The following is a 144,179-nucleotide window of genomic DNA, read 5'->3' as shown; positions in this document are numbered from 1 at the left end:
ATGGGCTAGTCCAAAACGTGTCACTTCTGTCAGATTTCTACAACCTACTGTAAGTGTCAGTAACATAGGAGAAAAGTAATTTATGGCTCATTTTACTCTGGACAAAAAACTTACTTTTTATTTGTCTATGTTTGCACATATTTAAAATTTTACAATTTTTCACCATAGTGCCCCTTTAACCAAAAACACAAGTTGCAATTCATCCAGTAATATGAATACGCCAAGATCACAGCATACTCTGGACCCAGCAAAATGGAGATCTTACCTCACTTCCTGTTCCTGGGACCCCTAATGCATTAACACAAACTTTCCTGCAAAAAGCAAATAAAAGCATTCATATATAATTAAGCAGTAGGGTATAATTAACCACTTTACCCCCGCGCGTACGGATTTCTCCGCCCCTTTTTCCATCCTTTCACCCCCAGGGACGGAGAAATCCGTACTTTGCGCACTCCCGCCGCTGTCCGCGCCGCCGCTAGTAAACACGCCGCCCGCCGCTAGTAAACACGCCGCCGCCCGCTCGCCCAGAGATCAACGAACGGGAAAATCCATTCCCGTTCGTTGATCTAAGCCCCGCAATGATCTGCTGCCGCTCGGCTGAGCAGCGCGATCATTGTGAAAAAATAACAAAGTCCCAGCCTCTTTCTACTTCCTGCAAGCGTCCGGAAGGACGCTTGCAGGTCGCATGAAACAAATTGGTAATGTTGCCATCTTGTGGCCAAATAGTAAAACTACACCCTAACCATTTTTTACACACAAATAAACTTGTTTTACACAAAAAATTAACTCCTTACCTCCCACACTCCCCAATTATTTTTTTTTGTAATTAAAAAATAAATAAAAAATTTACAATAAAAAAAAAAAAAACATAAATAGTTACCTTAGGGACTGAACTTTTTAAATATTTATGTCAAGAGGGTATAACACTGTTACTTTATAAACTATGGGCTTGTAATTAGGGATGGACGCAAAACTGAAAAAAATGCACCTTTATTTCCAACTAAAATATTGGCGGCAAACATTGTGATAGGGACATAATTTAAACGGTTTTATAACCGGGATAAATAGGCATATACATTTAATGGGTTTTAATTACAGTAGCATGCATTATTTAAAAACTATAAAGGCCGAAAACTGAAAAATAATAAATTTTTTCCCACATTTTTTCCTATTTTCCCATTAAAACACATTTAGAATAAAATTATTCTTGGCATAATGTCCCACCTAAAGAAAGCCTAATTGGTGGCGAAAAAAAACAAGATATAGTTCATTTCATTGCGATAAGTAATGATAAAATTATAGACGAATGAATGGAAGGAGCGCTGAAAGGTGAAAATTGCTCTGGTGGTCAGGGGGTAAAACCCCTCAGTTGGGAAGTGGTTAAGGGCTGGTTCATACAGACGACTGCTTGTTCAGTCAATGCTAAGTGCATTTCTGTTACTGTACAGAAAAGCAATTTCTATCGGTTTGCATTAGTTCCCATTGTTCTGTTGTCACATAACGTTTTTAGCCCCTAGGAGGATACAGAACTCCGAATGCAGATGATGGTACATGCGGCGTCCAAGACTAAATGATCTACTGCAACGTTTACATGGACCCAAACTGCTGTCACCATCATTTAAAAATTACTTTCATTCATTTGAATGGAAAGTCTATAGATACCTTTTAAACTATGCTCTTGTTGGTAGGCGAAAAAAATGCATTACATCCTGTATACTCCAGTCGTAAAGAGTATTCCCAACACAAATGTGAATGTCAACGGGTTCTTGATATTGTGTTAAATATAGTGCGTACTTGGTAAACACCATTTTTTCATAAAAAGGGCATAAACTGGAATAATGATGAGAAACATTGCCCTAAGGTGCAAGTAAGAAATGTGATGAATAGTGTTCAAATTGGCACATGCAAAATGTAAGGGCTTTTAGGATTCGTAAAATTGATTTTCAAACAAATATTTTGTTATTGCATGGACAGACATTGAATTTGCGCATATGATTAACTTAAAGGGAACCTGTACTGAGTAAAATTATTGAAAACAAACACATGAGGTAACTTCAAATGAACATTACATAGTTACCTTGCCATCAGTTCCTCTCAGAAGCTCACCATTTTCTTCTTACAGTGATCCCTTCCAGTTCTGACAATATTTTGTCAGAACTGAAATACACCAGTTGCTGTCAGTTATATATCAGTTGCTGTCAGTTACAGCTGAGAGGAGAACTGATGTGTCCATGTTTCCCTATGGTTTAAGTGGGTGATACTACAGTTTAACTGTGTGTTGAGCAGAAAGCTGTAATAGTGTAATGGCCATTTTCAAAATGGAGGACAGAAAATTCCATTGATCACAGTGGACAAACAGGACGCAGGAAAGGAGAAAGAGATTGATGAGTAGACTACACAGGAGGCAAGTATGACTTGTGTATGTTTATTTTGACTTTTAATTTTCAATTCAGGTTTTCTTTAAAGCCAATGGGTACCGGATTCAAAAAGAAAAAGTCAGATACTCACCTAAGGAGAGGGAAGGCTCGGTCCTAATGAGCCTTCCCTCTCCTCTCCCGGTGCCCTCGGTGCTGCGCTGGCTCTCCCATTCGCGTCCGCCGCCTAAGGGACTTCGGAGGTCTTCGGGAGCACTCGGGCTTCCGAAGACGGGCCGCTCCATACTACGTATGCGCGAGTGCGTCATAGAGGGTGCTCGCGCATGCGTAGTATGGAGCAGCCGCGTCATCGGGAGCCCGAGTGCTCCTGAAGGCTTCCGAAAGCTCCCGAAGGCATGCGGAAGTGGCAGTATTTGACCGAACTGGTCGAATACTGCCACGGGGGATCCTGCGCGGGACCGGGCACCGGGAGAGGAGGGGGAAGGCTCATTAGGACCGAGCCTTCCCTCTCCTTAGGTGAGTATCTGACTTTTTCTTTTTGAATCTGGTAAACATTCACTTTAAACCTTTCCAGGGTGAGTGCAGTTGCCTTTACAGACATGAAGCTTTCCCAAGTATGATCCAACATCTATTAACAACATAGAACCATATTTTTCAGACCATACGATGCACCTAGGTTTAGAGGGCAAAAATCAGGAAAAAATATATATACTAAACCTGGTGCGTCTATGATGCAGGGGCGTCTTATGAACCTTTTCCCCACCAAAATGGTCTCTAAACTACGCTAAGCTACACTATGCTACAGTGACCCCTGCTGCCCCACCCACTACACTGCACTACAGGTATTGATTCATACAAATTGTGAATGGTTTCCAAAGGAATTTTAGCCCATTCTTCAGTTAAAACACCCTCCAGTTCTTTTAGAGACGATGGCGGCAGAACTCGACTTCTGACTTGAATCTCTAATAACGACCATAAATGCTCAATAATGTTGAGGTCTGGAGATTGTGGTGGCCAGATGAGATGCTTAACTTAATTAGAATGTTCCTGGTGCCATTATTTAACAATTCTAGCAGTATGGATTGGGGCATTATCATCTTGAAAGATGGCATTCCCCTCCAGAAACAGTTCTTGAACCATAGGATGAACTTGGTCGCCCAAAATTCCTAAATAGTCTCGGCTGTTAATTCTTCCATGAAGGGAAATCATTGGCATGGCGGATTTCCAAGAAATAGCACGCTAGATCATCACAGAACCCCCGCCATGTTTTACGGTTGGGAGAAGGCAGTCTGGATGAAATGCTTCTTTGGCTGTCTCCAAACTTACACTCGGCTGGAGGTCGGAAATAGGGTAAACGATGATTCGTCAGAGAAAATCACATTTTTCCACTGCTCGAGGGACCAATTCTGGTGGTTTCTACACCACTCTAAACGCTTTGAAACATTTGTCTTTTAGAGCAGAGGTTTTCTAATTGCAGTTCTTCCGTGGAATCCAGATTTGTGCAGCTCCCGACGAACAGTTTTTGTGGAAACTGGATTCTGTAGGTGTTAATTCAGCTCTGCAGTGATTTTAGGATCCATGGTCTTTCGAGCTTTTCTAACAATTCGATTTAGAGTCCGACAGTCTCTCTCAGACAACTTCGACTTTTGGCCACAACTGTGCTTTGCTGAGGACTTTTTTCTTCTCTTTCAAAGGCAGTCATTACTTTTGAGACAGTACTTCTTGAAATGCCAAGCATTCGGACAGTATCTGTTACAGTAGCGCCTGCCATACGAGCACAAACAATTTGGCCTCTTTGAAAGTCTGAGAGATCTGCCATTTTTATAAATTATAAGCAACTTTAATTAAAATAATTGTTTTTTACAGATATTTAAACCAAACATTTCAAATAACAAAAATAATAAACCCCAAAAAAATTAACATATGTCAAGTTTTGATTGCTTAACCTTCCAGGCGGTAAGCCCGAGCTATGCCGCCAGAAGGCACCGCTCAGGCCCCGCTGGGCCGATTTGCATAATTTTTTTTTTGCTACACGCAGCTAGCACTTTGCTAGCTGCGTGTGCAATCCGATCGCCGCCGATCCGCCACCCCCCCCCCCCCCCCCCCCCAAGACCCCATGCGCTGCCTGGCCAATCAGTGGCAGGCAGCGCTGAGGGGTGGATCGGAGTCCCCTTTGACGTCACGACGTCGGTGACGTCATCCCGTCCGTCGCCATGGTGACGGGGGAAGCCCTTCAGGAGATCCCGTTCTTTGAACAGGATCTCCTGATCTCCGATCGCCTGAGGCGATCGGAGAGGCTGCGAGGATGCCGCTGAGGAGCGGCTATCATGTAGCGAGACCTAGTCTCGCTACATGATATAAAAAAAAAAAATTAAACAAAAAACGGCTGTGCTGCCCCCTGGCGGATTTTAATAAACCGCCAGGAGGGTTAAAGGGAACCTGAAGCAAGGAAAATTATTTAAAATAAACACATGACGTAGCAAATGCATATTGCATACTAACCTCACCGTCCGTTCCTCTCAGAAGCTCACCATTTTCTTCTTACAGTGATCCCTTCCATGTCTGACAATATTTTGTCAGAACTGAAATATACCAGTTGCTGTCAGTTATATATCAGCAGCTGTCAGTTACAACTGAATGTGCAAGGTAAGGTCCATGTTTCCCTATGGCTCAAGTGGGTGATATTACAGTTTAACAGTGTGCTGACCAGGAAGCTGTTAGGGGGTAATGACCATTTTTAAAATGGAGGACGGAGAAATCCATTGATCACAGTGGACAAATGGGACGCAGGAAAGGAGAAAGAGATTGATGAGTAGACTACACGAGAGGTAAGTATGACCTGTGTATGGTTATTTTGACTTATTTTCAGTTCAGGTTCACTTTAAAATAGTTAGGCGTTTCCATTATTTTGTCCAACCTCTGTATGTCGCACATTGGGGATCAATACCCAATCCACTTAGTTGAAATTGCTAGGCCAGCCTGTATAGAATCATGTCAGCTGTGTAGCTAACAATGCGTTCTGTTACTATGTGGGGGGGGAGGTAAGATGTCACATGGCAGGCAGGGGAGCGGAGTGCACAAAGGAGTTGGCCACTGCTCAGCCAAGTTGATCCTCCAAACGGATGGCTTGCGGAATGGTGGGGAGGGGCTACTGTACACATGCTTGATTGTCAGCTGAGACACTCGCTCTAGCCGACTTAAGTCAAGCGTGTGTCTGAGCCCTAAGACCAGCAGTGATAAAAGCACTCTTTTCTCACACATGGTAAGGGGGCACTAAATAAATTTGCTCCCATTTAAGCAAAACAAGTTAAACTAATCTCCATCATTGCCTGATAAGTTTGATGTCAGTGCCTGAGATTGCAAGGATACAATTAATGTCTCAATCAGGGCTGTGGAGTCGGTACATAAAATCATCCGAATCCTCAGTTTATAAAACCACCAACTCTAGGTACCCAAAATGGCTCCGACTCTGACTCCTCGACTCCGATTCCTTAGTCAAATACTTACCAGGGCTGCGGCTTTGGTACAAAAATCATCCGACTCCAAACTCCTCAGTTTATGAAAGCATCAACTCTGACTCCAGGTACTCAAAATTGTGCCGATTCCTCCACTCCGACTCCACAGACTTGGTTTTAATAATGTATTTATATTTACAACAAAAACATATTAAACCAGCCCTAAACTGCTGCCTAATCAGTAATGCAATAATAATACATTAAAGTATTCACTTTGCTCCTCTAAAGAATTATGAGCAGCTGCCTATTGTTTGCAAACACTGCTCCACAGCAGTCTGTACACGGTGTGCAATGTACACCAATTACATCTGCGTCCAGCTCCTCCCTGCCACCACTGCTCCCTGTATACCCACCCATGGCTGCCCATATCCGGGTGAAAGCTGAATAACCCATATAGGTAATCCCTAGTGGGGTCAAATCTGTAAAGGATTGCGGAGACGCCGCCGCGCGGTCTGGAGGCGAGGCGGCTGTCTCCACGTCCAGACCGGCGGTTTACGCACAGCAGCTTGCGTTTGGTGTTTCTGAGCCTTCTAGTGCACACAGATGGAGAGCTACGCAGATCGTCATTGGCTGAGCGGCGCTGGGTGGCGCCGAGGAGTGTTGCTCTATATATATATAGATCTCGCTGGTCAGTCTCAGGTTGTCTGCCGTTGCGAATGCTTATGTGTTAGCACTCAGACCATAGTCCTATCCCACAGTGTGTTAGAACCAGGTGGACCTGGGAATACACACTTAGCCAGAATACTGTGTTATTGCTGTCTTATACTTTAGACCAGTTCCAGGGTGTTGTGACCAAGGACCACACACCCAAGTTTAGGAATACTGTGTCATTGCTGTGTTATACCGTAGACCAGTTCCAGGGTGTTGTGACCACGAACCTAACACCCAAGCTTAGGGATACTGTGTCAGTACTGTGTTATTCTTTACATCAGTTCCTGGGTGTTGAGACCACAGACCTCACACTCTAGACTAGGCCTCTGCTTGATATCTGTTATGACCTATTGCTCTCTTGACCTCTCTGCTGCTATCTGATTCGGTACCTATGCACATCTGATTACCTGTTGCCGACCCTGCCTGTACCTGGTTACCGAATCAGCCTTCTGTCTCTGTACCTTATCTGCTCGTGTGTTGCCGACCCGGCCTGGCCGACACTTCTGGCTGTCACTCACTCCTTGGGTGATCAGCCTGTCTGTACTACCTGTGACACCACCCGGTTAGGTGTCAGGTAGCTGCAGAGACTCCCCGTCTCTCAGAGGGGATTCTCTGCAGTCCAGTCAGGGACTCTATCCCATAGGAGTCCTTTGACTGCAGTAGAGTCAGATTTCCAGCAGTTCAGGGAATCCCCGGCTCTCTGGTTATCTCCAGCCCCTTACTAAGGAGATACTCCCCATACGGTCAAGGGCCACTTGCTCTTCAGGTGGTCCATGCTCATCTACTGTTGCACAAAACACTTAAACGTTATCAGGTGTCCAGAGGTTAGTTATACTTGTATTATTGGTGATTCTGCAGTTTATCAATAATCGGGTATATATCTGCATTGTTGGTGATACTGCAGATCACCAATAATCAGATTCTCTCTGTGTGCTGACACCAATCGTTACAAAATCATTGTTACATCCCTTCCTGCTCCTGTTGTTTGTCCAGGAAGTAGGAGGGAGTTAAGGCAATAGGAATAGCACAGAAATGATCACATATGATCTGCAGGTCACATGATCTATGCTTTCACACACAATGCAGAAATATTAGAAATAGTGTACTGTACACTGTGCATTGTATACAGGCTGCCATGGAGTTGTGTTTGTAAATGATAGGCTTCCAGAAAATTCTTATAACTCTACAGGAGAGAAAAATCAGCAATGCATTATCAATAGGGCTGTCCTAATACATATATTCCTTACATTTCATAAGCAACAGGTGGATTTTGCATGGGAAGAAATCAGCTGCAGTACTCTCTCCAGAATTTTTTCCATCCGAGTGGCCATAAGCTTACACCCCCCTAGTGACCAAGCTATTTTTTTTCCAAATTGGTGCTCTGTAGCTTTAGTGGCTCGCTGCAGAGCCACACAACTGAGCACACCAATGAGTCCCCCTGCTTTTTCTGCTGATCGCTGCTGCAGTGTGATGAATAGCGGAAAAGCCGCCGCATGTTCTGACAGTAAGGCGGCTGATTCCGCGTCTGATGCAGCGGTTTGTCCGCGTCAGCATGCATCTGGGTTGTCTGGAACTGGTAGTGCACATGGGAGGAATGGCGTGGGGGCCGCCACGTGTTCTGACGGTAAGGCGGTGGATTCCGCGTCCAGTGCGGCAGTTTCCCCGCAGCAACATGTGTCTGGGCTGTCTGGACCTAGTAGTGCACACAGATGGAGAGCTACGCGTGCGCTGCAAGACAAGCTCTTTATACCAATAGGAGGAAGATCAGCTGATCAGGGCGGTCAGCTAATTCCTGTTCAGTCAGTGATTGGTTGATGGGAGATGGGCGGCGCTTTACTATATATAGATACTCCTATATATACTATATTATATATCTCCTGCTGTGCAGTTGCTGGTTGTCTGGCGTTGCGAATGCCTATGTGTTAGCACTCAGACCTTAGTCAGATCCTTCAGTGTGGTGGAACCAGGAGGACCTGGGAATCTACACTTAGCCAGTTACTGTATATCATCTGTGTTATTCTCTAGCATAGTTCCAGGGTGTTGAGATCACGGCCCTCACACCCCAGACTAGGAATACTGTATATCATCTGTGTTATTCTCTAGCATAGTTCCAGGGTGTTGAGATCACGGCCCTCACACCCCAGACTAGGAATACTGTATATCATCTGTGTTGTTCTCTAGCATAGCTCCAGGGTGTTGAGATCACGGACCTCACACCTCAGACTAGGCCTTGTTCTGATATCTGTTATGACCTGTAGCTTTCCTGACTATTCTTCTGATCTCTGATTTGGTACCTTGCATATCTGATACTCTGTTGCCGACCCGGCCTGTCTGACCTTCTGGCTGTCACCCCCCCTCAGGGTGTCCAGCCTTCCCGCAGGGGTCCCCTGCTCTATAGGGGGGACAATGCTCCTTATCAGTCAGGGACTCCCTCTCCAGGTGTCCTTGACTGCAGTAGAGTCTTCTCTACTTATTGGACCACCTGCTACCCCAGTGGTCCAAAGGTTACTGTTGCACCAAAACACTTACACACTCAGGTGTCTAGAGGTTAGACATATTTGATTATTGGCGATTCTGCAGATCCCCAATAACCAGGTATATCTGTATTCTTGGGGTTACTGCAGATCGCTAAGAATCAGATTCTCTCTCTGGTTGCTGACACCTATCGTTACATGCAGCATGTTTATTTTATCATTTTATTTGTAATAAATTTCTCATTTTTATATACCCCCCCTACGGGTAACCAATCACAGCGATTAGCTCTCATAGGCATCAGCCTATGAGAGGCTATCGCTCTCTGAGCCTCCCCAGGGGACAGCCGAGTGACACGGCTGTCCCCAGTACATCGCTGCAGTAGATCGCAGCACTGTACAATGTAAATAGACCTCTCACAGTCTCATAGTGGCGATCGCTCCGTCATTTAAGCAGGGATTTCTGCCCCAGGGCTTGACACCTTTTTGGCATTAGGCGCCCCTGGGGCTGCGAGCTTCCCGACGCCTATCAGCGTTAGTAGTTAATGAGGATGAGAGGCACTCACTAGCAGCTCGCTCTCAGTGTTTCAACAGCAAAGAGTGTGATGAAGATCATCTGCTGTACCAGTGTACAGCAATGTGTGCCCTCTAGAGGATGCTGCCTGAATTACGGTACATAATTCAGGTTTGCAGCATTGTCGGACTTGTTCTGAAAAGGAGGACAGTGAGGAGGATAGCCAATGACAGCCAGGCGCTCAGCAGAACTAGCTGATATGGCTTGGGGAGAACACTGATCTGCTGTGAGCGCTGCTTGCTCGGATTGGGTAAAAATGGTGTGGGAGCAGGGCCACTAAAAATGGCACTGTCATAGGCAACAATAGTAAAAGCTGCGAGTAGAGGAACTGAATGGTAATTATGGTGCACGCCATTTATCGGCCCCCTAATTACTGTTTATTTGGCTTTTGTTATTGCTGCCTATGGTGGCAGCGGGTTAGTTTAGGGGGTTTAGGTAGGCACGTGCAGTTTGCCATATTTTCTAACAGCTGTAGGAGCTGCATGTTCCACCCTCCCCTTCCCTCTGCCTGCATCCAGAGGTAAGGTGTGAAGTTAATCATGTGTGACTTCTCTAAACTGTTTGAAGAACAGTGGACCCCACCCTTGCTGATTAAAGCTTTTGCTTGCTCGTTGCTACTGCTAATTACTGCAGTCCTTATCTGCCTGCAATTTCCACGGATGGCAGGCTCTGCCATCCCTGAAGTAAAGTAATAAAATCCTCTAACAAACATTTAAATGTAAAAAATAAAAAAAAAGTAAAATTGAAGTTTTTTTTCCTTTCTTCTCAGTTCACTTTAAGGTTAGGCACGGGGTGGTTACGTTTAGGAAGGGGGGTGGGTGGTTAAGGTTAGGCACTGGGGTGGGTTGTTTAAGGTTAGGCAACTGGGGGAGTGGTTAAGGTTAAGCACTGGAGAGGGTTAAGTTTAGGCAGCACAGGGGGGGGGGGGGGTCTTAGGGTTAGGCATAGGTAGAGGGAGGGTTCTGTGTGTGAGTAGGGTTATGTTAAGTCATAGAAAAGTATTGATAAATATTACCAATATTTTGCTACATGAATTAAGTAGTATATCAGTAATTTCATCTATAATTCTACAACCAGCAGTCTCTAGTGCTATTTTTATAGGTATGCCCAGTTGCTCCCTATGCCTGTAGTGAATTGAACATAGTGTGCATAGAATTAGAAGAGCTATTTTGCTAATGGGAAAGTGGTTGGAAATAAATGTGTACAACACAGACCTCATGCATATTAAACAGTTCTGGGGAAAAAAAGCATAAATATTTATTTTTAGGTGGTAGATTACTACAAGCAATACACAAATTAAGCATTACGGTTCTATACAGCTCAGTACATGGTTTTAGAGTTCAACCAAACTGCTGTGTTTAATTACACAGGAAAGATCAACTAGGCTTTCAGCGTAAAGGTCAAAACATTAACTACAGAACGTCATGCTGCATTGTGCAAGAGTTAGGCAGGTATATTTTAGGACATTTCAAGTATTGTTAAGGTGTCACGAGCAGTCACATTTTTTGTACTGTCTGCCTCTTGTGCTGAAGAATGCACATCCGTAAAATATGCATTGTTATAGGAATCCAGTCAACCGTCCACATGAGAGACTATTATTGTTTCTGTAACGTATTATGCCAAGCCCAATTCCCCTCCAGCTGCAAGAAACTGAATGAGCTGACCGAGATATATCTCACAACTGTCAAAATGACACAAGCTTGAAATGTCTTAAAAGCTTTACTGGTCTTCTGCCTGCTACCATTTAGATCTTAAGTGATCTACCATTAACCTCTGGCTGAATGTATGTTGTTAATACATAACTAAATTTCGCTTTGTAATGAATTATTCATTGTACTTTGACTCAATGAGCCATAGAACATTCTCTATGCCTCCAATGGGAGAAAGTCTTTATAAATAATGTACAGGACCAGCATGCATAGACAGAGTTCAAGGTCTATCATCATGCATTGTTCTGTGAAAGAAAAGAAATGTTACGGTACTTATAAAAACAAAAGTCCAATGTCTCAATATCTAAAACATGAAACAAGAAATATGGACCAGTCAGTATTTGGAGGTCTTTATACAATTTATACTATAACTTGCACGTATGCAGGCTCTTGATCCCATTCCTTATTTTACAGAAAAAGAAAAGCAGTGTTTTAGGCACCATTCACACTATGGCTTCAATTCCCTGAAGGGCAGTACGGTACAAAAAAAAAAAAAAGAAAAAAAAATTAGGTCAGTAAAATATCACATTCAGTATTTTATACTTTTTTCCCAATTCACTAAGATTTCCTCGCATGTGGTAGAAAATTGGTAATATACTGAAAAATGTTGCTTAAATTTACCAAGCGCTGCTCGGTAAGTCTCACCAGCTGTGGAGTGGTCCTGGCAAGCAGCTGTCATTCTTCCCACAAGTGGTGTGCATAAAGCACTACATTTTCTGTCCTGTGTATCCCCGGCTCCCCTTTATTTGTGAATATATGCTAACTAGAGGGAGATATTCTGAGTCCCAGTATATAGATATGCACATTTAAAGTGATACAGAAAAGCCCTTAGTCTCCTTTTCCTGATCTGTCCTTCTCAAGTCCTGCCCGCCAGTGCGTTGGATCAAATGGGGTGAGAAGCAGGGCTGAGTGGCTCTCCCTACTGGCTGTCTGCTACATCTGTCAACTTCACGGCATGAAGACTACATTTTTGAGTGGTCAGAGCTGGAGATAAATACCAAACACTTATACTTGATTTACAGAATGCTTTAATCTTTGTGAATTGACATTTACTGACACGGGGGTATAATTTTGCAAAGGCCTTAACTCAAACTCTAGTACAGGATTTTGTCATCAAACTGTAAATGGACAGAACATGCATTGCAACTCAGATATCAATGGGTGTATATATATTTCAACTAAGCAGTCACAAATAAGTAGCATGGTAAGTGCACTAAACAGCCCCTGACTTATAATGGCTGCATAAAAAAGCCTCTCTGCAAATTTAGAGATTTTCAGCTAATCTGTTAGGCTAACGCCCCAGCAAATGTGAGCCCAGTGTTTAACTGAAGGAGTGTAGGATACCATAAATTAAAGCACACCTGAAGTGAGATCAATACATGGCTTACATATATTTCTCTTTGAGACCCTGCATGTAATATAGCCATAGACTCTGAACAAGCATGTATATAAGATATTTGACTGAAGGTTGACAACATTAGCCAAATGCCTGTTGCTTTTTTCAGGTGTGCAATTCAGACACAACTGATGCCAGAATTATCAGCAGGACAGCCATACAACTGGTATTGTTTAAAAGGAAAATATTATATGTACGTTTTCATATGATTCTCACTTCAGGATCCCTTTAAATTTTAAAGTGCCAAAGCTAAAAATTTAGATCCTTTACCATGTCACTTCTTCCTATTTTAGATTTTTTTGTTTTTTGCTAGAAAAATAAGGTTAGGTTCACACATAGAAGGAAAAATGTACCATTTACTAAACAGGGCCAGCGGACAAACTGACATGTTAACGTATTATTTATTTTATTTATTTAAGTATTTATATAGCGCTGACATATTACGCAGCACTGTACAGAGTATGTTGTCTTGTTGTCACTAACTGTCCCTCAGAGGGGCAGACAATCTAGTCCCTACCATACTTATATGTCTATGTATGTATTGTGTAGTGCATGTATCATAGTCTAAGGCCAATTCAGGGGGAAGCCAATTAACTTACCTGTATGTTTTGGGGATGTGGGTGGAAACAGGGGTGCCCAGAGGAAACCCACGCAGACAGGGGGAGAACATACATACTTCTTGCAGATGTTGACCTAGCTGGGATTCGAACAGGGGACCCAGCGCTGCAAAGCGAGAGCGTTTACCACTACACCACCATGCTGCCTGTATTCAACGTTATTAACAGGATCCAGTCACACACAACCTTTTGAAATATGTCTGTTGGCTCAGTTTCCGAAAATAAATCATAAGTCCCAACCTGCATGATTTTTACAGACAGGAGAGACAACGGACATTTGCTATACACAGAAAACTCATACAAAACGGCTACAAAATGTGTGAAAAACGTGTAATACGAATTAAAATGGATCTGTTGAAGTGGAAATCAGAGTAGGTGTATCAGTTTTTAATCTGGTATGAACTGAGCCTAAAACGGAAAAAGGCTTTTTGCATAAATACGAAATCACTACAACTCTCGCATCAACAGAACTTTCCATTTTTTCCCATTGTGGCTGCGAGACGCGCGGCAGCACTTCCTGGCCTGCGAGTACGGCTATAGGATTCACTGCGTCCCGCACACAAAAAAAATGCTGTAATGTCGTCCAAATCGCTAAGGCAAGCCATTTGAATAGTGGCAGGCTTTCCCCTATGGCAGAGTTTGCCCCTCGTGATTTGCTTGCGGGGAAACTCTACAGCCCGATTTCCGCAGCAGTGGAAACAGGCCCTTAAAGCCAGGCTTTAAATTCACATCATGGTTTGCAAAAAGAGACAATATAAAATATAAGTTAAAATAAAAAAAAAAAAGAAAAGAAAAAAGACAAAACTGTAACAGCACTTCTCAGTAAGTGCTGGGGTTCACTAGAAATCGCTAATTAACATTGCTTAAGATTTTTTGAAACGATCTTTGCAGTGTTTTCTAGAGCGATTTTGAACCTTTTTTTTAAATTTAGTACTAGCAAATTGTATTGATATTTGCAATTTCCATTAGGGCAAGGCTTTATGGGTATAGCACATTGTTTTGCAGACGTTACTGTCATTAAGCAGAAGCTACACTGGATTGGCTCAATTTAATTCCCAGTCAGTGTTAGGAGAATGTTTAGCTCATTACACAATGTACTCAAGGTAAAAGATCTGTTTTATGCTTTGCCATTTTGTCTCATAATTAAAACTGTAATTGCTGCCAATAGTCTGCTACACAACTGTTAATATTATTCTCAGAGGAGTCTGCAACTCTTGAGCTAGTTAAAAGTCACCTCCAACTACACTTTGCATAAAGCACAGTAATAATGATATCCTATGCCTCTGCTGTGATTAGTATTTACATTACAGAAACATTTACTAGGTTTGTGAACAAGAAGTGTATTGGATAATTTACATTTCCTGCCGAAGTAATCAATGTGTTTCCTATGTGCTGATTAAAATAGGCATGGCTGGATTGCAAAGGAGATGGTGGAAGATGCTTAAGTGAGAAGTCTTTCAAAATGCAAAACTGCAATAATGGTAAATGATAAAAACATCTACAAGTTCAAGGACAAATGCTGCTTCCAGGCTAGATAACCTTATACAGGCCACACAAATTGAGACTTGACAATTGTTTACCATAAGGCAGTGTTGGACTGGGAGGTGGAAAAGCTGAGAAAAACCACCTGCTGGCCAAGCAGCAGAAACCATGTGATATTACTCTCAATAGAAACCTGTAGCAAGTCTTCACTGTGAGCAGCAACACATGACTACTGCTGCTTGGCCAGCATTTCCTCAGCTTTACCAACTCCCATTCTGACTTTGCCATAGAGTAATCCCACCACGTGTCAAATGACAAACACTGTCTTTTAGATGCATTCAACTGCATCTTAAATACGCTCTGTGGCCATCAGAAAGGAAGCTAAACTGCCCAACAAGCACACAGTACAGCAGCCCATCTGATCTGAAACAGACCTTAGCTGCTTCAGCCAACTGTCCTCATTTCTAGTTATATGTGATATTGGTAAAAGGATTAGTGGAAACTAGCTTTCATTTAGTGTACGGCTAGGTTGACAACGGTGCGTTGCATCACACATTCGGTAAAATGTGTGTGAACAGAACTGCATTGAAGACTGGAAATTGACTTTAATGCAAAGCCTGCATGCAGCGAGTTAGAACAACACAATGGGCTCTATTCACAAAACTTCTCATAAATGACTTATTTATCACCTAATTGATAAAAATAACCTTTCAGCACATTTACAAGCAAAATAATCACTCAAAGTTGTTTCTGATTAACTTCAATTCAATTTTACTTTTCTTACCTTCATTATATTATATTTTTGCTCTTTGAGAACTTAAAAATGTAACACAGATAAGGTAAAAACAGAGGAAAAAGCTTTGTGAATCATGCCCAATCTGCTATAGTGAGCAGGCCCATAGAATTTTATGGACAGTGAGTTGATATGCAGAATATTCTACAACGCAACTGACCACTGTGGCACTGTGGGCCTACAACAGCTTTTTCTGTGACAGAGACAGCCCATGGACTCATGTCTGGGAAGCATTTGAACTTTTTGCCCAAAGCATGCACTCATTTGTTGCATTTGCAAACAAGTACTGTAAAATGACATCTGGAAGCAGAACAAAGTTTTCAAGGACCCAACAGTTGTTGCATACACTGAGGAAGGCACATGCAGGCACAGACTTCCTGTGCTCATGTTACTCTGTGAACATGAAATAATGAAAATAGGTATTGCAAAAGCTAGAGACCATAAATAAAAACACACCATGGATATGTTCTCACTCAATGCATCAGTACACGTATTTACTAGGCCTGAACGATTTTAGGAAAAGATTGAATTGCACAGTTTTTGACAAAAATTGCGATTTTGATTCGATTCACAATTTTCTGTGGGCTGAGTCTGCCACCCGCCCAGCCAATGATGTGAGGCGCTGGGAGGGGTGAGCCTGTGGGTGGAGTCTGCCACCTGCCCAGCCAATGACGTGACACGCTGGGAGGAGTGAGCCTGCGGCCCACTCAGCTGATAGGCTAAACTAGGGGAGGTAGGAGTGAGAGTGAGCCGCCCCATGCCGCAAGTAAGACCCACTAATCGATTAACTCCCGCTGAGACGCCGCTGCACGGAGCGATGAGCTGAGTGCAGTGGGAGAGAGGACTGCTACACTGCCTGCAAAGAGGGACAAAATCGCCGGTCTGGCGATCACGGAATCAACATTTCCGTGATCGCGATTATGATCCCCAAACGGTTTATTGTTCAGGCCTAGTATTTACTATCTTTTTTGGACTATAAGACTCACTTTTTCTCACCCAAAAGTGGGGAGAAAAGTTACTGCGTCTTATAGGCCAAATACAGGGAGTTCCTAACTTGTGAACGCCTACCAATACGAACCTCCAGCCCGCCGCAATATCGAGGACTCCCTGTACTGTGCCCATGTTGAGGACACGGGGCAAACAGAGGAAACAAGGGGACACACAGGGGGACACAAAGGGACATAAAGGAGGACACAAGGAGGTCTGAGGCAGACACATGGGGGACAGGAGGACACAGGGAGACACAAGAGGTAAAAGGGGGCATGAGGTACAAAGGGGGCATAATGCACAAGATGCCTGTAATGCTTGGGGGGTATACTTTCTGAGTCAGCGTGTATGCTCAAGACTGGAGGGCTCGCTCTTCACCTGCTGACCCTGCCTGGCACGCCACTAGCTGACCCTCAACCTGTCCCTGCCTGGCACACCACTAGCTGGCCCTAATAGGACTTAATAAGCAAAAAGCGAGAGGGTAGTCGGCACATGCAAGCAGAGCAGCATAAAAGAGCTTTATTCTTGAGGCTTCATGCAAAATAGCATAACATCAATGTTCATGTAAAAAATGGTAGTCCTACCCGTTACTTAGAATGGCTGTGGGGTGAGGTGGGAGCAGTGGGGGCCGCCTGACGACCGTTTCGGGTGCGCATTGCCTCAGAAGACGCTCAGGAGAGCGAAACGGTCGTCAGGCGGCCCCCACTGCTCCCTCCTCACCCCACAGCCATTCTAAGTAACGGGTAGGACTACCATTTTTTACATGAACATTGATGTTATGCTATTTTGCATGAAGCCTCAAGAATAAAGCTCTTTTATGCTACCCTGCTTGCATGTGCCGACTACCCTCTTGCTTTTTGCTTATCATATCCTGCTTCTCTTCAAGTCTGAGCACGCAAATGACAGCATAACCTGTTACTAATCCTCTGGCAGTGCATCATTGTCTCTGTGTATGCTTTGCAGCAGCTGCAGTGCCGGTTCTATTGTGTCTATCCCTTGTTTGTCCTAATAGGACTTAGGCGAGCAACCATACAAGCTGATGCAGAAAGTAGACCTACCACCAAGAGCAACAAGACTATGTAGCTGGGTAATGGAAGAGGCTACACAGGTTGCCACAGGAGTAATGAACAAGGGAGCAAGATTGCCCAGAGCAACTGCAGCTCTGGGCTTCCGATACCGCCACAAATAACACAAAATGGTTGTGCGATGTCGCACTGTCTATGATCTGAGTAACAAGAAAAACAATGGACAGACAGACTGACTGACTGTTGCTCAGGGCATCTGCCGCCTGAGCCTCTGGCTAAGTAACAAGACAGACAACAGAAAGACAGACAGAATTCTTGCAAGACTAATCGCTGCCCCAGCAAGCATCCACACTGGCACGAACAAGACAAACAGGAAGGAGCATAACTAATAACAACCGCAGCCTATAGTTACATCCCCAGAAACAAGACTAGCAGGAATACTACCAGTCACCAACGTGGTGATGGCAGAATCCAAGCTATCAGGATAGTGGACTTTACTGACCCCCGCGGGTGCAGCAAACGTCCAGCAGGCATGAAAATACAGAGCAAGGCATTATACAATTTTATAAAAACAACATTCACAGCATGGACCCAACAACAACTATAGTAGCTGTACGCTATGTCGGGCGGAGTCTGAAATGAGAGGCAGACTTTTATGTGGACATAAGCCAATGGATGCAGGCATGCAAATTCCCACACAGCTGAATGGTAATTACTCAGTCATGAGCTAGCATGATTACAAGCTGCTAGCTGACTGTGAAAAAGGACTCTCATAACAAATACATGTAATATTATGCAACAACATGCATATAGGAAATCCAGTGCTATCTGGCTGCAGTTCAACTGCAGCAAGCAATAGGAGAAATCATGACAGCATCTTGAGCTGCTCTGAACTGCAAAGTGATTGCAAATGACAATGAGACTTATTGCGAATGTGCAACCGAATGCAAGCAGATACATTAGAACTGCCCGGTTGCAGTTCCACTGCAACCGACAGAACATGCTACAGGAGAGATCCTGACAAAGCCCCTTTACCATAGATGCACCAGGTTTAGTATATATTTTTTTCCCCCCTGGTTTTTGTCTTCTAAGCCTAGGTGCGTTATATGCTCAGAAGCATCTTCTAGTCTGAAAAATACGGTAGTTTTTTTAGGCGCAATTTTAAAACAGGTTTTAAGTTCTAGAAAAAAAAGCTGTGACTGGCCAAGGAATCTGGCTAATTAGTGCCTTTATTAACATCAGAGCTTGGATAACAGACGTTTGCCTTTCCCTGAGCGGCCAGTTTTAAGATATATACAGATGCTGATTAGCGAAACCAACACAACTCGTGTCAGCCAGGATTAGGAATAGAAGCCTATTTCAGTTGTTTTGGTTGTGGCAGTCAAGTTAGCTGCCAGCATAGTGTATCACAGTGGGGTCTCAGGATCTCCATTAGTGAGAGACTAAAACAAATCTGAAGTGAAAAAAAAATTATGATATAATGAATTGTATGTGTAGTAAAGATAATGAATAGAAGATTAGCAGCAAAGAGAAGAGTCTCATATTTTTATTTTTTGTTGTTTAGCTTTTTTTATAACACTGCATCATACTGTCAGGGTTGCAGTTTTTTTAACCACTCTGGCCCATATGCAATTCACTTTTTCACCTGAGTTATCTCCTAGGTGAAATTTTCAAACTTGTCAATAATTTGCCCTTCAAACCACCGCAAGCAAACAAATACTCAAAATAATTTTGATAGTACTTTTTCACAAACCTTTTGGTACTTTTTCAATTGAAAAGTGCTGAAAAGTTATTTAAAGAAAAGGTGAAAAATTATCTCCTAAGAGAAAAGTCAGGAGAAAAAGTTAATTGCATATGGCCCTCTGTCTTTTAAGCTATAAAACAAGGCAGAAATAATGACCCTTTGAACTTCCCTGTAAAACCTTATCTCAAGCTGTGTCTCACTGTTTCTTGGCTGTTTAAAGGAAACCTAAGGCAATTCAAAAAAAGCCAGTTTAACTTACCTGGGGCTTTGCCTCTGCGCAGCCAGGGCCACACAGGTGCAATGGCTGAGTCGCCGAAATCAAAAGTGGGCCACTTTGGGGAACCGGAGGATCGGTTTGTCTTGGGGCGAGCACAAGGCGGCTGCAGGGGGGCAGTAGTAGCCCTAGGTAAGTAAACTGGCTTTTCTGAATTCCTTTAGGTTTCATTTAAGTTCTTCAGAAAATAGGACTGTATTCCACCTAAGTTGGTCCAATAGCTCAGAGAAGCTCTTCTGCATCTGGAAAACAGCATGAGACTCGTTTCTTTGCTACTGACGTTCTAACTAGCAGCTAACAGCTGAGCTTTAGAGTGTTGTATGTCTGTGGTAATGTGGTCTTCATAATGCATGGGGTCTTAAGGCCACAAGACAACAGTGCAAAGCTAGAGACACATACTATGACAACTGAGCAGAAGTTACCTAGTATGAATTACAGAAAATTGTAAAGGGTAACAGTAAATTGACAAGATATTCTCCAATCATCAGACAAGCAAATGGAAGTTCTTAAAGTGTACCTGAAATGAGGGGAAAGAAAAGCTTTATACATACCTGGGGCTTCCTCCAGCCCTCTCCATGCAGATCGCTCTCTCGCCACAGTCAAAAGCCTCCTAGATCTCCTAGTAGCAGCCCTATTCTCCACGGCCAGACGAAGTGCCGCAAAGCGTGCTCCCCCGTCTCCCAGCGTTCTGCACATGTGTAGTACGCCCCACTGGCCGCGGAGAACGAGGCTGCTACCATGAGATCTAGGAGGCTTTGGACCGCAGCAAGGGAGCGATCTGCGCAGAGGGGGCTGGAGGAAGCCCCAGGTATGTATAAAACATTTCTTTCCACTTGTCTCAGGTTCACTTTAAAGGTGTAACTCAAATGCTGTGGAAAAAAACTGAATTTTCTACAGGATAAATTAAACTCAGTGCAGAAATAAAATGTGAATGTTGAGCACTTCTGTCCGATTCAGCTTTTCTAGAAAAATCATAGCAGCCTGGAAGTTTAGCAACAAAAGATTTCAGATAAGTTTCTGTATATGATTTCCAGCTGAAGTGGAGTTACCCTATAAGGTCTCTTTCATACAACAGGCTGCAGACATTGAATTCACAGACTGTCGGCTGCTCCCGTGCACTCCTAGGGCACTAGGTAGCGCTTGGCACAGGACATGGAGAGGTGGGCACCATATGGAGTTACATCTGAGAATGACCACAGTCATGCTCAGACACAACACAAGGCATTTTTTGCTAACAAGTTTAACAGATACTTGCACAGAGTTACAAACGCGGGAGCTTGCCTTTTCTTACCTTTTTATGTTATGTTTTTTAAAAGATTTAATAAATTATGGGTGCCTCCTCCCAAACCATTTGCTCATGTATGATGAGCATTAAAAGTTGGCTTTGTTTAGACATTGCCATTTCTGAGCGGCAGGTGAGAAAGCTTTATGAATCCAGCTGCATAGCTACTCTTAATCTGTTGCATGCCCTGCCAAGATTTGCCCTCCGTGCTGTGCAGCTAAAGCTCTTCAGCGTTTTGTAGAACAAGCAATATTCCAGTCAGGGATCACCCAGCACCTGGCAGCAGCAGACAAAATATTTCATTTGTGGCATATGGGCATTTCCAAGGTTAGTAATACCACTGCCAGTGGAGAATCACCACATGCTTTAACTTAACAATAGTAGACTAGCCTTACTAGCGATTTTGCAATGACTACCTAAACATGCTATTGTCAGCATTCCAGCTAGTGACAGAGCAACACTGTCATCTGTTGTCCCTCATGACAAGAGTCATATGTCCTTCACATTACAAGTATAACATTTTTTTCAGAATACATTTCCACAAACATAAAATGATATGGAAAAACGTGACCTCTGGGCACAATACTAGACAGGATGTGGAAATGGGAAAGGCAGTAGGGGAAAAAAAGTAAAATTAGAGTGATAGTGGGAGTGGGGCCTGTGAAGTGCCTCAGATGTCTCTGAACCAGTGCGTCCCAAGCCTTAGAGGGAATAAGAGGTGGCATTGGAGAGGCAGTATGCATGGTAGAAGGCCAGATGCTGGTAGTATGATAAATACGGGTAGAACAATGGCGTAATGGATAGAACTCCTGGAAGGAACATACAAGCATAGCTTGCGGACCCATGGGAATGTCGACTCCTAATAAAAAATGTATCAAGTATTTTAAGGATTAATGTTGCTGAGATCTTGCACTCTGGATGTTTTCTTCCCCCTTTCCCTTCTTTTTCAGCTGTTTTATACTTAAGGGGATCTGCTGTGAATCAGCTGGAGGAGTTTGAGGCCCCTTTTACATCGAGACACCTTTTTTGCGTTGTGTTAACCTTCCGGCATGCATGGTAACTCAGTGAATGGAGCCCAGTACACTAATTGTGTCACGTCGGAAGCTTCCAATTTGCCGCCGACATGCGGCAAAGTCAACAACGCGTTACCTTGTGACTTCCATGGCGACGCAGCAGTGGCAGAATGAGTGGATGCCAATGTGCGATGCAAAAAAATTAACATTTGTTGGCGGAGACGGTGCGCATGCACGGGACTAAGCAAATACGATGGGGAGACTGGGAATCCCAGTGACGTACTTCCTATCCAGCAGGGAGCACATCACTTGGCAAATGGCAGCGACGGGCTGTGTTATGCACATGACCCTATTGCCGCACTTTGCCACAAGGTCATATGAATCTCATTTTTGGCGTTGTGGGAACAGAGAGATCATGCTTACCTGCATTGGCAGCCCACTTGGTGGGCGATGAAGATGGCCAATCAAAAAGCTCAGCAAGCATTCAACAGGGACACCAGGGTGAAGTCTATCCCTTGCGTACACACCTGAGTGCGGAAGGAGCCGCACCTAGATGTGTTATGTAAGGTGGTTTTCTGCTGTTATGTACTCACACCATATATCAACCATAGATACATGAGGTTATAACTGTTGCGGTTTATCTGCTTTAAATTGCATCCAGAAGGCACTTATTGACTGGCACAGCAGAGGCTGAACTGTGAAGTGCACAGTTAGGCCCCGTTCACACTTGCGGTTTTGCAAAAACCGCACCGGATGTCCGGACCGCACCGGAGCCGGATCGGACCTGAACCGTACGGTTCCTGTCCGGATCCGGTCCGGTTGCATACGGTTACCGTGCGGTATGAACACGGTTCCGGTCCGGATCCGGATTCTTAAAGAGATAACAACCTGTATAAATACCTGGGGTTCTGGGAGGTCAGCAGAAGCTCTGGGGTCATTGTTGGAGACAGCTGGACGTGTGGAGACCATCCTTGGATACAGAGACAGCAGTTGGGACCATGGATCCAGTCATTTTTTACGCTTATTACCTGGGAATTCTCTCCTTCCTGTTGTTTACCTACTAATATGTGGGGAGAAGGCGTGCTCCTCGCAGGAGATGGTGGGTGCACCCTCTACTAGCCAGGAGGCAGAGGAAGGGAGAGTTCCAGGCCCTCTACCGGGACCTCAGACGACACCCACAGAAGTTCTACAGCTACACTCGGATGTCTATTCCCCTGTAAGTATATAGGCCTAAATACACCAACCCCCACCATTCCTAAACACCCCACCCTCACCCCCACAACACCTCATCCCTGTATACCTAGCTAAACACACCACCCTGACCCCCACACCCCTGTATACCTAGCTATACAGTACACCCCCACCCTCCACAACACTCCCAAACCTCTGTAAACACACCTCCCCCATCCTCCACCCAACACCTTGTCCCACAACATACTTTACAGCTTCTTCCTTTCCATCTCCTGACAGGTTTGATACCCTTTTGGAGATGGTGAAGGATGACCTTAGGAAGAAGGATACCACGTTCAGGAGAGCAGTCACACCACAAGAACAACTACTCATCACACTGAGGTATGTAAAAACAAATTTTTTTATTGCAAAAACAACCACTCTTCAACATGGAAACATTCTTCCAACATGGAAGACAAAAAAATAACATATCTATGGTATAGCCCGGTCAGTTTTAAGGAACACCAACCACCAACTTTGTGCTGGAAGAGTTGTAGGGCATAGCTGCCCAAGTGTCTTTCGGGGACACCAGGCCCTAATAAATTGAAGTGCTTCAAAAACCTAACCACTGGCACATGACCCTCTGAGCCATGGATGAAGGACACAGGTCAGTGAAAAGGCTAGGCCTCTCACCGACCAGTCAAGGTGTCCTTCATCCATGGCTCCAAGGGTCTTGTGCAAGTGGTTAGGAACAAGAACAAAGTGAGGAGCAAGAGGAACCGATGGCAGAGGAGCAGGACTACAGGTGCAGTGCAACAGGCACAAGGTTGTGACCCAGGTAGTGTCTTTCGGGGACACCAGGCCCTAAAATTGAAGTGCTTTAAAAACCTAACCACTGGCACATGACCCTCTGAGCCATGGATGAAGGACACAGGTCAGTGAAAAGGCTAGGCCTCTCACCGACCAGTGTAGGTGTCCTTCATCCATGGCTCCAAGGGTCTTGTGCAAGTGGTTAGGAACAAGAACAAAGTGAGGAGCAAGAGGAACCGATGGCAGAGGAGCAGGACTACAGGTGCAGTGCAACAGGCACAAGGTTGTGACCCAGGTAGTGTCTTTCGGGGACACCAGGCCCTAAAATTGAAGTGCTTTAAAAACCTAACCACTGGCACAGGACCCTCTGAGCCATGGATGAAGGACACAGGTCAGTGAAAAGGCTAGGCCTCTCACCGACCAGTAAAGGTGTCCTTCATCCATGGTTCAAAGGGTCTTGTGCAAGTGGTTAGGAACAAGAACAAAGTGAGGAGCAAGAGGAACCGATGGCAGAGGAGCAGGACTACAGGTGCAGTGCAACAGGCACAAGGTTGTGACCCAGGTAGTGTCTTTCGGGGACACCAGGCCCTAAATTATTAGTGCTTCTAAAACCTAACCACTGGCACAGGACCCTCTGAGCCATGGATGAAGGACACAGGTCAGTGAAAAGGCTAGGCCTCTCACCGACCAGTGAAGGTGTCCTTCACCCATGGCTCCAAGGGTCTTGTGCAAGTGATTAGGATCAACAAAGTAAGGAACAAGAGGAATCAAAGGCACAGGAGCAGGACTACAGGTGCAGTGCAACAGGCACAAGGTTGTGACCCAGGTAGTGTCTTTCGGGGACACCAGGCCCTAAATTATTAGTGCTTCTAAAACCTAACCACTGGCACAGGACCCTCTGAGCCATGGATGAAGGACACAGGTCAGTGAAAAGGCTAGGCCTCTCACCGACCAGTGAAGGTGTCCTTCACCCATGGCTCCAAGGGTCTTGTGCAAGTGATTAGGAACAACAAAGTAAGGAACAAGAGGAATCAAAGGCACAGGTGCAGGACTACAGGTGCAGTGCAACAGGCACAAGGTTGTGACCCAGGTAGTGTCTTTCGGGGACACCAGGCCCTAAATTATTAGTGCTTCTAAAACCTAACCACTGGCACAGGACCCTCTGAGCCATGGATGAAGGACACAGGTCAGTGAAAAGGCTAGGCCTCTCACCGACCAGTGAAGGTGTCCTTCACCCATGGCTCCAAGGGTCTTGTGCAAGTGATTAGGATCAACAAAGTAAGGAACAAGAGGAATCAAAGGCACAGGTGCAGTGCAACAGGCACAAGGTTGTGACCCAGGTAGTGTCTTTCGGGGACACCAGGCCCTAAAGTTCAAGTCCAGCAAAACCAAAAGTTAAAAAGCCCTGTGATGGTATCCTTCCTCCGAGGATCGGAGGTATTCAGAGGAGCATGTCCAGGAACAATTTGACTTTTTTTTTCAAATTGTATCGGCACCACTACTCGAAAAGGTGGGAGTTGCTGCCTGGAAATCTGGACTCTCTTGGGTGCTGGTCGTGGATGAGCTGGACCCTGACAGCGGTGGCCCATATTGACTGCCTCTGTAGCCGGTGTACATCTGTGATGATTGCCAGGTGGGCACCGCTGTTGGTTGTGGGGGTCTAAAAATTGGTGGTTGCAATAATGGCGTGTCCATGTGCTGTTTAATCACCTCCAGCAAATTGGAATGGCACGCCATCAGGTTTTGGGAAGGCACCTTTTCCAGATATGGTATTAGAGACATCACAGTGTGAAAACACGGGTGTGCCTGCAATTTCAGTAGTTCCTTGCTTTGTTGATGCATTTGCTGCATCATGTTCTGCAGCTGGCCCACCGACTGATGATGCTGCGCACGCAGTTGGTCGATTTCTCCTCTGTGCATCTCATGCATCATTTTAAGCTCGTCCCTGTAGTGCCCATGTACAGCGTCGAGCTCACATTGCAGTGAAGTGATGTGGGACTTGTACTGCTCCATGATATGGCCTCTGTCCTCATCTTGCAACTGCCGGGTTATGAGAGTTTGGTGGCTCTGAAGAATCCCGAGAAGTCCGGAGACAGCCCCGGACATCTCGGACTCTGTCTCTCTCCTTGTTGGGGGGAGGGTACCTCGACGCCTCACTGGTGTGGTGGTCTTCACTGGTGGTGTGGCAGCATCTTCCCGTCCTCTGGCCTGTGTCGGGGTTGCCCTGCGCGCTGGTTGTGCTGCAGTCTCTCGGTGCTCCTCACTTTGTTCTTGTTCCCCTGGAGCTTCCATAGCGGTCGATTGTGGAGGTTCAGCTTCTTCCACACTCGGTCCTGCAACCTCAACATCCAAGCTCTCTTCTGCCAAGTCATCATCAAAGGAGAGAGTTGGGATTAAGGACTCCCTCCTCCTACTCCTCTCCTCGGGGCAATAGGTTACATCGGCGACGTCATCATCCACCAAGCTCTCCTCACTGCTGAACCGTGCCTCCTGGGTCGGTTCCTCTTGCTCCAAATTGTCTTCAGTCCTGTAGATAAAAACAATATTTATTGGTGTGCCAAACAGCATGTGGCGTCAATTCACAGAGCTAGCAAACACTAGCAATCACTTTATCAACCGTTTCTACCCAACATTTGATAAAGCTTGTGAGAAAAGTTCGCTAGCCATGGGAATTGAGGCCATAGCAATACATGGCCGAAGTCATGGTATGAGCTCTCAGTTCCTGCCCACAGTAGTGGTACTTACAGTCTAGGTTCCAGGCTTGCATTGATGAAAGACAATTGCTTGGCAAATTGGTAGTCTTTTTGTCGCCTTCCCCCGCCACTGCCACTTAGTTCGGCAAGTTTTTTCTTCCGTAGCCATTTCACGTATGCATCCCGTATATTGCGCCACCTTGTCTTGAACCTTTCTCCTGTAACGACATAAAAAATTGATTTCGATTATTTCTCTTGTAGGTACATCGCAACTGGACAAACATATACATCGCTACATGTCACATTTCGTATTGGGAAGAGCACGGTGGCAGGCATCGTCGTGAGGACTTCGAGGATCCTTTGGACGCGACTGAGGGCCAGATACATGCCTGTGCCGGACACCACGAAATGGGAGGAGATCGCCCAGGGCTTCTGGACCGAGTGCAAGTTTCCTAATTGTGTTGGCGCACTGGATGGGAAACACATCCGGATTCAGAAACCCGTGGGGAGTGGCAGCCATTATTTCAACTATAAAAAATACTTCAGCATTGTTCTAATGGCAGTGGCAGATGCGGACTACAAGTTTGTGTACGTGGATGTGGGGTCGTACGGTAGTTCCAATGACTCTGGAATTTTCCAGCGTACGACCCTTTGCCGGCTGATGGAGGAAGGCAGACTGCGTCTCCCCCGTGACAGACCCTGGCCTGGGACAAGGGCACCGGCCTACCCCTATGTGTTTGTGGGGGACGAGGCCTTCGCCCTGTCCGACCATGTAATGCGTCCGTACCCAGACAGGGGACTTGATGCCAGCGAGCTACACTTCAATGCTCGGTTGAGCCGTGCAAGGAGAATGGTGGAGTGCACATTTGGGATCCTGGTGTCAAAGTGGAGGGTGTTCCACACGCCCATGCTGCTGAAACCGGGCAACGCAGTTGTCGTGGTGAAGGCAGCATGCATCCTCCACAACTTTGTGCGGCAGGAGGAAAGAGAGACTCCGGAACCCCCGAATGTGCTTCCACTAATGCCCCTGCGGAGGTATGCAACCAGGCCAAGGGTAGTGTCACTGCGGAACAGGGACCAACTGAGACTTTATTTTACCACACCACCAGGACGAGGGTGAATGTTTGGTTTTTAATATGTTTTGTTGAAATGTGTTTATTTTGGAGTTTCAAGTTTTTGAGTGATTTTAAATGTATTAATTTTTTACAATAAATTGATGTATAATAATTGGTCATTGTGTATGTTTTATGTGCACAGGTGGGGTACATCGCAGGTGGGTGGGATACATCACAGGTGGGTGGGATACATCACAGGTGGGGTACAGGTGGGTGGGATACATCACAGGTGGGGTACAGGTGGGTGGGATACATCACAGGTGGGTGGGATACATCACAGGTGGGATACATCACAGGTGGGGTACAGGTGGGTGGGATACATCACAGGTGGGGTACTGGTGGGTGGGATACATCACAGGTGGGATACATCACAGGTGGGGTACAGGTGGGTGTGATACATCACAGGTGGGTGGGATACAGCACAGGTGGGGTACAGGTGGGTGGGATACATCACAGGTGGGATACATCACAGGTGGGGTAGAGGTGGGTGGGATACATCACAGGTGGGGTACAGGTGGGTGGGATACATCACAGGTGGGGTACAGGTGGGTGGGATACATCACAGGTGGGTGGGATACAGCACAGGTGGGTGGGATACAGCACAGGTGGGGTACTGGTGGGTGGGATACATCACAGGTGGGATACATCACAGGTGGGGTACAGGTGGGTGTGATACATCACAGGTGGGTGGGATACAGCACAGGTGGGGTACAGGTGGGTGGGATACATCACAGGTGGGATACATCACAGGTGGGGTAGAGGTGGGTGGGATACATCACAGGTGGGGTAGAGGTGGGTGGGATACATCACAGGTGGGGTACAGGTGGGTAGGATACATCACAGGTGGGTGGGATACAGCACAGGTGGGGTACAGGTGGGTGGGATACATCACAGGTGGGATACATCACAGGTGGGGTAGAGGTGGGTGGGATACATCACAGGTGGGGTACAGGTGGGTGGGATACATCACAGGTGGGGTACAGGTGGGTGGGATACATCACAGGTGGGGTACAGGTGGGTGGGATACATCACAGGTGGGTGGGATACATCACAGGTGGGATACATCACAGGTGGGGTACAGGTGGGTGGGATACATCACAGGTGGGGTACTGGTGGGTGGGATACATCACAGGTGGGTGGGATACAGCACAGGTGGGGTACAGGTGGGTGGGATACATCACAGGTGGGATACATCACAGGTGGGGTAGAGGTGGGTGGGATACATCACAGGTGGGGTACAGGTGGGTGGGATACATCACAGGTGGGTGGGATACAGCACAGGTGGGGTACATCACAGGTGGGGTACAGGTGGGTGGGATACATCACAGGTGGGGTACAGGTGGGTGGGGAACAGGTGGGTGGGCAACACGTGGGTGACACAAATCCATAGCAAAAGTGGAATACATCACAAGCTTAAACCACAAGCCCCCCCAAAAAACTTCTAGTCAACATACCCTCTGTGCCTTGCTGTCTCTTGCTCAAGTTCTCAAAGTCCTCCACATACAGCTTGGCAATTTTTTTCCACAGGCCTCTGCATTTTTTGATGTTGCTGTGGTCCGCATCCCCCTTGTCCCACAGGGCTGGTACCTGCTGCACCTGTAGGATGAGGTCTTCTGATGTGTAGGGCCTCACCCCCTCGCTATCAGACAGATCCTGCTCCATATTGCTGCCAAAGAGCTCCAGCATGAAGTCACTGCTGCTCCACTCTGTGAACGCTGGTGCCATGTGGTCCCCATTCAAAATGGCCACCATACCATAGAGTCAGCATAGGAAGTGTGGTACAACATCCGGTTTTTATAGCCAGTGTGTTGTGCGCTCTCCGGTTCTCATTGGTTTCCATTGGCCGGATGCAACATTCCGGCTCCGGTCCGGATACGTCAGCCGGACTAGCCGGACCAAAAAATAGCGCATGTTGGAACGGACGCCGGAGTCCGGATCCGGTCCGGCTCCGGTCCGGACGAAACGAACGCATGTGAACGGTCGCATAGACTTTCATTGCTATGCCGTGCGTCCGTTTCGTCCGGTCCGCATGCGGTCCGGCTCCGGCACGGCGATTCCGGATAGCAACCGCTAATGTGAACCGGGCCTTAAGCTGTTGGTATGTAAGACACACATACACACTCACACAATGTGCATTGCCCCTAATGCACTTTCCTTGATCGTTAGTAAGATAGTGCTGAGAAAAGGGTAACATACAGACATGCTTCTCACCTATAGCCAAGAAGAATATCCTGAAGTGCAGAAAGAAGGAAGAACGACAGCAAGTGTTCAGCAGAGGCAGTTCACTCACATGCCGATACACTGCAACGCACCTTCTACACTGTGAACGTCACATAGGTGGTGCATTGCAACTGCGGTAATCATAATAACATTAGTAAAATCTTACAGCACCATGGGCCAGTTTTATCAAGAGTGTCTGAGACAAAATATTAGTAGGTTTTTAAAAATCCGTACAGAACTGTCTCAGGCATCTTAAAGGACTTACGAGGCGAACACACGAAAAAAAGTTAATTACCTTATGGCCATTGCAGTGGTCATAGCAGACTATCAGCGCCTGGCCTGTCACTGTGTGGCCCTCTGTTAGCATTATCCAAGCTGTAGTTCAGGCCCCGACCCTGCCCAGGGTCGCCCTATCAATTTGCGATCAAAATCGCTACTTTAAAAAAATCCTACGTCTGCACAGTTCTTAGCCGCTAGTGCGGCTGCGCAGGTTCTCTGGCCTGTCCCCGGCCCGTCCTCGCTCCCTTCACTCAGCTCTGTACGTCATGTGGGTGTGCCCGCACGGCCGCCCACATGACTGATTGAGGGACAAGTCAGCCACGCCCCCTCAGCCGAGACAAGCAGCGCTGAGCGTGGGAAGACGTGACTTGTCCATCAATCAGTCATGTAGGCGGCCATGCGGGCACGCCCACATGACGTTCAGCGCTGAGTGAAGGGAGCGAGGACGGGCCGGGGACAGGCCAGAGAACCTGCGCAGCCGCACTAGCGGCTAACAACTGCGCAGACGTAGGATTTTTTTAAAGCGCCGATTTTGATTGCAAATTGATAGGGCGACCCTGGGCAGGGTCGGGGCCTGAACTACAGCTTGGATAATGCTAACAGAGGGCCACACAGTGACAGGCCAGGCGCTGATAGTCTGCTATGACCACTGCAATGGCCATAAGGTAATTAACTTTTTTTCGTGTGTTTGCCTCGTAAGTCCTTTAAGAAAGCATTAGACAGTGCAGATTCCTTCTAAAACTGTTGTATAATAGGAGGAGCTAGGAAGGTCTCTCAGACAGTGCAGTGTGTGAGGGGAATTGCTGTTGATGAGGTAACCAACACAACTGCTGTATTGATAGCAGCAGGCTCTGAGGAGGAATTCAGCAGGTGGGAGGAGCACCTCACAAATCATGTATAGCCTGCACTCTGCAATCATGTCTAGCCAGAAGTTCTACATGTGTAGAACTGCTATCAAGCACTTCTTAATCTGCGCCAGTTTAGAGATGGATTTGCACTTCTCAAATCTGTAGTGCAGCTCTAGAAATCCATGCTAAACTGTCACTATTACCTAGGATTTAAGAAGGTTCTTATCATGCATAACAGTTCTCCCTGCTGGTTAGAACACATTAAAAAGCTGTCAGTAATGCGTTGATAAATCTCCCCCAATGAGTAGAACAGAATGCAATTCATTACATCCAATGGATCACGACTAATCCTGCATAAGGCCGTGATCACATCATATGCACTGCTGTGCGCATTTTAACAGCGGACACGCAATAATGACAGAAGTGCATAGACAGTGCTATTGCCGTTCAGATCATATGCTCTGCTCAAAAGTGCAATGCACTATTGCATGCATTTTTTGGCCAACACAGCGCTGACCAATTCACAGTAGTGAATAGATTCAGCAGTGCACAGCGGTACAGATGGCATGCGATCGTGTGCGTTGCATTCTGATCGCACATGCTTTCTGTGCTTACAATGTGAACGAGGCCTTACACTTGTATGTTCTTCTAGTAAATTACTAGCAGCCACAGACTGGTGCCTTTTAAACACACCCAAACACTTGACCTTTGTTGGGAAACATGCACAGAAAAAAGGCATACACCGTTTATAATGTAAATGAAACCTTTAAAGAGACACTGAAGCGAAAAAAAAAAATATGATATAGTGAATTGGTTGTGTACTATGAATAATTACTAAAAGATTAGCATCAAAGAAAATATTCTCATACTTTTATTTTTTAGGTATATAGTGTTTTTTCTAACATTGCATCATTCTATAATATGTGCAGATTACACAACACTCAGCATTCAAAATGAGTCTTTCAGAGCAGTCTGTGAAGTAATGACCTCTCCTCTAGCAGAGAAAAAGTATACAGTTCACTTACAGTTGAGATAATAAAAGTCAGATAACAGCCCTCTCCACGACTAATGGCCCATACTCACGGGCTACAATTGTCTCCCATGCTGAGTGGGAGAAAGATCTCTGTAAATGGACAATTGTGTGTAAAAAAATTTAAAAAATTGTCATTTACAGAGATATTTCTCCCACCCAGCATCGGTATTGTAAAAATACACCCCAAAACACATTATACTACTTCTCCTGAGTACGGCAATACCACATGTGTGGCACTTTTTTGCAGCCTAACTGCGCTAAGGGGCCCAAAGTCCAATGAGCACCTTTAGGCTTTACAGGGGTGCTTACAAATTAGCACCCCCCAAAATGCGAGGACAGTAAACACAGCCCACAAATGACCCCATTTTGGAAAGTAGACACTTCAAGGTATTTAGAGAGGGGCATGGTGAGTCCGTGGCAAATTTCATTTTTTTTTGTCGCAAGTTAGAAGAAATGGAAACTTTTTTTTTTGTCACAAAGTGTCATTTTCCGCTTACTTGTGACAAAAATTAATATCTTCTATGAACTCACTATGCCTCTCAGTGAATACTTTGGGATGTCTTCTTTCCAAAATGGGGTCATTTGGGGGGTATTTATACTATCCTGGAATTCTAGCCCCTCATGAAACATGTCAGGTGGTCAGAAAAGTCATAGATGCTTGAAAATGGGAAAATTCACTTTTTGCACCATAGTTTGTAGACGCTATAACTTTTACCCAAACCAATAAATATACACTGAATGGGGTTTTTTTTTTTAATCAAAAACATGTTTGTCCACATTTTTCGCGCTGCATGTATACAGAAATTTTACTTTATTTGAAAAATGTCAGCACAGAAAGTTAAAAAAATCATTTTTTTGCCAAAATTCATGTCTTTTTTGATGAATATAATAAAAAGTAAAAATCGCAGGAGCAATCAAATAGCACCAAAAGAAAGCTTTATTAGTGACAAGAAAAGGAGCCAAAATTCATTTAGGTGGTAGGTTGTATGAGCGAGCAATAAACCGTGAAAGCTGCAGTGGTCTGAATGGAAAAAAGTGGCTGGTCCTTAAGGGGGGTAAAGCCCGCGGTCCTCAAGTGGTTAAGAACAGATTCAGATTAAGAGTGAACCTACAGTCCCTATCGTGTTCATTAATGGGGGACTACCTGTACTTACTTGGGGCTTCTTTCAACTCCCTGCCTCCTTTGCCTTCCTTTCTGGCTCCTCCGCTGCGCCAATATAAAGTCCTGAAACGACTGAGCCAGTTGGGAGCGTTTCATGCAGTTCATTAAACTGAACCTGAGCCGAAGCTCGGGTTCAAAAGAAGTGCTTATCCTGCAGAGAAGGAAGCCTCAGGATTTTACTGAGGCTTCCTTCACCTTGTTGCAGAGGCCCCCTTCCGAATCAGAGCCGCACAGCTTCAGTTCCGAATTAATGGCAGTACTGTAGCCTCACGAGCCCACCCACTCATGCGCAGCAGCAAGTAGCCTGCGGCTCATGCTTACTGCGTGGGTGAGCTCAGTCGGCAATTGCGCGTCCATTTACACGGAAGAGGAGCTGCGCAGCCCCAATCTGATTAGCAACAATGCAATGGGGGACAGCAGGACAGAGAGGGAAGCCTCAATAGGAGGCTTTCCTCTGTTTAGGTAAGTATTTGGTTTTGTGTACCTGAGCTCTGTCTCGAGTACACTTTAAGATTGTAACTGTGCTTGCTCAAAACACTCCCTGGAAATGTGATTGCAGGGGGGGGGGGTGCGGGCCACTGCGCACTGCATGCGCAGTGGCCCGCAACCCGGCTGGATCAAATACTCCACAACAGAAGAACAGAGGAAACAGGGGTACTTATCCGTTAGCCGGGCGCATCCGGCAGGTGGCGACAAAACTCCACCAGAGTTACATCTTTCCCTACTATCCATGTCGGCCTGGAGGGGGAATAGTAATTAGCGCCACCTGCCGGATGCGCCCGGCTAACGGATAAGTACCGAAACAGGACTGACATAGAGGCTACAGGCTACAGGAGGAAGCCCCAGGTTAGTATAAATGCTTTTACTTTTATTGTCTCAGGTTTACTTTCAGTTTAACCCTATAAGATACTAATCAAAAATCAACAAAAAGTGTCCTAATTGTGAACCGATTTTTGTTTGATTTTAATGTCTTTAAATAAAACGTTTTGTATTAAATACAAAGCACAATTTAAAGAAGATTCAAAATATAAGCTGAGTACTATTCAGTGAAGTTATTGCATAATCATGAACGCAGAACAACGAAATTGCTTTATATGGGGTCATTATTTACAAATATTAACGTATAATTACAAAACACGTTGCGTATGTACGCTAGCCGCTAGGGATGTGTCAGCCACTAATCCATATCATGAAAATAGCCTCCTGGTAAGTTTCCATCTACAAGTGGTCCACAATACACCTGTCCTGAGAGGTAACACGGCGCACAGCAGTCACCACACGAGCCCCAGCCCTCCAGCCAGCCAGGCTAGAGTACTGAGGCTGCGCTACATCAGAGCATGAGGGGCCACCGGATAACAGTCACTCCATCTCCATACAGTGAGCTACTATGACGGCATCCCGTCTCGTGGCAGACAGCGAAGCTGAGCCTTCTGCAAAGCCTGAGAAACGCCGCCAGCTTAGCATGCCAAACTTATTCTATAGACATGTGTGCAGAGCAATAATGCACGCTAGTCAGAACACTGAAAGGGAAATCGGCTTCTCTTACCTGCAGGATGAACTTTAGTTTGCGGCTACTTCCAGTCTGTGTTAGTGCAGTTGATCAGAAGCTGTCAGCCGTAGATCCCAGTGATGTTCCGGTGTCCGGAAGGCTGAGCGCAGATCCCAGGAGCGGAGCGCTGGCAGTCACATGAGCAGCCGAGCCAGGAGTGCTCTGTGACCTAATAACTATATAACCACGCTGACATGTCTTTTCCCATAACTTTCCTCTCATCTACCTACCAACTACTAGATGAACAAGCTCAACAACTGGGAGTAAAGAAAACACACCCTCAGCTGCTAAACTATTCTTCGCTCAAGCAGCATCCCTTTCTTATCAAACCATAACAAAACAGAGGTGGGAGTCACAGTTCAGCCATTGATGGATGGGCACAATAAGTAGCGAGGGTGTGTTTATTGTGTAGCTCTTGTCCTAGACTCAGAGTGCAGCTACGGGTGGCTCTCGTACTGTCTGCACGGCGTGACATTAGCTCACTCAGGAACAACTATGTATAAAGTTACAATAGCGCCACCTACTGCTCAACTATATGCATTAATGCTGAACTAAAGCGATATGAATCTGCTAGATACCTGGGCCCATATGCAATGAACTTTTTCTCATCCGCTTTCTCCTAGGTGATATATTTAAACATGTCAATAAAATGCCTTTTAAAGGATTTGTCCAAGCAGAATAAAAAACAAAAATCCACTAACCTGGGGTTTCCTCCAGCCCCTGGCAGCCGTCCTGTGCCCTCGCCGCAGCTCCGGTGGCACCCAGTCACCTCCGCTGCAGATGCTGACCTTGCCGTGCGGGTCACGTGGTCACGCTGACGTCATCAGGACTGTACTGCGCAGGCGCAGAACTGTCCTGATGACGTCAGCGCGACCTCGTGACCCGCACGGTGGAGCGCAGAAGAAGCCAACCTGGCAAGGTCGGCATCTGCAGCGGAGGAGACCGGAAGCCACCGGAGCTGCGGCAAGGGCACAGGACGGCTGCTAGGGGCTGGATGAAGCCCCAAGTAAGTGGATTTATGTTTTTTATTCTGCTTGGACGTACCCTCTAAGACGCCAGAAAGAAAAAAAAATACTCAAAATAATTTTGATAGTACTTTTTCATTTAAGTTTTGGTACTTTTTCAGGTGGAAAGGTCTGCAAAGTTATTTTAAATAGAAGATGAAAAATTATCTCCTAGTAGAAAACTCAGGTGAAAAAATGAATTGCATATGGCCCCTGTAGAGAGTATCGATTTTCTCAACTTATTCAACATTTTAATTGAATGTGCAACTGATCTGTTGCCTCCAATACACTCAGTTAAGGGCTCTTTCACATGAATGGCTGACACTTAACAGGAACCTGAAGCGGGAAGTATATGGAGGTTGCCATATTTATTTCCTTTTAAAGAGAGACTGAAGCGAATAAAAATGGCTATTTTTACCTCGTAGTTCGCTTCAAGAGTCTCAGTAGAGATAAACCACTGCATCCCCGCGGCAAAACAAGGGCTTTAGACCCCCCAAATCCCTGGGGGAAAATCCGGGGAGCACTTCCTGAAAGAGGCAGAGCTTTCTGCTGTAGCTCTGCCTCTACTGGAGTCATTCGTCGTGGATCTCCGCCTCTCCCAGCCCCACTCAATCTTCCTTCACAGAGAGGGGTGGAGAGAGGCCGAGATCCGCTGGCAGATTAATTTCAGTGAGGCAGAGCTACAGCTCAAAGCTCTGCCTCCCTGGGCAGCAAAATCCACGACTTTGAAAGTCGTGGATCTTTGCCCCGGGATTTGGGGCATTTAAACCCCTAGTTTTATGGCGGGATATGGTGGTTTACCTCTACTGAGACTCTTGAAGCGAAGTACCAGGTAAAAATAGCCATTTTTATTCACTTCAGAGTCTCTTTAACCCTCTGGGCGATACAATTATATCGCCCAGGAGGGGGCGCAGCACTTTTTTAAAAAAAATTTCTTTATTAAATCATGTAGCGAGCCCTGGGCTCGCTACATGATAGCCACTGCGCAGCGGCATCCCCCCACCCACTCCGATCGCCTTCGGCGATCAGAGTAAGCAGGAAATCCCGTTCAGAACGGGATTTCCTGCTGGGCTTCCCCGGTCGCCATGGCGACGGGGCGGGATGACGTCACCGTGCTAGCTGCATGTAACAAAAAAAAAATTATGCAAATCGGCCCACCAGGGCCTGAGAACTCCTCCTGCGCGACATACCCCGAGCTCAGCTCGGGATTATCGCTCAGGAGGTTATACAATACTAGTTGCCTTTACCTGTACTTAACTGCTGGCCTAACTTATGTACAAGGAGCTTGCTGCTGGCTTCAAATATCCAGCAATTGCAGTGATCTCTTGTAAGTGCATCTGAGTGGACAGCAGCTGCCCCTGGATGCTACATGCTTTGTTTCTTTAACCAAGCATTAATCGCTGAACCATGTGTCAATCGCTGACATGCTTATGGTGACAAACGCTCCCATTCTGTTGCATTATTTTACAACGAGAAGGGGCTCAACCACAGCAATCGGGCAGCTAAATGGCTCGTTTAATGCACCGTTTCGTCAGTCATGTCAAATAGCCCTGAGCATCTTTTAAGCAACTTTGGACAGTTTGTCAATCAAGAGAAGAGTGATGCATTAAAAAAAAATTTTGCTATCAGATATCCATTCCCGCCTCCACTGGGAGACGGGCAGCAAAAGCTAACCATGTCATCTGAACAAAATAGGCTCATGCCCAGCCAACAACTGGTTCAATGAATGGGCAGGAGACATTTTGTTGCAGCTATAGCCACCTTGACTATTCTTTTCGCAACGCAGCAAAGACAACGCCCCGAATCACTACAACCCTCTGGTTGTTTCAAGAGTGCCAGTCAATAATAACCCTAACACTCGATGATGTTCATTCCTTTTATTTCTGTTATATTTGTTATTGATGTCAATTCCTGTACACGACTGTAAGCCTCCTTATAACCCAACCATTTGCCAATATCTAGTTAGTCTGTGCAGATTTATGTTCATGTTCTATTCTATAAAATTCAATAAAAACGATTGAAACAAAAAAAAAAATTTTGCTTGTTACCAGGGATGAACAGTAGTGGAATGCACAGCATTATACTGCATTGTGCGGTATACTAGTGCTTAAACTTTAGTTAAATTTAAACTAAATCTAGTGGAAAAAAATGGTAGAATTGATCACTGCTACACGATTTTTATTTGGGATTCAATCACTTGCCTTATGAGACTTTAAGCCCAAGTATAGCTTATAGTGTGGTGGTAAGCCTAGAAACCAACTTGCAGTACAGTATGGCTGCATCTGAGCAGTCTTTACTGTCCCTAAATGTTCCCACCCAAACCATGTCAGGTTTTTCTTCGTGGCCCTCTAAGTTTACTCTGTGTTCCCTGACTCCTGCATGTGCCCAGTGACTGAGGAAAGGAGTAGGAAGCAGGCACACGCGTACAATCTTGTAACCTAACATGCTCGGGTATTGCGGCTTGATATGTGCAGTGTTGCACCACCTGAGTCTGCACGATGTGAGTGAGCTGGAAAGTAAGTGTGGTGTGTATAATTTTTTTTTATTACAGGTCAGCCACCACTAGACAGCATGGTGGTGAAGTGGATAGCCAGTGTCGTGGCAATAGGGGTTGCAGAGGTTGCAACCGCATCGGGGCCCTTGGGCTAGATGGGCCCCGTGGGGCCCACCCTCAACCACAGTATTAGTTCTTTATTGGTCCTGTGCTGGTAATAATCACTTCTATATATGCTTTAAATAGTAGTAATCATTAAAAACTGTTCCCCAACCCCTTCTTGCACCACTGACACTGCGGTTGTCCTATATTGGTTTTGGTGAACCGTAGCAATTGTTATGCATAGCATGCTTGGGGGTGGGGGGGGGGGGCAATGCAAAACTTGCCCCGGGGCCCAAAGCTCCTTAGCTACGCCACTGTAGATAGCACTCTTGATGTATGGCATTTCCATGGAGGGGGCAGGCCATAGCAGATGTATATACGTGCATGTAATTTTTTGGGCTTGTGCAGCATGCGCGCATCCTTCCTATCCTATAACCCATTGTGATTGGTCATATAGGGATGGGGACAGACAGATATACATCTACATTCGCAGCATGCTTTTAAAAGCACAGTGTCTTTGCCCTTCCTTTTCATACAGTACCTCTGAAAGCTGCAAAGAAGCATTCTTTTTAAATAAAACCGCTATTAGCTGCTTGGAGCTGCCACCTCTATCACCCATCGTCCTGGGAATCCTATAAACATGTAACTACCAGTTTGCTGTGAGTACATTTATAGTCAAAAGTATACAGCAACGGTTGGTGCTCTACATTTTCTAATTTTACTGCAGATGACAACACACTGCCTTCTCATCTATTGGAGCACACCGATACAGAGGCTACATTCAGGTATTGCACCTGAAGCTTTAAAGAGAACCTGAACTGAAAAGAAAAAGTCAAAATAACCATACACAGGACATACAGTGGGTTGCAAAAGTATTCGGCCCCCTTGAAGTTTTCCACAAGACTAACACTGCACATCACTCTGAAATACACCATCCCCACTGTCAAATATGGTGGTGGCAGCATCATGCTCGGGGTGTGCATCTCTTCAGCAGGGACAGGGAAGCTGGTCAGAGGTGATGGGAAGATGGATGGAGCCAAATACAGGGCAAACTTGGAAGAAAACCTCTTGGAGACTGCAAAATACTTGAGACTGGGGCGGAGGTTCACCTTCCAGCAGGACAATGACCCTAAACATAAAGCCAGGGCAACAATGGAATGGTTTAAAACAAAACATATCTATGTGTTAGAATGGCCTAGTCAAAGTCCAGATCTAAATCCAATCGAGAATCTGTGGCAAGATCTGAAAACTGCTGTTCACAAACGCTGTCCATCTAATCTGACTGAGCTGGAGCTGTTTTGCAAAGAAGAATGGGCAAGGATTTCAGTCTCTAGATGTGCAAAGCTGGTAGAGACATACCCTAAAAGACTGGCAGCTGTAATTGCAGCAAAAGGTGGTTCTACAAAGTATTGACTCAGGGGGCCGAATAATTATGCACACCCCACTTTGCAGTTATTGATTTGTAAAAAATGTTTGGAATCATGTATGAGTTTCGTTCCACTTCTCATGTGTACACCACTTTGTATTGGTATTTCACGTGGAATTCCAATAAAATTGATGCATGTTAGTGGCAGTAATGTGGAAAATTTCAAGGGGGCCGAATACTTTTGCAACCCACTGTACTTACCTCCTGCGTAGTCTACTCCTCAATCTCTTTCTCCTCTCCTGCGTCCCATTTGTCCACTGTTATCTATGGAATTCTCTGTCCTCCATTTTAAAAATGGCCATTACCCCATAACAGCTTCCTGGTCAGCACACTGTTAAACTGTAATATGGCCCACCTGAGCCATAGAGAAACATGGACATTACCTTGCACATTCAGTTGTAACTGACAGCTGCTGATATATAACTGACAGCAACTGGTATATTTCAGTTCTGGACAAAATATTGTCAGAACTGGAAGGGATCACTGTAAGAAGAAAATGGTGAGCTTCTGAGAGGAACTGACGGTGAGGTTAGTAATGTAATATTCATTTGCAGCTACATCATGTGTTTATTTTAAATAATTTTACTCGCTTCAGGTTCCCTTTAAGGGTGGCCACTGGAAATTTCCCAGTAAATCTTAACCTCTGGCTGCTTTTAGACCAGAGTCGTCGGTGCCCTTTTAAGTACTGCGTTTGCTGTGATTGGCTGACAATCTCATTGGCTCCTGACCAAGACATGGAAGCTCTGCTGTCAGCGTTACAGCAGAGCAAGGAAGCACAAGCAGCAGAGATCAGGTAGCATTGTTGTTGTTTTTTAACAACCCTAACCGCCATTCTTGATAAATAATACTAACCTTAACCGTACAAGTAATCTTCAGCCACAGCAAGGAATCCAAGCACCCAAAGACTGAAATCTTACAGAAAAACTGTACAGAAAATAACGTAATTAATAAAATTGCTTATTTTTTGCAATATTACTTTATAAATGTATTTCTCATTGTTTGCCCATTGTAAAATCTATTCTCGCTCTTTCCTTATTTACATTCTGAAATTTAACTGTTAGGCCTGGCAGGCTATTCACCCACAGATTAGCTCCTATGCCCCAATCTAACACCATCTTCTTCGCCCTATGTGGCGCATCCCCTCTTGAACAGGAGGTGAGGAGACAACACCTGCCCAACTTCGGTTACACCCAGGTCTTTTAGGTGCAAGGTATTGGAGCTGAACTAAGAACAGGCAAATAGACCACCAGAACCAAACTGGCAGACACAGTGACAATGACAAGTCCAGAAGCAATCCAAGGTCATACATGGAAGATAGATCAGAATATGGAGGTACACAAGGGCAAGGCAGAATCAGGTCGGTAACAAACTAGGTCGGTTCAGGCGGCAATCAAGGATAATCCAGGAGACAGGAAGAGGTCAATACAGGCGGCAGGCAAGAATAGTCAAAAACAAGCAAGGGTCAAAATCTGGATAAACACAATAACACAAGAGAGAGAGCACCCAGCAGCTAACAAGCTAACACTATCACGGGCAATGTTAGAGTGAAACAGCAGATTCCATTTCACAACTGAAGGGTTTTACCCCGGAAACACCAGAGCAATTTTTACCTTTCAGCGCACCTTCCATTCATTCGTCTATAACTTTATTATTACTTATTGCAATGAAATGAACTATATCTTGTTTTTTTTGCCACCAGTTAGGCTTTCTTAAGGTGGGACATTATGCCAAGATTTATTTTATTCTAAATGTGTTTTAATGGGAAAATAGGAAAAAATGTGGGAAAAAAATCATTATGTTTCAGTTTTCGGCCATTATAGTTTTTAAATAATGCATGCTACTGTAATTAAAACCCATGAAATGTATTTGCCCATTTGTCCCGGTTATAAAACCATTTAAATTATGTCCCTATCACAATGTTTGGCGCCAATATTTTATTTGGAAATAAAGGTGTCTTTTTTCAGTTTTGCATCCATCCCTAATTGCAAGCCCATAGTTTATAAAGTAACAGTGTTATACCCTCTTGACATAAATATTTAAAAAGTTCAGTCCCTAAGGTAACTATTTATGTTTTTTTTTGTATTGCAATTTTTTTTATTTATTTTTTTAATTACAAAAAAAATAAATAAATGGGAGAGTGTGGGAGGTAATGAGTTAATTTATTGTGTAAAACTAATGTATGTGTATATGAAAAATGCTTTAGGGTTTAGTTTTACTATTTGGCCACAAGATGGCCACAGTGATTTTTTTGTTCATGCGATCTGCAAGTGTCCGGAAGTGCGCTTGCAAGAAGCACAATGAGGCTGGGAAAATCACAATGATCGCGCTGCTTCTCATAGAAGCAGCTGATCATTGCGGGGGCTTAGATCAACGAACGGGAACGTTTTTTCCCATTCATTGATCTCCGTGCGAGCGGGCTGCGGCGTGCACGAGCGGCGAGAGCGCGGACAGCGGCGGTAGCACGGGAGGTGCGGATATCTCCGTCCCTGGAGGTGAAAGGATGGAAAAAGGGACGGAGATATCCGCACCAGTGGGGGTAAAGTGGTTAAATATCATCATTCACCCAATCAGTGGCTGGAAACATACACAGCATCCAATCAAAATAGCAGTAGCAGCACTGCCTGAGTGTCAGCTGACACTAGCTTCTGCGTCTCCTAGCAGCATAGGATGGACGCCTGACCAGACGCTTCCATCCCCTTTTCCCTCCTGGATGTGTGTGCCCTGCCCTGTTGCTAAGGACGCAGGGGTTGCAGTGTGCACGCGAGAGCTGCGCTGAACAGGAAGTGCTAGGACGTGACGGACTTCCGGTGGAGACAGCCGCATCGCTGGATCCTGGAGGTAAGATCATGACATTAACACAGGAAGTAGCATGTTTAGTACTGGCAGGTGCATCATTGTGGAATGTTTACTGAGAGTTCCAAAGTCAGAAGAAATAATACCTGGTCTCCCAGAAAGCTTATCCAGAGGCTTCCCATGCTGTACTCTGCCACTGCCCAGGACTCTCCTGCACATCGCAACCACGTTCCTCCGCAAGCGCAGCCAAGCTGCACCCACACAAGCATGGCCGCACCTGCGCAGTAGCACAGAGCTGCTCATGAGTGGCACAGGCTTACTGCTCAGCCCTGGCCCTACTTGCGCAGACCATTCTGAATTCTGTATTCATGATTATCTAGGGTATAGTATTTTTTTACTAATGCATAGAAAAAATGTCAGTATTGTCATAGAAAGGTTGTCATAGAAAAACATGTCGGTATTTAACAAACTAACAGATTCTGGTGCAGAGAATATATATTTTACTTTGGAAAGTTTAATAAAGGATCAGCATGACTATTTGTCTTATGCTAACATTGATAGGAGAATGCTGTTGATCACCTGTGCTCAGGCCATCAGCCAGCTGCACCTCCCAAATGCAGCCAGCTCTTTGGCTACATGGTACCTGAATACTATGCATCCAAGTGAGCAGACTTGGCCAGGTAGGAGATTGAAGCCAATCTCCTGCACCACTTAAAAGCCGCTTTTCTCCTTGCTGCTGGGGCTTTGGGTACACATTAGCTGGGTTCCTGAGACAACAGCTAGCATCAACAGTTGTTTGCAGTTGATCTTTTGCACTCAGGCCATCAGCTGTACTTGACTATGCAGTTAGTATTTTGAATAAACGTCAGACAAGTACTGTGGTGTATGCACCAATGTGAACTGGCTTGTGCCTATAAGAGACCTTACAACCACTACATTGACTATCCACAGTTCATTGTGCATGCAGAGCTTAGTTTTACTGTGCAAAAGGTTCATCAAGTTATTAGCGACAGCTCTATAAATATTGTGTGCCCAAAGCAACTGCAGTTTTAGTCATTTAAGGGCCAATAAAGGAAAGTGATGAAATGCTGTGCGGTGAAAATTATATGCTGACTGAATATATAACTGATACATTTGAGACCCTCGATATCCTTACACTTTAAGCCAATATTTAACAATATAATATGTATAAATAAAATGTACACTCAGGTGAATTTAAAAAAAAAACAACTCTTCTTCATCTTTTTGTTCTTCATGTTTCTCATCAGAGGTCCCTAAAGAGTAACAGTGCAGAAGAACCTTCTTTTCATCCAGCTCATTCAGCAGAGCACTGACATTGGAGTCACTGCATGGGACCCTTTGCAGAGCTCTTGTGACATCAACATTTGGCTACTGACATGTACAAAATATAAAGAACGTATTTAGTTTCTTTTTTGTTAGCATCTATTTAAATTGAGGAGGCAAATGGAAGAAGAAATTGGAAAAATTCATCAAAAATTTAAAAATCAATTCTAGACCTTCATAAATATGCAACTTTGACAGCCAAAAATAGAGAGAATACATCATAACAGTACCCTTTTGGCAGGGGTGTTGCTAGCCCCAAAGATCAGTGGCACGTGCCCTGGATCTACTCTGGGGTGCCCGGGATATCCCCCAGGCAGAGTCAAGCAGCAGGCAGCAGTACTCGCCTCCAGCCGCTTGGTTTCTAGATTCTGCAGACGTCTACCCCTAGTGTCTTAGAATGAATCAGACGCTAGAGCTCTTAGCATCTGATGCTCTGAGGCTTGTAGGAGAATCGCCAACTGCAGTGGATGTCTCCAGACTTGAAGGCCTTAGAGGTTCCAACAGCATCCTGCTTCGCACAACAGCTCCCAGCATGGTACCGTAGCACCCAGCCATGCCCCACACAGGAACCAAAGCACCCAGTATGTCCCCATAGAGGCACCACAGCTCACAGAATGCCCCCGTTGATGTGCCACAGCTCACAGCATGCCCCCATTGAGGCACCATAGCTCCCAGGATATCACTATAGAGGCACCGCAGCTCCCAGCATACCCTCATAGAGCTGTGGAGCCTCTGTGGGGGCATGCTGGGAGCTGTGTTGCCTCAATAGAGGGCATGCTGGGAGCTGTGATGCATCAATGGGGGGAATGCTTGGTGCTATAGTGCCATGCCGAGTGCTGTGATACCTTTATGGGGGCATGCAGGGAGCTGTGGTCCTTCTATGGAAGCATGCATGCAATTTGTGGTGCCTTAATGGGAGGCCCATGGGAGGGGGCCCACTAGAAGGTCAGGAAATGCTATAAGGGGAATGCCAGATAACCTGGCAGCAGGCCAGCCCACCCAGCAGAAAGCCAGACCAGCCAGCACAGAAGCCAGGTAACTGCCTAGTATGAGTAAGTGACACTGGGGTTGATTCACTAAAGGAGTCCCTGCGGGTCCAATCACTATAGAAGACGTGATCCCCGCACTCTGAATAGGCTGCTTGTCAAGAGACAGGCAGCCTATTGGGCCAATCAGAGTGTGAGGATCACGTCCTCTACAGTGATTGGACCCATAGGGGCTCAGGGTGGGAGGAGAGTAGCACTCCTTATTTGCTGGAAGGTGGCTTAAGGTAATAGTGTTCGCTATGCTGCACTACCCGCAGCATAGCGTTTTGCTCCTGTGTATACGCACGCTACACGGCTAATATCGCGCATAGCATGCAGGGCATTACACTTAAATGTAAAATAGCGCGAGTAACAGGAGGTTACTTGTGCTATTTCCTTTAGTGAATCAAACCCACTCCCTATTTATGTGATATGCTGCAAGTTTGTGTTTTTTTATTAATGGAGAGGTGGGGCATTTTGATGGGCATGACTACTTAAGGTCCGTACACACACCGGACTGGAGGCAACGACGGGTCCTTCGTCACCTCTTGCTGGGCGTGTTTTCAGCAGACAGTCCGGTGTGTGTACAGTCTGTCGGCGGATCGCTCAGAAACAGCCGTATCAGTCTGCAGACAGACTGTACACACGCCGGACTGTCGCTGGAACGCTCACCCAGCGGGAGGCGACGACGGACCCGTCATTGCCTCCAGTCTGGCGTGTGTACGGACCTTTAGACCACACCCACATTCTGGTGTGTGGCCACACCCATTTTTTGAATGGAGTGCCCAAAAGTGCCCTGGATCTCTTAGGCTCCTAGCAACACCCCTGCCTTTTGGTCAACAATGTTCTGGTTGCCATAGAACTCTAAGAGTCTCATTGTTTAATTTAAGCAATTGTTATGCACAGCTGCTACGGTAGTTACAAAAAGGAAAAGGACTGCTCTGTATGTACTGGGCTAAAAGTTGAGTAAAAAAGACACAGACTCAACAGGTTTTGGATTCTGGCTTTTGGAGCCTTACATTTGCTCTCTGCGGCACAAAGATGACCACTGTGAAGTCATGCAGTATAGTTTAAAACTACTTACAAATGTGATTTTTTTTTTCTACCAAATGATACCGCATGGCCACATGCTAAATTACAGGGCATCCTCTCTGCCAAAGGAAACAATGAGGCTCCTGGAAAACGTTGCTTCACATAAAATTGATGTCTTTAAAATATGCTTCTATTCCAGAGCACAGTACTAGCTTTCACCCACACATTTTTCAAAGTTCATTCACAGGCAACAAAAGCTGTGAAGAAAAAATGACATCAGTAGTTTTTTTCTTCTCAAACATATACGGCTGAAGCAAGCTCATTATTAGCCAGATGTAATTAATGATTTGGAGGTGTCAAAACTGCTTATTTTTCAGAAGTATTCTCTCTCATCTCTACAAGAAAAGTAGAGCTGTGTAATTATGCTTTCATCATTCATGTGGCTTTATAGAAGTTGGTGTCCAGCATCTCCTAACTATTGTACTCTGTAGAAGATGAAATGCTATTTCATAGCTAGTTGCTCCCTAAGCAAGTAAATGTTGCTGAATTGTAATAGCAAAGAATGTCACCTTCAAGAACGGTTACATAACACAGTTTTAGGTGTGGTGAATTGCAGGCTGCTTTAAAGGACAACTGTAGTGAGAGGGATATGGAGGCTGCCATATTTATTTCCTTCTAGACAATACCATTTGCCTGGCAGCCCTGCTGATCTATTTGGCTGCAGTAGTGTTTGAATAAAACCAGAAACAAGCATGGGGCTAAACTTGTCAGATCGGACATTAATGTCAGAAACACCTGATCTGCTGCATGCTTGTTCAGGGTCTATGGCTAAAAGTATTAGAGGCAGAGGATCAGCAGGACAGCCAGGTAACTGGTATTGCTTAAAAGGAAATAAATATGGCAGCCTCCATATCGCTCTCGCTTCAGTTGTCCTTTAAGAACAAACTATAAACACAAGAAAGGTTCAACAATATTTGCTATTTATAGTGTACCCGTGGCAACATGTGACACGATGAGATAAATGTGTGTATGTACAGTGCAAAACATAATAATAACCAGGCTGTTTTACTTGTTTTATTTTGCTGCCTGAAAGAGTTCATTTCTAGGCCTTGTCGGTAGCTTGTTGGGAAATGTAAACATCACTGATAAGAAAATTACAGTCATAAAAGTTTTCCTGGCAGAATACAACCCCTGAGAGCAGAGAGAGATACAGTACATGACCTATTGACCTTTTTCTAACTCTGGGACACTTATTAGGCAGGCACTGAGCAGAGGCAAAAAAAAACTACAATCTAGTGTGTAAATATTTAAATATAAATAAAACCATGGTATATCTAAAATAAATTCATTTTTAGGAGTAGGAGCATAAATAAAGTTGTTTTAACCAGGAAATGGTGCATAAATCTTAGAGATAGTCAATCCTGAAAGAGAATATTGAAGCAGTCAATAATCATGAACTTCTGGACACTTCTTTTTTAAACAATTTTATTTATTTATTTCCAAAAAAATTACAGATAAATAAACAACATAACCCCATGGTCTTCTCCTCACCCAGCCTTCCCCCCAACCCCATCCAAGGTAACAGGTAGCATGAGCAACAGTATAGTTAGTTTGCACATAGTATAGAGTACAGCGTTACAAATCAAATATCTATGTAAAACGTAGACAACCATTTTTTCCAGATCTTATAGAATTTCTTGATCCAGCCTTACCTTCATAAATATTTTTATAAATAGGCAGTTGTGTATTTACATGGGATTTGAAGTCAGAAACTGTCAGAGCCAATGGGCTCTTTCAGGCCAAAGCCACAGCTCTCCTGGCATAAAAAAAAGTAATTTAGTAAGAAAGAGCTTTGGCTCGCTGAGTGTTGTGTCGCCAAAGTGACTTAGACGCATAGCCTCAGCTGTATATGGGATTTGAACATCAATAACGTCTGCCAGAAGATCGTGAATCTAGACCCAAAAGTAGCAAATCCCCGACATTCCCAGAACACATGGTAAAAACCAGCACCGCATCTCCAACATGCATCAGATGCACCCAGTCCCATCTTGGATAGCTTACGAGTAGTAATTTCTGGACACTTTAACCTCCCTGGCGGTAAGCCCGTGCTGAGCACGGGCTATGCCGCCGGGAGGCACCGCTCAGGCCCCGCTGGGCCGATTTGCATAATTTTTTTTTTGCTGCACGCAGCTAGCACTTTGCTAGCTGCGTGCAGTGCCCGATCGCCGCCGCTACCCGCCGATCCGCCGCTATACGCGTCGCCGCAGCCGCCCCCCCCCCCCCAGACCCCGTGCGCTGCCTGGCCAATCAGTGCCAGGCAGCGCCGTGGGGTGGATCGGAGTCCCCTTTGACGTCGGTGACGGGGGAAGCCCTCCAAGAGATCCCGTTCTTTGAACGGGATCTCTTGATCTCCGATCGCCGGCGGCGATCGGAGGGGCTGGGGGGATGCCGCTGAGCAGCGGCTATCATGTAGCGAGACCTCATCTCGCTACATGAAAAAAAAAATATTTTTTTTTAAAAACGTATTTGCTGCCCCCTGGTGGATTTTGACAAACCGCCAGGAGGGTTAAAGGCAAGGATCTATTACCTGACTAATATGGCTGGACCTTTATGCAATAACCTACTCTCTGTAGGTGCTGCTGGAAACAGCCATTGTTGTTTGTGTCTTGTTTAGCTCCCGTTGTTTTTGTCTGCATTGCTGTTTCTCCTTCAAGCAAACCTTAGGTGGCAAAAAAGTGAGATACTTTCCTAGTTAAAGGGGAACCTCTGGATAGTCCAGAGGCTTCCCATATCCTCCTCATCCCCACCTTCGCAGTGCATGGTCCCTCTGTGCCAAGAGTTTGTTAGATATTTTTTGTGGCCACTCTTCCCGCCATGTATGAGCGCAGCGCAAGTATGGCTGGGCCTATGCAATAGCACAGTGTCACTAGGCAACAGCTGAGTGAAATGTTCTGTGTCTATGATTCTTGACCAAGGTGGCCCCAACTGGTTGCCTAGGCTGAGAACGAACAGTCAAAGCTTTAGTGGATAGTTTGCTGTCCTGTAACACAAAAACACTTGGCAGCATAAACAGTGCAGATGCTGATTCATAATAACATAACAGATTTAACTGCAATGGAACTTGTTGGCAAAGTATTGTGTCTTACAGTAAAAAAAGAACATGGGCCCTTCTCTATGCATGAAAATTCTGTCTTAGGGAACGCTAGGATTACTGCCAATCCACTTCCCAGAGCAGATGGTAGTAGAGCAACAGCCATCCAGACCACAGACCAAGTTTCCAATAGTAAAGCATGGACTCACTCACATGTGTCAGTCTCTACTGTATGAGGTCTGTCTGTTGAGTTTCTGCAACATACAAACCCAACATGCATAACTTTTTGGGGCAGCAGATGTGTCATATTTTAAAACAAACTGACTTCCAGCTACAGTCAACTTTTCAGACAGGAAGCAGCGGGTTTGTGGCAATGTTCCCTTTTATCATTTTCTCATTCCCTCCTCTTCCCCACCCCATTCACTCCCCTACGGAAGAAGAAGAAGAGGAAATGTGAGCGTGATAGGAGGGAACATTGCCGCAAGCCTGTCTCTTTCTCTCTGGAAATGTAACTTTAGCTGGAGTGATTACTGGGATCAAGAGGAGTAAGGAGAGGAACAGACAATGCCTGGTGGTATGTGGATCCAGCATGAATGTACCTCTGTGTTTACTGTAGGTAGCTTTGCCTGGGGTTAGTGATACTTTAAGAGAGCCTCTGGATCCCTGTAGCACAGTAAAAAACACATATTACTGGCATTTTTCAAAGATTATTATCTGTAAAGTTAGTGTGAATTAAAAGGACCTCAGGATCTTGTAGAAAAAAATAAGCCACCATCAGAAATAGAGTACATCATTATATACTTTACAATATGACCAAATTATCTTTATAATCTGCTTTTATATGGTATTGATGCACCAATAGTCCTCAGAATAATAAGAAGGATAGATGACATTTAGTCTTTTCTAGATTGAACCATGCTAGTGACTTGACTTTATATTGTTCTCTTGTCATGGGTTATGATGCGAACTTTGCTTTATCTTATCACCTTACTGTGAAGGCTTAGAAATATACTGTTCTTTTTAAACTATTCAATTTAGAGGCCCACAGAAAGTTCAAAACAAGGAGCACTTTGAAAAGAAATGTCAAAGATTTATGTTAACATAATAACACCTAGACCAGATTAGATCTAGTCTAATTTCTCAGTCATTTTATGCTCAGAGATCCTTTAATGCACTGACTTTTTTTAGTTATTCACAATTAATAAACATTTCTGTTAGAATAACTACTTTGTAGTTATTTACCACAAAGCAGATTTGAAGCAAAGTAGGAAAGATGTTTGTGGTCTGACAAGGTTGAGTAAACAGAGCCACAGGTCTGCTGTAATTATAGCTCAGGACTGTGAGCCTTTTAAGTTGGATTAACCTCTTGACGACCAGCTAACGCCGATTGGCGTAAACTGGTCGTCTGCGGGTTACCATGGAAACGGCCGCTCGGTCGAGCGGCCTTTCCATGTCAGTTCACGGAGGGTGTCTCCGTGAACAGCCGGAGAGCCGCCGATCGCAGCTCTCCGGCAAAATGTAAACAGGCGGGGAAAAAATCCCCGCTGTTTACATCATACGGCGCTGCTGCGCAGCAGCGCCGTCAGGCAGATCGGCGATCCCCGGCCTCTGATTGGCCGGGGATCGCCGGCATATGATAGGCTGAAGCCTATCCTACAATGCGCAGGACGGAACTCCGTCCTGCGCATTACGGAGAGAGGGAGGGAGGGAGGTAAGGAGCGGGAGGGCAGAAATGGCTGCGGAGGGGGGCTTTGAGAAGCCCCCCCCCGCAAAACGCAGATGGCCGGCGGCGATCAGACCCCCCCAGCAGGACATCCCCCTAGTGGGGAAAAAAGGGGGGTAGTCTGATCGCCCTGCTGGACTCCTGATCGGTGCTGCGGGCTGTAGAGCCCACGCAGCACCGATCAATGTAAAATCCACTGGTCGGCAAGTGGTTAAAGAAAAAAAAAAGTGAAAGGTTTCCGTGCTGGATGGTAACTATAAATGGCTGTGAAGGCTCTCATAGATTCAGGTCATGGTTTATCCAAAATAAAATAAAATGGTTTCCACTGAATGTTTTATTTGTGTGCTCTCATACTGTGATTAATCCAGGGATGCTATCTGATTGACATCTAGAGTCTGGAAGGATTTTTTTCCCTTTTGGGGGTAATTGGACTAAGGATCATGCCTTGTAAGGGTTTTCCACCTTCCTCTGGATCGACATGTGAGGGTGCAGGGTAGCATTGTACCTTATTTTTTAGTTGAACTTGATGGATGCTTTGTTTAAAGTACAGTAATTCTGAAGTATCAAAAAATATAAAAGCTAGAAACTTAAAGTGGCCATGCACATTTAGATTACCACCCAATGTGGCACATGGAGGAATCCCTCTCTGATCTGAATCTGATCAAATTCTCCCATACACTGCACAAAGATTATCAATAGATTTCACCATAAAACCTGAAAAACTATCGAACTGCAGCATTTTACTGTTTGATACAGTGCAACGTTATGGGCCATTGACCTACCACCGCACCTTCGTCCTGTCCAAACATTTAAAAATGTACCATCCGATCATTATTTTGTTTGATTTTTGCCATGCATCCATTCAGAGCCGGAACCAGGTCCTCCAGCCGGAACAAGTTGTCCTCCAGACAACAAAGTGCGCCCCTCCATCCCTCCCACTCGTCACACACTGATTGCTATAGGACAGCACAGGTTTGTCTGAAAAAAATGCTTTTTTATTTCAATAAAAGGTCATAGAAGACGAGGTGGCAAACTGGGTAGAGGAGGATGATGGTAGAAGACAGCGTGACTCAGAGTTGCTTGCGCAGGCGCAGTGGACATCTTGCGGTGGAGGGGACCCTGGACCACCAGCATAGAGCTGAGCTGCAGCGAGGGCACAGGATGGCTGGCAGGTGCTGGAGGAAGCCCCAGGTAAGTGTTTTTATTTTTATTTTTAGGGTGCTCGGATGTATCCTTTAACAAGGCAACAAGGCTGTATAAAATAAATAAATAAAAACATGAGCAAATGGTTCTGCAGTTTCGGTGGCCATGGCAGAAATGAATGTTCAACATTTCTGAAAAAAAAACAAAAGGTTGATAACATCTGAAATCTAAAACAAATTGTCACACAAATAACATATATTAACAAAATAAAAGGAAGCATAAAAGTCACAATCAGAGAATACAATAATTACAGTTTGTCTTTTGGTGACAGATGGCTATTGTTGAGCTACCTTGCACTGCAATGCACTAGTGACCAATCTACCTCCTTAAAATGTCATAGCTTTTAGTCGTATTAGTTTCTAAAGTAAAACTTGGGTGTTAGCTATGTTAACAGCAAAACCGGTGGTAAGAACAAGAACCATTGTTTGAACCACAAAAAAGTGCATAAAACATTGTAATATTACAAAACATGGCTAAATGCTTGTTTACACTAAGGGCGTTTTTGCCCTTTTTTCAAGCGCAAGCGATTTTCAAATTCCCCCTAAAAACTCTTGTGCAATGACTCCCTATGAGAGAGTTCACATCTGAGCAGTTTGTTTCCGATCCGCTCAGCAAAGCGGTGCCTGTACCATTTTTGAGGCGATTTTGCCTCAATGGAAGGTATAGGAAGATTGCAAACGCTCACAAAATCGCTTTGTGCATCGATTGCGTTCGCATTTTTAAGAATACATTGTATTTATTATTTAAAAAGCGCTCTGGAAAAGCTCTTAGAAAGCGTTTTTAACAAAATTGCAGTACGCAGTGGAGCTCCCCGGAGGCACTACAAAAAAGTGCACAAAAACGCAAAACGTTAGCTTTTTACATAGTTTTAGATGTGAACAAGGCCTAAATGTGTCCTTGTTGATTTTTTACATTATAGAGTATGTACTGTACATTCTTATATTCATGATATAGAATCCTCAGTGCACAAAAGTCTCATTGGATAATCTGTAAAAGTTCCTAGAGATGCAAGTTCCATACCCAAACAAGTGAAAACACAAAGTACTGTAATTCCATTTCAGACATGGTTTGTTTGTCAAGATGGAAGAAGATGGTTTCTGCTCAACTTTTACTTGAGGCTCTTGGTTGGAGTTTCAGATTCTGTTGACTGTCTTTCATCAGTCCATGCTTTTCTTGTATTTGTCAGAGCAGGGGGTTTTTTTTCCTTATCAACTACAACATAATCCACTTGTTCTTATGTTGCACTGCTTCCTGAACCACTGCTCTTCTTCTGTGGAGTAAAAAGAAGCAGTTACTATCAAGAGTCTGCTTAACCACTTGAGGACTGCAGGGCTAAACCCCCCTAGTGACCAGGCCATTTTTAGCAAAATTGGCCACTGCAGCTTTAAGGCCAAGCTGCAGGGCCGCACAACTCAGCACAGAAGTGATTCCCCCCCCCCCCCCTTTTCTCCCCACCAACAGAGCTCTCTGTTGGTGGGGTCTGATCGCTCCCCCCATGTTTATTTTTTTTTAAATAAATATTATTGTTTGTTTTTTTTTTCTTGAAAAACCCCTGTTTCTTTAAATTTCTTCCCTCCCTCCCTCCCCACAGCCAGCCAATTATGGCGATCGGCTGTCATAGGCTTCTGCCCATGAGAGCCGATCGCTCTCTTGTCCCCCATGGGGACAGCCGTGTCACACGGCTGTCCCCAGTGCAGCGCTGCTGCTCATCGCAGCGCTGCACCTAGTAAATAGACGGCGTGATCGCCGTCTAACAGTCTCCTGAGCGGAAATAGCCGCTCGGAGACTGAAGGCAGGGCGGAGCTCCGCCCTCCGAGCATGAGCTGCGCGCGCACCATGCGCGCGATCTCATGCAAAACAGAGCCCCAGGACTTTACGCCAATTGGCGTTAGGCGGTCCTGGGGCTGCTGCCGCGGCCACGCCTACTGGCGTGACGCGGGCGGCAGAAGGTTAAGAGACAAACTAGATTTTTCATTTGAAAAAGCTAATTTTTTTTCCCAGTGGCAGTTTACCATTTAAATATAGCACAACAGCTATTTCAATAGCGGAATTCATAGTTCTAAAAAAGGACCATTTATCGGGATTCTTTAGCGGTTTTCTAAGGGAAACATTACTAAAGATACCATTTATTAATGTATGGACCAGGGTACAAAAATAAGACAATTTGTTATTTTTGGGTTCAGAGAATGTCTATCAGGAGGATTCGACAGAACTGTCTATTTTGGGGTGAAAGCCAGTTTAGGTTAAGGCTACTTACACACCAGGACGTTGCGTTTAGGGGACGTTATAGGGCACATAACGTGCCCCTAACGCAACGCCTGGTGCTCTCTGATGTGGACGTCAGAGTGAGATGCGTTGTGCAGCTCACTCTGGCGTCCGTGATGCGTACTCTTGGACGCATGCGGCATCACGTGGTCCCGCCCGGCCAATCGCCGCACAGAGCGGCCGCTCCAGGAAATAAACACTGCACATCACACCGTGCAGTGAATATTAATTAGCCATGTGCCTGGCCGCTCTCCACTCCCCCCCAACATTACTGAGCATGTGCGCACAGTCTAACGCGGCTTAGCCGCGCATAACGCATAGCATGCAGCACTCTCAACGGATGTGCTGCGTTACAATGTAACGCAACGTGGGCACTGTGAACAGGCCATTGATTTTTCATTACTGTGCGGTGGGGCTGCGTTACAGGCTGCTCTAACGTGCGCCTGTAACGTCTTAATGTGAAAGCAGCCTAAATGTTAATTTGAAAACCCAAGCCCTTATTCAAGTTGTTTTCTCCTAGGAGATAATTTTTAAAATAACTTTTCAGCACTCTGCAATTAAAAAAGTACAAAAAAGACATATCGGCATAGATTTTTTTTTATTATTTTTTTTTTACATTTTCATTAAAAATTGCTGCATCCTGAAATAGTAAACAAACAATTTGCTCTGAATCCAGATGAGATACAGACCTGGGCAATGTGTCATTTTAGGCCTCTTTCCCACCAAGACGTTGCGTTTTAGGGGACGTTATGGTCGCATAACGTGCCCCTAACGCAACGCCTGGTGGTGTTGGAGGAGGACGCCAGAGTGAGCTGCGTTATGCAGCCCTTTGTGCGCACTGCGCAGTACAGACTGCGGAGACCACGTGATCGTTCCAATCACGTGGTCTCCGTGGTGCTGATTGGCTTCCACTCCGCATCACGTGGTCCCGCCAGCCAATCAGCGGCCGCTCCAGGAAGACAACACTGCAAGTGCAGTGAATATTAAGTAGCCATGTGCCTGGCTACATTACCGGACTCTACCCGCCTCCTCTCCGGCAGTATATATTAAAAAAAAAAAAATTACTGAGCATGTGCACACAGTCTAATGCGGCTAAAGCCGCATATAACGTACTGCATGCTGCACTTTCCCAGAACGTGCAGCGTTACAATGTAACGCAACGTGGGCACTGTGAACAGCCCATTGATTTTTCATTACTGTGCATTACTCTGCGTTACAGGCTGCTCTAACGTGGGACTTTAACGTCTCACTGTGAAAGCAGCCTTAAAGTTCTTTTTGTTGGTTGGGCTTTAATTTGGTATGTGACATAGCAAAGGGATTCCATTTTACAAGAAGAAAACATTGGTTTCAGCAGTTCATCCTGCAAAAAACCAGGGCTGTGGAGTCGGTACAAAAATCTTCCGACTCCAACTCCGACTCCTCAGTTTCTGAAACCACGACTCCGACTCCGGGTACCCAAAATTGCTCAGACTCCGACTCCTCGACTCCGACTCCAACTCCGACTCCACAGCCCTGCAAAAAACATAGTATTTGTCAATATGCTACAGCTAAAATCCTTACATGCTTTAATTAACCCTTGATGCAATCATCTTCTTTTCTCAGTGTGGTAGAGTGTAAAGCTGAATACGCACCTGCTGACACAGGAAGAGGGATCCCAGGGACGTCCCCCGACAAGGAGTTTTCCCGATCCATCTTCCTGCTGGCGCCTACAAGCGATGTCACGTGACAGTATATGACAGCGCAAATGAGAGTTCAAACGATCGCGACATTTTGTGCAGGAGTCAGGGATCTCATCCGCGGTAACAGTGATTATCGGCGTGCGACGCCAAACATTGTTCACGTGGTCGTGCACCTGTACCCACGCCGCAAGATTGCATAAACAGCCGCTCAGAAAAGGCATGTCATCAGAAAAAATGTGCTAGGAGTCACGTACTGGGTACGGGCCTAAACCTCCCTGGCGGTATGATTATTTCTAGATTTTAGGGTCTTTTCAGCACGTTTCAAATCCTAAAATCAGGGGGAAAAAAATCATAAAGCCAGAATGCCTGCAGCAGCTCCAGCATTCACTCACCTCCCTGGGCTCCAGTGCTGCAATTTTCCCTTTTGTCTTTCAGGTTGTACTGTAACTCTGGTGAGATCGCCGTCAGTGATCTCACTACAGAGTGATTCAGAGCCTGAGGACAGGAAGGAGAATGGCTACCAACGTCTGGATCCCCCGGGGAGATGCGTAAAAATGCCCGCTGCGCGCTATACTCTGCTAGCCCAAGCATAGCTCGGTCTTCCCGCCTGGGAGGTAAAGGACAACTGAAGGTAGTTACTATTTTTCTATTTTTAAAACAAATATCGAATTCCTTCATCGTGCATAATGTAACTCCAATGAAAGTTTCACAAATCTATCCCTAAAGTTCAAACTCATGCTATGGGGATGTGGGACTATGCAGGGCTGTCACTCCAGTCCTTGAGGGCCGAGGTCCTCACACATTTCCGGCACAGCTCAAATTAATTAAGTACACTGAATCTGGAAATGTTTGGTTCAAAAAGTAGGACACATTTCTCCATTTCTCAGTCTATCCTAAACGCTGGCATGCATATGGCCCTCGAGGGCTGGAGATTAACACCTGTGGCCTAGACGCAGTGTTCCCCAACCCTGTCCTCAAGGCCCACCTACAGTGCATGTTTTGTGGAAATCCACAGAGGTAGTTAATCAGCTCTGCTGAGATGCTAATTACCTCACCTGTGCATGTTTGTGGTTTTCTGCAAAACATGGTGGGCCTTGAGGACAGTGTTGGGGAACTCTGGGCTAGAGGATCCTATTACCATATGTGAAGGGATTACCCTGTAGCTTCCACTTTTTGGGGACAGGTCAACAGCTTGATCTCCTATGTCCTTGGTAAATCCACCCCACCTAGACCCCTCAGTACTGTTATTAGGGAATAAACGTGGTTCTATGCATTGGCTAGTACAGCACATAGCCAATTCGGCTCACTCCTATTTGGCTTTCAAATGGAAAGAATCTAAATTAGAGATTGCTCCAGTAGTTGCTTGTGTACACAGCCTTATGATATTTGAATGCATGTTGGCTGTTATTATTATTGATTTATAAAGCTATGGTGGAAGACCATATGCCTCAATTTACCAGAACTTGGACTTACTTGGGATGACTGTGTGGATAGTGTTGGTTTATCTTACCTTATGTTTCTCTGATTGTCCTCACATTATTTTCTATTGTGCCTTGTCTTATTAAATTGATATAGTGCTTTTCTACTGACTTTTAATTCAGTACCCTGTGTGGGGAAACTATTTGCATTGTTTCTTCTTATTATTATTTTTAGTATTTATATAGTATATAGTATTTATATAAATATCTTATGCAGCACTGTACAGAGTATATATTGTCTTGTCACTTAACTGTCCCTCAGAGGGGCTCATTTTTATATTGTCTTAAAAAAATACGTTGAAACTAAAATACTTCTTTCTTTTTTTTTTTTTTAACAAAAATTAACGAGTGTAGAAAAAAAAACAATGCAGCCCGTTTTTTTCCCATAAAGCAATAGTAAACGCAGAAACAGAAATGAACGCAAAAACATTGGAGCTAGTATGGGTTGGATGAACCAGCGATACAGTCCATACTAGGAACAGTTCTCCATTCAAAACAACCTCTACAACTTGAAGCCTCCAAATAGTCTGGCCATAGTTATTACAATCTATCCAAAACCTAAACGTTTTAGATGGTGCTGTCATTATAGACCTGTTGAAACCGCAACCATTCACTTTACCAGAACTTCCCTGTGAGCTTTCACACTGGGGGCCATATGCAATTTTTCTCCTGAGTTTTCTCCTGGGAGATTTTTCTTCATCTTCAATTTAAACTAACTTTTTAGCACTTTTCAATGGAAAAAGTAGCAACAAGTAGGTGAAAAAGTACTGTCAAAATTATTTTGAGCGTTTGTTTGCTTGTTGGTGGTGGTGTAAAAAGTATTTAATTTACAAGTTGAGAAAATATCTCCTAAGAGAAAACTCAGGTGAAAAAGTGAATTGCATATGGCCCTGGGTCCCCTAAAGCATATTAGAGCCAAAAAATTGCAGCCCATAACAATTCACTGCAATGCCGCTCTTTGCGTTTGCCGAAAAAACAAGTGTGACATTATCAAGTGCGCGCCCAGCCCCACAGCTGTAAAGTGATTGAAATAATAGAGAAATTTAAACATAAACTGAAACCTGCAAAGCTAATACATTTCAGTAGCTGTCAGTTAATTATCCTGAAGACTGATAAAAAGGGATGGTCAACAAGATGCAAATTGATGAAGAATTATGCAAATTTATATAGCTTGGAAATCGACCAATTGAATTCCACCTTGACAGGATCGACCAATTGAATTCCACCTCGACAGGATCCAATTGGTCTATTTTCAAGCTGCTCAAATTTGCATTAAAAAAAATGTACACAATCCTGCATCAACTCGGAATTATTTGCATCTTAATGACTATCACTGTTGATGAATTATTAGCAACTGAGTACCTCTAGCAAAGTTAGGAGCACTAGTCTACTTTAGTGGAACCGGCAGGAAACCTCATAGTGAAATTCTGCTAAAGTGATTGGGTGGACAGAACCCTCTCAAACCGCTAGGTTTCCTATAGGTTAAAATAAACTATGCTCAGTAATTAGCCAATCACAATGCTTTCGCAATGCACTGCAAGAGGGTGCTGTGATTAGAGAACTGTTCCCTATGAGGTTTCCTGCTGGGTTCCCTAAACTAGACTAGCGCCAAGTTCAAGCCTCAAATACTTCTTTCTGTTGAACCAGAATTTGGATCAGTCAAACTTATCATCTCCAGGATGTCACTACATCACCTCTCTCTGAGATCTATAAGGAAAAAGAGAGCCCCTGGGGGTACTAATTTCAGGAGAGGGAAGCCTCTGGATCCTAATGAGGCTTCCCTCATCTCTCTGCGCCAGTCAGATCCAGCCCCGAATGCAGAGTTACAATAATATTTACATTGCCTGCCATGAGCAGTGGCACAAGCCAAGCCCGATTGGGTCTGCTCTACTGCACAGGTACAGACAGCTCGCACCTGCGCTGTTGAGTGGACCTGATTAAGCTCGGCTATTTCCGCCAGACCCTGAGCAGAGAGCCGCTAGTGCGCCTGCGTGAGGCTCCTGACAAGCAGATTTTCAGTGGTCCCATGACTGGATCCCCTCTGCTGAGGAGGAAGGGGGAGGCTTCATTTGGATCCAGAGGCTTCTCCCTCCTGAGGTAATCCCTAGGGGCAGTTTTTTTTAACTACAGGTACTCTTTAAATACAGATGTGTATATGAAGGTTAGTATATTTCATAAATTAGTACTTTTGGTATACAATTGTGATAAAAAAAAAAAAAAAAAAAAAAAGTAAAAGCAGAGATCTCCCTGGGCTAGGTAGGCTCCTGGACACCTGTCTACACTGTTTCCTGTACAGCAGCCATTCCCTGGTTATTGTGGAAATAGCTGGACTATGGGCAGCCATCACACAAGCAGAGGTGGCCCGAACCTCTGATTTGAACTTCCGCAAATAGTTTGGTTTGCGTGAACTTCCGTGAACCGCAATAGACTTCAATGGGGAGGCGAACTTGAAAACTAGAAAAATTTATGCTAGCCGCAAAAGTGATGGAAAAGATGTTTCAAGGGGTCTAACACCTGGAGGGGGGCATGGCGGAGTGGGATACATGCCAAAAGTCCCGGGGAAAAATCTGGATTGGACGCAAAGCAGCGTTTTAAGGGCAGAAATCACATTAAATGCTAAATTGCAGGCCTAAAGTGCTTTAAAACATCTTGCATGTGTATACATCATTCAGGGAGTGTATTTAGAGTACTGCTTCACACTGACACACCAAACTCACTGTGTAACGCACCGCAAACAGTTGTTTGCGTAGTGACGGCCGTGCTGGACTGGTGCGCACCATGACCAGATTGCTCTTCCTCACTCAGTGATGTCAGGTAATGTCTGACTGCCTTATCAACTTTCAATGGTTCTTTCTCTAACATAGTTAAAGGTTACACTTTTTTTTTAAATTACTTTTTCTGCTGGCTGTTCACTTCCTGTAACAAGAATCTGTTATGGAGGGCAAGTCTGCCATTGCGAGTGACCACGGGTAATGGCCAGGGAATCCTGGTTCGATTCCGGTCCGGAGTGGGACCCTAAGAAACGGCTACCACCACCACACATCCAAGGTAAGCAGCAGGCACGCTGTGGGCAAAGGAGCAGGAATGGCTAACACACACATTGAAGGAAGGCAGCAGGCATGGTATGCACATCCCCAGGTAGTGCCCAAAAAATAACAATACAGGAGGACTTCCATTCAAGTGAAAGGTATGCTCTGACTGCCAGGTATAATACAATGTGCTGTCACAGATGCAGTGAAAGGTATGCAGTGACTGCAAACAGCTGTTTGTGTAGTGACGGCCGTGCTGGTCTGCTGGACTGGTGCGCACCATGACCAGAGTGCAGGCGATGGCAGCTTTCCAGCCCATATGGTTGCCGGGCTGAGGTAGCTGAATGACAGAACAGTGACTGATCAAATTTGGTCTGTCCACAGTGAAGCAACGACCTTATTATCTTTGGTGAGCCACCCCCCGAGATACTCATATAACCAGCAGTCATTGCTTCATTGTGATACGCAAGCCCCTTCACCGCGGCAAGGTAATGATCACGAAGGGGAATGGGCACATGTACATGCCTTTTGTTTTGTTGTTGCAGCTGCAGTGCAGCCAGAAAAATTAGGCAGGCATGTACACGCACCAGAAAAATTATTATAGCAGCCGCTGGTAGCAGAAAATTCAGGAATCCGCCTGGAGTCCTGGACCCTGTTGGTGGTGGCGGAGAAGGCAGTCAAGCGGCCTGCGGGCAGAGGTGCTGTGTGGGGAGCGACTTAGTCTTGGGGCAGGCTGCCAGTCACACGGCGTGCAGGCAGAGATGCTGTGCGTGGGGACTTACTTAGTCTTGGGGCGGGCAGTAGCCCTCCAGGATCCATGCCTAATTCATTTTGATAAAGGGCAGGTACTGAACACTTTTGTGACTTAGGCGACTTCTCTTCTCAGTGACAATGCCTCCAGCTGCGCTGAAGGTCTTTTCTGACATGACGCTTGAGGCAAGGCAAGACAGAAGTTGGATGGCAAATTGGGACAGCTCTGGCCACAGGTCAAGCCTGCACACCCAGTAGTCCACCTGTCACACACACAGACAGGTAGCGGACAGGCACAGTGACATTGCGTGCGCTCACATAGGTGGGTGGGTGCACAGTGAACAACAGGTAGGTAGGTAGGTATATGCAGTACTGGGTATTACATGCAGTACTGGACATTCCACAGTGACACGCGGCGTAGATGTGGACTGGGAAAGCTTATCAAGCTGATAAGTAGTGTGTTTGTGAGCCAGCACACGGGCTGCAATTCGAGGAAATCAGCGGCAAAACTCTTGGACGTTAAACTTTAGCCGCAGGTGCACAGCAGTTAAAAGCCTTAAATAGGATCGGAAGGAACCCTCTGAGGCCAGCTGGCAACTTGCTGCGAGAGATCGATCCGCTGAGGGGGAGTGGGTGGGCCCCCCCCCAGAAGTTCCGGGGTCCAATCTGAAGTTTCGCGGAGAACAGTTGCGGAAAGCTGATGAATTGCCAAGAGTCCACGGATCAGGCATGTATGATTTACGTTGTTATATTGCATTATCTGTGTTGCAGCTTGGAGTCTGCGTATTTCTTTACTTTTGGTGTAAAGCGTACATAGTACTGGTTTTAATGTTTCTGTAATGTATGTTACGGTTTCGATTGTGGTTACATCCATATTTGTCACAGGCATGTTTTTTTTCTCCGCTGGACAGTTGTTAACGGTGGTATTTGCTGGGTTTGTTTTGTTTTTTTCTCTCTCTCGCTTTCTCAGAGAAGCTGTCTGTGTAGGGGTGAGGACAGCTTGGAGTGATGCCAGCAGTGCTGCAGTCTAGCGTAGAGCGCCCCGCAGAAGAGGAGGGGGGCGGCTTTCGAGTAGTAGAGGGGGGAGAGAGGAGATTGGGTAGCGAGGAAAGAGGGAGTGTGAGACAGTCCAGTTGTAAGCTGTGAGTTGTTAGAAGTGTGTAAGGTTTAATGCACAAGTTAGCTGTTGAAGTAGGTTTTTTCTTCTTTCTTTTTTTTCGGTGAGCTGGGTAGACAGGAATGCACAACCCACGTCTCTGGGTCGCTTTGAAGGTGGGAAACAGTTTATAGCTACATCTGAGATAATGGGTGGGGTGCCACTGTACTCTGGCGTTTTTGGTTGGTCAGCATGTTTTTGTTTGTCTTTCCTCTGTCCGTAGGGGTGTTTGTGAGCTGTTTGGCAGGCTGGGGAAAGACGTCACTGGGGATCATTAGATCTGATAGCATTTAGGATTACAGTTGAGACGGGGTTTTTTTTTTCTCAGGTTTTTGCAGGCATCCAATGTGTATCGATGCTGTGTGTAATTATGCATAAAATGTGTTCTGTTCGAGTTTGTCTTTTCTCCTAATGTTTATAGGATTGAGAGGTTGCTATGGGAGCAGCCATCTTAGCTGGCAGTCCAGGACTCAAAATGGCGGCATTGGGGAGGGCCCGGCCCCAAGAGTCATGGCCCCCACACGTCATGGCGGGGGAGGGGAGGAGGGGCTGGGGGGATCCACGTCACGTCAGGCTGTGCTCGCGGCTCCGGGCAGAGCAGCTGAAAGGATAGGAAGTATTTCCCCAGGAGCCTGGGTCCAGGGAAGGGAATGCTAGAATACGTGCACCAAGCTGTTGCTGTGAGACTAGCATGGTCACGGATAGGAAGTGTTTCCCAGCTAGGTGCAGGGAGACACGTAGCAGCGCAGATCAGGAAAGTGTCTGTACTGAGTTGCTTATGGCATTATTCTTTTAAGTGAGACACCTTAACGGATGGTGCAGCATGAGCTCCCAATAGAGTAAAGGGGGGACAGTGCATCAGGGGGTGCCGGAGTTGGAAAAAAGGGAGTTGACCAATCCAGGGATCCGTCGCCGCGGCTGCAGAGCGGTAACGTTTTTTTCCGGTTTTTGTCGTGGACAGGGCCAGAGCTTGACTAAGAGGTCAATGCTTGGCTGGGTATGTTTGTGCGTTTTTCTCGTCCACTGATTGGTCAATTATGTTTTTACAGCTCCTACCAAGTGTAGCACAAAGAACAAGAACTGGCAGCAGTTCATGGGGCAATTATAAAGATGAAAGAATTGCCATTTAGAGAGGGACAGTGTATCAGTACAGGTTTGCCAGACGACTACCTACCAAGTGGGCATTCAGGGATCTGCATACAGGCATTTGATGCTGGAATGCTTAGCCCTGCACCCTGTGTATTTTAAGTGCAAAGTGCTCCTTCCTACAGGGTGGCAGCCGTTTTTTTTGTAGTATGGGGGTAGTAGCACGGCAAACATTGGGCAGAGGGTACAACACACAGAACTTCTAACAGAGCTGGTATCGCGATGAAGTTCTAGGTAAGTAAATGCGAAAATGAGTAAGAGCATTGCAGGCTCACCTGCAAAGCAACAGGTGTGGGGCATCCGTAATCTGTGCATGCGACGGCCGCGTATGTACAGAAGGGGAGGTGTGGTGAGAGCTTGTAATGAGGTGAGAGCTTCCAAAGGTGAAGTCCGCGGGAGCATATTTTACACAGGTAAGTACTTAGGATAGTACTTAGGTAGGGGAGAGAAGTTTAACTCCAATCTACCAAAAAGAGTAAACAGAGTTCATGAGCACCATAAAGCAACGAGATCAACTACGGTATATATTGATCAATTTAAAGTGTACAGAGTACAAGCCGCAGGGCGAATCCCAAATCATTAATAAGAATTGATTTGTTTGTATTTCGATTTCAGGAGTTTGGCAATATGGACTCGAGACAGCAGCAGTGCTGGCAGCAAAGATGGAGATGTCAATCGGATAAGCGAAAGGTTCCAGATGCCAATCTGAGTTTGGAGAACAGCGAGATTCCTGAAATTAGAAAGAGACTAAAAACCGAGGTTCCTGAGATCGGAAACCGACAAAAAAAAACTGACTGAGCAAAGCATAGTGCAAATTGCTAATGTTTTTCTTTCCCAAGGAGGTGCTTTTATAATGAAGAGTACCGTGCTGATGGTGATCCTAGGCTGCCATTTCGTCCTAGGAGAACGAAGAGAGGACATTCTCATGTATAATAAGGGGTTAATGAGAACACAAGGCCCAAGCATGTTAATGTTTGGTGACAAAGGTACTAATCCTTTCACACCTCCCTCCGCTTGGCACAGATGGACCAAGCAGGGATGGAGGAAAAGAGCACTTGTGCCAGGTGAAAACAAATTTCATGGCACAAGGTGGGTGACAGGTCTGTAGGGTCAGGTGTGCGGGCAGTATGAATTGAATGGCAGTGTAAATCTGCTATTGAATGTCACACTCCCAGAATCGATGCACCGATCCAAAGGTTGGTTAAAAAGGTACACGGCAGTACAATGGGTACATGCAAAAGGTGGAGTGTGATTCGGGGGTACCTTGTCTTGGTTATCCAGAGTGAGATGGGTCCAGATTGGAGAGGAACGAGCAGGAGGCGTCAATTCTCCTACCAGAGAGACGCAGGGGACAACATCACACTCTGGGGTTGCCAACAGAGGGTGTCTCTGAAACAACTATACACACGTGAAGGCTGAAAAGCCGAGGGTTGGTGGTTCTCGAAACAAGAAGTAAAAATCGAGATCAAGCCACATTTCCAGGTGACAAAGAGGGTGGGGAGAGCGGTCCCGGGGGAGGGAAAGCCAACACAGGGAACCCCATTCACACTACACGGGTCACCACAGGGGACGATATTACACAGTCCATATGCAGCAGCTTATCCTCATGCTAGTTGGGTAAGTGAAGAGGTACTCTTAATTGAAAGATTGCAGAGAGTACAGTCTTCCCGACCTCAGGTACATATTGTGCCTCAGGACATAAGGGGGGGAAGAGGTCCAATCAGGACAGTTGGGTACATATTTTGTCAGGGAGATGCTTAAAGATCCTGTACAACTGAGATATATCGATTTTTCTGGAGAAGGATCTTTTGCATGGAAGCTTCGAGATGTTTGGGTGAACAAATGGAAATGGTGCAACATTCCTTTAGGCACCGCCACTTCCTTAGTTCCCACCTCAACACATGTCTTACGCCATGACCTGAGAGGTCAACCTTTTTTGGTGCTAGACGGGGAGGTGAAACAAGTAGAGTTGTCCTCATGCGGGCAATTCTCCCAGAGGTACCTGTGTTTGCCGGGGCAAGTCAAATTTAGTGAAGAAGCCTGCTGGCTCAATAACACAGAATGCGAGGCTACCATTCAAAAGATCCACCCTGAAGCCAAACCGATAGTTCCAGTGGCTGAAGGAAAGGTTTGTTTTTTTAATATAAGGTCTAATGACCCATTCAAGGTACGTTGTCATAATTGTTCCAATATGGTTGATTTCTCAAGGGGAACAGGTTTTGAGCCAAGATGACCACACTTTGTTACAACGGTTAAATAAACAGTACACTAAGTTAGAGGTAAGATTTCACCATGATCCAGGTGATCTTGACGAGGTAGAACACAAAAATAAGCAGGTGAGTTCCAGTCTGACCTGGTGGAAAAGGTTTCCGGCGATGTTCCAGGGACACTCGGACTGGGCCTCTGCAGTTCAAAATTTCTTCCTACACCCACTGGTCGTCTGGATGGGGATAACAACTTTAGGCATCATTATCCAGGTGAGGTTGTGTGTTAAAATTACGTAAAACAAATTAACCTGGTCAAGAGATTGGTGCCTCATAAACAATCTCATGAACCAATATTTTCAAATTAAGGGATATACAGGGTTACGGGTATAGGTTTAGTAGTACCGGTGATGGAGCTGATTGTATAAAGGCGCTCTTTTAGAAGGCACCTGGCACTGCTCCGTTGTGTAACAACCAAACGAGTTTCACTTTTCTGTGGTCATGCGAGTTTGTGAGCGATACGCAAGTGACGCAAATGCTGAGCATGTGGTATAGAGGGACTTAGTAGTAGGGCATCCCCAGAGAGCCTGGTTACAGGAAGACCAAGAGGTCTTGCCCTCTCTCCCAGGGATAACCGCATAGAGCAGAGAAGTTGTGAGAGCACGAACATCGAAAAGTAAAACATAAAGAAACGAAACCAGGTACTGGGGGGGGTTCAGAAGCTGGGATCTGCGGATCAAGCCATTTTAGGGGGTATTGTTATAATTTAAGTAGGCCTCAGTTATTTGGCCTGAGTTTAGGTAAAAGGCTTGTCCGCAGTGTATGCCTTTAAAATAAATAGAGTTCTTGTGATGCAGGCAGAAGCATCTCAGTGTCTGCGTGAAGCAGATGATACACGCAGATACTGAGAACATGTTCCTGAAAGAAGGCCACAGGCCTACACTGACCTCAACACGTACACCACAAGAACAATCAACATAGGCCATGTTTACCAAAATACCAAATTCCAGTAAGTAAGGGAAAAGTGACATTGAATATAAATCGAGTAGGTGGGTATTATGACACCACGAGGAGGCTCAACCAATAGTCTGGTCTAGGGGATGGCGAAGATGATGTCACATTTAACTCTTTCCTTGTCGGTATTAAAGCCCGGATGGGCGATCGGAGCTCACTCTGCTTCTTACTTTCACACTAGCTCTAAATGCTGACTAGGACCTCTAAGTATTTCATTCCTTTCTGTAATCTGATATGATGTATGCTGTACATAGGTAGTCTAGTGTAACGTAGTTTAGAAAGAAGGTACCTGATTGACTTCAGCAGGAAGTTTAATCAAGAAGCTGCAACGCAACGGAATGACGAAATGAGAATCTTGCTTGGCTAGGATATGATGAACTGTATCTATCTGTATTTCTGTTTCCTGAATAACGTGAATATTGAAGAAGCCTGAGAAAGTCTATCTCCTGCTTGCTGTGATGAGTCGTGTGTGCAACTCTTGCTGATGAGTTGCTGGTGCCGGAAAAAGGTGATTAGAACAGTTTATAACACTTGTCACACACAGACAGATAGCGAACAGGCACAGTGACATTGCGTGCGCTCACGTAGGTGGGTGGGTGCAAAGTGAACAACAGGTAGGTAGGTATATGTAGTACTAGGTATTACAATGTGCACCTGTCACATACAGACAGGTATCGGTCGGACAGGCACAGTGACAATGCGTGCGCTCACATAGGTGGGTGGGTGCACAGTGAACAACAGGTAGGTAGGTATATGCAGTGATGAGTAATGTGCACCTGTCAAACACACAGGTAGTCACTGAATGTGCTGGGCCTGGCAGTGGCACACACAGTATGAATTATCAAGGGTGTCTATGCAACACAAGTGTCAGTGGGACACAAACAGGAAAAAAAAATAGATCACAAGAACAAGATTAGCTCTCAAAAGAGCTGTTGTGGGGTGCTATTTTAGCAATAAGAATCAGCAAGGAGCAAGCTAACAAGCCTACAAGAGCCTAACTAAGCTTTCCCTATGAGAGAGTCTATAGCAGCTGTCCCTTCTCTATTTACTGCAGGCACACGAGTGAGTATAATGGCCGGCGGTGCCTGCCTTTTATAAGGGGGGAGGGGGGGGGAAAGTGGCTCAAGGAGGGAGTGTAGCCTGATCGGCTACAATGTGCCTGCTGACTGTGATGTAGAGGGTCAAAGTTGACCCTAATGGTGCATTATGGGGGCGAACCGAACTTCCGGAAAATATTGCAGTTCTCCGCGATCGCGAACCACAGCAGCATGCACCCACCATTACTGCTCCAGCTCAATGCTAAGCCCAAAGTGATAACTACTTACCACACTGGCACTACTATGGTTGGTCTGTCTAATATACGTTTAATACAAGATTGTCATAAGTTTTTATAGATATACAGTGGGATGCGAAAGTTTGGGCAACGTTGTTAATTGTCATGATTTTCCTGTATAAATCGCTGGTTGTTATGATAAAAAAATGTCAGTAAAATATATCCAATAGGAGACACACACAGTGATATTTGAGAACTGAAATGAAGTTTATTGGATTTACCGAAAGTATGCAATAATTGTTTAAACAAAATTAGGCAGGTGCATACATTTGGGCACCACAAAAAAGAAATGAAATCAATATTTAGTAGATCCTCCTTTTGCAGAAATTACAGCCTCTAAATGCTTCCTATGGGTTCCAAGGGTAGCCTGGATTCCCATTGAAGGTATTTTGGATCATTCCTATTTACAAAACGTCTCTAGTTCATTCAGGTTTGATGGCTTTCGAGCATGGACAGCTCTCTATAACCCACGCCACATATTTTCAATTATATTCAGCACCTGTTTTTTTCACTGACCTGAGGAAGCGGGCAAGTACCCGTGAAACGCGTTGTCAATTTTATGTGCTTGAATAAAAGACCTTTTTTCAATAAACTGGTCCAAATTCTTCAAGAGGTAAGATTCCCCCTCTGTTTATAAGACTAATAGCTTGTTAGCCTATCTTTTATGCATTGGGCGCCTCCACCCCTGTTTTAAGTGTCTTGTCATACCTTTTAGAGGTGATAGTTTTTTAGTTGTCCTAAAGAACTTCCGGAGTGCGACCACCCAGTTCCTGTCAACAGACCTGGCAAACTGAGTGGGGACGGTTAATTTCCCGCCTGCTCTAACGGTGGTTGCAAGGATTTGCAACCCGCCTTTGTAAGTATATACATCCTTAGCAATTTGCTTTCCTGAATCTAACACGATTCTGCACCATTGGGCTCCTGGTCTCCTTTTGTCTTTTAGATGAACCTGAGGTGGTTACCGTCTTTCCCCGAATACAAGACACTGTCTTATATTCTTTTTGGGGAGGAAATATGTGCTAGGGCTTATTTTCGGGGGGGAGGGGCTAGACGCTTTGTGTATGGGGAGGCTCTTACTGCAACTCCCTTGTGGCTGCGTCCCCCTCCGTTCCAAGCAATTTTTCCGGTGGTGGCGGCGGCGACATGGTATTCAAGCTATGAGGGCGCCCTTTGATCCTCACGCTGCACGCAGTACGCTTTGCGCTGGCGCTCCCTTCCTATCATAATCGTGCGCCTGGCTGATGCGTCCCAGGCGCACATTGTTTATTACATGAGGGGAGCATCAGCGCCGAGCCGGCAAAGCGTACTGCGTGCAGTGTGAGGGTCAAAGGGCGCCCTCATAGCTTGAATACGATGTCGCCGCCGCCATCGGAGAAATTGCTTGGAATGGAGGGGGACGCAGCCACAAGGGAGGTGCGGTAAGAGCCCACACACCTCCCCATACACACAGCGCTCCCTCCCCCCCCAGCTAGGCGATATTTTCGGAGTAGGTCTTATATTTCAAGCATGCTTGAAATATAAGGGAGGCCTTATTTTCGGGGTAGGTCTTAGGGAAACTCACAGGAACCATCGACATAAGCTATCCTATATGATATATTTAACTGACATTTCTTTATCGTAACAACCAGTGATTTTTACAGAAAAATCATGACAATTAACAAGGTTGCCCAAACTTTCGCATCCCAATGTAAGTATAGCCAAGGAACAGCCACAGCGTTGTGGCTCTTCCCCTCCCCATCAGCACACAGTGGCGACTCCTCATTACCTGCTCCTGAATCTAGGCACGGGGCAGTGATAAGGCGAGGACTGTGGCGCGGGTCCACTACACAGGAAGAAGCTGTCCTGCACTCGGCTGCCTGTGTTGGTGGCACACTCCAATACCCAGGAAGAAGCTGTCCTGCACTCGGCTGCCTGTGTTGGTGGCACACTCCAATACCCAGGAAGAAGCTGTCCCCCACCAGGTTGCCTGTGTTGGAGACTGCACGGGAAGAAGCTGTCCCGCACCCAGCTGCCTGTGTTGGCGGCGCGGGTCCACTACACAGGAAGAAGCTGTCCCCACCAGGATACCTGTGTTGGAGGCACGGGTGCACTGCACAGGAAGAAGCTGTCTCCCACGAGGCTGCCTGTGTTGGAGGAGCGGATCCACTGCACAGGAAGAAGCTGTCCCACATCAGGCTGCGTGTGTTGGAGGCGCGGGTCCACTGCACAGGAAGAAGCTGTCCCACATCAGGCTGCCTGTGTTGGAGACGTGGGTCCACTGCACAGGAAGAAGCTGTCCCCCACCAGGCTGCCTGTGTTGGAGGCGTGGGTCCATTGCACAGGAAGAAGCTGTCCCCTCCAGACTGCCTGTGTTGGAGGCTGCACAAAAAGAAGCTGTCCCCACCAGGCTGCCTGTGTTGGAGGCTGCACAGGAAGAAGCTGTCCCCACCAGGCTGCCTGTGTTGGAGGCAAGGGTCCACTGCACGGGAAGAAGTTGTCCCACATCAGGCTGCCTGTGTTGGAGGCGTGGGTCCACTGCACGGGAAGAAGCTGTTCCACATCAGGCTGCCTGTGTTGGAGGCGCGGGTCCACTGCACGGGAAGAAGCTGTTCCCACCAGGCTGCCTGTGTTGGAGGCGCGGGTCCACTGCACAAGAAGAAGCTGTCCCCACCAGACTGCCTGTGTTGGAGGAGCGGGTCCACTGCACAGGAAGAAGAGGTCCCCAACCAGGTTACCTGTGTTGGAGGCGTGGGTCCACTGCACAGGAAGAAGCTGTCCCCCACCAGGCTACCTGTGTTGGAGGCGCGGGTCCACTGCACAGGAAGAAGCTGTCCCGCACCAGGCTGCCTGTGTTGGAGGCGTGGGTCCACTGCACGGGAAGAAGCTGTCCCCACCAGACTGCCTGTGTTGGAGGCACGGGTCTACTGCACAGGAAGGTGTTCCCCACCAGGCTGCCTGTGCTGCTGGTGAAAGGAACCTCCCGAGCCTGTGTCTGTAGTACGGTTGCAGCGATGACTCCCACTGAGCAGACAGTGCAATATCTAGTCATGGATAGGCACACCTTGCCGTGGGTGTTGGGTGCTCAGCCTTGATGCAGAAGCAACATCAGTCCAATATCAGCAATTCAATATGTCTGCACTTTATCTGATGAAGGGGACCCCCCGTGGCCCCAAAAGAATTGTCATACAATAAACTGCATGGGAAGAAGCTGTCCCGCACCCAGCTGCCTGTGTTGGCGGCGCGGGTCCACTGCACAGGAAGAAGCTGTCCCCACCAGGCTACCTATGTTGGAGGCACGGGTCCACTGCACAGGAATAAGCTGTCCCCCACCAGGCTGCCTGTGTTGGAGGAGCGGATCCACTGCACAGGAAGAAGCTGTCCCCACCAGGCTGCCTGTGTTGGAGGCATGGGTCCAATGCACGGGAAGAAGCTGTTCTGCACCCAGCTGCCTGTGTTGGAGGCGTGGGTCCACTGCACAGGAAGAAGCTTTCCGCCACCAGGCTGCCTATGTTGGAGGCGTGGGTCCATTGCACAGGAAGAAGCTGTCCCCTCCAGACTGCCTGTGTTGGAGGCTGCACAGGAAGAAGCTGTCCCCACCAGGCTGCCTGTGTTGGAGGCTGCACAGGAAGAAGCTGTCCCCACCAGGCTGCCTGTGTTGGAGGCTGCACAGGAAGAAGCTGTCCCCACCAGGCTGCCTGTGTTGGAGGCTGCACAGGAAGAAGCTGTCCCCACCAGGCTGCCTGTGTTGGAGGCGCGGGTCCACTGCACGGGAAGAAGCTGTTCCCACCAGGCTGCCTGTGTTGGAGGTGCGGGTCCACTGCACAAGAAGAAGCTGTCCCCATCAGACTGCCTGTGTTGGAGGAGCGGGTCCACTGCACAGGAAGAAGATGTCCCCAACCAGGTTACCTGTGTTGGAGGCGTGGGTCCACTGCACAGGAAGAAGCTGTCCCCCACCAGGCTACCTGTGTTGGAGGCGCGGGTCCACTGCACAGGAAGAAGCTGTCCCGCACCAGGCTGTCTGTGTTGGAGGCGTGGGTCCACTGCACGGGAAGAAGCTGTCCCCACCAGACTGCCTGTGTTGGAGGCACGGGTCTACTGCACAGGAAGGTGTTCCCCACCAGGCTGCCTGTGCTGCTGGTGAAAGGAACATCCCGAGCCTGTGTCTGTAGTACGGTTGCAGCGACGCCTCCCACTGAGCAGACAGTACAATATCTAGTCATGGATAGGCACACCTTGCCGTGGGTGTTGGGTGCTCAGCCTTGATGCAGAAGCAACATCAGTCCAGTATCAGCAATTCAATATGTCTGCACTTTATCTGATGAAGGGGACCCCCCGTGGCCCCAACACAATTGTCATACAATAAACTGCACGGGAAGAAGCTGTCCCACACCCAGCTGCCTGTGTTGGTGGTGCGGGTCCACTGCACAGGAAGAAGCTGTCCCCACCAGGCTACCTGTGTTGGAGGCACGGGTCCACTGCACAGGAAGAAGCTATCCCCCACCAGGCTGCCGGTGTTGGAGGAGCGGATCCACTGCACAGGAAGAAGCTGTCCCACATCAGGCTGCGTGTGTTGGAGGCGCGGGTCCACTGCACAGGAAGAAGCTTTCCCCACCAGGCTGCCTGTGTTGGAGGCACGGGTCCAATGCACGGGAAGAAGCATCAGTCCAATATCAGCAATTCAATATGTCTGCACTTTATCTGATGAAGGGGACCCCCCGTGGCCCCGAAACAATTGTCATACAATAAACTGCACGGGAAGAAGCTGTCCCGCACCCAGCTGCCTGTGTTGGAGGCGTGGGTCCACTGCACAGAAAGAAGCTGTCCCCCACCAGGCTGCCTGTGTTGGAGGCGTGGGTCCACTGCACAGGAAGAAGCTGTCCCCACCAGACTGCCTGTGTTGCAGGCTGCACAGGAAGAAGCTGTTCCCCACCAGGCTGCCTGTGTTGGAGGCACGGGTCCACTGCACGGGAAGAAGTACTTGATTATTGATATTGGTGTGCCGTCAGGGGTCTAGTCCTGGGAAAAGAAGTGAGTGGACTCACCTGGAGAACCGGCGCGCCAAAAATGGGCGTGGTCAAGCACACCGTGGGCGTGGTCATGGGTGGGGCCAAATATACATGACCTTAGCAGTGATGTAAAAGGTCTGCCAAGGAAGTTTGAGCTCTGCCGTAGTGTATCCCCCAAAAATTGATGTAATCTGACAGCATTTCACCAAAAAGACACATAATCTGGTAGAAGTTCCTACAAAATACAGATAATATGGAAGTGGTTCCCCCAAAATAGACAATGTGGCAGCAGCAGTTCCACCAACATACACATAATTTGGAAGCAGTTCCCCAAAATACACGAAACCTGACAGCGGATCACCCAAAATACACGTAACACCCAAAAGACATAATCTGGCAGTAGTGGTCCCCCAAACATACACAATCTGGCAGCAGTTCCCCAAAATACACGTAATCTGGCAGCAGCCGTTCCCCTAACATATACATAATCTGGCAGCTGTTCCCCAAAATACATAACAGCGATTCCACAAAAATGCAGATAATCTGACAGCAGTTCCCCCAAAATAGGTACCCCCAGGTAGCCAGGTCTATAGGTGTCCCCAGTATAAGTAGCCATGAGTATAGTAGTCCCCAGTATATGTAGCCAGAGGTATAGTTGCCTAGTATATGTAGCCAGGGGTATATGTGCCCAGTATATGTAGCCAGGGGTATTTGTGCCCAGTATATGTAGCCAGTGGGATATGTCCCCAGTATATGTAGGCAGGGGTATATGTCCCCAGTATATGTAGGCAGGGGTATATGTCCCCAGTATATGTAGGCAGGGGTATATGTCCCCAGTATATGTAGGCAGGGGTATATGTCCCCAGTATATGTAGGCAGGTGTATATGTCCCCAGTATATGTAGGCAGGGGTATGTCCGCAGTATATGTAGGCAGGTGTATATGTCCCCAGTATATGTAGGCAGGGGTATATGTCCCCAGTATATGTAGGCAGGGGTATATGTCCCCAGTATATGTAGGCAGGGGTATATGTCCCCAGTATATGTAGGCAGGGGTATGTCCCCAGTATATGTAGGCAGGTGTATGTCCCCAGTATATGTAGGCAGGGGTATGTCCCCAGTATATGTAGGCAGGTGTATATGTCCCCAGTATATGTAGGCAGGTGTATATGTCCCCAGTATATGTAGGCAGGTGTATATGTCCCCAGTATATGTAGGCAGGTGTATATGTCCCCAGTATATGTAGGCAGGGGTATATGTCCCCAGTATATGTAGGCAGGGGTATATGTCCCCAGTATATGTAGGCAGGGGTATATGTCCCCAGTATATGTAGGCAGGTGTATATGTCCCCAGTATATGTAGGCAGGGGTATGTCCCCAGTATATGTAGGCAGGTGTATAAGTCCTCAGTATATGTAGGCAGGTGTATATGTCCCCAGTATATGTAGGCAGGGGTATATGTCCCCAGTATATGTAGGCAGGGGTATATGTCCCCAGTATATGTAGGCAGGGGTATATGTCCCCAGTATATGTAGGCAGGGGTATATGTCCCCAGTATATGTAGGCAGGGGTATGTCCCCAGTATATGTAGGCAGGTGTATATGTCCCCAGTATATGTAGGCAGGTGTATATGTCCCCAGTATATGTAGGCAGGGGTATGTCCCCAGTATATGTAGGCAGGTGTATATGTCCCCAGTATATGTAGGCAGGTGTATATGTCCCCAGTATATGTAGGCAGGGGTATATGTGCCCAGTATATGTAGCCAGTGGGATATGTCCCCAGTATATGTAGGCAGGGGTATATGTCCCCAGTATATGTAGGCAGGGGTATATGTCCCCAGTATATGTAGGCAGGGGTATATGTCCCCAGTATATGTAGGCAGGGGTATATGTCTCCAGTATTTGTAGGCAGGTGCATATGTCCCCAGTATATGTAGGCAGGGGTATATATGCCCAGTATATGTAGGCAGGTGTATATGTCCCCAGTATATGTAGGCAGGTGTATATGTCCCCAGTATATGTAGGCAGGTGTATATGTCCCCAGTATATGTAGGCAGGTGTATATGTCCCCAGTATATGTAGGCAGGGGTATATGTCCCCAGTATATGTAGGCAGGGGTATATGTCCCCAGTATATGTAGGCAGGGGTATATGTCCCCAGTATATGTAGGCAGGGGTATATGTCCCCAGTATATGTAGGCAGGGGTATATGTCCCCAGTATATGTAGGCAGGTGTATATGTCCCCAGTATATGTAGGCAGGGGTATATATGCCCAGTATATGTAGGCAGGTGTATATGTCCCCAGTATATGTAGGCAGGTGTATATGTCCCCAGTATATGTAGGCAGGTGTATATGTCCCCAGTATATGTAGGCAGGGGTATGTCCCCAGTATATGTAGGCAGGTGTATATGTCCCCAGTATATGTAGGCAGGTGTATATGTCCCCAGTATCTGTAGGCAGGTGTATATGTCCCCAGTATATGTAGGCAGGTGTATATGTCCCCAGTATATGTAGGCAGGGATATATGTGCCCAGGTAGCCAGGTGTGCCCCCACCCGGAGGGAGCAGAGCAGGGAAGGCGAGCTATAGGGTCAGCGGGGATGGGCGGACATCCCCCCCCCCCCCCATCCCTCACCTTTGTGCTCCCCTTCCTGCCTCTCCCCTCCAGCGTTTTTAAGTGTCGGCCCGGCGGCAAAAGTGGGCGGAGACTTACCTCGTTCCAGTCGCATGGGACGCTCCGCTCTGTGTGCGGCTAGAAGACCAGACTAGCCGCACACAGAGCGGAGCGTCCCATGCGACTGGAACGCAGGAAGTCTCCGCCCACTTTCGCCGCCGGCCCGACACTTAAAAACGCTGGAGGGGAGAGGCAGGAAGGGGAGCACAAAGGTTAGGGATGGGGGGGGAGATGTCCGCCCATCCCCACTGTCCCTATAGCTCGCCTTCCCTGCTCTGCCCCCCTCCACACAAGCCAGGGTTTGAAGAAAAAGTGGGTGGACGCCGTTCACCCGCGTTCACGCAGGACTCGACCCCTGTGTGCCGTACTTGATTATTGATATTGGTGTGCCAGCCGAACTTGAATTTCTGCCACTGAGCAGACAGGTGTGCTCCGCTGGCCAGTAGCACCTCCTCTTCCTACACGACTCGTACTGGTACACTGTAAATCTAATCTATTGTATGGGAACACAGTGGCGTAGCTAGGGTAAGCACAGTGGCAGTGCTAAGTATTTAAGACTCCCCCCCCCTCTTACAATGAAACATTTTTTGAGGGGGTGGCACGCTAAATGTGCTAAGTGTGCTCTGTACAGCGCTGCTGAAGATGTTGGCACTATATAAATAACTAGTGACCTTAGCCCTTTTAAAAACGGGCTAGGTCTGTCACCGCTCATATCAGCGCACATGCGCCTGCCGCATGCACACGCCCACCGCACACGCCCGCTTCTCCTGGCCTCGTCATCCCCTGCAAGCCGCGTGTCATTCCCCAGCTCTCCTCAGTGTCTCTGCGTCCCTGCACATGCACTCAACAAAAAAACACACACACAGGGACATGGGACGCAGAGACACTTGCCTATTATTAGGTAGGATTACAATAATGAGGATAGTCAGCGACATGACTATGTACTCTGTACAGTGCTGCACAAGATGTCAGTGTTATATAAATACATAATAATAATAATAATAATAAGGCAGGACATTAGACTATGAGTATGGCAGGGATTAGATTGTTAGCTCCTCTGAGGACAGTCAGTGACTATGTACTCGGTACAGCACTGCACAAGATGTCAGTGATATATAGATACATAATAATAATAATAATAATAATAATAATAATAATATGGTAGGACAGTAGACTATGATTATGGAAGGATTAGATTGTGAGCGCCTCTGAGGAAAGTCAGTGACATGACTATGTACTCTGTAAAGTGCTGCAGAAGAAATGGGTGTAGGTCACTGGTGTAGGGTGGGAAGGGTCATTGGGTGCAAGTGGAGGGTGGGAAAGGTCACTGGATGCTAGTACAGGGTGGGAGAGGTCACTGGTGGAAGGTGGGAGAGGTCACTGGGTAGTAATTAGTGATGGTCAAGTAGATGCAAATAACTTCGAGTTGATGCAAATTTATGCAAATTTTTATGCAAATGTATGTAGCTTGAAAATGAACCAATCAAATACTGCTGAGGTAAAATTCGATTGGTTCACTTTCAAGCTGCATACATTTGCATCAACTCGAAGTTAGTTGCATCTACTTGACCATCACTAGTGGTAATGCAGCGTGGGAGAGGTCACTGGGTGGTAGTGAAGGGTGAGAGAGGTCACTGGGTGGTAGTGAAGGGTGGGAGAGGTCACTGGTGGAGGGTGGGAGAGGTCTCTTCTGGGTGCTGCTGTCAGGGACACAGGCACAGGATCTTACCTGCTCTGCTACCACACAGATCACTATCACTCTCTCCAAAAGTTGTCCCGGTGTGGTGTCTGATTTAGCTACTTCGTCTGATTTAGCTACCGGTAGCTAAATCAGACAGCACAGTGTGTCTGGAAAAGCTACCCTGTCTGAATTAGCTACCATGGCAAAAAACAAACCCTGTGTATATGCTGCATAATGTTGTTTGCCCTTGAGTGATAGGTTACAGATCTTATTTATGTAATAATTATTATGTTGGATATGAAATAGCCAATAGATTGTTCTTCTAGTTCAGCTCGTTCTTCTTCTTATTATTAATATTGTTATTATTAGCGCTCCCCATTTTCTATACGCTACGCCTTCCACAGTTTTAGGGTTACAAGCCCCAAACTTTCTACACTTATTCGTCCTGTAGCAAAGTATATTGCTTGTGCTTTAATAAGCGATCCCACCCTCCGTGCCCCTGCGGCGGACCCCGGAAGACCCCTTTTTCCGTGTTGACTTTGACAGGGAAAAATTTTAAATCACTGCCACTCGTCCAAACTCGGACCACATATTGTAGGTGTAACCCCAAATAAAAATATGTATTTTGGGGGGGGTCACCCTGAAGTGGGCGGAGCTACCAGCGGCCAATGAAAATTTGAAGTTACATTCACCAAACTTGGGTCATTTGTTAATGGAGTGAAGCTGAAACATTTTGTCACATTTTGGGGACCCCCAAAAGTGGGCAGAGCCATAATCAACCAATCAGATTTTCCCTATTGACTTCAATGAGAAAATGTAAACAGCTGTAATTCTCACTGTATTAAAGCCAGAGTTCCCAGACTTGGCACACTGGGTCACTGGGGTTAAAATTTGGCAAGGTGGGCGGAGCCACATACAGCCAATCAGACACATAGCCAACATCCTGTGGTTTCTTCAGAAACGACACCATCTAGTTAATATTATTATCGGTGCCCCCCCCCCCATTTTCTATACGCCACTCCTCCTACAGTTTCACAGGTACAAGCCCCAAACTTTCCACACTTATTTGTCTTTAAAGGGAACCAGAGAGGAATGATTTTATAAAATATAAAGAGTTTATACATACCTGGGGCTTCTTCCAGCCCCATAAGCCTGGATCGCTCCCACGCCGTCACTTCCGGCGGACGCGGCCAATTGTCCGCATCACAGGGGCTCCCTCCATACCCGTACGCATGCGGCTGCGCAGTAGGCAGCCACACGCGTACCTGTATGGAGGGAGTGCCCTGTGATGTGGAGAATTGGCCACGTCCGCCGGCCGACTGGCGGTAATGATGGGACCCGGTATCGGCGGTTCCAGGCAGCGGAGGACGGCAGCATGGGAGCGATCCGTGCGTATGGGGCTGGAGGAAGCCCCAGGTATGTATACTTCATCCTCTCTGGTTCCCTTTAAGCCCCACCCACATGCAGAGTAGCACAGAAAAGGATTAAGATGAAATAGGGCCCTAGACAAGATAGCACTTTTTTGGGCGCTACTCTACTTTAGGGGACCCAGCAGGAAACCTCATAGGGAACAATTCTCCAATCACAGCATCCTTTACCGCACAAAGCATTGTGAATGGCTGAACAGGGTGGGTGTAGTTTATTACAACCTAGAAGTTCAAGAGCATGCCGTCCACCAAATCACATTAGCTAGATTTCCCTATGAGGTTTCCTGCTGGGTCCCCTAAAGTAGACTAGCCCCATTTTTGTGCACTGCTGATGGTCACCTGACTTTTTTAGTTAGATTTGGTGGGGGTAGCATCCACCAGGCCCCTAGACCAGACCCGTAGCTTGGGGGGGGGGGTCGGGGTAGGACAAGTGCCCCCGGGCGCTAGGTCCCCAAGGGCGCCCATTGGGGATTTTACCCCCACCCCCCCCCCCCCCCCCTGGCCGCCTGCTAATTCCCCCCCCCCCCCCCCCGGGGCCGTCCCCGCTGCCAGGCAGGAGCAGCCCAGCTTCAGACCTCCGACCAGTCGGCGACCACTATGCGGGCGCTAGGACCTAGCGGACACCGCACTGATATGCGGAAGTGACATCACTTCCGCATATACAGCGTGGTGTTCACCGAGATTGGTGCGCCCGCTCTAACTGGTCGCCGGCTGATACTGAGGTCTGAAGCTGGGGTGTCCCTGTCACTATCTAAGCTGGGGGGTCCATGTCACTAACCTGGGGGGTGCCTGTCACTATCTAAACTGGGGGTGCCTATCACTTTAAATGGGGGGTGCCTGTCACTACCTGAACTGGGGGGCTCCTGGCGCTACCTAAACTAGGGGGCATCTCTCACTACCTAAACTATCTAGGCCAGCCAGCCCAGCATCACCACCAGCCAACCAGCCCAGAATCACTGGCAAAAAGGCCACAGCATCACCACCAGTCAGGGTAGCATTTACTTCAACCAGCCAAGCACAGCCACAGCATCACCGCCAGCCAACCCAGCCACAGCATCACCGCCAGCCAGCCCAGCCACAGCATCACCGCCAGCCAGCCCAGCCACAGCATCACCGCCAGCCAGCCAGCCCAGCCACAGCATCACCGCCAGCCAGCCCAGCCACGGCATCACCGAGCCAGCCCAGCCACAGCATCACCGCTAGCCAGCCCAGCCACAGCATCACCACCAGTCAGGCCACAGCATCACTGCCAGGCCTTTCAGCCCACAGATCATCCCCAATCCAGACAAAAATAGTATTGCCAGCCAGGCGAGGAGAATTCAGAAGCCAGGTGAGAGGTGTCTACTATATTAAGGGGGCATTCTGCCCATTTATGTGAAATGCTGTCTATTTATGTGCCTCATGACTGCTGAATTTGATTTGTTGGGGGATTCATGGTTACTGGATTTGTCTTGTTGGGGGCCTCAAGATTGCTATATTTGTCTTGTTGGGGGCCTCATGATTTGTTGGGGGCCTCAAGATTGCTGAATTTGTCTTGTTGGGGGCCTCATGATTGCTAACTGCGAGACTATAGGAAAAGCTGAATCATCATCATATGAGACAATAGTATTAAACCTACTTTTTTTTAGCTTTTTAAAACAGAAAATAAAACTGGGGGGGGGGGGGGGGGGTTCTAAAAAAAAATACATTTTCAGGAGTAGGATGGATGAAATGGTTTATCTTCACAGTTTATTTTCAACTTGGATTTTCCATAATGTTCATGTATGAGTTAAAATGTTTGTATTTAGTTTAAATTGCTGTTGGCACTTTGCGATAGGTAAGTGACTTTTCGCCATCGCCACCACTGTCCTGATCTAATGTCCCACCATTGCTAAGTTCATGTAAACTTGTCTCCACCCGTGACCACACCCACATTTTGGTCTATGACCACACACATTTTTCGCTAAGCGCGCCGCGCAACGTAGCCCCAATTAGGGGGGGCTGACTGGATAATCAGCACCGGGTGCCAAATATGCTAGGTACGCCACTGGCTGCAGTGTCTTTTTTTTTCTCTTTAATCTATACATTTATTTTATCGATCCTCACCGCCAGCGGCGCCGGGCCGGATCTCCCCACTCAGTGACGTCACACGTCATGGCCGAAGTGGAACGCTGAGCAGAGCGGCAGTCAGCAGAGAGACAGCCCCATACTTCCTAGAGGCTTGAGGTTAGACAGCGTGCCGTGCGTGGAGCCCAGGGTGGAGGCAGCAGCCGGACCGGATTTTACATCAGCCAGAGCTAGGTGAGGCAGCTCAGGACCAAAGGCAGCGCACACCGCACAGCACTCACTGTCTGTCTATACAGGCGGCATATTTGACGGTGGGTGAGCAAACTTGAAGCCTGAGGGAGGGAGGGTGGGTGAGGGTGAGCGTGAGCCTGAGGGGGGGGGGACTTGGGGCTACAAACAGTTATGGAACAGAACATGCTCGAAGGTACATATTGAGGGAGTATGCTTGGAAGAACAAAGAGAAATCGAGAGCCCAATATGGTGTAGTATTGTTAAGTTGGTTGTGGTTTAAAACAAAAAATCTTAGATATACTCACAAACATGGGTTACCATAGGCAACCACTTCAAGTGCAGGTAGGGAGTATTATAACCTGACCCCACTCAGGTTTTTAAGATGTCGTTCTCTGTAGATAGGAAACGGGGTAGCACCCCTCCACCGAGGGTGGAATCAAGATTTCAGTAAAGCTTGGTGTACAGAGGCGCCAGAGTAGAATAAAAACATTTAAAACCCGTCTAAAAGAGGGGGATGTTCAGGTGGACTTACCTCTCTGGTCTGGGGTGCCATGTCAGCTGCTGGTGTTGGTCCACTGTGTTTTATCAAGGGCAGGGTCAATGCAGCTAGCTATCAGGAGATTTTGGAGCACTTCATGCTTCCATCTGCTGAAAAGCTTTATGGAGATGAAGATTTCATTTTTCAGCACAACCTGGCACCTGATCACAGTGCCAAAACTACTGGTAAATGGTTTACTGACCATGGTACTACTGTGCTCAATTGGCCTGCCAACTCTCCTGACCTGAACCCCATAGAGAATCTGTGGGATATTGTGAAGAGAAAGTTGAGAGACGCAAGACCCAACACTCTGGATGAGCTTAAGGCCGCTATCGAAGCATCCTGGGCCTCATAACACCTGAGGGAACAATCCCCTTCTAGCTCAATGGGATCCGTTATTAGTTGAGCAAGAAGGGGGGATTGTTCCCTCCAGGGGGGTTATTAGTTGAGCAAGAGGGGGGATTGTTCCCTCCGGGGGGGGGGGGGGGTTATTAGTTGAGCTACAGGGGACGGGAACAATCCCCTTCTAGCTCAATGGGATCCGTGGTTGCAAAAAAATGACAGGCGTGTTAACAGAGAGAAGCCACACCTACGCAGTTATACACTGTCCTCTATGGCAAGTTGCAAACTATGATGGGTTGCAAAATTTTTCATTACACCGGATTCAGCCACTGTGATATTTAAATACTGTTAAAGTATCTGCTGATGCCTCCCACTAGATTGGTGTGGTGAAAGATTTTGCGACCCAACAGATTTTGCAACTTGCTTTACCAGTGCCTGTACGGACTGTGCATAACTGCGCATGCGCAGCTTCTTCCAGTTACCCCAGCTATAATTATTTGCAACTGGCCAGTGGCCAGTCAACGCATGCGCAGTGCGATCCCTCCGTCCCTCTCCAGCAGCTGGGAGTACTGTGCAGGCAAAGAACGCTCCCAGCCACACTGCGCATGCAACAACTGGCCGCAACTGGCTGAAGTTATGGGACCCGATACCAGAAGAGTGAGGACGGCACCGTAGGAGCGATTCGTGTGGATGGGGCTGGAGGAAGCCCCAAGTATGTATAACACTTGGGCATATACTAGCAGGGGCATAACTAGAAATCACTGGGCCCCCCTGCAAAAATTTGGATGGGGCCCCCCCATAGGTGCCAAATAATCATTTCAAATAAAGCGTTTCACTATAAAATAATTGTAATGGGTCAGCGTTTCACCATACAATAATCGTAATGCACCAGAAATGAATCGTAAAGTGGGCAGCATTTCACCAGAAATGAATCGTAAAGTGGGCAGCATTTCACCAGAAATGAATCGTAAAGTGGGCAGCATTTCACCAGAAATTAATCGTAAAGTGGGCAGCATTTCACCAGAAATTAATCGTAAAGTGGGCAGCATTTCACGAGAAATTAATCGTAAAGTGGGCAGCATTTCACCATAAAATAATCATAACGTGGGCAGCATTTCACCATAAAATAATCGTACCGTGGGCAGCATGTCACCATAAAATAATCGTAAAGTGGGCAGCAGTCTCCAGAAAATCGCAATGTGGGCAGCAGTCACCAGAAAAATCGCAATGTGGGCAGCAGTCACCAGAAAAATCGCAATGTGGGCAGCAGGTACCAGAAAATTGTAATGTGAGCAGTAGTGACCAGAAAATAATCGTAAAGTGGGCAGCAGTCACCAGAAAATAATCGTAAAGTGGGCAGCAGTCACCAGAAAGGCAGCAGTCACCAGAAAAATCGATATGTGGGCAGCACATTATTAAAGGGAACCAGAGAGGAAGGATAGGGAAAAATAGGAAAAGGTTTTATACATACCTGGGGCTTCCTCCAGCCCCATAAGCCTGGATTGCTCCCACGCCGCAATCCTCCGCTTCCTGTATCGCCGGTACCGGGCCCCGTCACTTCCAGCGGACACGGCCAATTGTCCGCATGCACAGGGGCTACCTCCATCCCCGTACGCATGTGGCTGCGCAATTTGCAGCCGCACGCGTAGGTATATGGAGGGAGCCCCTGTGATGCGGACAATTGGCCGCGTCCGCCGGCCGACTCGCGGAAATGACGGGTCCCGGTACCGGCGGATCCAGGCAGTGGAGGACGGTGGCGTAGGAGCGATCCAGGCTTATGGGGCTGGAGGAAGCCCCAGGTATGTATAAAACCTTTCCCCCAACGTCTCTGGTTCCCTTTAAGTACTGTCCATATCGTTAATTGCGGCTTTTAATATTGGTGCTTATGGCAGCCCCGTTTTCACCTGCTCTGCACCTTACCCCCTGCCCTTCCCCTCATATCATGTTCTACCAATTTCCCACCAGAAAAGTTTGGCCAGTACACCTTAAACCCCCCTCCCCCCTCACCTGCAAAGTGGCTAGTATGACTATCCCTCCCAGCATTTTATTCCCCCCCCCCCCCCTACTAATCTAATAGTCCTCTTGTTCCCCTATGTATAGCCAGGATCATATTCCCCCCCCCCCCCCCAACACCCCAACGAAAAAACTAAGTGGCCAGCATTACTGACCCTCTTCCCTCACCTGCCCCATGTACAGTATATTACGTCTCACAAAGATTGATGTAATTTGAGCCCCCCCACACACACACTCCTCGTGGCTGACATTCTCCCCCTCCCCCCTGCAATGTCTGTCCTCCACCACCTTGTATTTTAAGGCACATGACAGCAAAGCAGTTTATAATTCCATTACACCTCATCCAGCGCTTTGCATCGCTCCTCTCCTACACTTTCATCAGAGCTGCCCAGTGTACTGTGCTTCCCGAGTTTGTCACAACTCAGTCAGGAGCCGCACAAATGTGAATTATAGCAGAGGAGCTCTGAAGAAAGCAGAGGAGAGAGCAAGGAAGAGGGATGCACAGCACTAGACGAGGTGTATGCCAGAGATATGCTGTGCGAGGAGGACAGACATTGCAGCCTTCAGGAGGAAGCAGGGAGAAGCACGTCAGCCTGAGTGAGGGAGTATCAGCTGCCCTGCGAGTCGCGCAGCTGTGTAGTAAGAGGAGAAGGGAGATGAGATCTCGGCAAGCCTGCACAGCGGCTAGTTGCCACTTCTTTAGCAACAGTTCTGTGCTAGTAGGTTTGATAGTTTTTCTGAGTGCAGCAGAAAAGTAGCTATTTCAGACGACCCTCCTCCCTCCTGTGACGCGTTTATGGAAGTGCGCATGCGCAGTGCTGAAAGTAGCTATTTAGGATGGGTAGCTGTTATAGACAGGACACCGGGAAGGATCAGAGCTTCTGGTTGGAGGTGGAGCTTAAACGGACGGGAGGCGGAGCTTCTTGCTGACACAGTAAGACACGCCCCTTTATGGTGCTGCCTGTAGCTCCGCCCCTTGGTCGCGCGTGGCTCCGCCTCTTCCACTGGCCGGTGTCATACAACCCGACACCCCCCCCCCCCCACACACACACACACACACACAGGAACGTGATGCATGTGGGAGGAAATGAAAGGAGAGATGTTGCCCCTAGCAACCTCCTCACTCATGTCAGTCAGTGCAGATAAGTGAATGAAAGTGGAACTAGATAGTCAAAATAATTGTTTTGACAATAGTGGTTCATTTGCATTGAGTGTTAGAGCAACATACTAATAATTGGCCGGAGAATTGGCCTCAATTCATCAACAGGTGTTCGTTAATCTATGCAGTGTCGTTATATTGCCGCATGCGCAGTTTATCGAGTTTGTGAAGCATTCATCAAACATTTTCCGCTTCACAACCGCCTGCGTTATTTTTCCACAGCCATTCGGTAACAGTTCGCTAACCCTTCGCTAACTCTTCGGTATTTAATGTGCTCTGTGATATTTTACCGAAGTGAAGGGTGGAACGTGTTGCAGTCTGGGTAATGCCTCGATTCATCATTCTCTTTGAGATAACTTTTTCCAGTTTGTTAAATTACCGAATTCGAAGTTTAGCGATTTCTAGTTGTATTCATCAAGGTTTTTCCTCATTCGGTGTGAATTCGATAACAATTCGGTAACCATTCGGTAACGTGTCGATATTTCCATTTTGCAGTGGTACTTTAACACAAGGCCATAAGATTCCCATGGAATTGTGGGTAAAAGGCAGTCCTTTGAGCACTACGTAGCAACATTCTGAATAGGGCTTTACACCTGGACCAGGATTCTGAAAGTGGTTGGGACAATCCCACAATTTGATAGGAGCCTTTTCTAAAAAATTATAGTGCAGCTAGCAAATTAGTTAACCCTGACACTGCCTGTGTTCTGTTGCAAGATGATTCAAGAGAAATGCAGATGTCGTGTTATAGCAAATAAATCTATTCTCTTACAAATTTATATGGTTGTAGACCTTATTCTTGCCCTTCTGCGCCTTTGAATCACTCTCAGCTGATACATAACCACTTCAAATGGCTCCATCTTCTCTGTCAGCAATGATCTGACAGGAATAACGACAGAGCAGTGAAGGAGATAACTAATCCTAAATGTAACGCTAAACCACGCCCACTTTCTTTTTCATGAATTGCACACTTTATTCCGTTTTAGCGAATCGTTACCGAATCGTTATCGAATGTTCGCTGTCAGCTGTAGATAACTTTGATGAATCCTGAAATGAAGTTAGCAAATTCGGTATTTTACCAAACTGTTGTTAACAAATTTGCTAAGTGTTGATGAATCGAGGCCATAGGCGGGCTTAAAGCAGCACGTGAGGAGGAGGAGACGACCATTATAATGGCTACGGGGAGGAAAGCCAGCGTGTTTTTTTTCAGCAGCGTAGCCATAACTCTCCTATCCCTCCCGCGGTTTTAAGCCACCCTCCCTCCATGTACATTTGTACCCTGGGGATATTCCACTTTCCCCTGCGTTACTAATATGTTTATACTGACATCAGCCGCCCTCCTCTCCTTTAATGCAGCGTTACAGTGCCTCGCATGCTGCAATCCCCTTCTACACGGCTACCCCTGTTCACCATCGCTTGCATCCATAGAAAATTACTGTCCATCTAGCCGCTGCACTCCATTTAGCCGTGCCCCGAAACTGTACCGTGACTGTGCTGCACGTGGTGGAGGAGCCTGTGCGGCTGACGCTTAAGAGATGGACGGTATTTTTCAGTGGATGCAAGCGACGGTGTACAGGGTGGGAGAGGTGGCCGTGGAGAAAGGGGGATCGCAGCATGCGAGGCACTTTGTAACGCTGCATTAAGGGTGATGAGGGCAGTGGTGGGGGGGTTGGAAGCATGAGGGGTTGTGATGAGGGCACATGTGAAATGGGGGGGGGGGTATATGAAGCAAGCGTGGGGCTTTCTTTCCGTTACACTCTGACAGGAATAACGACAGAGCAGTGAAGGAGATAACTAATCCTAAATGTAACGCTAAACCACGCCCACTTTCTTTTTCATGAATTGCACTTTCTTTCGTTTTAGCGAATCGTTACCGAATCGTTAGCGAATGTTCGCTAACAGCTGTAGATAACTTTGATGAATCCTGAAATGAAGTTAACAAATTCGGTATTTTACCAAACTGTTGTTAACAAATTTGCTAAGTGTTGATGAATCGAGGCCAATCCGCTGCAGCTGCAATAGAAATGACAGGCCAGGTCATGCACACATGACAGGACTTTGCAGGTGTGTGGCGGTGGCAGAGATACAGTAACCAATGTAGGCAAATAACAAGTATATATGTGAGTTAAAAGCACTTTTGGCAGATGGTGGGATGCCGCGCGTCACCCGTATTGCTAGAACAGCACATCACCCGCACGGTCTCCCGCACGGTCTCCCCCACTGCAGGAAGCGCAGCATACCGGTTGCCGTGGTAACATGTAAACATCTGCGGACGGACTAGCAACGGTACGAGCAGAAGAGGAGGAGGTGTCTCCGGAGTGTCCCGCCCCCACCACACACATAAGCGGACCAGAACAGAGTCGCCTACTTGCTACAGGGATCTCACGTAGGAACGGTGGATCACAGTGCGCATGTCAACCAGCTTCCTCTACCGAGCGCCACCTTGTGGCCGTCAGTGATGTGACCACCAGTCTATGAAAACCTGTTTTAGGTAGGCACACTGTGTGTGAATTATGAGAGTTTCTCCACATTATGCAGCATATACGGTGCCCCTGTGCCACTTAAAGGAGTTATTTCGCGAAAAAAGTAGGCAGTTAAAAAATGTGACAGATGACAGGTTTTGGGCCAGTCCATCTTTTTAAGGGGGATTCTCAGGGCTTTCTTTGTTTTCAACAGCATTTCCTGAACAACAGTTGCAAAATCTAACTGACATAATAGTGTGCAAGTGATTAGGGAGGCTGGCTGGTATCTTGCTATTTTGGCAGTTAAACTGTTGTTCAGGAAATGCTGTTGAAAACAAAGAAAGCCCTGAGAATCCCCCTTAAAAAGATGGACTGGCCCAAAACCTGTCATCTGTCACATTTTTTTAACTGCCTACTTTTTTCGCGGAAGAACCCCTTTAAGGACCAGGGGTGTTTTTCAGGATCTGTGCTGCGTGGGCTCTCCAGCCCGCAGCACAGATCAGGATTTAGCCAGGGCGATCAGACTTATCCCCTTTTTTCCCCGCTAGGGGGATGTCCTGCTGGGGGGGTCTGATCGCCGCCGGCTTGCTGTGCTTTGCGGGGGGGCTCTTCAAAGCCCCCCTCCGCAGCGTTTTCGGCGCTCCCTGCCTTCCCGTCCCTCCCTCTCTCTCCATGGGCTGCGCAGGACGGATATCCGTCCTGCGCATTGAAGGATAGGCTTCAGCCTATCATATGCCGGCGATCCCCGGCCAATCAGAGGCCGGGGATCGCCGATCTACGTCACGGCGCTGCTGCGCAGCAGCGCCGTATGATGTAAACAGCGGGGATTTCTTCCCCGCGTGTTTACATTTTGCCGGCGATCCGTGGCTCTCCGGCTGTTCACGGAGACACCCTCTGTGAACTGACATGGAAAGGCCGCTCCATGGGAAACCACTTAAGACCTGCCGACGGCTATGGGCTTCATCAGGCAAATAATGGAGAAGACAAATAGAGTCTGTATAGCAGCCAGGGGCCTCTTGCCACTTGGCTGCTATACACGCGTTGCATTTTGGAGCATCTAATAAATATTATTTTGAGTTAAAGTAGCGTTTTCAGTCTGTTAATCTGTGAGGGATGTAAGTCCACTAAAACTTCCCCCTTTTAAACGGTCTTTAAATGATTTTATCCTTGTTGGCGCCTCTGTTTAAATTCTTGTGTATAGTCTAGTCCAGTGTTTCTCAACATTTTATTGGTATGTACCCCTTTTAAAACCCTGTACTCACCAAGTACCCCCTGCCAAAGTAAACATTATCTCAAGTACCCCTTGACAAATATATTTTTAATCATAGTACATAATAATTGATTCGAAACAATTTCCAAGCATTTACTATTGCTTTTAATTAGCTAAAATACTAATTTGGTGTTGTTTATATAGGATTTATCATTTTCTAAAACTCTAAATTTGTTATACTTGGTTAATTATATCAAGCCGAAGTACCCCCTGGAACCATCAGAAGTACCCCCTGGGGTACACGTACCGCATGTTGAGAACCTAGGGTCTAGTCCACCCTTGGTGGAGGGGGGCATCCCCATGTTCTACTATCTACAGAGTGTGACTTCTTAAACCTAAGTGCAGGGGCGTAGCAATAGGGGGTGCAGAGGTAGCGACCGCATCGGGGCCCTTGGGCCAGAGGGGCCCCGAAGGGCCCTCCCCTTAACTACAGTATTAGCTCTCTATTGGTCCTCTGCTCATAATAATCACTTCTATAGATACAGACTAACCAGCAAGCTCATGGTGACCCAGAACTCATTGGAGTGTGTAAGGGACTACAATGGTCCTAAAAGCCCCCTTACTAAGATGTTAAGAAAAACAAAAAATTGCTTTCCTAAAACAGAAAGAATTTGCGATAATTCAGGTTGGAGTGAGCTAGAGATGTCTCCCAGAGCACCACTGCTGAATATATGCAAATTAACCATTGTACCCTTAGAAGCTAAACACACCTCCAGAACCGCTGGAATGCAATGATGTGTCAGCTGACACATCATTGCATTCCAGCGGTTCTGGAGGTGTGTTTAGCTTCTAAGGGTACAATGGTTAATTTGCATATATTCAGCAGTGGTGCTCTGGGAGACATCTCGAGCTCACTCCAACCTGAATTATCGCAAATTCTTTCTGTTTTAGGAAAGCAATTTTTTGTTTTTCTATAGATACATTGAATAGTAGTAATCATTAACAAACTCCTCCCCATCCCCTTCCTGCACCTCTGACACTGTAGTTGCCATTGGCAGGTTTTGGTGCGCCACATCAATTGTTATGTATAGAGTGCTTGGGGGCCCCATTGTAAAACTTGCATCGGGGCCCACTGCTCCTTAGCTACGCCACTGCCTAAGTGGGGTCAGGTTCCAATTCTCCCCACCTGCCTTGATAGTGGTTGCCTGTGTGGTAAGCATGTTTTTGAGTATAACCCTTGTTACTTTTATGACAATCTATGTAATTGACTTAAATACTACACTATATTGTGCTCTCGGTTTCCTATCTTCATTTTTAGGGGATCCCCACAATGGTCAGCAATAACCTCCAGGACTCCCTCTCCTTCCCCCACGACAAAGCCAATGTTCCTTAAAGGCTCCCCAAAAATGAGGCACAGAGGTCCCGGTGAGGTGCCTCTTACAATTCCCATAAATGCCCCTATTCTAATGTAGAATTACAAAATCATGTATGCAACAATGGCCAGCATAAATGAAAATAACATGTACTGACCATTGACTGCATATATCAGTTAATCAGCTGTTTAGTCAGTTGGCTGATTGGTAGGCAATATTTGGTAGCTACAGATAGCAATGGTGTTGGCTGGAAGCTGTTCTTGAGAGGAATGCACAGGCTGCCATTATAAAAAATACCATTTTCCTGTCTGTCATGCTGACCTTTTTGCTCTAGTTGTTTGAGTCACAAATCTGCAACAAACATGCAGCCAGGAGGAGTCAGATCAGAGTTAAAGCATCTGGATCTGCATGATCCTTCTGGGCAAGTGACTTGTAGTATTAGAGGCAGAGCATCAGCACAGAGGTCAGGTACCTGGCATGCTTTAATAGAGAGTGAAGATGGCAGTCTTTGTATTACTTTTGCTACCTTAAAGCAGGGGTGTCAAACTCAAATAGACGGAGGGCCGAAATGAAAAACTTAGACCAGGTCGAGGGCCAACAGTCATATTTACACCCCCCCCCCCCCCCATTTGGAATGATCGCACAGCACCTGACAATTTGTACCGCATGCTACATGCTGCGGTGGGACAAAAATAAATAAAAAAGTAAATAGGTTAGCTAGGTAAGGGACCCCAGTATAGATTAGCTAGGTAGGTGCCTCCAATATAGATTAGCTAGGTAGGTTTCTCCAATATAGATTAGCTAGGTAGGTTTCTCCAATATAGATTAGCTAGGTAGGTTTCCCCAGTATAGATTAGCTAGGTAGGTGGCTCCAGTATAGATTAGCTAGGTAGGTTTCCCAGGTAAAGATTAGATAGGCAGCTGTCCCCATATAGAATAAGGCCCATACACACAGGCTACAACTGTTGCTGGATACACATGGTGCGCGCATGTTGCGGCAACAGATCCTACATGTGTATGAGGCGCGCGCAAGCAACTGTTGCTAGTCAGAGCTGTCTCCAGGCGATTGACTTGTTCAATCCCCGGCAACAGCTGTTGCAGCAACCGTCCCTAGTCTCATGGCCCGTACTCACGGGCTGCAAATGTTGCCTGTCGCCAGCACACGTGAGCGTGTAGGCGACAGGCCGGCGACAGCTCCTCGCCAGGTCCCTCCGCGTACACACGCGGAAGAGGGACCAGCGGCGAGGCGGAAGCTGTCGCCGACGTTCCTCCTCCCTCCGCCGGAAGCTCCATATACTTTAATGGAGGTTGCTGTCGCTAGTCCGCGTACTCACGCGGACTAGCGACAGTTGCGGCGGAGGTGCGGCGGCGACTGTCGCCATGCGATTGATACTTTCAATCGCATGGCGACATGAGCGACGGGCGACAGTTCGGGGTGCGCGCGCGTGCAACGGCCCATACTCACGGGCGACGTGTTGACGCGACAAAAGTCCCTCGTGAGTATGGGCCATCAAGTCAGTGCGGTCGTGTGTATGCTAGTCTCTAGCAACTCTTGTGAGTCTGATAGTTCATTGAACCTGCGACAGAAGTTGCTGAGCAACAGTTTCCGCTATGTTGCAGACAGGTTGTTGCCGCGTGTATACAATCGTTGCTTGTATACAACTGTCGTTGCTGGAGACTTTCAACTGTTGCTTGTCTCCATGCAACTGCAGACATCCGTGCCTCATGTGTATGTAGCTTTAGATAGGTAGCTGTCCCTAGGATAGATTAGCTAGGTAGCTGTCCCCAGGATAGATTAGATAGGCAGCTGTCCCCCAGGATAGATTAGATAGGCAGCTGTCCCCAGGATAGATTAGCTAGGCAGCTGTCCCCAGGATAGATTAGCTAGGTAGCTGTCCCCAGGATAGATTAGCTAGGCAGCTGTCCCCAGGATAGATTAGCTAGGCAGCTGTCCCCAGGATAGATTAGATAGGCAGCTGTCCGCCAGTATAGATTAGCTAGGCAGCTGTCCCCCAGGATAGATTAGATAGGCAGCGGTCCCCCAGGATAGATTAGCTAGGTAGCTGTCCCCAGGATAGATTAGCTAGGCAGCTGTCCCCAGGATAGATTAGCTAGGCAGCTGTCCCCAGGATAGATTAGCTAGGCAGCGGTCCCCCAGGATAGATTAGCTAGGCAGCTGTCCCCAGGATAGATTAGCTAGGCAGCTGTCCCCAGGATAGATTAGATAGGCAGCTGTCCGCCAGTATAGATTAGCTAGGCAGCTGTCCCCCAGGATAGATTAGATAGGCAGCTGTCCCCCAGTATAGATTAGCTAGGCAGCTGTCCCCCAGGATAGATTAGCTAGGTAGCTGTCCCCAGGATAGATTAGCTAGGCAGCTGTCCCCAGGATAGATTAGATAGGCAGTTTTCCGCCACTATAGATTAGCTAGGCAGCTTTCCCCCAGGATAGATTAGATAGGCAGCTGTCCCCCAGTATAGATTAGATAGGCAGCTTTACCCAGGATAGATTTGATAGGCAGCTGTCCCCCAGGATAGATTAGATAGGCAGCTGTCCCCAGGATAGATTAGATAGGCAGCTGTCCCCCAGGATAGATTAGCTAGGCAGCTGTCTCCAGGATAGATTAGCTAGGTAGGTGGCTCCAGTATAGATTAGCTAGGTAGGTTTCCCCAGTATAGATTAGATAGGCAGCTGTCCCCAGGATAGATTAGCTAGGCAGCTGTCCCCTAGTATAGATTAGCTAGGCAGCTGTCCCCAGGATAGATTAGCTAGGCAGCTGTCCCCAGGATAGAATAGCTAGGCAGCTGTCCCCAGGATAGATTAGATAGGCAGCTATCCCCCAGGATAGATTAGATAGGCAGCTGTCCCCCAGGATAGATTAGCTAGGCAGCTGTCCCCAGGATAGATTAGCCAGGCAGCTGTCCGCCAGGATAGATTAGATAGGTAGCTGTCCCCAGGATAGATTAGATAGGTAGCTGTCCCCAGGATAGATTAGCTAGGCAGCTGTCCCCAGGATAGATTAGCTAGGCAGCGGTCCCCCAGGATAGATTAGCTAGGCAGCTGTCCCCCAGGATAGATTAGCCAGGCAGCTGTCCCCCAGGATAGATTAGCTAGGCAGCTGTCCCCAGGATAGATTATTAGATAGACAGCTGTCTCCAGGATAGATTAGATAGGCAGCTGTCCCACGGGATAGATTAGATAGGCAGCTGTCCCCCAGGATAGATTAGATAGGCAGCTGTCCCCCAGGATAGATTAGATAGGCAGCTGTCCCCCAGGATAGATTAGCTAGGCAGCTGTCCCCCAGGATAGATTAGATAGGCAGCTGTCCCCAGGATAGATTAGCTAGGCAGCTGTCCCCCAGGATAGATTAGATAGGCAGCTGTCCCCAGGATAGATTAGATAGGCAGCTGTCCCCCAGGATAGATTAGATAGGCAGCTGCCCCCAGGATAGATTAGATAGGCAGCTGCCCCCAGGATAGATTAGATAGGCAGCTGCCCCCAGGATATATTAGATAGGCAGGTGCCTCCACTAGGTAGCCAGCCTGCTGCCCCTTTCTCTCTGGCCACCGCTCCGTTACCTCCTGGAGTCGGCGGCCCGTCCTGCACGGGAGTTCGCTTCCCTGATCCTCATCGCATGCCCGGCTCCATAACATGGTCATGCAGCAGTGACGGGAAGACAGCAGAGCGGCTCCCTCGGTAACATCGCGTATGCAGGAAGTACTTCCTGTTACGCGCCTACTAGGTCGGAGCCGCTCTGCTATCTTTTCGTCACTGCTGCATGTCATGGCGCCAGGCATGCGAAGAGGATCAGCGGAGCGGACTTCCGTGCAAGACGGGCCAGGGAGTAAAAGACCCCTCAACTCGTTAGGCGGCGCATGGGAGTGATAGAGCGTAATCACGCTCTATCACTCATACAAGGAGGGAGGGCAAACTTACAGTGGGAGGGGCGGGGCCGGGAGCATGGCCGCGGGCCAAAGTCAATGTTAATTAAAAAAGCACTTGCGGGCCAACTTTTCTGGCGCTGCGGGCCAGTTTGTCACATGTGCCTTAACCACTTGCCGACCGCGCACTCATACCGCGCGTCGGCAAAGTGGCAGCTGCAGGACCAGCGACGCAGTTCTGCGTCGCCGGCTGCAGGCTAATTAATCAGGAAGCAGCCGCTCGCGCGAGCAGCTGCTTCCTGTCAATTCACGGCGGGGGGCGCCGTGAATAGCCTGCGGGCCGCCGATCGCGGCTCGCAGGCTAAATGTAAACACAAGCGGAAATAATCCGCTTTGTTTACATTCGTACAACGCTGCTAACAGTAGCAGCGTTGTACCAGATCAGCGATCCCCGGCCAATCAGCGGCCGGGGATCGCTGTCACATGACAGGAAGGAGCCTGTTAGAGGCTGCACAGGACAGATCCGTTCCTGTGAAGCCTCGGATCTCCGGGGAAGGGAGGGAGGGGGGGAATTTCGCCGTGGAGGGGGGCTTTGAGGTGCCCCCTCCCCCCGCAACACCCAGGCAGGCAGGAGCGATCAGACCCCCCCAGCACATCATCCCCCTAGTGGGGAAAAAAGGGGGGCGATCTGGTCGCTCTGCCTGCACCCTGATCTGTGCTGGGGGCTGCACAGCCCACCCAGCACAGATCAGCTAAAACAGCGCTGGTCCTTAAGGGGGGGTTAAGGGTGGGTCCTCAAGTGGTTAAAGGAAATGCGAGGTGAGGCATTGAAACTATCATTACTTATCTGGGGCTTCTTCAGCCCCTACAAGTCACTCTGTCCCTCGCTGCAGCTCCTGTGTGAGGACAACCTGGGGGGGGGAATTAAATATTTACCTGAGGTGAGGAGAGTCTCCTGATCCTACAGAGGCTTCCTACAGTGTCTTCTGGACCTCCGCTGCTGCCCGGGACTCTTCAGAGCATCTGAGCTGTGCGCCTCTTGTGGAACATGCAATGTTCTTTTCCAACAAGCCCTTGCTGGAATACTATTGAAGGGGCGGCATGGGAAGCCTAATTGTTATTTAGGATCATACTACTCAATTCTGTTATTTGAGGTCATGTTGCTTCCTAGTTATTTGCAGTCATGTTGCTGTCTAATTGGTATTTGGGGTCTAGCTGCTGCCAAATGGTTATTTGAGGTCATGTTGCTGCCGAAACATTATTATTATTGATTTATAATGCACCAACGTATTCTGTCGCGTTGTACAAAAAGTATGAAACAAACATGGGGTACATGATAATACAGACAATGGCATCCACCAAAATACAGAATTGGTAAAATACAGAATCAATACAAAATAAAGAATTAGCGATTACAGCAACAAAAGTAACATGATGAATAAAATGTATAATGAATTCCAAGACACAAAATGGTGAGAGAGCCCTGCCCTCGCAGGCTAAAAATATAAAGGAATTGGGTGGGGGGAGGGAGATGGGGGGTGCATGCTATTGGGAAGTCATACAACCTATTGAACCATGTTATTTGTAGACATGCTGGCTAATTATGGTATTTTGGGTCATGCAGCCTCATTAATTTGTTATTTGGGGATATGTTGCTTTTTAAATGTTTTTTGGGGACATCTTGCTGCCTAATTCTGCCATTAGAGGACATGTTACTGAATTATGTTATTTGTAATCATGGTAATAGCTGTTTAATAATAAGATTTGAAGGACATACTGATGTTATTTGGTAGACATGCTACTTGTTATTTGAGGAGTATGATTATTATTTTTTTTTTAACAGGTACATTTTTATTGAAGTTTTCAATTTTAATACAGAAAAACAGTTACGATCAAAAACAATACACTTAACGTATTGTAGGACCATATGGGTCCAATCATCAACTTCAACTAAACAATTAGGTCATTGTTTCAATTATTATGACTTAAGAGGAGAGAAGAATAGATCCCCCGCGGAGAGAGTCGCAGGGGGAGAAGGAAGGAGAAGAAGAAAGGTCATCACTTATTTCAATGTAGATGTCGTATCTTAGGGTGTAACTATAGTAGCGGCATAATGAAGCATTACATTACCATTGCGAGTATGATTATTATTGATTAATAAAGTATGATTATTATTGATTAATAAATCACCATCTTATTCTGTGGTGCCACCTGTGAGATGCTAACTAGGGCTGGTTCACACTGAGAATTTCAGTGCATTACATTTTAATATAATGCACTGTTTTCTTATGTTGCAGCTCATGCACCTAAATGATTGGTGCCAAAGCCATAATGCACCAGGGCACCTGCTTTGTTTCTTATGCAACATATAAACATATAAAAGGTTCTGTTAAGGCTCTATCGAGTTTAAAGAAAATTATTTTATGTAAATAAGAGTCTTGGTTTACGTTCTTTATACTCTACATACTCTCTATACTCATAAATCTTTATGAATTATGTGCTCCTGATTTATAGAGTGTAGGGTAGGACTGTACTGCGGCTTATGTATGAAGGCAAATGCATTGAAAGCTAGAGTAAAAGTAATTATGTCACTGAGTGAAACTAATCAGAGTTTAGCTGGTAAAGAACACAAAAATTCTGATTGCTTATAGTAATTGCAATACTTTTGCATCAGTTGTGTTTGCACTGGTCTTCACAAATCAGCCCCGCTGAGTGAATGCACATTGTTGAAACTGTACAGTTTAGAAGCCAGTTCCTTAGGTACCGTAGGTGTGAGTTACAAGAAAGATAGGTAAGAGAGGTGTCAAGCAAGTCAGTAATGCTCAGGAATGTATTTTTGCAGAGTGGTCCAAAGCTCATATATTGCCTGGGTCCCCACTTGTCGTTGCTCAACATTAAGACAAGGCTGCTTTATTTATTTATGAATTTATTTTTTAATGATAAACCTGATGATGGTAGAAGACAGAACAGGTATGTCAGAGAGAAAAATGTATGCTTTTCAGGGTTTTTATTTTAGGAAAAGTGATGAAAGATGAGGTAGAAGACTGGGTAAAGGAAAATGATGATAGAAGACAGCACGGTTAAGTCTGAGATTATAAAAAGTCTGCATGTTATGGTTTCATTTCAGGAGAGATGATAAAGAATGAGATGGAAGGGAAAGGGAAAGGTTGAATGAAGACTGCAAAGGTAACTCAGAAAAACAAATCTGCATGTCATTGTTTCATTTAAGGAAAGGTAATAGAAGATTAGGTGGATGACTGGGTAACGGAAAAAGGTGATGGAAGACTGCAAAGGTGAGTCAAAGAAAAAATGTATGCATGTCAGTGTTTCATTGCAGAAAAAGTGATAGAAGATGCGGTGGATCCATATGTGGTGGGCATGCCCCCAGGTGCACCAATCCTGGCAAATAATAGAGGACTTTTGGAGTAAATATATGCAAAAAAATATACATATAAGATGTTTAGAAGCAGTGTTTGGAGTGGTAGAAACTGAAGAGAATACCCAATTAAGGGATCTCAGAGAAATTGGGAGCCTGGTGGCACGAAATATTTTAGCAAAGCAATGGAAAGACAAGAACCCATTAGATTTGGAAACATGGTTGGCGGGGATGAGCTCTTTTTGGGAGGAGGTCCTGGTGGAGGGTTCAGAGAATATAAGGGAACCTAATAAGATAAAAAGATTAAAAGAATTTTGGATGGATCTGATATGGAAGGAAGAGGAAACAATAGAAAATGGAGGTGCAGACCTGGTTAATAGGTAAATGAGTAGGTTGTGGACTGAATGAGGGTGGGTAGGGTTAGAAGGACATGGGACGAATGGTGTATCTGGTTTTTGAATGAGGTCTGGATGTTTAGTTTAAAATATGTGGGAATGATGGAGAGGGGGGGGGGGGGGGAGGGAGGATAAGTGGGAAGGGAATCTATGTAGTCTGGTTTTAGGGTTTATAGCATACTTAGCTTAAAAAACTATTTTACGATACTAATTCTGTCTACTTGATGATAATAAAATAAGATTAATTATCGAACTATGATGCAATCACTAGCCGGACATATGGAGACTTTCAATAAAGCCCGAATTATGGTCCGGCATGAGCAAGGTCAAGCCATGCTGAGTTCGAAAGAAAAAAAAAAAAAAAAAAAAGAAAATGAGGTGGAAGACTGGGTAAAGAAAATATTTATAGAAGACAGTACAGGTTTGTCTGAAAACAAAAAGTCTGCATATCCGTGTTTCATTTCAGGAAATGTGATAGAAGATGAGATGGAAGTCTTAGTGAAGTGAAAGGTTGATTAAACACTGCTAAGGTAAGTCTGCATATCATTGTTTCATTCCAGGAGAGGTGATTGAAGATTAGGTGGAAGAGTGGGTAAAGGAAAAAGTTGAATAAAGACTGGAAAGGTATGTAAAAAAAAATCATGTATATGTCATTGTTTCATTTCAGGAGAGGTGATAAAAGAAGACAGCAAAGGTAGGTCAGAACAAAGTCTGCATGTCATTGTTTCATTTCAGGAGATGTTATAGAAGATTAGGTGGATGAGTGGGTAAAGGAAAAAGTTGATGAAAGATGCAAAGGTAAGTCAGAGAAAAAAATGTATGCATGATAAAGTTTAATTGCAGGAAAGGTGATAGAAGATGAGATGGATGACTAAGTGAAGAAGATATTTATAGAACACAGCACAGGTTTGTCTGAAAAAAAATGTCTGAATGTCAGAATTTTTATTTCAGAAAAGGTGATAGAAGACGAGGTGGAAGACTGGGTAGAGGAAGATGATAGAAGACAGCAATGGTAAGCCTGAGATAATAAAATGTCTGCATGTCATTCTTTCATTTCAGGAGGGTTCATAGAAAATTAGGTGGATGCGTGGATAATGGAAAAATTGATGGAAAACTGCAAAGGTAAGTCAGAGAAAAAAAATGTATGCATGTCAGCATTTCATTGCAAGAAAAGTGATAGAAGATGAGGTGGAGGACTGGAGATAGAATATATTTATAGAAGACAGCACAGGTTTGTCTGAAAATAAACATGTCTGCATGTCAGTTTTTTATTTCAGAAAAGGTGATAGAATATGGGTGGAAAACTGGGTAGAAGAAGATAATGATAGAAGATGGCAAAGGTAAGTTTAAGTGAAGAAAAAAGTCTGCATGTCAGTGTTTCATTTCAGAAAAGGTTATAGAAGATGAGGGGGAAGACGGTGTAAAGGAAGAGAATGATAAAAGACAGCACAGGTAAGTCTGAGATAAACAAAAGTCTGCATGTCAGTTTTTCATTTCAGGAAAGGTGATGAAGGATGAGATGGAAGAATCAGTAAAGGGAAAGGTTGAAGGAAGAATGCAAAGGTAAGGCAGAAAAAAAAGTATTCATGTCATTCTTTTATTTCAGGAGAGGTTATAGAAGATTAGGTGGATGAGTGGGTAAAGGAAAAAGTTGATGGAAAACTGCAAAGGTAAATCAGAGAAAAACAATGTATGCATGTCAATGTTTCATTGCAAGAAAGGTTATAGAAGATGAGGTGGAAGACGGTGTAAAGGAAGAGGATGATAGAAGACAGCACAAGTAAGTCTGAGATAAACAAGTCTGCATGTCAGTTTTTCGTTTCAGGAAAGGTGATAAAGGATGAGATCAAAGACTAGGCAAAGGTAAAGGTTGAATGAATACTGCAAAGGTAAGTCAGGAAAAAAAATCTGGATGTCATTCGTTAATTTCAGATGATGTTATAGAAGATTAGGTGGATGAGTGGGTAAAGGAAAAAGTTGATGGAAAACTGCAAAGGTAAGTCAGAGAAAAAAAAGGTATGCATGTCAATGTTTCATTGCAGGAAAGGTGATAGAAGATGAGATGGATGACTGAGTGAAGAAGATATTTATAGAAGACAGCACAGGTTGGTCTGAAAAAAATGTCTGCGTGTCAGTTTTTTTTTAATTTCAGAAAAGGTGATAGAAGACGAAGTGGAAGACTGGGTAGAGGAAGATGATGATAGCACACAGCAAAGGTAAGTCTGAGATAATTAAAATGTCTGCATGTCAGTGTTTTATTGCAGGAAAAGTGATAGAAGATGAGGTGGAAGACGCTGTAAAGGAAGCGTATCATGAAAGACAGGAAGTCTCAGATAAGAAAATAGTCTGCATGTCAGTGTTTTGTTTCAGGAAAGGTGATAGAAGATGGGATGGAAGAGTTGGTAAAGGGAAAGGTGAATGAAGACTGCAAAGGTAAGTCAGAAAACAAAGTCTGCATGCCATTCTTTCATTTCAGGAAAGGTTATAGAAGATGAGGTGAAAAACGATGTAAAGGAAGAGGATGATAGAAGACAGCACATGTAAGTCTGAGATGAACAAAAGTCTGCATGTCAGTTTTTCGTTTCAGGAAAGGTGATGAAGGATGAGATGGAAGAATTGGTAAAGGGAAAGGTTGGAGGAAGAATGCAAAGGTAAGTCAGAAAAAAAGTTTGCATGTCATTCTTTTATTTTGTGGAGAGGTAATAGAAGATTAGGTGGATGAGTGGGTAAAGGAAAAAGTTGATGGAAGACTGCAAAGGTAAGTCAGAGAAAAAATATATGCATGTAAAAGTTTCAGTACAGGAAAGGTGATAGAAGATGAGATGGATGACTAAGTGAAGAAGATATTTATAGAACATAGCACAGGTTTGTCTGAAAAAAATGTCTGCATGTTAGATTTTTTATTTCAGAAAAGGTGATAGAAGACGAAGTGGAAGACTGGGTAGAGGAAGATGATAGCAGACAGCAAAGGTAAGTCTGAGATATTTAAAATGTCTGAATGTCAGTGTTTCATTGCAGGAAAGGTGATAGAAGATGTAGTGGAGGACTGGATAAAGGATGAGTATCATGGAAGACAGCGCAGGAAAGTCTGAGATAAGAAAATAGTCTGTATGTCAGTGTTTTGTTTCAGTAAAGGTGATAGAAGATGAGATGGAAGAGTTAATAAAAGGCAAGGGTGAATGAAGACTGCAAAGGTTAGTTAGAAAACAAAGTCTGCATGCCATTCTTTCATTTCAGGAAAGGTTATAGAAGATGAGGTGGAAGACGGTGTAAAGGAAGAGGATGATAGAAGACAGCACAGGTAAGTCTGAGATAAACAAAAGTCTGCATGTCAGTTTTTCGTTGCAGGAAAGGTGATAAAGGATGAGATAGAAGACTAGGTAAAGGGAAAAGTTAAATGAAGATGGCAAAGGTAAGTCAGAAAAAAAAAGTCTGTCATTCTTATATTTTAGGAGAGGTTATAGAAGATTAGGTCGATGAGTAGGCAAGGAAAAAGTTGATGGAAGACTGCAAAGGTAAGTCAGAGAAAAAAAATGTATGCATGTCAGTTTTTTTATTTCAGAAAAGGTGATAAAAGACAAGATAGAAAACTGGGTAGAGGAAGATAATGATAGAAGACAGCAAAGGTAAGTTTGAGTGAAGAAAAAAGTCTGCATGTCAGTGTTTTGTTTTAGGAAAGGTGATAGAAGATGAGATGGAAGAGTTGGTAAAGGAAAAAGTTGAATAAAGACTGCAAAGGTAAGTCATAAAAAAGTCTGCATGCCATGCTTTCATTTCAGAAAAAGTTATAGAAGATGAGGTGGAAGACGGTATAAAGGAAGAGGATGATAGAAGACAGCACAGGTAAGTCTGAGATAAACAAAAGTCTGCATGTCACTTTTTCATTTCTGGGAAAGGTGATAAATAATGAGATCGAAGACTAGGTAAAGGTAAAGGTTGAATGAAGACTGCAAAGGTAAGTCAGAAAAAAAGTCTGCATGTCATTCTTTTATTTCAGGAGAGGTTATAGAAAATTAGGTAGATGCGTGGGTAATGGAAAAAGTTGATGGAAAACTGCAAAGGTAAGTCAGATAAAAAATATATGCATGTCAGCGTTTCATTGCAAGAAAGGTGATAGAAGATGAGGTGGAGGACTGGAGGAAGAAGATATTTATAGAAGACAGCACATGTTTATCTGAAAAAAAACATGTCTGCATGTCAGTTTTTATTTCAGAAAAGGTGATAGAAGACGGGTGGAAAACTGGGTAGAGGAAGCTAATGATAGAAGACAGCAAAGGTATGTTTGAGTGAATAAAAATGTCTGCATGTCAGTGTTTCAATTCAGGAAAGGTTATAGAAAATGAGGTGGAAGACGGTGTAATGGAAGAGGATGATAGAAGACTGCACAGGTAAGTCTGAGATGAACAAAAGTCTGCATGTCAGTTTTTGTTTCAGGAAAGGTAATGAAGGATGAGATGGAAGAGTCGGTAAAGGGAAAGGTTGAACAAAGACTGCAAAGGTAAGTCAGAAAAAAAGGTCTGCATGTCATTCTTTCATTTCAGGAGACGTTATAGAAGATTAGGTGGATGAGTGGGTAAAGGAAAATGTTGATGGAAAACTGCAAAGAAACGTCAGAGAAAAAAATGTAGGCATGTCAATGTTTCTTTGCAGGAATGGTGATAGAAGATGAGATGGATGACTGAGTGAAGAAGATATTTAACCTCCCTGGCGGTAAGCCCGAGCTGAGCTCGGGCTATGCCACGCAGGAGGATTTCTCAGGGCCTGCTGGGGCGATTCGCCCCATTCAAAGTGCTGTGCGCGCAGCCAGCACTTTGCTAGCCGCGCGCACAGCTCGATCGCCGCCGCTCTGCGGCGATCGCCTGCACGCAGCGGCGAAAGAGGGCCCCCCCGCCAGAGCCCTGCGCTGCCCGGACCAATGAGTTCCGGGCAGCGCTATGGGCTGGATCGAGTGCGCATGACGTCAGGACGTCGGCTGACGTCCATGACGTCATGCCGATCGTCGCCATGGCGACAGGAGAAGCCAAACAGGGGAACGCGTTATATACGCGCTCCCCTGTTTGCTATTGATGCCGGTGACGATCGCACTAGAGGGCCACATGCGCCCTCTAGTGGTGTTTCATGTAGCTACCACTCTGGTAGCTTTACATGAAACAAAAAAAAAAATTAAAAAAAACGATTTTTTTGCTCATTTGCAAAAAAAAAATTAACCGCCAAGGAGGTTAAAGAAGACAGGACAGGTTTGTCTGAAAAAAATGTCTGCATGTCAGTTTTTTTTTTTTATTTCAGAAAAGGTGATAGAAGACGAAGTGGAAGACTGGGTAGAGGAAGATGATAATAGCAGACAGCAAAGGTAAGTCTGAGATAATTAAAATGTCTGCAGCTCAGTGTTTCATTGCAGGAAAAGTTATAGAAGATGAGCTGGAAGACGCTGTAAAGGAAGAGTATCATGAAAGACAGCAAGCCTCAGATAAGAAAAAAGTCTGCATGTCAGTTTTTTGTTTCAGGAAAGGTGATAGAAGATGAGATAGAAGAGTTGGGTTGGTGAAGGGAATGGTTGAACGAAGACTGCAAAGGTAAATCAGAAAAGAAAGTCTGCATGCCATTCTTTCATTTTAGGAGAGGTTATAGAAGAATAGGTGGATGAGTGGGTATGTCTGCATGGGTAGAGGACAATGATGATAGAAGACAGCAAAGGTAAGTCTGAGATAATAAAATGTCTAAATGTCAGTGTTTCATTTCAGGAAAGGTTATATAAAATGAGAAGGAAGACGCTGTAAAGGAAGAGTATGGTGGAAGACAGCACACGTGAGTCTGCGATAAGAAAAAAGTCTGCATGCCAGTTTTTTGTTTCAGGAAAGGTGATAGAAGATGAGATAGAAGAGTTGGTAGAGAAAAAAGTTGAATGAAGACTGCAAATGTAAGTCAGAAAAGAAAGTCTGCATGTCATTCTTTTATTTCAGGAGAGGTTATAGAAGATTAGGTGGATGAGTGGGTAAAGGAAAAAGTTAATGGAAAACTGCAAAGGTAAGTCAGAGAAAAAAATGTATGCATGTCAATGTTTCATTGCAGGAAAGGTGATAGAAGATGAGATGGATGACTGAGCGAATAAGATATTTATAGAAGACAGCACAGGGCAGAGGAAGATAAGGACAGAAGACAGCAAAGGTAAGTCTGAGATAATAAAATGTCTAAATGTCAGTGTTTAATTTCAGGAAAGGTTATATAAAAATGAGAAGGAAGACGCTGTAAAGGAAGAGTATGGTGGAAGACAGCACAGGTGAGTCTGAGATAAGAAAAAAGTCTGCATGTCAGAAGATGAGATGGAAGAGTCGGGTTAGTGAAGGGAAAGGTTGAACGAAGACCTAAAAGGTAAGTCAGAAAAGAAAGTCTGCATGTCATTCTATCATTTCAGGAAAGTTTATAAAAGATGAGGTGGAAGACGGTGTAAAGGAAGAGGATGATAGAAGACAGCACAGGTAAGTCTGAGATAAACAAAAGTCTGCATGTCAGTTTTTTATTTCAGGAAAGGTGATAAAGGATGAGATCGAAGACTAGGTAAAGGTAAAAGGTTGAATGAAGACTGCAAAGGTAAGGCAGAAAAAAAAGTCTGCATGTCATTCTTTCATTTCAGAAGAGGTTATAGAAAATTAGGTGGAAGCGTGGGTAAAGGAAAAAGTTGATGGAAGACTGCAAAGGTACGTCAGAGAAAAAAATGTATGCATGTCAGTGTTTTATTGCAGGAACGGTGATAGAAGATAAGATGGAAAACTGAGTGAAGAAGAAATTTATAGAAGATAGCACAGGTTTGTCTGAAAAAAAGTCTGCATGTCAGTGTTTCATTGCAGGAAAGGTGATAGAAGAGGAGGTGGAAGACCCTGTAAAGAAGCGTATCAAAGAAAACAGCACAGGTGAGTCTGAGATAAGAAAATAGTCTGCATGTCAGTGTTTTGTTTCAGAAAAGGTGATAGAACAAGAGATGGAAGAGTCGGTAAAGGGAAAGGTTAAATAAAAACCGCAAAGGTAAGTCAGAAAAAAAAGTCTGCATGTCATTCTTTCATTTCAGGAGATATTATAGAAGATTAGGTGGATGAGTGGGTAAAGGAAAAAGTTGATGAAAGACTGCAAAGGTTAGTCAGAAAAAAAATTTATGCATGTCAATGTTTCATTACAGGAAAGGTGATAGAAGATGAGATGGGTGACTGAGTGAAGAAGATATTTATAGAACATAGCACAGGTTTGTCTGAAAAAAATGTCTGCATGTTAGATTTTTTATTTCAGAAAAGGTGATAGAAGACGAGGTGGAAGACTGGGTAGAGGAAGATGATAGCAGACAGCAAAGGCAAGTCTGAGATATTTAAAATGTCTGAATGTCAGTGTTTCATTGCAGGAAAGGTGATAGAAGATGTAGTGGAGGACTGGATAAAGGACGAGTATCATGGAAGACAGCACAGGAAAGTATGAGATAAGAAAATAGTCTGTATGTCAGAGTTTTGTTTCAGTAAAGGTGATAGAAGATGAGATGGAAGAGTTGGTAAAAGGCAAGGGTGAATGAAGACTGCAAAGGTAAGTCAGAAAACAAAGTCTGCATGTCATTCTTTCATTTCAGGAAAGGTTATAGAAGATGAGTGGAAAACAGTGTAAAGGAAGAGGATGATAGAAGACAGCACAGGTAAGTCTGAGATAAACAAAAGTCTGCATGTCAGTTTTTCGTTGCAGGAAAGGTGATAAAGGATGAGATAGAAGACTAGGTAAAGGGAAAAGTTAAATGAAGATGGCAAAGGTAAGTCAGAAAAAAAGTCTGTCATTCTTATATTTTAGGAGAGGTTACAGAAGATTAGGTCGATGAGTGGGCAAGGAAAAAGTTGATGGAAGACTGCAAAGGTAAGCCAGAGAAAAAAAATGTATGCATGTCAGTTTTTTTATTTCAGAAAAGGTGATAAAAGACAAGGTAGAAAACTGGGTAGAGTAAGATAATGATAGAAGACAGCAAAGGTAAGTTTGAGTGAAGAAAAAAAGTCTGCATGTCAGTGTTTTATTGCAGAAAAGGTGATAGAAGATAAGGTGGAAGACGGTGGAAGGGAAGAGTATCATGGACGACAGCACAGGTAAGTCTCAAATGGGAAAATAGACTGCATGTCAGTGCTTTGTTTCAGGAAAGGTGATAGAAGATAAGATGGAAGAGTTGGGTTGGTAAAGGGAAAGGTTGAATGAAGACTGCAAAGGTAAGTCAGAAAAGAGAGTCTGCATGTCATTCTTTCATTTCAGGAAAGGTTATAGAAGATGAGGGTGAAGACGGTGTAAAGGAAGAGGATGATAGAAGACAGCACATGTAAGTCTGAGATAAACTAAAGTCTGCATGTCAGTTTTTTATTTCAGGAAAGGTGATAAAGGATGAGATGGAAGAATCGGTAAAGGGAAAGGTTCAATGAAGACTGCAAATGTAAGTCAGAAAAAAAGTCTGCACGTCATTCTTTCATTTCAAGAGAGGTTATAGTAGATTAGGTGGATGAGTGGGTAAAGGAAAAAGTTGATGGAAAACTGCAAAGGCAAGCCAGAGAAAAAAATTGTATGCATGTCAATGTTTCATTGCAGGAAAGGTGATAGAAGATGAGATGGATGACTGAGTGAAGAAGCTATTTATAGAATACAGCACAGGTTTATCTGAAAAAAAAAACATGTCTGCATGTCAGTTTTTTATTTCAGAAAAGTTGATAGAGGACGAGGTGGAAAACTGGGTAGAGGAAGATAATGATAGAAGACAGCAAAGGTAAGATTGAGTGAAGTGTTTAATTTCAAGAAAGGTTATAAAAGATGAGGTGGAAGACTGTGTAAAGGGAGAGGATGATAGAAGACCACACAGGTAAGTCTGAGATAAACAAGTCTGCATGTCATTTTTTTGTTTCAGGAAAGGTGATAAAGGATGAAATAGAAGACTAGGTAAAGGGAAAGGTTGAATGAAGGCTGCAAAGGTAAGTCAGAAAAGGAAGTCTGCATGTTATAGAAGATGAGGTGAAAGACGGTGTAAAGTAAAGGCTAAAGCTTTCCTGGTGGGCCCTTAATGTCCCAGTCTGACCCTGACTAAGAGCAATTTCTGTTGGCACAGATGGTAGTTTTTTTTAAAGAGAAACTCCGACCAAGAATTGAACTTTATCCCAATCAGTAGCTGATACCCACTTTTACATGAAAAATATAATGATTTTCACAAACAGACCATCAGGGGGCGCTGTATGACTGATTTTGTGCTGAAACCCCTCCCACAAGAGGCTCTGGTACCGTACGGTACTCTGGGCAAACTGCCACAATGTAACAATGACACACACAGGAAATGGCTGTTTATAGCTGTCTGTTAAAGCCAGAACAGCTACATAATCTGCCCACAGTAACAATGTCACCATGTAATACATGTCAGAATGTGAATCTGGGAGAGGAAAGATTTTACAATGAGCAAACTCTGACTAAATCATGTATACATAATTATTGTAAAAATTAAGCACCTTTTTATATTAAATTATTTTCACTGGAGTTCCTCTTTAAGGGCAACGAGACGTAAAAGCACACCTGCAGTGAGAATAATATAGAAGCTGCAATATTTATTTCCTTTAAACAATACCAGGGACCTTGTGTCCTGCTGATCTTTCATGCATCGGTAATGTCTGAATTACATACCTGAAACACACAGGTGGAAAATTCAGCCAAAAATCTGATCTGAATTATTGGTCAGGGTCTATGGCTAAAAGTATTAGAGGTTGATGATCAACAGGACAGCCAGGCTATTTGTTTTTTTAAAGGAATTATATATGGCAGCTCCATATCTCTCTAATTTCAGGCATCCTTTAACCACCACAATTTAATCACCTAGTGCGGGCGAGCTTGGAGAAAGACACCTGGTTGCAATCACTTTTCTTGCACAAAAGAGTTTCAAACATAATGTTTTCAATTTCAAATAGTTTATAACTGGGTGGGTCTCTCACTATCCCGAGCAGACAGATGTATGGGTCTAAGGCACCAGTGTCAAACACAAGGCCCGTGAGCCCAGTCTGGCCCCCCACACCATTTTATGTGGTTCTCAATAGCTTCAAACCTGCAGGATTGTAAGCAGTAAAAGAAAGGAAAAAAATAATTGATGCTATATACTTGTGTTTGTACCGGTGGTCTTTGACATTTCCATGGAGATGGCAAGCCATGGCAAATGTATATATGCACACATAATCTTTTGGCTTGTGCTCATGTACCATTTTATCTTTATTTTCAAAAATATTCTGGTAGATTGACAATATATTTAAGTGACATTGGCCATCCTTACTTATTTTAGGTTTTTCTCTAAATACATGCACCTTCATTATCTCCTGTTGTGATTTATCATATAGGTCTATTGTTACCGTACATTCAAGGCACGTATTTAAAAGATTGGCGTCTTTGCTCTTTTTGGCCAAACTGGCAAAAGCTGTGAGCAAGCATTTTATTTAAGCCAGACAGCTGTTAGCTGTTTGGAGCTGCACCCCTTCCACTTCAATCCCACCTACTGTCCTGGGTATCCGACAATGCAAATGTAACTTCCGGTTTGCTGTGAGCAGATAGTGGAATACCGTATATACAGCAGGTTGCTGCTTTCCATTTCCACCTTTCTTTTACTGCAGATGACAACACACTGCCTTCTCATCTAGAGGAGCACACAAGTGCAGTGTCCATATTCAGATGATGGTTTCAGGGTGCCCACTGGAAGACCACATGCGTGTCTTACCCCTCCCCCCATTAAATTTTAATAAGCAATGGGGCTCTTGACATGGACCGTGTTTCAGATTTGGCCCCTTTTGTGATCGAGCCTGAAACATCAGGTCTAAGGTATCCTTTTTCATTGTGTGAGAAATCAGTAATTTATTTCTTATGCTAGCATAGTGGGACATTCACAAATTATATGATAGAAGTAAGGGTATATGATAGAAGTTTGTGTTGTGGGCAGAGAAAAGACTTCCTCTGCATTACGCTCGCATACAGCATCTCCTTGTGTAAAGTGCGCTGAATGGTTGAACGATGCACAGTGACTCCATCAGCAGCAAAATTATGGTGTAGGTCTTTGGTGCTGGTCTGTGGGTTGACTCTGACTGTTCTGACCATTTGTTGCTTCTGTCTATCCAAGATTCTTAGTCTGCCACTTCAAGCCTTAACTTGGACTGAGCCTGTGGTCTTCCATTTCCTTAATATGTTCCTAACTGTGCAAACAGACAGCTGAAATCTCTGATACAGCTTTCTGTATCCTTCCCCTAAACCATGATGGTGAACAATCTTTGTCTTCAGGTCATTTGAGAGTTGTTTTGAGACCCCCATGTTGCTACTCTTCAGAGAAAATTAAAAGAGGAGGGAAACTTACAATAGATCCCCTTATATACTCTTTCTCATAATTGGATTCACCTGTGTATGTAGGTCAGGGTTCACTGAGCTTACCAAGCCAATTTGAGTTCCAATAATTAGTTGTAATGGTTTTGGAATCACTAAAATGACAAATTTATGCACCTGCGTAATTTTATTTAAACAATTATTGCGCACTTTCTGTAAATCCAATAAACGTCATTTCACTTCTTAAATATCACTGTGTGTGTTTCCTATATGATATATTTAACTGACTTTTTTTTATCATAACAACCAATGATTTATACAGGAAAATCAATAGGTTGCCCAAACGTTTGCATCCCACTGTATGCTGTATACTCAGAAAACAGGAATGGAAATGAAAATTCTAAAAAAATAATAGAAGGTCTGCCAAGATATAATTATTGCTTTGGTCCACAAATAAAAAAGCGCACCTCACTGCAAGCCTAGTCTTGGCTTTTTTAGCCTAGGAATATTTGCTTAGAATGTGTTCATAGGGTTGGATTAAGGTAAATAAAAAGATATCCTTGAAGTGGACAGTCGTGTTTCCTAGAGAAATATATAAAATATGTCATAACTGCCTCTGGGATTCAGAAGAAGTCTAAGAAAATAATTATTCTAATAGGCCTGATCACATTTATTTTATTTATTTTTTTGCTTTATATTAACTGTGTTGTCAGACGGTCAGTGGTTTCAGAGATGGATCAGGTTCGGTAGCGAAGTCCAGGCTCAGAATCCTATCCGTCGCTAGAAGTTTTTATGTTGATCTGCTTGGGGAAAAGCCAATTGACCAAACAAAGATGGAAAGCTTTTTGGTCTCAACTCCAGTTCTGGGTGATGCAGATGCTTCTGGCATATGTTTGGCAGAAGAGATCACCACTGAAGTAGTGAGAGCTATTGATAGTCTCACACCTAAAAAGACACCTGGTCCAGATGGGTTGACTGCCGAGTTTTACAAGGCTTTCAAGTCATTTCTGGCACCACAATTGGCAGAGCTCTTTATTCAATGTCTTGCTGAATGTGAGTTACCACCATCTATGAGACAGTCAGCTGTGATTCTTTTGTCAAAAGGCAAAGATCCTGAGATGATTGAGAAGGCCACCACCATCTATGAGACAGAAAGCGGTGATTCTTTTGTTAAAAGGCAAATATCCTGAGATGATTGAGAAGGCCCCATCAGTCTTCTCAATATCGACAGGAAGATTCTGGCGAAAATCTTGTTCTGGCGACTGTCTCAGGCGACATGTGTACTTTCTCGCCACCAGCACTGCTCAGTTTCAGGGAAAAGTACTTTCTCAGCACTTTTGGCTGTCCGGGAAATCCTGGAACGTTGCAGGGCTGAGGGCTGGGGAATGTATTTGCTGGCACTGGATCAGTCTAAAGCCTTTGATTGGGTCAACCATGAGTACTTATGGAGACTACTTTGTGTGTACGGCCTACAGGGAGGTTTTGTTGATTGGCTTAGTATTTTGTACAAAGGGGCAGAGTTTTATGCTCATTAATGGCTGGGTTGGCGAACCTTTTGAAGTAAGTTCTGGTGTGCGTCAGAGTTGTCCGCTGAGCTCCCTCCTGTACGTATTTGCGATCGACTCTTTTGTGAGAAAGTTGCAGAGCAGTGCGCTCAGTGGAGTTCCTGTGGGCATCCCTGGTGTCTCACCCTTCAGGGTTGTGGCCTATGCTGATGATGTGACTGTGGTAATCTCTAAGGCAGAGGAAGCAGAGGTGGTGGTCTCGGAGATTGCCAGGTACTCAGAAGCATCAGGTTCACAAGTCAATCCAAACAAGTGTGACATTTTCTGGATGGGGAATGATGGAGAGAACTTTGCACTTCCTGGCTCCTTCTTATATGTCAGCTATGTTGCAATTTTGCCTCAATCTCTGTATGCAAGGATCTGTAATTTGTTTTTCCAGATGCACTGGGGAAATAGATTAAACATTATGCGTAGAAGGAAGCATCACCTACAGAGCCAGGCAGGAGGGTGGCATAGACATGGTCAACCCAATCATTTTCTTTACTCTGATTTTTATTAAGCACAATCTTGGTAACATGTTCACAGAGAACCCGCCAGACTGGGTAGGCATCTTCTGGACCTGGTTTGGGACTTTCCTCAAGAGTTTGGAAAGTGGTGGTTTAGTGAAAAGACTGGCATCACGTCGTGACTACCTTCCGACCTACAGGTCCTTCTCAAAAGTTTAGCATATTGTGATAAAGTTCATTATTTTCTGTAATGCACTGATAAACATTAGACTTTCATATATTTTAGATTCATTACACACAACTGAAGTAGTTCAAGCCTTTTATCGTTTTAATATTGATGATTTTGGCATACAGCTCATGAAAACCCAAAATTCCTATCTCAAAAAATTAGCATATTTCATCCGACCAATAAAAGAAAAGTGTTTTTAAAACAAAAAAAGTAAACCTTCAAATAATTATGTTCAGTTATGCACTCAATACTTGGTCGTGTATCCTTTTGCAGAAATGACTGCTTCAATGCGGCGTGGCATGGAGGCAATCAGCCTGTGGCACTGCTCAGGTTTTATGGAGGCCCAGGATGCTTCGATAGCGGCCTTAAAGTGGATCCGAGGTGAACTTTTACTCATTGCATAATTGTGTTCCTTTCCTATTGTTTATAGGGCATTCCTCAAGCCAAATACTTTTTTGTTTTTGTTTTAATACTCTAATTCCCTATAAACTAAATAAACCATGCCCACAGGTTTTCAGAGAGCCTTGGCAGTAGCAAGGGCTCATGGGAGCTCAGTCTGGGCAGGAGGAGGGGGAGGTGTTACTAGCCATTGATTTCAGATGCAGAGGGGAGGAGGGAGGAGGGGGGATTTGGTTTTTTTCACAGGCTTAGTGATCAAGATACAGATAAGCCTGCCTCTGTGTAATGTTTACAAACAACATGGCTGTTGTCATTGTATCACAGGAAGAAATAATCATTTTCTATTAAAGCTGTTTGTTGCTATATTTGCTGTGTAAACTATCTAAACTTTAGATAAAATATATAGACAAGTTACTTGTTATAGTTAGTTTTTCATCTCGGATCCGCTTTAAGCTCATCCAGAGTGTTGGGTCTTGCGTCTCTCAACTTTCTCTTCACAATATCCCACAGATTCTCTATGAGGTTCAGGTCAGGAGAGTTGTCAGGCCAATTGAGCACAGTAATACCATGGTCAGTAAACCATTTACCAGTGGTGTTGGCACTGTGAGCAGGTGCCAGGTCGTGCTGAAAAATGAAATCTTCATCTCCATAAAGCTTTTCAGCAGATGGAAGCATGAAGTGCTCCAAAATCTCCTGATAGCTAGCTGCATTGACCCTGCCCTTGATAAAACACAGTGGACCAACACCAGCAGCTGACATGGCACCCCAGACCATCACTGACTGTGGGTACTTGACACTGGACTTCAGGCATTTTGGTATTTCCCTCTCCCCAGTCTTTCTCCAGACTCTGGCACCTTGATTTCCGAATGACATGCAAAAGTTGCTTTCATCTGAAAAAAGTACTTTGGACCACTGAGCAACAGTCCAGTGTTGCTTCTCTGTAGCCCAGGTCAGGCGCTTCTGCCGCTGTTTCTGGTTCAAAAGTGGCTTGACCTGGGGAATGCGGCACCTGTAGCCCATTTCCTGCACACGCCTGTACACGGTGGCTCTGGATGTTTGTACTCCAGACTCAGTCCACTGCTTCTGCAGGTCCCCCAAGGTCTGGAATCGGTCCTTCTCCACAATCTTCCTCAGGGTCCGGTCACCTCTTCTCATTGTGCAGTGTTTTCTGCCACACTTTTTCCTTCCCACAGACTTCCCACTGAGGTGCCTTGATACAGCACTCTGGGAACAGCCTATTCATTCAGAAATTTATATCTATGTCTTACCCTCTTGCTTGAGGGTGTCAAGGATGGCCTTCTGGACAGCAGTCAGGTCGGCAGTCTTACCCATGATTGCAGTTTTGAGTAATGAACCAGGCTGGGAGTTTTTAAAAGCCTCAGGAATTTGCAGGTGTTTAGAGTTAATTCGTTGATTCAGATGATTAGGTTAATAGGATCCAGGACTTGGAGAGGCGTAGTTTGGGCAGAGGTGCCTGGGTTCTTGCGTGACAGAACATCAGGCCTCCTTAGCCTATCTCTGTCTTTTCTGGGTGAGCTTTCTGTCTCTTATCACCCTTTTTCAGTTTTTGATTCTTTTTACGTACCTTTTTTGATGATTGGCCGCAGACATAATTAGTGGAGTTATCCCTCCAGCTAACTTATGGGTGTCCTTGTTTGTCCTGTGTTGATTTTGATAATTTTGGTCCTTGTGGTTTACCCCTCTTGTATAAATGGTAGTATGAGTAGTTTTTGTTTCTGGTGATAGTCACTTGTTGGGTGTAGGGTGATGGATTCATGCTCTTGTTGTCCTGTCTGGTTTTGAATGATTGAATGAATGAGTATTCTTCTGCTCAGGTATGGTATGTATAATCCTCTAAATTACGCTTGATTAGGAAGTAAGTTTTTCTTTTCTTAATGATAAGTTTGTGAACAATCTATGTTTTCCTTGTGTAAATAGTATTTTTGTTAAAGAGACACTGAAGCGAAAAAAAAATATATTATGATTTGTATGTGTAGTACAGCTAAGAAATAAAACATTAAGATCAGATACATCAGTCTAATTGTTTCCAGTACAGGAAGAGTTAAGAAACTCCAGTTGTTATCTCTATGCAAAAAAGCTATTAACTCTTATGCTGGATACACACGTTGAGATTTCCCGTTCGATTCCCGGGATCGAACGGATCGAATCGATTATTTCCAACATGCTCGATTCGGATTTCGATCGTTTCTGCCGTCGATTTGCATGTTAAGTATGCCAAATCGACGGCAGAAACGATCGAAATCCGAATCGAGCATGTTGGAAATAATCGATTCGATCCGTTCGATCCCGGGAATCGAACGGGAAATCTCAACGTGTGTATCCAGCATTAGACCAAAGTTTAGTCCTGGAGAGGGCTGTTATCTGACTTTTATTATCTCAAGTGTTATTGTACTGTTTACTTTTCCTCTGCTAGAGGAGACTTCATTACTTCACAGACTGCTCTGAAAGACTCATTTTGAATGCTGAGTGTTGTGTAATCTGCACATATTATAGAATAATGCAATGTTAGAAAAAACACTATATACCTGAAAATAAAAGTATGAGAATATTTTATTTGCTGCTAATCTTCTAGTAATTATTCATAGTACACAACCAATTCACTATATCATATTTTTTTTTTCGCTTCAGTGTCTCTTTAATACATTAGGTATAAGATATACAATGTATATACTGATTATGTATGTTTTGTTTTTGTGATCCTTAGATCACGAATATCATTATTATTTATATTATATTTTTTTTTTTTCACATAAAATCCACAGGAAGAAGTAATGGACTGGCTAATCCACTCTTTGAACATGAAAGGTATTAAAAGGTTTATTTCTTAAGAACTATAACTAAGAGGATGCGTTTATCTGAACACGCTGCATTCTCATCCACAGCTTTTCATGTAGGAATGCAATTGCTATACCTTTTAGGTAACATTTAAGGACATGGTTGGATTAGCAGCAGTGCTTAATCTTTTTATGGATCTTAAAGGCAGGATGCTATGACAAAATACAGCCAAGCAACAAAAGAGCTCTCAATAATAGTACCATCAAGCATCAAACAAAAACTTACAAAGCCATAATAACTGTAATTACTGTACTTGTTCCTGAAAATACAATGCAATCCTCTGTGTTAATCATGAATCGTTTTTCTTGACTTTACTACACGCTATTTTTCCTATTTAGACTTTTCATTAGTTGATGAAATTTAATTTCTTGAATGGAAATCAGAAAAACAGAAAACATACCTATTATTGTAAAATAAAGCAGATAAAGCAGAGCTATAACTATAAACCATGGGGCCTAATAGTAAAAGTAAGACCACCATTTGTTGCAACCTTCTTAGCATCTTACCCAGGGCCGGATTTGTACTTTTTACCGCCCAAGGCCCACTACCTTTAGCGTGACAACAGCGGAATTAGGATCTAGGGTTTTTGGACATAGGAAAGGGGAAAGGTTCAAATACAGATACTGATGGATCAGGATATTAGGGTTAGATATTTACAAAAAATAAAAAAGTGGTTAGTGTAGATTAAAGGCTAGGCCTTTTGGCAATTTAGGGTGAGGCTAGGAATTTGACAATAGGGTTATGGCAAAAGGGTTAAAATTAATGTGACCCTGAGATGGTACACTGGGCTTTATTTATACTTACCCGGGGCTTCCTCCAGCCCCATGAGCAGTGTGGCCTCTTGCGGTATGCCTCCCTGTAATCCATCTGGAAGTGCTCTTCTGCGCATGCGCAGCTCATCCACACACGCACCTTTCATTGCGCTACCCTGTCCAGGAGCGTTTTGTGCCTGTGCAGCAGTTCTGCACAGGACGCTCCCGGGGACAAGAGCGTGACAGAGGGTGCGCCCATTGCAGGGGATTACCGGGAGTCATAGCGCCAGAACAGAGCGGGCAAAGAGGCCAGGGAGGGAGGCCACAGGGCTCATGGGGCTGGAGGAAGCCCCAGGTAAGTATATATAAAGTCCAGTGTACCATCTCAGGTTAGAGATTCTGATCACAAGATGAAGGTGATTAAATTGACTGAGGATGGTGACTATGCATTCTGTACAGTGCTGCAGAAGGTAGAAGTGCTAGATAAATACATAATAGTATGGTAGGACATTAGACTATGACTATGGTAGGGATTAGATTGTGAGCTCCTCTAATGACAGTCAGTGACATGACTATGTATTGTAGTCAGTAAAGTGCTGCAGAAGATGTCAGTGCTATATAAATACATAATAATAATAATATGGTAGGACATTAGACTATGACTAAGGGGAAGGGAGCTCTCTTCTGTGTCCTGCACGCAGGCAGGAGACTGGAGGACAGCGCAGCAGCAGACAGCTAAATACGGAACAACAGCTGATCTGCTCCCATTGTGTGTGACACCCGCCACAGCTCTCCTGTCGGCAGGTTTCCGCCCTAGGCATCAGCCTAGGTGGCCTGTGCGGAAATCCGGCCATGATCTTACGACCCCCTAGCTGTAGGTAAGTCTCTGAAGTTGGGCCCTCTCCTTAACCCTACACTGAAATAGCCCTAGCTGTGACTTTATCTCTAACCCTCACTGATTCTGATTCTGAGGACTGATTCTAACCTTAACCCTTACAAAAATGTAACCCCAAAACATTTTTGTCAAGTTTAGCATAAGGCAGGGGTCACATGTGTGTTTTGCAATGAGAAAATGCACATGCTTCCCTATGAAGAATCACAGGGAAGTGGCGGTAATGTGCTTGTTCCTGCTCCGTAGAAAAAAATACCAGTTCTGCTGGCTCCCCATTGCAGACAGTCAGTTGGCTGTTGACTCCAAGACTGCAGATTTGTCCGCGGAAAAACATTGCCAAATATGCATTCCTTGATCCCCAGTCCTGCACCCCCTCAACAATAAGGTTGCATTTGAACTGACATACTGTCCTTCGCGTCTAATTATTGCTACCTAACACACTGTGGCTCTCCATAGCATCTTTCTATCCAGATGAATTTCGCGAACGATCTGGGGCTGCCAGTTTGTGGGCACCACTGCCCCCATTTGCCTTTGTATTAATCCAGAGGGCGATTGGATGGGGCTAGTCAGGCACTTAAGGGCAGGTACCAGAATATCTGACTTTGTAATGGTAAATATCCCCCCGCCCCAATGTTAAGTAACACCTATAATCACTTTGCTTACTTGCCAACAAAGGCAAATAAGCAGGATGAGAGTTTAAGTACACTATAAGGGTGGTGCAAGGGCTCTTACACTGTAAGGGTTAAGCTCAGTACCCACGGCCATATGGATTGGAGATCTTCACTGATAAGCGATTGCATTCCCATCCATCTTGCTAATTCTGCAAGCATCCTTGGTGGCGTCGGAAACAAACGTGTAAACAATCGTTTGCACGATAGCGGAAAAACCTGTGAAAGTCAATGTGGATCAGAACGATCCTCCATGATTTAATCCAACATGGCAGTCATTCAAAAACAAATGATTGTTGTGGGTGGCATGCATCGTAAAACATTGTTTAGTGACTTTTTGTTAAATGATGTTGCATATTATCATGGAGAGAATTGTTTGTCGCGAAAAAAAGTTTGAAAAATTGCATTGTGGGTATGGGCCTTACAACCTCATATGAGGATTCTTTTAAGTAGAAAAAAGCACCCTGCCCTGGGCCCCATAGTAGCTGGCCAGGTTGCAAGCACTACAGCTATTGTTCCTGACATAAATGTGTAATGCAAGAAAGGTCCACAGAAGAATCCCAAGAATAATTCAATATCAATTACTGTACTGTTTATGCTTGCAAAAAAATGTTGCTGTTTGAAAAACTACATGCTCTAAGTCATATTTTAGAATAATCTCAGGTCTCCTTCTTCCCATTGTACAGTGTATATGAGATACATGAGAACCCCCCAAAAAAAGTGGTCATGGGCAAGTTCTGTTTGGTGCAGTGCTACATCTGAGCAGTAGAAGGTGATATTTATAAACTAGCTGGACGCCCGGCGTTGCCGGGTATGTATTTGGCTAGTGTTAGCTCTGCCCACTTTTCCTAACCCTAACACACAATTACTTTAATGACCAAGTATGTGAGCTTTGCGGTGTTTGGCATCAATAATTTGCAATGAAATAAAATTAATCTGATTGGATGTGGCTCAACCCCTTTTCTGAATTTGAACCTCAATCACCCAATGGCCAACTGTACCAGGTACAGGTGATTAACAGTGCACGAATGGCAGCAATTAAATATTCCCCTTAAAAATCAATAGGTGGATTTTGATTGGCTTTTATGGGCTCCACCCACTTTTCTGAATATTAATCCCAGTCACCCAGAGACCAACTGTGCAAAGTTTGAGAACCCTACCATTAACAGTGTAAGAATGGCTGCAGTTTACATTTACGCAATGAAATTTGTATTTTTCTCCATCCACTTATTTCCTAACATTGTTCAGGTATGTATTTGGCTGGTGTTGGCTCCGCCTACTATTTCTAACCCTAACACACAACTACTCAATAATCAAGTTTGTGAGCTTTGCGGTCTTTGGCATCAATAATTTGCATTGAGATTAAACAAATCTGATTGGGTGTTTGTGGCTCCACCCCTTTGTCTGAATTTGAACCCCAGTCACCCAATGACCAACTGTACCAGGTTTAAGGCTTGTGCCATTAACAGTGCAAGAATGGTAGCAATTACAAATTCCCCTTGAAAATCAATATGTGAATTTTGATTGGCTTTTGTAGGCTCCACCCACCTCTCTGAATATTAATCCCAGTCACCAATTGTGCAAAGTTTGAGAACCCTACCATTAAAAGTGTAAGAATCGCTGCAGTTTACATTTTCTCAGTGAAATTTGCATTTGTCTCCGCCTACCGATGACCCGGCATTGCCTGATAATGTATTTTGCAGGTGATGGCTGCGCCCACTTTTCCTAACCCTAACACACAATTAATCAATTACTCAATGACCAAGTTTGTGAGCTTTGCGGTCTTTGGCATCAATAACCTGCATTAAAATGAAACAAATCATATTGGCTGTTTGTGGCTCCACCCCCTTTTATAAATTTAAACCCCAGTCATCCAATGATCAACTGTACCAGGTTTGAGGCTTGTGCCATTAACAGTGCAAGAATGGCAGCAATGAAATATCCCCCTGAAAAATCAATAGGTCATTTTTTATTGCCTTTTGTAGGCTCCACCCACTTTTCTGAATATTAACCCCAGTCACCCAGTAACCAACTGTGCAAAGTTTGAGAACCCTACCATTAACAGTGTAAGAATGGCTGCAGTTTACATTTTCCCAGTAAAATTTGTATTTGTCTCCACCCACTTATGACCCGGCGTTGCCCGCTTATGTATTTGGCTGGTGTTGGCTGTGCCTACTTTTCTAACCCTAACACACAATTAATCAATTACCAAGTTTGTGATCTTTGCGGTGTTTGGCATTAATAATGTGCATTGAAATGAAACAAATTTAATTGGCTGTTTGTGGCTCCTCCCCCTTTCTGAAGTTGAACCCTAGTCACCCAATGATCAACTGTACCAGGTTTGAGGCTTGTGCCATTAACAGTGCAAGAATGGCAGCAATGTAAATATTCCCCTTGAAAATCAATAGGTGAATTTTGATTGGCTTTTATAGACTCCACCCACCTTTCTGAATATTAATCCCAGTCACCCAGCGACCAACTGTGCAAAGTTTGAGAACCCTACCATTAACAGTGTAAGAATGGCTGCAGTTTACATTTTCCAGTGAAATTTGTATTTGTCTCCGCCCCCTTTTTGGTTATGGGAATAAAAAGTATCCTATACTTTATTCCAGGTAATGTACTATGTGTGTGCCAAATTTCATTCAAATACGTTCAGCCGTTTTTGCGTGATCGAGTAACAAACATCCAAACATCTAAACATCCAAACATCCGAACTTTCCCATTTATTATATTATTAGTAGGATTATGCTGCAAATGTTATAGTAAAATAGGTTGCTTCACTAAACTGCGGCAGCGCGTAGTGCCAATGTACTATGCACTCAGTGCGCGGTAGTTGTTCACATAGAGAATTACGTGTGCTAATGCGCATTTTCTTAGGCAGTTTGCGCTACTTCAACTTACTCAGCATAAAGCAGAGATTTGGTGGTCCAATACACTGGGGGCATAGCATTGCAAAGCTAACGTCCAGTATTTTGCTGGCCTACACGTGCATTTAGTGTTAAAGCACTGCATGCAGTTTGTTAACAGAATGCACCCAATTATAATGCAATGCTACCACCATTGTGTATGTAGCATTGGTGGTGCATTTTAGTGAGGTAAGCTGCATTCAGGGACGGATTTACCATAAGGCACTGTAGGCATGTGCCTACAGACGCCTGATGTGGAGGGGCGGCTCACTCCCCTCCCCTAGCGCCTCCCTCCTTCCCTATGCTGAGTCCTGAGCAGAGTGTAAATGAGAGTTTAGTCACCTGGCTCTTGGCATTCCACTGGTGATATCACCCTTCAGTTGGGGGCACTACTAGCTACTTAATACTGAGGGTACCTCTGGCTATCTAATGCTAAGGGACACCTATAGCTACCTAAGGGAAGGGAGAAGTGACAGTGCTATGCACACGGTGCCACTTGCACATGTGTCCTTCCAGTTGTTTCTGCAACTGCATTGGTGGAGAACTGGAACCATGAGAGGCTGAGATGGTTCTGCTAGCCAAAGTAAGTAACTCCTGTTTTATTTCATTTTGAATACAGAATTTCTATATGTGTGTCTACCTGTATCTGTGTGCATGTGTTGCATGTGGTTGGATCTATGGGGATGTGTGTGTGTGCATGTGTTAGTGAATGTTTGTGCTTGTCTGGATCTGTGCAAGTGTGTGTAGTGTGTGGGTCTCTTTGTAGGTCTGTGTGTGTCATTTTCCCCAACTGCCCCCATTCTAGTGGCACATTCACATTTGTACTAATTCTGTCCTGCCCCATACTTTGTAATCCCTGTTTGCAGAGTGACAGGGCCTGTGTAATAAGAATTTATTCTTATGTGTAGCTGTAGAGACAGGGACGGATCTAGACGAAGTTGCGCCTGGGGCAAGGTCAGGTTTTGCCGCCTAAAGGTCAGGTTTTGGCGCCTAAGCTGCCATTCCCCATCCAGTTTTGGCGCCTAAAGGTCAGGTTTTGGCGCCTAAACTGCCATTCCCCATCCAAATTTTTCCGCCTTTTTAAGAATTCAGCAAACTGCGCCTGGGGCAAGAGACCCGTCTGCCCCCCCCCCCCCCCCCCCTAGATCCGTCCCTGTGTAGAGATGCTGTGTATAAGTTTTGAACAGCTTCACCAACAGGTAGGCCTCTTTCACGCATGAGGCTGAACTGTATGCTGGAAGAACATTTTACTGTTCCATCTTTGGAAGACTTTCTCTTTGCTCCCTAACTGTAGTGTCTATTAGGAAAATCATTATGAGAAACAAAAGTGGGGACACCGAGAGCCCAATATAGTGTAGTAAGCAAAACAATAGGCTGGAATTGAAAAGTATATAGTGTATATACTCACAAAAGTGGGTTACCTCCTAGGTAACCACTGTACAGGCAGGTGAGGAGATTAGACCTGTCCTCACTCAGGATTAAAAGTCGCTCTCTGTAGATCAGGAAAAAATAGATGGGATCGACCCCTCCACCAGGGGTGCATATTGGTTATATAAGAGTGAACAGAAGCGCAAGCAGGATAAAAAGGTACTAAAAAGTTTAAAATTCCTCAGGAGGTGGTGGTGGACTCACCTCCTTGAAGTAGACAAGATACTGTCAGCTTTTTAACAACAACAGGTTTATTTATATACTCCAGACAACCATACAACGTGTTTCGCAGGTATATTCCTGCTTCCTCAGGCAATAACAAATAGGAGTACACGCAGTACAGTCTCAAGGTCACGATAAGCGCCTCTGCTTAGCGGATCGTTCAATTCCAGTCTTATCAGCTTAATGACCAACCGTACACACGCCCAATTTGACGTCTAAACGACCGGACGTTCAAACGTCCAAATGACCCGTCGTTTAGAAAGATGGCCTTATACTTATGCCCCACAGCTAGGGTGAGGGTAAACAGGGTTTTATCAGGGAGCTTCAAGATATGCAATGGCACCAGGCAGGGTTGCCCACTATCTCCTCTTTTGTTTGTCCTGATGCTGGAACCATTGCTGAGGTCTATCAGGGGGGGAACATGGACATTTAGGGGGGGGGGGGGGGCGGGTAGGCAATAAGAAATTTAAATTATCTGCTTTCAAAGATGACATCCTTTTCTATGTCATACTCCGCTTCCCAGCTTGTTAAGAGCCCTGTAGGAGTAATAGTCCCTTTGCCAGGTTTAAAGAGAGCCCGAGGTGGGCTCATAAAAAAAAACAACGTAGGCTACTTGATCTGGGGGGCTGAGCAGATCAAGTAGCCTCAGAAACCACAGTTCCCCATTGCTCGTGTGAGCCACAATGGCCCACTTTCACTTTCATGACCTCTAAGTCACGACGCCGGAAAGTGAGATTCCTTCTCTCACCAGCGAGCAAGGAGGCAGGAGGCGTTGCCAGGGAGAGAGAGCTGTCCAATGGCAGCTCTGGTGGCCCTGTAGGAATGCCCCTGGTGGGTGTTTTGAACAGAAAATCCCTTTCTCCTGTGTTTACTTCCGAGATGGTGACAAATAATAAAAAACCATGTAGGAGACCCAAAAGAAAGGCATATACCCCAAGCAACAAAACAACGTAATATAAAATATCTAATTTTTTATTATATATCAAAAGGTAAGAAAACTACACACATGAATGTATAAGAGGGCCCAAGGCAAACAGACCACATCGACGACTCACACTCCACCACACATACCCACCCTGACTCGACCTATGGGGAAGTTTGGGAGGTACCGCCTATGTATACTTAAAGAGAACCTGTACTGAGGAAAAATATTTAAAATAAACACATGAGGTAACTTCAAATATACATTGCATAGTTACCTTGCCATCAGTTCCTCTCAGAAGCTCACCATTTTCTTCTGACAATAATCCCTTCCAGTTCTGACAATATTTTGTCAGATCTGAAATATATCAGTTGCTGTCAGTAAAATATCAGTTGCTGTCAGTTATAGCTGAGAGGAAAACTGATGTACCAGGTAATGTCCATGTTTCCCTATGGCTCAAGTGGGCGATGCTACAGTTTAACTGTGTGCTGACCAGAAAGCTGTTATGGGTAATGGCCATTTTCAAAATGGAGGACGGAAAATTCCCTTGATCACAGTGAACAAACAGGATGCGGGACAGGAGAAAGACACTGAGGAGTATATTACATGGAAGGCAAGTATGACTTGTGTATGCTTATTTTGACTTTTAATTTTCAGTTCAGGTTTTCTTTAAATTTAAATCTGCTAAAGAAGCAAAGTTCCAGAATGGATTGCCAGCTTGAAGTATGTAACAGTTCAGAGGTTCCTAGGACTAACCAATGATCCAAGCAACAAGCGTTTAACAGTTCATAACAGTTCCCACACATGAAAGAAAACCATCGATGTTAGAAGGATTAAGGCTCCAGGAAGATCAATAGCGAGCAAATGGCAGCAAAGCTTACATATGAGGAGTTGAGCATAAAGCAAGGCTTCAAAAAGAGGGACCACAAGCAATTAATAGCAAGACCCCTACCCATGGCAGGACAGGGGGTCCTCTGTAGAAGCTTGTTAGTAAATAGGCATCAACTCAAAGCCCATCCAAAGTAAACCAGGAGCGACAGACACTGCATGCAACATATAGCATAATAGAGTCCTGTGCAAGCAGGCAAAAAGCACATAGAAAGCAGCCAGGGTTGAGTGTGCATACAGTACCAGAGTCCTGGTATCTTGTCTGCTCTGTGGGATGAGGCTATGGATCCTGAGTATGAATCCCAGCACTGTCCATATGGGGATAGACTCCAATGGATGCCAGTACACAGTGTTTCCCAGTGTGGGGCTGAGGGACACTTGTTGCACGGAAGGTTGACAGAAGCACCGCCAGAGAGATGAATCAGGAGGAGTAGGGAATGCAGGTGCAGCAGTCGGTGGGTGTCAGAAGCACTCAGACGCCATACCACGCTGGCCTAGACATGTTTTGCCGGACTTCCGGCTTTTTCAGAAGGGGTGTGGCATTCAAAAACGGTGACAAATAATGTTGCCAATCTCGGGGGGCTATAGCGCGGTGGTGGGGGGGCAGAGAGCGGCGGTGAGGGGACACAGAGGCATGTCATGAGGCAGAGAACATGCCTCTTTGTCCCATCTGTCCTCCCAAGAACCCTCTTTAAGATTAACATGTTGAAGTCTGAGTTTATTGCAATTAATCTCAACTAGTGTTGTCCGAATTATGAACGATTCGGATCTTTGATCCGAATCTATTTTGTGAGTCGAATCATCCGAATCATCAAAATGAGTGATTCGGATCGCAAAAGGGGCGGGGCCAATAGCGACACGCCCCCCTCTCAGCGGGCAGCGGGGTCCTGGAAGCAGAGCAGAGATGGATCGCTTTGTTGGAGGGGACTCAGGGGAGCCAGCCTTGCAGGGACAGGTAGAGGGGACATGGGTGCCACTGCCAGATATGTGTAGAGCACACATACTGGCTGAAACGTGCTGCTCATTACAGGCTGTCTGTTCCGTAGTTGTGCACAGTGAGCACATGTGATTGCAGGGCAATATGATCCTCCTGCACTCGCTCTAAACAGCTGCACTTATCTTCTGGGAAAATTATATGCTCTTAATTTCCAACCTTTGGGAATACTTTGAGGAATGCTTTCTTTCACTGTGCGACATTTGCATTCAAGGTATACAGATGAACATGTAGGTTAAATATATGTAAAGCATATGATTGCAGCATGTGGGTATTGTGTGCAAACAAACATTTCTGCTCTCTGCTCGTCCCTCCTCCCTTATCTGTCCACTCCCTGCCCTCTGTCCATCTTCTCCCCTTCTCTGTGTGTCCACCCCCCTCTCCTTCTCCTGCCCTGCTAGTCATTTCACCCCCGAATGCTTCCCTTGTAAAATGATCCGAGATTCGGATCAAAGATCCGGATCTTTTCAATTATCCGATTCGAATCATCCGGATCATTGAAAAGATCCGAACTTCCCATCTCTAATCTCAACCAAGAAAGCATAACTAGGATCATACAGAACTACCCCTTCCCATATAGGGAGAAGTCAATTAAATATTAAGGGATTCAATTACCTGCAAATTGTCCGCATTATATGCTCTTAATTTCCAACCTATTTTAAATACAATGGGGAAGGACCTCAAACGGGGATTGTTTCACCTGGTTTGGCTGCAAGAGTATTCTAAAAATGAATGTAATGCTCAGAGTATTATTCCTCCTCTCCATGATACCCATACCTCTGACACAGTCTTTCTTCTCTAAATTAAGGTCTCTTTTTCTTAATGCGGACCCAAACAAAACTTTTTTTTAGTTCAAAATATTTAGTTGCACCTCTCTGACACATACAAAGATAAATTAACACTCCTTCAAGCCTATGAGCATTTCAGTGCATGCTTTTCACTCTTCACTTTTTATAACTAGGGTTATACAGGTGGTGGCAGCCATTAGCAATTCCTCTTTTGCTGGATACCATCTACTCCACCAGTTTCAAAACACACAAACTGATTTTTATCAGATCAACAATTAAATTCCCCGTTAGAGAATGTAGAGATATAAAATATAACTTTTATTAATTTATACTAAAACCATATTTGATATATTTTTCCTTATAAACCAAATGAGATAGGTGTATTTATATTAGTAATCAATATATGACCTATGGGTCCATATAGTACTTGATCCCACCTATTCCTCACTAAAGATTGCTTAGGTGCTATTTACAATTCCCCCCACCACAAATCCAACATGTTTCAACCCCCTCTTATGGGGCCGTCGTCAGGGACAAAAGTGCTAAGTGCTAGGGTATAGAGTGCATAAGAACATTACATTGCAATCATTATATACAGAAAAATAAAAACGAGAGCTGTGCTCCCAAGCTCAGTCAAGCATCAACTGAGACGTGGTGCTTAACAGCCTTATATACTGGTCAGATGGGTGGGACTGGGTAATTTTGTATCCACCCTCCAGAGGAGTAATCCTATTGGCTGCAGCATCTATCCATCAACCATTATATTGTGCTCATTGGCTGCCATATCCTCGGCAATGTTGCGGAAAAATACTGTTTGCAATTGTGCTATTGTTCCCAAAAAACATGAGTGTGGTGAGCGCAACTGTAAGAATCATGTCTCTTACCAGCGGACTCCCTCCTATAACGCCGGCTGATATCGGCAAACGCCGTCCCTTTCCCCCATAGGAAAGCATTAGAGGCCTCCCATTGGTCAATAGCTTCTCATGTGCCTCCTGCACTGCTTACGTCACAGGACTCCGCTCATCCCTCATTGGAGCGCTCGTGAGTAGTTTCCATTGGAGGATTCACCCACAGTCGCCGCCCCTCCACCAATCAGCGCTCGTTTCGCTCGTAGCTGCATTGTTTATAAACAATGCAGTTCATCTTATGAGCTTAGAGACTATATATTAGTGGCAATATTGCGTAGAGTCATAGACGGGGGAAGTAATGCTCCATGCATACAGGCTCTCAGATACTTTGTAAAGATTCTCTTCATATATATATATATATATATATATATATATATATATATATACTCCACTCAATACACATATTCTTTGTCATTCAGAGCTTTATATAATCCTGAACTCCAGCATCATTGATTTAAAGATACCGACAGTAATTTCATGCTAAGGCATATGTTCAGCCACATTGAGCACAGATACAACATTCTGTGTTAGCTTTTCCATACTATACGGCGGTCATTATTACTCATCCACTTAATATATATAGTGTGATGAATAATCCTGTATATTCTTATCACTCAAATATAGCCACATTACTTTGTTCACTCCTCTTCACACTATTGGTTGAAGAATAGGTGGGGGGTCTAACAACTCTTTCCCCCACAAACCCTTTTATCCAATTTGTCATATTACATTGCACATTACCATAGATGAGAGCTAACATACAGTATGTGTATATATCTCTGACCACACATCCATTGTAGACGTTCCACAGAACTACTCATCACCCCTCCCCCATGCCAGCATTTGATAACATACATCATTAAATAAAGGGAGTATAGGTAAAACCCTCATTTAAACCCCCTGGGCTCAAAGTTCCAAGGCGATATATCCACTTTGCTTCTAACTGCCGAAGTTTCTGATCCAAGTTTCCACCTCTAGGTCCCAACTTCCACTGTTGAATTACAAAGAACCTTAAACATGAGGTGTCACCCCCATGTTTTTCTCTAAAATGGCGGGCTACTGGAGTATCTTTGGGATTCTTTATATTTCCAACATGTTCCAAGATCCTCTGTTTTACCTGGCGAGTAGTCTCGCCTATATACATCATTGGGCATGGGCATACAATCGCATAAACTACTCCTTCTGTTTCACAGTTGAAAAAATCCAGTATCTCGAATTTCCTCCCATCTTTCGGAGCCACAAAATTCTTACAGTTGTTGACATTGGCACAAGCCTTGCATTTTCCACATTTGAACATACCCTTTAAGGGTTTATTTAACCATGTCTTTTTTTACCGGTTTATTGGATATTGGTAAATAGGAATGTACCAGCTCATCTCCAATATTTCTCCCACGTCTGTATGTAAATCTCGGATTGTTTGGTAATATCTCATTTAGTTGAGAATCAAGTTTCAGAATGGACCAGTGTTTTTCAACTATCTTTTTTATATCATCCGCTTGTGTGGAGAAGGTATTAACAATACGCATTGTCGCCTCATTTTGGATTTGATCCCTTTTTTTAGGGGTCAGTAGATCATTTCTTGTAGTGTGCTTAGCCTTTTCCTCTGCCTCATTTATAATATTCTCTGGGTAACCTCGTTCTTTAAATCTATTGTGCAAATTCCTACACTCAGACTCAAAATCCTCGGGGTTTGAGCAATTCCTTCTTGCTCGTAAGAATTGACCCCTAGGGATTCCCTTTTTAAGGGGAAATGGGTGGTGGCTTTTCCATGCCAAAAGAGAGTTAGTGGCGGTGGTTTTCCGATATATCTTGGTTTCTAGCCTACCCTCATCAGTTCTTGTAATCTGTACATCCAAGAAACTTAAAGAGGTTCGGTCGATTTCATAGGTAAAAAGCATTCCTATATCGTTCCTATTAAGAACTTCCACAAACTCCACAAACATGCTCCTGGGGCCGTCCCACAAGATGAACACGTCATCTATGAAACGGCCCCAGAACAGTACATGCGAGGTATACATTGCCAATTCTTCCCCAAAGACCACTGTATCTTCCCACCATCCAAGAAAGATGTTTGCATAGGATGGGGCACACGATGTGCCCATAGCACATCCCTTTCTCTGTAGGTAGAACTTATTCTGGAACAAGAAGTAGTTGTGAGTTAAAATAAAGTACAGAAGATCCACAATGAAGCAAGAATGTTTTTCCAAGTGAGTGCTTCTAGAACGAAAGAAGTATTTCACTGCCTGAACACCCAAGTCATGTCTAATGTTGTTATATAATGATTCAACATCTAGGCTGGCTAGCCACACATTTCCATCCACTGTTATCCCCTGTAACCTATTCAGCAGATCCATTGTGTCTCTGATATAGGAAGGGAGACTCACTACAAATGGTCTTAGGAAATAGTCCACATATCGACTGATACCTTCAGTGAGACACCCATTACCCGAGATTATTGGTCGTCCCGGAGGGTCTTCTATGCGTTTGTGGATCTTTGGGAGGGAATAAAATGTAGCTATTGTTGGGGACTTATTCAAGGTGCATGACAAGTCTTTTTTGGTTAGGATATCACTTCTAACTGCTGTATTCAACATAGATTCAAGTTCTTTATAATAGGTATCGGTAGGATTCCCTTCAAGTCTTATATAGTTTTCCTGATTGTTCAAGATTTGCATACACACTTTTATATATTGATCTTTCCCCATCACGACAATATTCCCCCCTTTATCAGATTTTTTGATAATTAGTTGATCATTTTTACTTAACTTGTCCAGAGCTTCTCTTTCCTCTTTATTCAAATTGTTTATCCCCTCCTTTTTGTTCCTGGATAGCTTTTCTAGATCCTTTTCTACGGTTTCCAGGAAAATCTGAATTGGGGGATATGAACTTATTGAAGGACAAAATTTACTCTTCCCTGTTAGATCACTCTCTGGAATTCCTAGCTGGATTACTCCTGTCTCACTCTCCTCCAATAGTTCATTCAAGATCTCCAAACTACGATTCTCATTTTCAGCAGCCATCTTAGATTTCATGGTGGTAGAATTCATATACTTATAGATAGCTAATTTTCTACCAAATAAATTAATATCTTTTATCGTTTTCGAATAGGTCAAAGTCAGAGCTTGGTACAAATGTCAGGCCTTTAGACAATACAGATATTTCTACATCATTCAATGCGTATTCTGTTAAATTGATCACTCTCATCTTATTATCCATCACCACTCCTCCTCCCTGTTTCTGCGCTTGTATGCCCACTTCTCTCGATTCCTCAATTCCCGAGGTGTACTCGGTCCTGTGGGTTTTGGTCTTTTGCCCCTGCCTAAAAAAGCTCCCTGTTTGAGTTTAGTTCCTGGATTGGGAGATTCTCCCTCTGATCCAGATTCCGTCTCTGTTACTGGTGTTGCGGGTTCAGGGGATGGCTTATTTGGGTTTTTTTTCCAATTATATATGTTCCCAGTTTTAAAGTCTTTCCAATCCCTAGTATATTTTCTATGTTTCTTGATTTTAATCTGTTCTTTGTGTGCCTGCACCTTCTTTTGTAATTTTTCTTCTAATTGTTTATATTCAGGATGTTCCTTATATTTAGTCACCTCTTTAAGAGCTTCTACAAGTTTTTTATTTATATTCTCCAATGATTTAATTTCAAAATCTCTCAGGCATGCCATCAATATCTGACCAGTATATAAGGCTGTTAAGCACCACATCTCAGTTGATGCTTGACTGAGCTTGGGAGCACAGCTCTCATTTTATTTTTCTGTATATAATGATTGCAATGTAATGTTCTTATGCACTCTATACCCTAGCACTTAGCACTTTTGTCCCTGACGACGGCCCCATAAGAGGGGGTTGAAACATGTTGGATTTGTGGTGGGGGGAATTGTAAATAGCACCTAAGCAATCTTTAGTGAGGAATAGGTGGGATCAAGTACTATATGGACCCATAGGTCATATATTGATTACTAATATAAATACACCTATCTCATTTGGTTTATAAGGAAAAATATATCAAATATGGTTTTAGTATAAATTAATAAAAGTTATATTTTATATCTCTACATTCTCTAACGGGGAATTTAATTGTTGATCTGATAAAAATCAGTTTGTGTGTTTTGATTTTTGAGAATAGGGTGATGCTGACACCTGATACCCAATAGAGAATCTTGTGGGTCATAAGTCCAAATCAACTGTTACAAGTATGTCAGGTTTTCTGGATAGCATCCCAGATGTGAGCATTTTGATAGCAGAAGCTAAAGAAGTTTTTTTCCTGTGGGGAGGAAGTACAGCAAACACCTCCAATACAGAAAGCCCCTGAATCTGAAGTAGACTTGGCGTTTAGGAATATTTTTGGTATATACAAAGAACATAACAAAAGTTGGTGGGAGGTTTCCAGTTATAATACCTACATCAAGGAGGGGCATCACAGTAAGAGGTCTTAGGAATTTATGTGTACCACATTCATATGTCAAAAATGAAGAATGTATGAAAATATGGGACAGATTGAAAACTAAACAAACCCTAGAATTGATGGCATGCCTGAGAGATTTTGAAATTAAATCATTGGAGAATATAAATAAAAAACTTGTAGAAGCTCATAAAGAGGTGACTAAATATAAGGAACATCCTGAATATAAACAATTAGAAGAAAAATTACAAAAGAAGGTGCAGGCACACAAAGAACAGATTAAAATCAAGAAACATAGAAAATATACTAGGGATTGGAAAGACTTTAAAACTGGGAACATATATAATTGGAAAAAAACCCCAAATAAGCCATCCCCTGAACCCGCAACACCAGTAACAGAGACGGAATCTGGATCAGAGGGAGAATCTCCCAATCCAGGAACTAAACCCAAACAGGGAGCTTTTTTAGGCAGGGGCAAAAGACCAAAACCCACAGGACCGAGTACACCTCGGGAATTGAGGAATCGAGAGAAGTGGGCATACAAGCGCAGAAACAGGGAAGAGGAGTGGTGATGGATAATAAGATGAGAGTGATCAATTTAACAGAATACGCATTGAATGATGTAGAAATATCTGTATTGTCTAAAGGCCTGACATTTGTACCAAACTCTGACCTATTCGAAACGATAAAAGATATTAATTTATTTGGTAGAAAATTAGCTATCTATAAGTATATGAATTCTACCACCATGAAATCTAAGATGGCTGCTGAAAATGAGAATCGTAGTTTGGAGATCTTGAATGAACTATTGGAGGAGAGTGAGACAGGAGTAATCCAGCTAGGAATTCCAGAGAGTGATCTAACAGGGAAGAGTAAATTTTGTCCTTCAATAAGTTTATATCCCCCAATTCAGATTTTCCTGGAAACAGTAGAAAAGGATCTAGAAAAGCTATCCAGGAACAAAAAGGAGGGGATAAACAATTTGAATAAAGAGGAAAGAGAAGCTCTGGACAAGTTAAGTAAAAATGATCAACTAATTATCAAAAAATCTGATAAAGGGGGGAATATTGTCGTGATGGGGAAAGATCAATATATAAAAATGTGTATGCAAATCTTGAACAATCAGGAAAACTATATAAGACTTGAAGGGAATCCTACCGATACCTATTATAAAGAACTTGAATCTATGTTGAATACAGCAGTTAGAAGTGATATCCTAACCAAAAAAGACTTGTCATGCACCTTGAATAAGTCCCCAACAATAGCTACATTTTATTCCCTCCCAAAGATCCACAAACGCATAGAAGACCCTCCGGGACGACCAATAATCTCGGGTAATGGGTGTCTCACTGAAGGTATCAGTCGATATGTGGACTATTTCCTAAGACCATTTGTAGTGAGTCTCCCTTCCTATATCAGAGACACAATGGATCTGCTGAATAGGTTACAGGGGATAACAGTGGATGGAAATGTGTGGCTAGCCAGCCTAGATGTTGAATCATTATATAACAACATTAGACATGACTTGGGTGTTCAGGCAGTGAAATACTTCTTTCGTTCTAGAAGCACTCACTTGGAAAAACATTCTTGCTTCATTGTGGATCTCCTGTACTTTATTTTAACTCACAACTACTTCTTGTTCCAGAATAAGTTCTACCTACAGAGAAAGGGATGTGCTATGGGCACATCGTGTGCCCCATCCTATGCAAACATCTTTCTTGGATGGTGGGAAGATACAGTGGTCTTTGGGGAAGAATTGGCAATGTATACCTCGCATGTACTGTTCTGGGGCCGTTTGATAGATGACGTGTTCATCTTGTGGGACGGCCCCAGGAGCATGTTTGTGGAGTTTGTGGAAGTTCTTAATAGGAACGATATAGGAATGCTTTTTACCTATGAAATCGACCGAACCTCTTTAAGTTTCTTGGATGTACAGATTACAAGAACTGATGAGGGTAGTCTAGAAACCAAGATATATCGGAAAACCACCGCCACTAACTCTCTTTTGGCATGGAAAAGCCACCACCCATTTCCCCTTAAAAAGGGAATCCCTAGGGGTCAATTCTTACGAGCAAGAAGGAATTGCTCAAACCCCGAGGATTTTGAGTCTGAGTGTAGGAATTTGCACAATAGATTTAAAGAACGAGGTTACCCAGAGAATATTATAAATGAGGCAGAGGAAAAGGCTAAGCACACTACAAGAAATGATCTACTGACCCCTAAAAAAAGGGATCAAATCCAAAATGAGGCGACAATGCGTATTGTTAATACCTTCTCCACACAAGCGGATGATATAAAAAAGATAGTTGAAAAACACTGGTCCATTCTGAAACTTGATTCTCAACTAAATGAGATATTACCAAACAATCCGAGATTTACATACAGACGTGGGAGAAATATTGGAGATGAGCTGGTACATTCCTATTTACCAATATCCAATAAACCGGTAAAAAAGACATGGTTAAATAAACCCTTAAAGGGTATGTTCAAATGTGGAAAATGCAAGGCTTGTGCCAATGTCAACAACTGTAAGAATTTTGTGGCTCCGAAAGATGGGAGGAAATTCGAGATACTGGATTTTTTCAACTGTGAAACAGAAGGAGTAGTTTATGCGATTGTATGCCCATGCCCAATGATGTATATAGGCGAGACTACTCGCCAGGTAAAACAGAGGATCTTGGAACATGTTGGAAATATAAAGAATCCCAAAGATACTCCAGTAGCCCGCCATTTTAGAGAAAAACATGGGGGTGACACCTCATGTTTAAGGTTCTTTGTAATTCAACAGTGGAAGTTGGGACCTAGAGGTGGAAACTTGGATCAGAAACTTCGGCAGTTAGAAGCAAAGTGGATATATCGCCTTGGAACTTTGAGCCCAGGGGGTTTAAATGAGGGTTTTACCTATACTCCCTTTATTTAATGATGTATGTTATCAAATGCTGGCATGGGGGAGGGGTGATGAGTAGTTCTGTGGAACGTCTACAATGGATGTGTGGTCAGAGATATATACACATACTGTATGTTAGCTCTCATCTATTGTAATGTGCAATGTAATATGACAAATTGGATAAAAGGGTTTGTGGGGAAAGAGTTGTTAGACCCCCCACCTATTCTTCAACCAATAGTGTGAAGAGGAGTGAACAAAGTAATGTGGCTATATTTGAGTGATAAGAATATACAGGATTATTCATCACACTATATATATTAAGTGGATGAGTAATAATGACCGCCGTATAGTATGGAAACGCTAACACAGAATGTTGTATCTGTGCTCAATGTGGCTGAACATATGCCTTAGCATGAAATTACTGTCGGTATCTTTAAATTATGATGCTGGAGTTCAGGATTATATAAAGCTCTGAATGACAAAGAATATGTGTATTGAGTGGAGTATATATATATATATATGAAGAGAATCTTTACAAAGTATCTGAGAGCCTGTATGCATGGAGCATTACTTCCCCCGTCTATGACTCTACGCAATATTGCCACTAATATATAGTCTCTAAGCTCATAAGATGAACTGCATTGTTTATAAACAATGCAGCTACGAGCGAAACGAGCGCTGATTGGTGGAGGGGCGGCGACTGTGGGTGAATCCTCCAATGGAAACTACTCACGAGCGCTCCAATGAGGGATGAGCGGAGTCCTGTGACGTAAGCAGTGTAGGAGGCACATGAGAAGCTATTGACCAATGGGAGGCCTCTAATGCTTTCCTATGGGGGAAAGGGACGGCGTTTGCCGATATCAGCCGGCGTTATAGGAGGGAGTCCGCTGGTAAGAGACATGATTCTTACAGTTGCGCTCACCACACTCATGTTTTTTGGGAACAATAGCACAATTGCAAACAGTATTTTTCCGCATCATTGCCGAGGATATGGCAGCCAATGAGCACAATATAATGGTTGATGGATAGATGCTGCAGCCAATAGGATTACTCCTCTGGAGGGTGGATACAAAATTACCCAGTCCCACCCATCTGACCAGTATATAAGGCTGTTAAGCACCACGTCTCAGTTGATGCTTGACTGAGCTTGGGAGCACAGCTCTCGTTTTTATTTTTCTGTATATAATGATTGCAATGTAATGTTCTTATGCACTCTATACCCTAGCACTTAGCACTTTTGTCCCTGACGACGGCCCCATAAGAGGGGGTTGAAACATGTTGGATTTGTGGTGGGGGGAATTGTAAATAGCACCTAAGCAATCTTTAGTGAGGAATAGGTGGGATCAAGTACTATATGGACCCATAGGTCATATATTGATTACTAATATAAATACACCTATCTCATTTGGTTTATAAGGAAAAATATATCAAATATGGTTTTAGTATAAATTAATAAAAGTTATATTTTATATCTCTACATTCTTTAACGGGGAATTTAATTGTTGATCTACTCCACCAGTTTGCCGGATTTTGTACTGGCAATTTGAAAGGAAGGGAGGGGTTTCTCCAATAAATGTAAACTATTTTATATTTGTCATTATGCAGCTGAAAAAAGGCTGCTATTTATTATTATTATAATTTAGAAAATAGATTTTATTTCTGAAATCTTGTATTTTTAATTTGGGTCCACTTTAAGTTCATCTAGAGGGGGAAGACTCCTAGGCTGGCGTATTCCACGCTGATTAAAGGTAGCCATACACTGGTCGATTTGCCATCAGATTCGACCAACAGATAGATCCTTCTCTGATCGAATCTGATCAGAGAGGGATCGTATGGCTGCCTTTACTGCAAACAGATTGTGAACCGATTTCAGCCTGAAACCGTTCACAATCTGTGGTGGTGCTGCTGCCGCTCCCCACTATAGCCCCCCCCCCCCCCCCCCCGCCGCCGCATACATTACCTGCTCCGCCGGCGCGACTCCCCAGGTCTCTGCTGTCTTCTTCTCCGGTCTGGTCTCCGGGTCCGGCATGCTTCACTTCTTCCTGCCCGGCAGGAAGTTTAAACAGTAGAGCGCCCTCTACTGTTTAAACTTCCAGCCGGGACAGGAAGTAAGTGAAGCATGCCGGACCCGGAGACCAGACCAGAGCGGAGAAGACAGCGGAGACCTGAGTCGCGCCGGCGGAGCAGGTAATGTATTGCCACACTATTGCGTCGGTCACTCGAACGCCGCTAGCGACGCGCTCCCTACCCGTGGGCGATCGACGGTAATTTCCCGCACGGAGCGATCGATCTATTTTGTGTCGAAATAGATCGAAATTTAGCGTGTAGCGTGAGCGATGTGACAGCAGATTCGATCCCAGTGATCGAATCTGCTGTCGATCGGTGGGGAATCGGCCTAGTGTATGGCCAGCTTAAGAGTAAAGAAAGAGGAGGTTTAGGGCTTCCAGACGTGAAGATGTATTACAGGGCTACTGCTCTAAATAGACTTTTGAATTGGAAGAATTGCTCTGAGACCAAGGGGTGTGTGGTATTGGAAAAAATCCTAGGGGGTAGGGGCTTGGCACTTGCACAGTGGGTACCAGTAACCCTTCGATCATTTTCAGATAACTGCCCTGTATGGATTCTGAATGCCCTTAGAGTAGTAGACCTCCTAAATAAGCAATATAATTGGTACAAGCCAGTATCTTTGATGTCTCCGCTGGTAGGTTACCCCCTCTCATCTCCTCTACTGGAAAAGGTTTCTTTTTTTGGTACAGGGGGAGGGGGGGGGGGATCAGGTGGTGTGCTTGGGCAATCTGTGGTGGGGAACTAGACTTCACATTCTGGCTGAATTAAGGGAGGATCATGGCAAATTTCCCTTTGATTTTTGGAGATTGCGGCAGGTGGAGACGTGGTATGCGGCTCATAGTACAGATCTTGATGACGAAGAGAGTGCGAATGCCTGGGTAGCTCTTTTCATTAAAAAATGTAAAATAAAGCATGCAGTATCTGTGTTGTATGAGCTCCTATTAGAACAGGTCAACGGCAGACCTTTGTTGTTTTTGAGGGCATGGGAACGGGAGATGGGGTGACCCTCCAAGATGATCAACAAGACACTATCCTTCAACATGTCCTTACCTCATCCATTAGTATTAAGATTCAAGGAGGAAATTACAAGTCATAACGCGTTGGTATAGGACGCTAGTGAGGTTGGCCCAGATATATACAGGGGCGTAGCAATAGGGTCAAGAGGTAGCCACCGCATAGGGGCCCTTGGGCCAGAGTGGCCCCGAAGGGCCCTCCGTCAAATACAGTATTAGCTCTCTACCGGTCCTGTGCTGGTAATAATTACTTCTATAGATACTTTGAATTGTAGTGATCTCTAACAAACTGTTCCCCATCCCCTTCTTGCTCCTCTGACACTGTAGTTGTCCTTGGTAGGTTTTGGTGTGTCGTATCAATTGTTATGTATAGAGTGCTTGGGGGGCCCCATTGTAAGACTTGCATCGGGGCCCACAGCTCTTTAGCTACGCTACTTGATATATATAGTTTGAAAGACGAGAGCTGCTGGCCGGGGTGGGGGGACAGAGGCACTCTACTCCACTTGTTTTGGGATTGCCTAGTGTAACGATCGGTGTAACACAGAGAGGATCTGATTACCGATGATCTGCAGTATCACCGAGAATGCAGATATATACCCGATTATAAATGATCTGCAGTATCACCGATAATCAGATATATCTCTAACCTCTGGACACCTGAGTAATATATGAGTGTTTGGTGCAACAGTAATACTTTGAGGAGAGCACGTTACAGTGGGTGCAAGGCAGTAGGAGATACTGCCCTGAGAACAGATTCCTTCCAAGGCCTGAGGCTCCCCAAGGGGCGGAGCCAGGCTGGGAGTAGGAAGGATCAGAGAGTGAGTGACACCAAAGGTGAAGTGTCACTGACAGGTCTGTGAACTATTTCCCAACAGGAGAAATAGTTCTCGAGGTCGGACAGGCCAGGTCGGCAACATACTGACAGATCAGGTACAGAGACAGGAGACAGATGCGGAATCCTAAGACTAGCTGAGTTTGGCAACAGAGTAACAGAATGACAAAGGTACAGAATCAGAGATCAGAAGAATGGTCAGGAAAGCAGAAGGTCATAACAAATAATCAACAATTCCTAGACTAAGGTGTGAGTTCCGTGGTCATTAACACCTTGGAAACTGGTCTAATATAACACAGATACTGACAGGGTCTGAGTGCTACCACATAGTGATCGCAACGCCAGACACCAGAGGAATGACCAGCACCCAATATATATACACCAGCGCTCTCCTGCGCCTCCCCTAAGTGCTGGACCAATGAGAACTGAAAGAATTGTCAGCTGACACCCCTCTGGCTGTCATAAATGCTCTGCCTCTCCGCGCATGCACGCGTACTTCTGAACCAGTGTGGACTATCAGTCCCAGCCACACCAGACATGTGTTGTAATGCCTCTGCTGATTTGGATGCGGAATCCGCCGCACCGCTGTCCGAGCGTGCGGTGTTTTCTCCGCATTCAGCAGTACTGACAGAGGTAGGCCTATGCGTGCAAACCGCCGCGTCGGATGCAGAATCCGCCGCCCTGTTCTCTGGGCATGCGGCGGTTTCTCCGCGTTCCGTCAGGCCAGTGAATGCAGGTCCCTGCGCGCAAGCTGCCATATTGAACGCGGAATCAGCCGCCTTACTCTGAGTACTTGCGGCGGCTTTTCCGCGTTTTCTCACACCTAGAAATTAAAAATTTCTGGGTAGAGGTCTTGCGAATAAGGAGGAAAGTGTCTGGGCAGCAAATCTAGGGCACTCCATGGAGTGCTTTATTGTATCTCATAAAATTAAGCGATACAAGAAAATTGTGATCCCGCATTTGCTGGACATGGCTGAAGGCCTAATCCCACTACATTAGAGGTCACCCCATGCACCTACAATAAAAGAATGTATCCTTAAAGTCAATGGGATCCAGAAGACAGAGGAGACTGTGCTTGAAAGCAAAGATATGTATACTAAGTACTATGCTACCTGGGTTGTATGGATAGACTACCAGATGTTTGAAGAGTATTTGAGGCTCTTAGCCTGATCATACTTGAAAGCTTTGCTGGCAATGCTGGTAAAAATGGCAGAGGATAATAGATGGATTCCACTATCAGTGGGGGATATCGTTATGTGACCATTGTGTCGAATTACCCTTCTGGTGGATGTTGTCTAAGTGTAGTATTTGTTGAAATGTTGTATAGATTGTTTGAGCCTTTGGTGAATCTAAAGGTGGCCATACATGGTACAATTTTTCATTTTTTTTCGATTAGATAATTTAGTTCAATTATTCCGTTAGATCGAATATAAAGATTTTTCCATCATGTCCGATCAGATTTTTCTCAAAAAAACGGGATAATCATTCGAATTTCTTGATCGGAAAAAAAAATATTTTCCACTTTCATTCGATTCGATCATTTAGAACGAATAAACGGGAAAATTAAATGTTTTTATTGCATCGTGTATGGGCACCATAAAACTGAATGTATGGTATGCTATGGATATATTCACCATGGAAATTCTTATATAATTCATGAGGTTCTTAATATTCTACTTTGTATGCAATGTGTACACTGTGTCTGCTCGGAGGCCTTGAGGGGACTCCATTCTCTCAATGTTTAATGTGAATTTTTGTCTGAACTTTTGCAAATAAGTTTTTATTAAAAAAAAAAAAAAAAAAAAAAGCCCATAGCAGTTAATAGCACTGCATCATTAATTAATCTTACATATTTACACTACTGTTTAAAGATATTTTATATTTGTGATTTGCAAAGCTCAACCCACTGTCCTTAAAAATTCTTATTCAGTTTAACTTGTTGTTTTTAGTAAATTAAAAATAAAAAACTGCATTTAAAATGGGATTATACTCCTAAAACCAAAATGTCAGTAATTATACATAGTTACATAAAAGAACGTTTGAAAGCTTTCCAAAGCATTCCATGTGTGCATAAATGTTTATTTTCACTGCAGCGAGCAGTAAAGGCTTCCTTATCTCTGGTCATCAACAAAGGCAAGAATCTCCCTGTGCCTGTGTCTTCACTCTACCACCTCCATCTGGCGAATAGACACAGCTACCTGGAAACTGCTGAGTCACTTCAGCAGAAAAGGAGGAGGGCAGAGTGAAGACAGAGGCAGAGAGTATTCTTGCCTTTGCTGATGACCCTCGAGATAGGCAAGCTTCTACTGCTCTCTGCAGTGAAAATAAACATATTTACACACAGGGAATGCTTTTTGTAACTAAGAGTAGTTGCTGGAATTTTAGCTTTGGGGCATGTAATCCCACTTTAATGCTATAGCAAGAAAATGTTTAGAGATGCATAATGGATATTGTACTGAATTTTGAAAAAGAAGGCGTGATCACATGAAATTATCCTCTGTTTAACCATTTGCAGACCGACGCAGTTAAAATCTATGTCCTGCATGTGGCAGAGCAGATCTGACAGGACGTAGATTTCAATCTTTCCGCCTTTTTACCTACATAAGTGAAATTCCACCTTTTTGAGAAATGCGCAATCAGTTCAGCTCAGCAAACAGCTAGGATTTATGTCTCAAATTGTATCAAACTGCTTACATTGATTGTGAATGCACAACCACTCAGCCCCTCCACCATGTTCCTAATAGAGAGCATCAACTTGGCAGCAGGGATAAGCAGAAACTACGGCAGTGCGAATTTATGCATCGTAGGTCGCATCTAGGCATCGTAGTTCGTAGGTGAAGTTTCAAAACTACGCTTACAAATTTACGCGTAGCGAAGTACAGCTACGCGTAGCTTTCGCCAACTATTCGTAGTTAACATGTGTATTGCGTAGTGAACTACGAATGCGTTACCCGCGTCTAATTTTCCGCGTGCGATTGTATGCTTACAAATTTATGCATTAGAAAGGGGAATGTATGCATAGAAGAGTTCCTGTTATAAGAATTTAAAGAGGAATTAATGCGTAAAATTTTCTGCATACGGGCATAAACATCCGCATACTCTACGCTTCGCACTACGCGTAATTGTGTATTTTAACGCGTAATCTAGGAAATGTATACGAAGCGAATATTTGATTTAGAAGCTGTAGATTGGCAAAGCGTAATTGTGTAAAACTACGCATAGTTCCAGTGTAGCGAAGTTGGCTGACTCCGATCATCCTTGCGTGGCAGGGCCCTTGTCACTGCCCGAAACTCGATTTGTGCGTTTGTTGAAAATACCTATAAGACTTTCTGCTTTGTGCTGCTGATTGCTCATTCAGGAAGCTAAAATACAAACCTTGAGCTGTCTGCACTAAAACATATAGTACAGATCCCAGGCTAAAAAAAATATGTGATTGTGGTGAGTTATCAAAATAAATTGTTGGCTGCAAATTGGAATAGAAAGTTAGTTTTAATACCAATTAAACTGCAAAAACATGTATGCAGCACTGATCCATGTTTACAGCAATGTTTAGTGAGAGTGGAAATTCACTTGAGGATCTTTAAACTTAAAGAGACTCTGAAGCGAGAATAAATCTCGCTTCAGAGCTCATAGTTAGCAGGGGCATGTGTGCTCCTGCTAAACAGCCGCTATTCCGCGGCTAAACGGAGGTCCCTTCACCCCCAAACCCACCCCCGCATACCTTGGTCGCAAACTTGGTCGTGATTTATTTTTTCCTGGAGGCAGGGCTAACGGCTGCAGCCCTGCCTCCAGTCGCGTCTATCAGCGGCACATCGCCGCCTCTCCCCCGCCCCTCTTAGTGAAGGAAGACTGAGAGGGGCGGGGGAGAGGCAGAGATACGCGCTGACAGACGCGCGCTGCGGCGGTTAGCCCTGCCTCTATGCGGAAGAGGGGATGCGCTGCACGAAGGGGGATTTAGGGGTGAAGGGACCCCCGTTTAGCGGCGCGATAGCGGCGGTTTAGCAGGGACACACATGCCCCTGCTATCTATGAGGTCTGAAGCGAGATTTATTCTCGCTTCAGACTCTCTTTAAAGAGAAATAATTTCCTGTTTTTATTGCCCACCATAGCTGATTCGCCACAACAGCGTGGCAGAATAAGATTTTATCCCCCTGAAATCCCCGGGGCAAAATTCTCCCCTTGTTTCCTGGAGGAGGCAGAGCTTTGCGCTGTAGCTCTGCCTCCAGTCAATCTCCGCCGATTGCCGGCTCTACCCGCCCCTCTCAGTGAAAGAAGACTGAGAGGGGCGGGGAGAGGCAGCGAGCAGCGGAGATTGATTGGACTGGAGGGAGAGCTACAGCGCAAAGCTCTGCCTCCCCCAGGCAGCAAAATCCACAACCTGGAAAGTCATGGAATTTTGCCCTGGAATTTTGGGGGGATAAAACCTCATTCCGCTGCACTGTTGGGGAGAGTCAGCTATGGTCTTATTGCTTAACATAAGTGGGCAATAAAAACAGGAAATTATTTTGGCTTCAGACTCTCTGTAACCAGTCATCAATAATCCTGCATGAGTTCCTATCTAAATTTCCAGGAATGTGCCCTCTGCAGAAAATGAACCACATGAGAAAAAAAACGTAATTACCTAATCTCATGGATACAACTAATTAATAATGTTTAAATGAAAAAGGTTTACATAATTAGGGCAATATTGGATATATTAGCAGATACAAAGAGAAATTAAGGCAAATAAAAATTAAAGTACTCCTAAATGGAGGGGAAAAAAAGACTGAATGAAGTCCATGGTGGGCTAGATTTCCTCCTCCTGAGTGTCCAGATGCTGCTAGTCCTCGTGGTCCCTCCAGTTCCCCGTGCATGGTCCTATTACCTCCCAAACCTTTCGGAAGTTCCCCCAAGTGGCATTATGCGATTCAGTTCACAGGCGCAGTGAAAGAAGGAATTTGTGGGCGAGTGTTTAGTGTTTAGTTCTGCTGTGCATGCATGGCTTGGAACTCATGTTTGTTCAGTTTTGAATTGTGTTGTGCTACTTGTGGGGAACTTACAGAGAAATATTCGACTGAAGAATCCCATTGAATACTTAGAGGAGAAGTATGAGGAATGGAAGAGACCCGAGGACAACGAGCAGCTTCTGCACACTCAGGAGGAGGTAACCTAGCCCACCATGGGCTTTATGAATCCCCCCCCCCCCATCCTCATTAATTCCGGGGTACTGTAAAGAAGCACATTTCTAAAACTAATAAATCCTTAACTATTATCTTAAAGAGAACCTGAACTGTAAATAAAAAGTCAAAATAACCATACGCAGGTCATACATACCTACCATGTACTTTACTTCTCAATCTCTTTCTCCTCTCCTGCGTCCCATTTGCCCACTGTGATCAATGGATTTTTCCGTCCTCCATTTTAAAAATAGCCATTACCCAATAACAGCTTCCTGGTCAGCACACTGTTAAACTGTAATATCACCCACTTGAGCCATAGGGAAACATGGACATTACCTTGCACATTCAGTTGTAACTGATAGCTGCTGATATATAACTGACAGCAACTGGTATATTTCACTTATGACAAAATATTGTCAGAACTGGAAGGGATCACTGTAAGAAGAAAATGGTGAGCTTCTGAGAGGAACTGATGTCGAGGTTAGTATGTAATATTCATTTGCAGCTACGTCATGTGTTTATTTTAAATAATTTTCCTTGCTTCAGATTACCTTTAAGCAAAGTACACACATAGTTGTGGTCTGCCATACACACAAAAAATGATCTGCTGATCTGATCTTTAGTGGCCTCCTCGGCTGAGTTCAATATAGTTTGTATACTAACCTTAGTCTTATTGTACAGAGGCGCCAAAAGTATAAAAGTAGGATAAAATGTTTTAAAAGAGAACAATGGGGGGTTAGTGATGGACTTACCTCCCCAAAATAGACACAGAAAAATGTTGCATAATTCAACAAAAGCGATTTATATACATACTCCGGATAGATGCAGTGCATTTCGTGGGCACATCCCACTTCATCAGGCAATAAAATTGGAGTACAATCGACTCATACATTCTCAGTACAAGCTTAGCGCCATTAATCTTAGTTCAGTCCACACTTGGGCGGATGCAGAACGCAAATCTGTGAGGCAGATGCGTTCCGTCCATTCTGCATCCGCTTTGCGCAAATACACCCGCGTTCATTCCATGTCCGTAGTGTCGCTACATCGGCCCGTATGCATTGCCGCTCACCTGTCTCGCTGCACGTCCTGCACTCGGTCCCTTCAGCAGACCGGGGGCCAGCAGAAGTATAGGCTCTCCATAGGCAGTAACAAGCCAAGTCTCCCTAGCAACCGGAATAATTCTCATTGGTCCAACATGAACCAATGAGAATTCTCCCTGTTGCTGAGGATTCCCATTGGTCTGCTGCAGCTCAGTGGAGAATCCCCGACCACCGGGCAGATCAGAATGGACCGAGCAGCGGCGATGGGTGGTGGAACACGTATTACGTCACGACGCGTAAGCGACGAAAATGGGCGACACGGATGTGGCAACTAGCCTAATGAGAGTGGTTAGTGTCCGTTCCCATAGGCTTGCATTGGATAAGTTTTCCTGTCCAGTCCAGGAAGAAGTGTCAAACCCGGACTCTCTGCAACGTTTTCTTTCTGCACCAGTGGAAGCAGGCCCTATTTTTAGCATAGGATCCGCTTCCTACATTTCTGCAGAGCTTTAACCGGCCCTAAAGCCAGGTATAAAGTCCTGGTTAAAAGTTTTGAGACTGGCACAAATACTGGTTTTCACAAAGTTTACTGCTTCAGTGTTTTTAGATCTTTTTGCCAGTTGTTTCTGAGGTGTATTAAAGGGAATCTTAACTGAGAGGGATATGGATGTTTCCTTTTAAACTATACCAGTTGCCTGGCACTCCTGCTGATCTCTTTGATT

General features: G+C 44.9%; 2 protein-coding genes and 1 long non-coding RNA gene across 4 annotated transcripts in view; all 3 read right to left on the bottom strand.

Annotated features, from left to right (window-relative positions):
- CSGALNACT1 (chondroitin sulfate N-acetylgalactosaminyltransferase 1) overlaps positions 1-35,260 on the bottom strand; it is a 685,316-nt gene extending 650,056 nt beyond the window's left edge. For both annotated transcript variants that reach the window (XM_068233667.1, XM_068233668.1), the window contains exon 1: positions 34,785-35,260. The gene's annotated coding sequence lies outside the window, so the exon portion shown is untranslated. The remainder of the gene's footprint in view (positions 1-34,784) is intronic.
- On the bottom strand, positions 25,143-26,791 carry LOC137507400 (uncharacterized). Its single transcript, XM_068233672.1, has 2 exons — positions 26,634-26,791; positions 25,143-26,415 (listed from the first exon to the last, which is right to left on the bottom strand). Exon 2 carries the CDS (start codon positions 26,178-26,180, stop codon positions 25,368-25,370), a length of 813 nt encoding a protein of 270 aa, XP_068089773.1. The 5' UTR covers positions 26,181-26,415; positions 26,634-26,791; the 3' UTR covers positions 25,143-25,367.
- Positions 35,261-51,794: 16,534 nt separating the features above from the next.
- Positions 51,795-87,375, bottom strand: LOC137548415 (uncharacterized). Its single transcript, XR_011026704.1, has 3 exons — positions 87,304-87,375; positions 53,045-53,294; positions 51,795-52,073 (listed from the first exon to the last, which is right to left on the bottom strand). It is a non-coding gene; the product is annotated as an uncharacterized lncRNA (long non-coding RNA).
- Between the last annotated feature and the right edge of the window lie 56,804 nt (positions 87,376-144,179).

Source organism: Hyperolius riggenbachi, chromosome 1 (assembly GCF_040937935.1).
Source record: "Hyperolius riggenbachi isolate aHypRig1 chromosome 1, aHypRig1.pri, whole genome shotgun sequence".
Taxonomy (NCBI): Eukaryota; Metazoa; Chordata; class Amphibia; order Anura; family Hyperoliidae; genus Hyperolius; species Hyperolius riggenbachi.
This window is presented reverse-complemented; position numbering and strand designations above follow the sequence as displayed.

Excerpts from the sequence above, each read along its gene's own strand:
- LOC137507400 (XM_068233672.1), bottom strand. The coding sequence starts at position 26,180 with ATGGAAGCTCCAGGGGAACAAGAACAAAGTGAGGAGCACCGAGAGACT.